This window comes from Leucopleurus acutus (genome assembly GCF_964270905.1).
Source record: "Leucopleurus acutus genome assembly, chromosome: 12".
NCBI lineage: Eukaryota > Metazoa > Chordata > Mammalia > Artiodactyla > Delphinidae > Leucopleurus > Leucopleurus acutus.
Genome location: NC_139154.1, coordinates 47,443,709 through 47,565,604, shown reverse-complemented (window position 1 = coordinate 47,565,604; position 121,896 = coordinate 47,443,709). Strand labels below are relative to the sequence as shown.

The window sequence follows — 121,896 nt, the reverse complement described above, 5'->3', positions numbered from 1 at the left end:
TCCACTCTATCATATAAAGAACAAAGGTTCTTATTTCAACATAGGCCAATTTATAGATCTTTTCGTTTATGATAACACTTTAAATGTCTTATTTAAGAAATTCTTCCCACCCCAACCTAAGGGTCATAGTGGTATTTTTTCTTTTTAATTTTAAAGTTTTTTTTTTTTTTTGCGGTACGCGGGCCTCTCACTGCTGCGGCCTCTCCCGTTGCGGAGCACAGGCCCCGGACGCACAGGCTCAGCGGCCATGGCCCACGGGCCCAGCCGCTCCGTGGCATGGGGAATCCTCCCAGACCGGGGCACGAAACCATGTCCCCTGCATCGGCAGGCGGACTCTCAACCACTGCGCCACCAGGGAAGCCCCTTAAAAAGTTTTTTATCTTTTATATTTAACTTACCTAGAGTTAATACTTGTGATATGTAAATATAATGGTTTGCAGTATTAAAAACTCACATTAGGTGGAATTCACCAATGAAGTCATGGGGAAATAAAGCTGGGACTCTCAAATAACCCTTTAAGAGGTTAGCACTTGCTCCCTTGCCCAATCTGTCCCTGAACTAGAGTATGATTCTGATTGCCAGTAACTTTCACAGACCTAAATGAAATTCACATGAACGGTTGCAACTGCGACTTTTGCTTCTGCAATGCACTAGCATACATGTTATTTAATGCAGTTCGGTTGTCAAAAAACTGAGAGAATTTTTAGTATGTTGACCAAATTTTTGAAATTTCTTTACATTTCATTACACCCGGCAAACAGAAACATCTCCAAACGATAAAATACATTTATTTCAATTGGGCGCTGGGGAAAAAAATGGTGTTATTCTAAAGCAGGACGTTCTTTATGATCCTGGCGGCTTCATGGCTGACTAAAATGGTTCGAAGTTACAAATGAGTAACCCAAGGCAAAATCTGTCCCTAAGCAAGGGAACCACGTCTAACCTCTAATAAAACAATGCAAACGGCGCTCTGACACTTCTCTACTTTATTAAGGTTAATCAACATGGTATTTACATATCTAAACATTTTCCGTAAATTTTCAGTGATGTTTAGATTCTAAATTACCTTTCCATAATTAGGTTAAATTTAGGCACATTGGTTTGTATTTTATAGAAAACATTTATCTTTAGGTCACAAATAGGAATGAGCTATAACTTGCAAATGTTACAAAGGTGATTCCAAATCTCAGCTAAATTCTCTCCAAAATTGCAACCATTCGTTCAGTCTTTCATAAAAATAGAGACCAAGCACAACTGCTTAAACTTATCACTGTTGAGAGATTCTGGTAACTAAGAAATTCCTGAAAGAGTAATAAGCCGTGATTATTGGAAAGCTCAGAACACTGTCAAGGCTTAACTGCAAAGTACTTAACAGAAGGCCACAAATTTTGTTTTCCTAAGAGAAGCTAGGAACTACAGATGTCACGGAGTAGTGCATTGAAATGGCATTGCCTAGGGTGAGTGTTGCACAGAAACTCCAGGTCACCTCTTCTTGATCTATTATTTTGGATAAGCTTCCACTATCATAGCATGGCCCTGTAAAGGAAAATAAAGTTCAATTAGAGCAACCAAATGCAATGAATCCAGCCAGTACAGAGGCAGCACAGAACAATGGGGAAAATATAGGCTTTGGAACTTAATCCTGGCTCTGCCATTCAAACACTGTGTGATCTTGGGAAAGTTATTAGCCATTCTGAACCTCAACTTCCTCTCTAAAATGGGGTTCATGGTGCCCACTTCAAAGTGTTTTTGTGAACATTAGATAGCATACAATGTATGTATACACACACACACACATACATGTATACACATGTGTATCAGAGTCTATCTAGAAGAGTCTGACTCCTAGTAGATGCTCCGTAAGTGGTTACTATTAAAATAAGCCAGAGGGGCTTTTTTAGCTGTATAAAAATAAACGCAATACAGTGAATCCAACAACAGCCTTCTCTCTCTCCTAGATAAGAAAACTGAGGCTTTGAGAGGTTAAGTTACTCATCCAAATCCACGAAGCTATTAAGTAACAGGGTCAGGACTTGAAACCAGATGATTCCAAAACCTGGTCTCTTCTTTACTACTCTATGCGGGTGAAGATGATGATTTGAGGTCCCACAAAGGTAAAAAGGTAGAAAATCCCTTTCCTAGTACTAGGCACAGTGCTATATCCAAGTTATCTCCCTAGTTGAAACCTAGTATAGAAATTAATGATTTCATGAGTCTAAATCCTATCTGATAATCATAGTCATTCTATATTTTGGACTGCTATCAAACTACTTAATAGCCTAACTAATCTCCCTGCTTCTAGATTCAATTCAATCCCCACAAATATTTATTAAACTATTATTTATAAGGCACCAAGCTGAACACTGTGTGGGTACAAAGTTTTGCTACACGGTCTGTATCCTCAATCTAATATACACTGTAGTTCAAAACAAACTGCTAAATACCTTGATACAGGCACAAGCCAACAAAATATGGATGGGAAGGATTGACTGACTTGGGGTTGTCCTAGAAGGGCCCATAATAAGGTAGAATATTCCTTCTCCTGTTTTATTTCAACTGTGTTGTTTTCATGTTCCAAATCTTTTATATTGCACTAGATCAGTGGTTCTCAATGGCAGTGATTTTGCTCCCTCCCCTCCCCAGAGGACATTTAGCAATGTCTGGAGATATTTCTGGTTGTCCCAACTGTGTGTGTTGGCAGGGGGGCGGGGGGGGGGTGGTGGGGAGTGAGGGGGGTGGTTTGCTACTGGTATCTAGTGGGTAGAGACCATGTTAAACACCCTACAACACACAGCACAGTCCTCTCACCCGCAACAAAGAATTATCTGGCCCAAAATGTTACTAGTGCCAGAGCTGAGAAACCCTGATCCACAATGATGGATTCCTCCTTTGATCTAATCATGTTTGTAGCACGCATTTGGCTCTTGATGAAACAATGCCAAGTTTAATCTAGTTTCTAAGATGCATCATGTCCTTCTTCACTATACTGTAAACTTCTAGAGGTAAGTAATAATACTGGATATTATTCTTTGTTCATCCACAAAAGCACCTAGCATTGTGTTATTAATCCTCTATGTGCTAGATTAAAAAATTAGGGAACAAACACTCAAAACCAAAGGACATTAACCTATGTGGACTATGCACTGTGTACAATGCTATGCACTAGTTACCTCCCGCACTTAAATTTGGCATAGAAAGATAAGAGGGAGGGCTCCAGTCCTGATTTACCATGGTTTTCTGTAAATGAAGTTACAACAGATTAGAAAATACTTCTGATTGTGAAGTCTAAAATATTCCAACCTAAAAATAACTGATCCCTTGCTTCTTCAAAGTCTCTGAGAAAAAGCCATAAATAAAGGCTTTTAAATGTAAGATGTTTATACTTTTACATATCTTATTCCTCTTGGTCGGCAACAGATAGTTTCTGTTATCTGGAGAAAAATCAAATCTGTTTCCATCAGGGTTGGGAAAAAAAAAAGATTACAACCAGCCTTCCTTTTGGATTTTATTCCCACGTGAAATGCTATAGCAGGTAGGAAGTTTCGTCAGTAACACAAGTAAAGCAGATAGAAAAAAAATCTGTAGAAAACCATAATTTTCCTCAGCTAAACAGCAATAGGTTATCCAGAGGCAAATTAATTCTCCATTAAGGTATAGTTCAGTTCTCAAGAAAGACTTGGAGAGATTTCATGGATAACGTCTCATGGTGACTAGATAAATGGATAAAATTTTATTATTAAAGAAGAAAATAAATCAAAGTGTGAATAATGATAGTGTCTGATGACGGGATTATAAGTGATTATAATTTTATTTTCTAAATACTTTTTGTATTTTCATAATTTCCATAAGGAGCATATATAACTTTTATAAACAAAAAACATAAACATTATTTTAGGGGAAAAAACTAACTTGGATTTAAATAGATTCTTCCTTTCAAAGTACTATCAGAATTAAAGTTGTACTCCCTCCCCACAAAAATGGGCTGCTTTTTTCCCAGTTGTCTGTCATCAGAAAAATCGCTCTAAGACTGTTTCAAATTAAGCTAAATCATTCTTGGATGAATTTGTTTTGTTTCCAAGAAAATGACTTTCTGGAAGCTCCTATGAAGCTTCTGTGACATACCTGCCCTCCAGCTGCACAGGCGGCAACTAACCCATACTGGCCTCCTTCCTTCTGTAATCTGTTGGCAGTTGCCATGACCAACCGACAGCCAGTGGCTCCAAACGGGTGCCCCAGGGAGAGTGATCCACCCCAGATGTTAAACTTCTCCAAAGGAGGCGATCCAACCTGGCTCCCACAAAAATAGACACAAATATAAAGATGAGTTTACTTAAGAATCAGACAAGGCTCGTAGTTAACAGGTAGTAATGGCAATAAAGGGAAGTAACTAACTTAAGCCAAATCCCAAGTTATTTTACTGCAAAAGAAAGAGATTCTAAATCAATTCTGAAAGCCAAGGGCCCACTTATTTTTCATCTAACATCAGAATGGATGAACAAAGACAACCTAAAATTTTGCTTTTATTTTTTGTTTTTTAACATCTTTACTGGAGTATAATTGCTTTACAACGGTGTGTTAGTTTCTGCTGTATAACAAAGTGAATCAGCTATACATATACATATGTTCCCATATCTCCTCTCTCTTGTGTCTCGCTCCTACCCTCCCTATCCCACCCCTCTAGGTGGTCACAAAGCACCGAGCTGATCTCCCTGTGCTATGCAGCTGCTTCCCACTAGCTGTTTTACATTTGGTAGTGTATATATGTCCATGCCACTCTCTCACTTCGTCCCAGCTTACCCTTTCCCCTCCCCGTGTCCTCAAGTCCATTCTCTACGCCTGCACCTTTATTCCTGTCCTGCCCCTAGGTTCTTCAGAACCTGTTTTTTTTTTAGATTCCATATATATAGGTGTTAGCATATGGTATTTGTTTTTCTCCTTCTGACTTACTTCACTCTGTATGACAGACTCTAGGTCCATCCACCTCACTACAAATAACTCAATTTTGTTTCTTTTTACGGCTGAGTAATATTCCATTGTATATATGTGCCACATCTTCTTTATCCTTGTTTTTATTTTTTTCTAAAGAATTTCCAGGAGGTATTTTTCAACTAGGAAATACATACATGTAATGAAACACAAAATTCTTCAGAAGCAGCAGCAGCTTTCCTCTTCATATATATTTTTTTAAACCTCTTCATATTTTTATTAGCAGGTATTAAAGCTCCAAATATTAAAGTGCTTTGGAAATTCAAGCTGTTTTCTGGCTACACTGCACAGCATGCAGGATCTTAATTCCCCAACCAGGGATCGAACCCATGCCCCCCTGCAGTGGAAGCAGAGTCTTAACCACTGAACCACCAGGGAAGTTCCTCGAGCATATTTTTAACCAGAAACTTACCTTGGCTTTTCTACCCATGTAGTTTTGTGCAAACCAGTCAGAATCCATGGCTTTCAAATTAGCCAAAATCTGACCCTAGAAAGGAAAATAACTCAATAAGGACCTTGTTAGTAATGTCCCTCAAGGCGTTCTTTGAGTTTGTCTAACTTTAAAGCTAAGCAAATCTTTAAATCAGTTTTCAGTGAATATTTCCCAAAGAAACAATCTGGTACTTTTGAAGGGCCTCAAAGTGACAGCTTCAAAAGGTATGTTTTTTAGCACTGTGTGTGTAGCCCTGGATTCCTCCCATCATGCCCTTCCCAGCAGTGTAAGTCAGTACTTCAAATATAAAGCTCCACTCTTGTTTTACTCATATTAAATGATTATAGTCCTTTGATATGTGTCTTTAAAGTGACTTACTGAGAAAGCTTCATGAAATTCAAAAGCATCAATATCATTCATTGTTAATCCTGCCTTTTCTAAAACTTTTGGAGTAGCATATGTTGGTCTGAAAAGAAAAAAGTAAGTGATACAATATTAAAACTTTAATTTTTAACCTAAGAGCTCCTTCATATTCCCCAAACTGAGTTCTACATAATTATCAGAGTGTCTTCCACTCACTCACTGATTCTACTGTACAAATATTAAGTGTTGGTGATACAATATTAAACTGAACAGACATGGCCTCTGCCCTTTGCAGTTGATATTCTGGACTCAGAGAAATAGATAATAAGCAAGTAAACAATTAATGAGAAGGACAAATTAATAATATGAAGAGCTAGAAGAACACAGAGTTCAAAGGGCGGAGCATCAGAAAGGGCATGGCTAGTTAAAGGACATAATGGAGGCTAGTGAGGGTAGAGCCTCGTGAGGGAGGGAGAGGAGTCTAAACATTAGGAGGCTTTTATAAAAAGCTATTCTGAAGACTGTTGCAGAGTGTGTGGCAATATGAAAAAAATGCTTATGACATCTTAATGTAAAAGAAGAATACAAAATTGTATATATATTGTAATTATAAGTAGAAAAGTATAGGAAAAAGTGGAAAAGACTCCAAAACTATAAAATGATAAAGCAACATAAAAGATTACTATTATTTAAAAAACCCAACTCACAAGCCAATTATGAACTCAGGGCTTAATGTACTTTAAAATCTATGTAAGAAACATTGGTAACCAAGTATTCTTCATTATAATCCTAGGATACACACTGGTACCTACCCAAGTAAAAGCTGATCTTTTGGATCCTGAGACACGTACACGAAATCCCTAGGTAAGAGAAGAGAGGAGTCAGCTCTAGTACTAAAATAAAGAAACCAGAGGTAATTTATTTGAACACTTACTTTACCTCAAATATGCCTTCGGTTTATAACCCATGGCCAGAGCTTTTTCCTCTGCCAAAATCAGCACTGCAGATGCACCATCAGTCTGAAATGTTGACCGGAACAAAAATGTTAAAATTCTGCAGCCTCTCTGGTGGTCTTTATTCAGCCACCTTCTATGCCCTGTTCCTAAATCTACCAACCAGTGACACTTATACAGTGCCTCTATATAACAAAACCTTTTCATTTTATCCATCGTTAGGTCACAATTCAAACACACACACCGACCCACTTTTGGAAGACGAGGGTACAAGAGCCTATTCAGAAAGTACCGTAATTATCAAAATGGATGAGGAGAATAGGTAACTCTAGAAATATGTGTTCATGATAAACTAAAAGTTTTTTGCTTTTAGTGCAGAATATGAGGAATTTTATGAATTAAAACAATCTCCAAAAAAAATCTCTTATTTACTGATTTATTTTTACATTTTCTGGACTGTTTCCCAGCTGCTTCCTGCCTGTGGCTTCGAGGTGATTTTCTTCTATTTATAGACTATAACAATGGGAGAAGAAGAAATAGGTAGATAGCTGAGAACATAAGAACCATGGCCTTCCCTCTCTGGACCTACCCCACGTGCTTTCTTCCAACTGACAACTGAGAAGTTGGGGGACAAAGAAGTACCACTCACAAAAGCCCTTTACCATTGCTTCAAAAAAAGAGCTCAAAAAAAAAAAAAAAAAAAAAAACCCAAAATTCCAAAGGAAAGGAAACTACTCCCTAGAATTTGCAAAATCAAAACAATTTCTACCACATCAGACCATAGTTTTACAATTCAGTAACTGTGAAGAGGCTATGTAGCCACTACTGATAGGCGGGCATAAAGTCTGGAAACACAGGTGACTATACATAATGATATCACATCAACAACATATTCAATGTGCAGTTGTGCAAAATTGCAGTGAATGTGGTGCGTTAACAAAACCTCTGAAAATCCATGTATTTGTGATGCATTACCTCTGACGATTTGTGTTTCTGACTTTTGATGAATAAACCTGAACCTTTTGCACACCCCACAAGTAATCAAGGGGGCTCAGATCTGCCAAGAGTGTAACCCATACCATATGGCCCTATCATCCAACTTGGTTTCGGAAATAATCACCTAACCAGCCCTTCACCACTCAGGCTTTACAGAGTGGTACATCATCCTGTTGGAACCACTTCAGGCACCCTTGCCCGAGCTCAAGAGCAGGCATTAAATCATCATTTACCAAAGTCAAATATGTCAAACATTTGCCTATGTTTCTAGACTGTATACCTGGGTAGAGGAGTTACGCTGTCAAAGAAACATTGACCAGATGAACTATATCCAGAAGACTACACCCAAGGTAGTAGGAGAAGGGAAACCACATCTCCCAAGCAGAAGCAGAATCAGCAGGGACATTCAATTGAGGAGAAGAAAAAAAACCCAAGCAAGGACATGAAGCTACCTGCATATAAGTAAAATAACAACAACAGAAAACGAGGGTAGATTTATTCCACGATGGTTATAGGCAAGTAATTTGCGGGCCGGCATAAAACATAATTTTCTAACAATCAGAGCTAGGAGATGTATCTCGTCACTCTCTCTGCCTACTTTCCAAGTCTTATACGACTCCCTGAATTCATATCCTATGTTCCAACCAAGCTTTTCCCCAAAGAGGTCCTTGCTCTCGTAACTAACTCCTGATTTTGCATTTGCTGTTCCTTTTGCCTAGAATGCCATTTATACACTACCTGAATTGGCTTGTACTCTTCCTTCAAGATTCTCTGAGCAAGGGTCACCTCCTCTAAGAAGACTCTTTGACTCACCCATCTATGTATCTTCCCCAAGAGCCTATGCTTATAGCCTTCACAGCACTTTCTCACTACATTACAATAAACTGTTCTTTTTATCTCCAGTGCCTAGCACAGGCAGTCAAAGTTTTTTGACTGCTGAAGTGCCTGAAGAGAACAGCTTTTTTGTAACAGAATGGTGACTGGATCAGGAGACTTCTATGGCTTTAAAAACTGTAATTCTATTTTAATATTATCTTTGTAATGAGGAAGTATATTTTTAAGTCTCTATTCATAATACACACAAATAACTCTATTTCAGGCTTTTCTATTGAGAGTACACAAATATAAAAGATCACTAGTAAACACATATAGCACACATAGTTACCAGAAAAGAAGAATTTGCAGCTGTCACTGTGCCATAGGGCTTGATGAATGCAGGTTTTAGTTTGGCCATTTGCTCCAAGGAGGAAGGACGAATGCCATTATCTTGAGTAACTGTATCTTTTCCTATAAAAATATGAAGTTTTTAACTCTAAGGCACAACAAGCTTTATATATCTTCTCCAGAGAAATACACTTTAAAAATTACAAGAACAAATAAAATGTAAACCACAGATATTCACTAAAAAGAAAGCCTTTTATAGTTATCAAGGTATTACCAAATTTGAAAATAAATTCTTAAGACTTTTGGGAAATAATCTAAATGATTTAACATTAGAAAGGATACCCTATTTTCTTAAGATATTCATTCACATTTGGCTCTTCTATACAGAAGAGATATGAATGAAGAATTTTAAAAACAGGCATGCACATAAGAACTAAAACATATCTGCAAGATCTAAAGGAGACATAAAAATTTCTCTTTTTAAAAGTTTTATCAGGGACTTCCCTGGCGGTCAAGTGGTAAAGAATCCACCTTCTAACGCAGGGGACATGCATTCCAGCCCTGGTCAGGGAACTAAGATCCTACGTGCCTTGGGACAACGAAGCCTGAGCACCACAACTACTTAGCTCGCGCGCCTCAACGAGAGAGCCTGTGTGCCGCAAACTACGGGGCCCACGCGCCCTGAAACCTGCGCACCACAACTACAGAGCCCACACACCCTGGAGCCCGTGCACCACAACTAGAGAGAAAAAACCCGCACGCCACAACTAGAGATAAGCCTGCGCGCCACAACGAGGAGCCCACATGCCTCAACAAAGATCCCGCGTGCTGCAACTAAGACCTGACACAGCCAAAAATAAATACATAAATAAATAATAAAATAAAATCTTAAAAAAAATGTTTACCTACTGTTACAACAAGGATTGAAACTTGAGTCCATGTTTAAGAATAAAGGCTGAGTGTTTTGGAAAGAGAACCATCATATTTACTGGAAAGTCACTCGGGGTCTTTGGAGTTTTAGAAGAAATCCAGAACTCCCTAACAAGTATCAAGAGCATTAAGAGATTCTCCCCTACAAAGTGAAGCAAACTGTTTTACCTGGTACTTTGAAGGGCACGACATCAGAAAGGAGTCCTTCATCCTGTGCCTTTTTGGCCAGGCTGTGTGAGCGCAGTGCATACTCATCCTGTTCCAGCCGAGAAATAGCAAAGGCGGCAGCCAGTCGGTCTGCAGAGTGGCCCATGGTCTCATTGGTGGAGAACTCGGCCACTGCTGGAAGCTGGGAAACGAGATATTCAGGACCAGACACACTGTTCACAGGTGCTATACCACACCTAGGGTTATTTGGGAAAGTTAAAGTCTACTATCAATCAAGACCAAGACAAGGGAAGTTCCTTCTGAGCAGGGCATCTCTAAAAAGGGCTTACAAATTCAAATCTTCGAACCACTATTTTTTCTTTCTTTCCATCTTGACCAAATAATTAACCCTTCCCTGTAACTAATAGAATCTGCAACTGCTAGAGCATAACTGAACCCATGCTGTCTCCCCTAAGTCTAAATCTCTGCAATGGGATGCTTCGGCAACACAAGTCTTTATGTAAGCGTTCACAATTCTCACCTCGGGTGACAGGAAATTCAATCTGAATTTAGAGATTAAAGACAGTCGCTGACCCAGAGTCTTGGCCTTATTGAGATCCAGCATCATCTTCCTCATTTTCCTTGAGTGGCGAATAGGGACGTCAGACATTAACTCTACACCGCCTGCCACGACCACGTCACACTGGCCGGAAGCAATCAAGTTGACAGCTACAGGGCACAGGGCACAGGTACATGAGCATCTCTTGTATAGATAAACAGGCCATTGGTAATTGAAGCTGCTTTTCCTTTTTTTAAATTTAGGCTTCTTGATTTAAAAATTGTATGATAGTTACTAGCATTGTACAACATGTGTAATTAAGGTTTTTAACTCTTCAGAGGGATTAGGGTAAGTTTTTGAAATGACTAAAAATACATTCAACGCACTGGAGAAAAACAAGTTTCATTCAGGCTGTATGGACATCAACTTCCGGAAGTATCCACTGGACCAACTCTCAAACGAATCGTATTCTAAACCAGAACTTTTGGCATATTTTATATGCTCCCAGCTTTAGTTTCCATTATGACTTTTTTCCTATAAAGAGAATTTCAATTTCTACTAGAAGCTAGAGAAATTCTGGCTTTTAGATGGCAGACAGCCCCTTTCCCTCTTTATGGCCACTGGCAAGTATTGTGTCACTTTACCCAGAAGCGGTCCCATGCTGCGTGGAGTGGAGAATGCCCCCATCCCTGCCTCTGGCTTTACCCCCTGCCACCCCTTAGGTGGCAACCTGGACTTGATGTCACTAAGAGAGCACATGATGACCATATCTTTCACGTTTCCTGGCTTTTCACAATAACGGTTGATGCTACAAAATGTCCCACAGATTTGCTACGTTTTTTAGGAGAATTTCTAACTAATTATAAAAATGCCTAGATGTGGGGAAAAAGTAGAGGAAAAGAGTTGTATCACCTAAAGCAGTGACTTATCACTGTGACAATGGTAGAGGGAGGAAGGCCACAATCTTCGTGGGGGAGTATCATATTAGAATCACCTAACTAAAATCTAGCAGGTTATAAACTTCTCATGCCTCAAATCTGGAAGTATCCCTACAATAAACAATCCCTGAGATAGCCAGCCACACTACTGATGGAGAAACTACAAGAATGGTTGTGGTCCTCAGGCACGGAGGGCAGGGAAAAAGGGTTGAGAACTACTGTCAAAAATCAAAAACTTTTGGGCTTCCCTGGTGGCGCAGTGGTTGAGAGTCCGTCTGCCGATGCAGGGGACACGGGTTCGTGCCCTGGTCCAGGAAGATCCCACATGCCGCGGAGCGGCTGGGCCCGTGAGCCATGGCCGCTGAGCCTGCGCGTCCAGAGCCTGTGCTCCGCAACGGGAGAGGCCACAACAGTGAGAGGCCCGCGTACCGCAAAAAAAACAAAAACAAAAAATTTAAACATTACCTTATTTTTTGAAACACACAGATCATTTATTTCTGTTAAGAGTAGTTTTTAATGATCATATAAAAGACAAAGGAGAACCAACATGTACCTTCTGCGGTCAAAAAAACATACCTGTGGTCATGGCTTGGTTGGAAGAGATGCAAGCCATGGTGACAGTGTGAGCAGGAGTCCTGTCAGAGAAGCCAGCTCCAAGGGCAGCCTTCAGGAAACAGTGAATGAAAGCATCACTTAGGAAGGCAGTGCTACATGTAAATGGCGCTTGAAGCAATACTTCACTGTATGGTACATCAGGAAAGGATTTGAGGTCAATAATCCATAGAGTAATATTTAAAATAAAACTAAGCACATCACAGAAATGCTTTACTAATTTTTTGTCTAGCCATTAACTGACAAGCACTCTGCCAAGTTCCTTGTAGTCATTTTCTAGTGTGGTATACAAGCCTACAACAGTCTTGCAGTTCACCTAATTTCTTAGCAATGCTTTTCTCAGAGCTTTAAGGACATTAATATGTAATTTGATTTTAACTTGTTTAAATTTGCAAGTAAACCTAAAGTAAACCTGCTACACACAATTGAGGGAATGATGACCTATATCATGGTGTGGGGCTCTCATGATCTATGTTCCTGCAGTTATAAGGCTTAGTAGTAAAGCAAAGTCATCAAACATGAAACTCATTTCTGAAGAACTGACTCATCATGAACAGATTCCCACACAGGTCCTTGCCTGCTTACACGCGTCTCTACTTTCACTGACTGCCTGATATTTCAGACAGCACACCGTGATCCAACGCAAAGAGGAACTGGAAAACACGCCAAACACGCAAGAGTTCAAGTTGAAAGAAATTTTGGAAAACTGCCTGAGCCTCAAGTGAACCTCTGATAAATAAGGGTTAGACCAGTTAACAACTGGAAATGAGAAAACTGGTCAGGATGATGACACAAGAGGTGCTTCAAAAGAGAGTAATTTGAGGGGCCTTGAGAAAAACTGAGGCCCTCCTTTAATCTAAAAATGGACATGAGGACATCTATTATTTTATTATACTATTTATTGAGTAAATTATGCTGCCAAAAAAACAATGAATGCCTGATTCCATTTTTGTTTATGTAAGTAACTAATGCATAGGTGCAAAAATAAAATACTTACTTTTATAATATTAAATTTTCACTTTAAAAACAAAGCTCTCAACAGCTCATCTCCCCCACCATCATTTACTATGAAATTCTGGTTCCTATTAAGGGAATTAATTTTTGGTGGCCTTTTTCTCAAACTATTTATCCTCAGAATACAAGATTTTCTATAATTTGGTAAGGTTAACATGTTTCCAAAGCTGAGATTAAAGGGTTCTGCTTCTTAACTGATTTTTGTCTTCATACTTATACTACCTATACTAGTTACTGCATTTACCACCATTCACCATAATCCATAGGGACAGAAATGTGTTAGTGTACATGCAACATGACCTTACTCTGGTCTTTCCAGTGAGGCCTGATACTAAGTGCCCAACACTCTGTTGAAAACTACCCGCTGGCAACTGCACCTCAGCCTCTCAATGTAAACCAACCCAGAAGGAAGAGAGAGGCAAGTCTCCAAGGGAAAGGGGAGGAGAGCTTCCCAGTAGGGCAAGTGTAAAGGGCACTGAGGTTGTAATGGCCTGATCCTCACGTGGTCCTTTCTAGCCTGTGTCACACCCTTGGCCCCAGATGACTCTCAAGATTGAAGGAACTTTAAATAGAAATGGTTGATGGTGAACCTTGTCTACATGTTTCTATTTAAAGTCTGAATAGCTCTCAAGGCAAGCTTAGGCTCTAGATAGTACAATGAGGGGAAAGGAGGAAAATGCCTCTTAGTTAAGTTGGAGAGCAGGGAAGTATGCTGAGGCCTTTCAGTGAAGTCAGGTTCATGGGAACTCAGCAGCAGAAGCCTTTCAGGATTTCATTATTACACTATTAATACAGACAACAGGTGCTTAAAGTTTTCTAGCTGGAAGTCACAGTAGCCTTTAGGTTACAAAACAACTATAGAGAGACATACTTATAATATATCCCCTCAATTTAGCCTTTAGTATTAGTACAGGGCTGGGAGAGGGAATCTACCACATGTCAATCAATAGCTGAGATTTGCATATGGACCTAAAATTTCCAGAAAAAAATTTAGAAAGAAAAAGCATTATGGCTTTAGTGTTGGGATAGAATAGAAATATAGAGAAAACTGAAACAGATTTAATATTTACTTTTTAAGCACTCTTACAAGAGTCACTTTGTTTTTTTCAGAATATAAAAGTTGAAAATGTTGATATACTCACGAAGTTGTCATATTTGATACATTTAGAAGTGTGAAGGTCCAGGAAAAACAAAAAAATCAGGACGGGAAAAAAAACCCTCTTCCTGTTCTTTTTTTTTTTTTTTCCGCGGTACGTGGGCCTCTCACTGTTGTGGCCTCGCCCGTTGTGGAGCACAGGCTCCGGACACGCAGGCTCAGCGGCCATGGCTCACGGGCCCAGCCGCTCCACGGCATGTGGGATCTTCCCGGACCGGGGCAAGAACCCGCATCCCCTGCATCGGCAGGCGGACTCTCAACCACTGCGCCACCAGGGAAGCCCCTCTCTTCCTGTTCTTAATTCTTTCCTGCCTCCCTTACAATATACAGTAGCTGATTATGGCGGACTTCGGTAACACCAGGCCTTGAGCAGTCTTAACATATACTGATGAGTAAAAAGGGGGGACAAAACAAATACTTTCAGTCCTGCTCGTTTCCCCTTCTCTTGGCTGACAGTGGTGAAAGTTACTGACCTTCCAACTATACTGAACACAATAATATGGCAAGCACAAACCAGAAATAAAGAAAATGCTTAGCACACTGAAATGTGCTTTGGAGCCAACTTTACCCAAATAGCCACTTTTGAATTGAAACAAAGCCCAGAAAATGTTTTTGGATTATTCATTATGAAATGCCTGTAGAACGTGCTGCAGAAGTTCCAAGGCCTGTCATATCTCAGCCGCCCAATAAACACCACATGGCGCTTTGCCAACTAGGGTAAAAGTGAAATAGTTAAAAAAAGAAACTGCCCTATGTGTCATCTAGTCAAAGGGAAAAAATGAATAAGCAAGGCTACCTCCAACAAAAACCGTGTTATGAAATAAGTTCTTTGTAAAATGTTGAAATTTTAAGTTAGAGGCCACAATATCTAGCATTACTAAAAGTCACATCAACCATACTTTGCCATAATCTCTATTTTCCTAAGAGAAAACAAACTAAAATATCACAAACCAGCTTAAATAATTGATTTGGTATATAGTATAAATATGTCCTAGTATAGTGTACATCATTTGATTTATACTATAATTCTTTGAAATATAAAATAATTCAAGTAGTAAAATCACATTTAAGTCAAATATAACTTTAATAAATTTTAAAAACTTTTAAAGAGTAAATTCTATTAATTAAAACTCAAATTGATTCTCCTATCAACCTTTATAAACAATACAAAGTTTGTTTTACTCACCTCTCTAGCCACATTGCTTGTTTTCACTTCCTGTATAACTGTGCCAAAGATGATATAATCAACAACATCCTTTGGGACACTGGTCCGATGCAACAAACCCCTGCCAGCAGAAGTCCAAAGCAAAGAAACATTTCACACATTCAAGATAGTGCCATAGATCATCACATAAAGCACTACAGTTAACTTTGGTTAAAAGGTTAACTTCGGATTTAAGAGTAGAGATTGGATCTTTTCCTTAATTTGACAAGCATGTGGCACCTTATCAAAGAAATTAAAGTCTAATTTAAAAAGTCAACCTCTGATGCTCAATTTAAATAGGAAGAATCATAAATAATTTGGAATATAATCTACGAAAGTTTTAAATCACTATGTTGTACCCCTGAAACTAACATAAGATTATAAATCAACTATACCCCAATAAAAAAATTAAAAAAAAATAATTTGAAATAGGATAAAACAGATACATAAACCAAAGTTTTCAGTCAAAAATCAAAGAGGGAGCTTCCCTGGTGGTGCAGTGGTTAGGACTCTGAGCTCCCAATGCAGCGGGCCCGGGTTCGATCCCTGGTCAGGAAACTAGATCCCACATGTGTGCTGCAACCAAGAGTTCGCATGCAACAACTAAGGAGCCCACCTGCTGCAACTAAGACCTGGTGCAACCAAATAAATAAATAAATATTTTTAAAAAAAGAAGAAAAGAGAAACAAATAGAAAATTAAAGAGTAAAATCCCAGTTATGTTAAATTTGAAATATCAATATAAACACAATTTAAATAACATATATTTTTCTAGTTCTGATCACTGATAGAGACTAGAAGCAATAACACTCCAGTAGGAATGAGCACATCTTGAACTCAGACTTGGTTTCTAAATGCCACTTACTAGCAAAGGTATTAACTTTTCTTTTTAAATTAATTAATTAATTATTTTTGGTTGCATTGGGTCTCTGTTGCTGTGTGCAGGCTTTCTCTAGTTGCGGCGAGCAGGGGCTACTATTTGTTGCGGTGTGGAGGCTTCTCACTGAGGTGGCTTCTCTTGTTGCAGAGCACGGGCTCTAGGCGCGCGGGCTTCAGTAGTTGTGGCTCGCGGGCTCTAGAGCGCAGGCTCAGTAGCTGTGGCACACGAGCCTTGTTGCTCTGCAGCATGCGGGATCTTCCTGGACCAGGGCTCGAACCCGTGTCCCCTGCATTGGCAGGCGGATTCTTAACCACTGTGCCACCACAGAAGCCCTAAAGGTATTAACTTTTTAAAAAATGACTGAGGCCAGGTCTAAGGCAAGAAAAGTACAAAGTGAACCTCTCTGATCTTTTTTGTGCCAAAAATAAGAAAGCACTCAAAGATTAATGGGACCATAGCAAAAACAGGAACAAGGGTGTACACATTTGACAAAATTCATAAAACTATATACTTAAAAATATGTGCATTTTATTGTATGCAAATTACACTCAAAAAACAATATTATACTAAAAAACAAAAGGGCCATAGAAGCCAACTTGAAGGAACTCCCACAGATAAACTATGGGATAATCTGAGCTTCAAAAAGAACAGTGACCAAGCTTGGCTTTAACACAATTAATAAATAAAAATTTATAAGTCCACATCACTTAAAAAAAAAAAAAAAGGAAAGCTGTTCTTTACAGAAAAATACCAACCAATAAATACAGGAGGAATAAAAGAATGATCAAAGTCATAATTTTGTAATCTCTAATGTAATAACTAATCCAGGCAAAAATTATCAATGAATGCTAAGACCATTTGGTCAAAGGTTGTTGGGGAACAAGATGTTTACATGGTGTTAAGATATCACTTTACAGGTGACTTACTAATTGCAAAGGAAAAAAATACACCTTTATAATGAAGAGATCTAGTGGTCTGATCACCATGACCGAGTGATTAGATTTAACATTACACATCATGCGCCTCTTAACATGATGCAATACCCATGCACTTGACCTATGAAGCATTCTTGCCAAAAAATGTTTAACCTGAATCTAATCAAGCTTAGCGATCTAACTTCCAGTTTACAGGAAATTCAGAGGAAAGTTAAATATTACTATGAAGAAACATCCAGAATGTGGGACATTCTACAGGCCAGCTGGCCTGGTCTTTTCAAAAAGTCACTCTCATGGCGGGTGGAGTGGAGGGATATCCTAAATTAAGGGAGACCAAAGAGACATGTTCATTTGTAATATGAACTTTGACCAGGTCCTGGTTTGGAAAAAAAAAAAAATTAAAAGAAAGGGCATTCTTGGAACAAGTGTGGGGGATTTGACTATGAACTGGATACTAGAAGTTATCATACAATCATTATCATCTTAGCTATGGTAATGGTATTGTGGATAACAGAGAAGGTCCTCATTCTCAGGAGTACTACCTGAAGAATTTAAGGCTGAAGTATCAAGATGCCTGAAACAATGTCAAATGCTTCAAACCATATAGCTATAGAAAACATGGCAAAATAATAACACTTATTAATGCTAAGTGAGGGGTATTTAGGTGTTCACTTTCAATTTTATTGTACAGTTGACATTTTTTAAGACAGAAAGTTGAGGAAAAACCTGTAAATCTCCAGCCTGGGACCATAATCAGAAACAGCACCATTATCAGGAATGGGAAAGTAAGCTGGCTTCAGGGAAAAGATAATTTTTATTTTTTACATGCTGAGCTTGAGATACCTAAGAAAACAGGTCAAATTTAGAGATTTGGAAGTCCTCTACATAAAAAAATAAAGATTAAGTAGATGAGATTTTTAGGGAAAAGCATGCATACAGAGAAATGCAAAGTTCTAAGGACTAAAACTTACAAAATACCTTTAAAAACGAGATAGAAGAAGGAATCCAGTTTTTTAAGAAGTAGAAAAGAAACAGTCAGAAAATGGAAGGAAAACCGTAATGGCGTAACATGAAGTCAAAGGAAGACAGTTTCAAGTACAGCTGACAATGTCAAATGCTACAGAAGACAAAGTCATTGAAGTCTGAGAAAACATTGGTGCGTTTAGTGATTACACAGTCATTATTAAGAGAAGCTTCCAAAGTATAGTTACTGTAGAGCAATGGGAATGGAAGCAATTATGGGATTAAGGAGAATAAATGGATAGTAAGAAAAGAAAAGCAACTGCTGCTTTCATTCATTCTTAGAGGCTGGCAGGAAGAGAACAAACAGAACAAGATGGGCAAAAAGGTGCAAAGAAGGGTTTTTTCAAACTATGAAAGACCTGTAGCTGCTTAAAGACACAAAGGCAAAGCATCAATGAATGATAATGCCTTACATGTTGACACTCATCAAATTATTCTTCCATCTCAATCTCATGCAACCACATCTAATTTTACATTTTTATTTGGTTTGCACAGGAAACTTCAGGCTCATTCTAGCCTTTTTTCTAGATAAATAACCACATCCCCATCCCACCAGGGATACCAAAATCTGAGGATGCTCATGTCCGTTAAATAAAATGGCAGAGTACAGTTGGTCCTCTGTATACACAGGTTCTGCATCTGTATTTGCATTATTTGTTCAGCTATCCTCGTACAGTATGAAGTTTCTAAGATAATCATCAAATATATGTATTGTATTTAGCCTGATCAATGTACAACTAGCCTGATCAATCTAGCCCTACATTGTTTACAACCGGCAGCTAGCTACAGTACTCATCAAGGAATACTGTCATGCCAAGAAATAGTCACGCCTACAAAATAAAGGTCGCTGACATTCACCAGCTGCTTGAATTTGTGTAGCACATGTGGCTAAAATGAAGAATCAATGAATCCGGTAAAGTCTACTGTTTTTTCTCACCACATAAAAGTTAACATACCTTAGATATGGAAATTCCATTAAACATGCTATTTCAAGTGTAAAAACTGGAGAGAAGTACGTTTAATGAAGTAAGAACTAAAATGAAACTGCATTTACTTACGAAAGCGCTGCTCTAGCCAAATCATGTGGCATCAGGTCTTTATATCTGGGGAAAGAAAATAATTTAAACCAAAAGCCTAGAGCTTTAATAAAAAATGTTTTTCATTCTGTTTGAAATACCTAAAGAAATAATCTAACATATGATGCTATAAATGCACTTAACATCACTCCAAATGAAGAAATAGTGTGACTTTGCTATTTGTAAGCCTTAAAAATCTGGCAAGCCTTGACTCCTTTTGAGCTGGCTAAGAAGCGAACAAGAATCTTGCCTACTGTCGTATTGTTCAGCATGACACGTTAAATATTTAACATTTAATATTTTATTTAATAAAATATTTTTATTTAAACCCCACCTTTTAAGTTCTCCTTTATTTTATTTATCTTTATTTTTTTTGCAGTACGCGGGCCTCTCACTGCTGTGGCCTCTCCCGTTGCGGAGCACAGGCTCCGGACGCACAGGCTCAGCGGCCACGGCTCACGGGCCCAGCCGCTCCGCGGCATGTGGGATCTTCCTGGACTGGGGCACGAACCCATGTCCCCTGCATCGGCAGGCGGACTCTCAACCACTGCCCTTTATTTTTAAGTCAAAGATTTAACCATTGGATTAAATAAGAATATTCATTCTTTAAATTCCTAAAAATTAAAACCTAAAAAATCCAAAAATGTTTTTATTTTTACTCTGAATCACAGAAGAATCATCAGTAGTTTTAAAAATCTTTCATAGGTAAAACCAGTTCCCTCAAATTTAGAGCAGAATAACTTGGGAAAAAGTTGTGTGTCAATTTTAAAATGTCTGAATCTATGAGTTCAATAATTATTTAGCATTTTACAATCTTTATTCTCATGCTCCTATACCCCTCTCTACCAGGATGCGTGATAGACTCCCAAATGTCACTGCTGCAGTGTACTCCTAGGAGTGCTTCCAAAGTGCTTTCTACCTGTAAGAAAAACTTGGTTTTTCAAATATCACTCAAGTTGAAAGCAAAGCTTCTTCAAATTAAACAGAAAAAGATCTTTTTCTACCTAGAAAATGATCTTCTGTTATAGAAGACTCATTTGTCACCTCAATCATAAGATTAATAATATGACTTAACTATTTGTCTTCTTTATAAATTCTTCCTTCTATATTATTTTTTGGTCACTTTTGTTCTGTACATGAATATTACCTTAAAATTTTTATTCTTTCTTCTCTATTAATTATATTTTCTTACGTTACTCAATGCTCTTCTCTGTGTCACTAAATTACTCATGAACTTTATCTTCTTTCTCAATTAGGATCCTAAATTAAACTAAAACACAATAATAAAACACAACAAAAGGAATAAACCCTATGCTAATGTGAATATCTCAAACTTCACGCAAATACCAATTATCAAAGCAAATGTAAGTATAGTTGAGCGTGTTTGTATTTCTTTTAACAGCTAGTAAAACAGTCGGAATCAAACTTCTACACAGTATACAAACAGCCCTTACAAAAAAATGGTCTTCCTAGCCAAGAACTTTTCTCTTGATGGAACTTTCTTTTCCTACCCTGTTACTGCTGAGTACAAGGAGGATCCCCTCTCATCACTTCTCTGCTGCTAAAGCTACAGATTCTTACTCTTACTGCTGTTGTGTCAGTACAGGAAAATTATAATACTATATTGAGAGAAGAGGGTGAATGAAGAAACTTCACCAGCATTCACTTATATAAGAAAAATACTCTCTAGGTTCTAAACCATCGTTTAAAAATGAACGTTTATTGTTTGTGTATGTATGCGCGTGCGCACATACACACACACAGGTCTGTATCTTCCACAAACGGTGCCACTATACACACTGCTCTGAACCTTGCTTTTTACACCTAACATATCTTCAAGATCTTCCCATATTAGTACAGAAAGGTCTTGTTATTTTTAGCAGATGCCTGGCATTCCCTAGCAATATTTTTAAGTTAGTAACTGTTAGTTCAAAATACAAACAATAGAACAATCTAAACAGAATAGAACCAATGTTTCATTTAGTTTGCACCTAGTTCCCAAAGCCCATCGTCAACTTTTGGACAGCCTGGGCCTCACTTGGGGACGAAAAAGGAGGAGAAAAGTCTAGGGAGAATAGCAGTTTGGTTCTGGGGAACTTGGGGGCTGGTCTAGGATCATTCTTATTCCATTTATTTGGGGTTGTGCTGTACCAGGGTTTGGACCAGTCCATCAACTCCAATTCTGATAATTTCCAGGAAACCAAAGCCACAGACTAAAGGCCCTTCAGAATGCCCATGGGCCCACATCCTCCATATTCAAACTTCTGAAGAGGCACAGAAACAATGTACAGTACTTATCTTCAGATGAGGAAAGGATATCTCTGTTAGAAGCAAACTATCTGGTCCCACACTAGGTTTTTAAAATATGACTGGTTCAATCTAACACTACATGAGGCTTACTCAGCAGAATGGATAAAAAACAAATTTTGTCACATTATTTCACCACTGGCTTGACTTATTCTGTATTAATTTCATGAAAATGTTTTTCATATATTAGTCCACTAGCAATAGTATTACCTACTGGGTTACACTGACAAAGATCCCTTTTGAAAGTGCCTTAAAAAAAGGAATAAATAAAGTACATGGGGTGATGGATGTGTTAATTAACTCGACTGTGGTAATCATTTCACAATGTATATACACACATATATATAGTTTTTTAATATGTATATATATATACATATATATACATATATATATATACAGTTATTATTTGTTAACCACACCTCAATACAGCTGGAGAGAAAAAAGAAAAAGACAGAAAGAAAGAACATGTAGCAAAATCATTTCATACTTACGAAGTGCCTGACAGCAAAAATGGAGTGCGGACACCATCCACCACCACAATGTTCCTCATGTTGGGTTTGGCTAAGGTTCGCTTCGATTTCGCCTGGACAGCTTTAAGAGAAAGTTCAAAGAACAATTAACTAAAATATATGAAGTCAGGGATTTCCCTAGCAGTCCAATGGTTAAGATTTCACCTTCCAATGCAGGGGGTGCGGGTTGGATCCCTGTCAGGGAGCTACGATCCCACATACCTCGGGGACAAAAAAAACCACAAAAACATAAAACAGAAGCAGTATTGTAACAAATTCGATAAACACTTTAAAAATGGTCCACATCAAAAAAATCTTAAAAAAAAAATATATGAAGTCAAATGACTTTTTACATTTTTTTTTTTTTTTGCGGTACGCGAGCCTCTCACTGCTGTGGCCTCTCCCGTCGCGGAGCACAGGCTCCGGACGCACAGGCCCAGCGACCACGGCTCACGGGCCCAGCCGCTCCGCGGCATGTGGGATCCTCCCGGACCGGGGCACGAACCCGTGTCCCCTGCATTGGCAGGCAGACTCCCAACCACTACGCCACCGGGGAAGCCCACTTTTTACATTTTTAAAGACAGACATTCTAAGAAGAATTATATCATTCAATGCCAAGTTGCATTTGTCATTTACCAAACCACTTCAACTAAAAAAAAAAAAAAAAAAAAAAAGATTAAGAAATTAACTAGCATTTACAAATTTCCAAAAAATATTTAAATAGAGATTATACCTAATGATAAGGTTGTTTATGCCATTAACAAATTGTTTTTTGGGTTTTTTTTTAATCAAATGTTTGACAATCTATTCCACTGAAAGCAACCAATTAAGTCTGCCCCTAATATTAGAAGTTACAATGACTGATATCGTTTAGTCTTCATATAGCTTAATATTCTTGCTTTTCTATGTAGAAATAAAGGCATTTGGTTGGTGACTACTGCCATTCTACAAAAACCCAGAATGCTTCCTGAATTCTGGCTCAATTTGTCTAGTTATTTTCTAACATCAAAAGAGCAACCTTGGGGCTTCCCTGGTGGTGCAGTGGTTAGGAATTCGCCTGCCAATGCAGGGGACATGGGTTCAAGCCCTGGCCCGGGAAGATCCCACATGCCGTGAAGCAACTAAGCCCGTGCACCACAACTACTGAGCCCACACGCCTACAGCCCGCGAGCCGCAACTACTGAAGCCCGTGCTCTGCAATAAGAAGCCTGTGCACCGCAACAAAGAGTAGCCCCCGCTCGCCACAACTAGAGAAAGCCCGTGCGCAGCAACAAAGACCCAACGCAGCCAAAAATAAATATATAAAATAAATTTTAAAAAAAGAGAGCAACCTTTCTCTAATGTTTTAATTAAAAAATAAAACATGAACATATCCTGGTGGTTAAAAGAAGAGAAAGATAAACATAACTAAAATATGGAGAGTAAAACTAAAGTTCCCTCTTTATGTCCTCTGCTGCCACGTAATTTCCTTCCCAGAGGTAGATACTGCTAATTTGGTGTATATACTTTACCACTTTTTTTCTTTTTATGCATGTACATGCACACACTTGTGTATCATGTTTACTTTTCTGACTTAACAATGTAGCTGGAAGATCTCTGTGTTTGTGTATCTACATGTGTCTCATTCTTTTCTTATTGCTGTTAATGTTGAAATTCGTCTCCTATCACCATTCCTTCATTACCAGAGATAGAAAAATCCTAAAGAATTGGGAATAAAATTTTAACAATCACCTTACCACACCCACTTATGTCATAGAGAGTTACTTATGATAAATATCTACAACCAACTTTAAGAAAATAGTAGTGAAAGCTAAGAGTCATGATAAAATGGGGTACAAAGATTCTCCTCGCAGCTCTAATTGGTTGGTGAAGGAGATACAGGCACGTGGAGATTATCAAGGAGACTGTAGCAAAAACAAGCCTGTAGTGCTAATGGCCAAAATAAAGGCAGTATCATTGTGAATGGAAAGGAAGGGACCAATACAAGAGATTTTATAAAGGAAGACTATGTATTTTGGTGACCAATCAGATATGGAAAGAAAGGAAAACAGGATTATAAAGGAAGCTTAGAGACTAAGAAAACCTAGTTATTCTACACAGAGTAAGAACTGGTTTTGGAAGAAAAGTGACCTCAATTTTAAACATGCTAACTTTGAGGTGATGGAGAGACACCCAGGTGGATATGTACATTTGACAGAGAGCTAGAAATGCAAAACTAAAGCTCCAAAGAGAAGTGAGGTGTAGCTGGGAGAGCCATGATATATATGCATTTTAGAATACAGAAGAGGCAGATGCCCCCTTGGTCTTGCCTGCCACTCCCTTACGTTGTACTCAATAAATCTCGCTTTCTACCCTCACTTCTGGCTTGGTAAATTCTTTCACCACCCATGTTGCCAGCCCCATTGCCACACTCTGTGGGCATTTTGATGGCCAGTACAGGGACCAGACCGCTCTCTCCTCTCTCTGCCTTTTCTGATCCGTCTTCCAACAGGTAGCGATCGGCCTGCTGACTCAGGGCAAATGGCCACATCTGCTCCTTGGTGGGACCCAAAAGCCTCCAGGACGAGACTCCAACTTGCTCTCGCCCTAAGGGGTACATTCTGGAAATGGTCTTTTCTCCTCTTCAACACTGCCGATGGTCTGAGGTCCCTGGAGACCGGGGGACTGCGTATCCTGGCCAAGGCAACTCTTCAGCGGACCTAAAACCCAGTCCCATACCGACCAACCGTCCCTGCCTAATCGGGTGGCAATGTCCTTTGGCCCTAGCCTTGGTACTCCTCACTTCCAACGCCTGGTGCGGTCGGCAGCAGCGGCTTGGCGAATCCAGGCATGCTGTGAGATTCCCCTTCTCTTTCCATCCTCCCTTGAGGACCGTCCATCCTGATCCACCAACATTTCCAGGTACTTCAAGTGAGTCACTAAAAAAACGATTTCATTCCATCAAGCTACAAATGGTGACAAGACAAGGATTCCAACCACTATAATCAATATAGTTGACTACTCTTGAACAGGCCTCCCCAAATTTCTATTCACACACTATCCCACAGCCCCAGAGCTGATCAGCAAAGCCAACTGGGACCCCACATCGCCCCTTCTCAGCAGAAGTAGCATGAGATGATATTGTCACCCAGATGTCAGTGATTTGACTTTGCTGATCTGTTGGGGGGGAAATGTGGAGCTTAACAATACAACAGCCATCTTAGGCTGGGGAGGTCCTTTCAAGATAAGACAATCACACCCTCCCCCAATGGAAATTACCAACGGTCGCAAGCAGTTGGTATACCAGGAAGATTGAGCTATGACATACGTAGCCCTAACCACCATATGGGTAGAACATTAATCTAAGCGTGACCAAAAGGGACCAAAAAGAAGCCCAGTTTCTCTTCCCCCAAGGAAGACCCCCTCTTGGTCTCGCCCGCTGCTCCCTTGCAGTGTACTCAATAAATCTCGCTTTCTACCCTCAAAAAAAAAACAAACAAACAAAAAAAACAGAAGAAAAGTAGAGACATATTTTGCAGTGCCTGCTCACCCATAGCCCCCTCTAAATGGAGCTGCCCTGCTTAGAGTCCCTGCAAAGGGGCAATCATAGACGTCATGTCCCTAAGCCCACACCCAAAGCTGGTTAGATTCAGGGTGGGTACTACCTGACTACCTGAAGTCAATCCATAGAGTGGCCAACCAGTAACCCACGTCATCTACCTACAAGTGATAAGCTGCATCTGATTCTCTCTCACAGGAATCTAAGCAAAGCATGGAGAAAAATACCAATTAGTTGAAGCTGAAAAAATGCCATGAGGAAGAACCAGGGTGATAATAAACTGAAATTATTTTTAAGTCAGAGTTATGGAGCAGCAAAAACCCTGAGCGAGCAAAGAAGCCAGCAAGAGGAGTAAAGAAGAATATATATAAAGAGAAGCAGGAAGGCCAGGAAAGTGACACACCATGTGGCCATGACTGAGACAAAGTGGCTGCCCCTAGAGCTGCTTGGTTCCTAATACCTCCCTAGCTGTAGTACTCAAGCCCTCTTCTCCTTAACTTGAGTGGGCCCCTTACTCACAATAAAAGACACTTGGTTTTGTGATCTCCCCACATTTAGAGGGCAGAGAGGAAATGTGGGACAGAGGGTAAACTTGAGAGGTAGTAGGAGACTGAGGAGAAAACAGTACATGAAAGCAAAGGCAGGAGAGTATCAAGGAGCAGAGGATGGTCAAATATTTCAACACTCAAGGAGAATGAGGACTGAAAAAAGGCCGCTAAGTCTGAAGATCTGCAGATTACTTGTCACTGACCTTGGAGAGAATAAAGTGATGAGAGGAAAAGTCAGATGACATACCATCACATCATTCCACTTTTTAAGAACTGACCGCATGTTCCTTTTACACACTTTCAGATAAAATTCAAATTCCTAACTCTTCCAACAAATTCCTTGCTTTACTTGGTTCCAACTGAATGATCCAAAAACGTTCTCCACCACTTCTCAACATGTAGCAAGATGAGCAAGCCCCCAGTGCCTCACAGCCTTGACTTCACTGCACACCCCTTGCCTTCCTTCATATACCCTCCCATCTGAGTGGCTCCTTTCTGTCCATCTAATCCTTACCTACCCTTAAGGCCTAGTTCACATTCCACCTCCTAAATAAAGCCTTCCCTGATAACTACAGCCACTTAGCTGTAGTTAGCTCCTGCCTCTTAACTTCTAGGGCAACCTATGGGGCAAAAATTGGCCAAACAATTTAGCATATTATAAAGTAATTAAAGTAATACTGGAAGTCACATTTAAAAATAATATTCATTATATATTGAACAGTCACCCAAAGGACTCTAATTCTGTTTCATGTGCACACTGGCTCCTAGTCACATCAGAATTTTCTCAAAGGCTCTTTTTTATATATTCCACAGTGCTATGCACACTCAGTAGCAATGTAGTATAGAATCTGAATAGGGGGTTAAAATATCTGGGTGCTAGTCCCTGCTCTGCCAAAAATTTCTTATTTGCAAATATGGGAGCTAGATTAGATGACCTCAAGCACTCCTCCCAACTCCAAACCTAGTATTCTATGGCTGACATATACATTCTGTATTTCACGTACATAATTAAAATCAAAGCAGAGGGCTTCCCTGGTGGCGCAGTGGTTAAGAATCCGCCTGCCAATGCAGGGGATACAGGTTCGATTCCTAGCCCAGGAAGATTCCACATGCCACGGAGCAACTAAGCCCATGTGCCACAACTACTGGGCCTGTGCTTAGAGCCCATGAGCCACAACTACTGAGCCCGCATGCCACAACTACTGAAGCCCATGTGCCTAGAGCCTGTGCTCCGCAACGAGAAGCCACCAGAATGAGAAGCCCGCGCGCCGCAATGAAGAGTAGCCCCCGCGCCGCAATGAAGAGTAGCCCCCGCTCGCCGCATCCAGAGAAAAGCCCACGCACAGCAACGAAGACCCAACGCAGCCAAAAAAAAAAAAAAAAAAATCAGGGCTTCCCTGGTGGCACAGTGATTAAGAATCCACCCGCCAATGCAGGGTACACAGGTTCGAGCCCTGGTCCAGGATGAGCCCACATGCTGCGGAGCAACTAAGCCTGTGTGCCACAACTACTGAGCCTGCACTCTAGAGCCCACAAGCCACAACTACTGAGCCCGCGTGCCACAATTACTGAAGCCTGTGTGCCTAGAGCCCGTGCTCCGCAACGAGAAGCCACTGCAATGAGAAGCCCACGCACCGCAACGAAGAGTAGTCCCCGCTCACCGCAACTAGAGAAAGCCCGCGCACAGTAACGAAGACCCAACGCAGCCAAAAATAAATAAATAAATAAACAAAAAAACCTTTCATTTAAAAAAAAAATCAATCAAAGCAGAGAGATGACATGCCATGTAGTATACCACTGTTTTATATATATGTATGTCTGTGGATATAGATATATAGATAAACAGATGGTCCTTGACTTTCCATGGTTCAACTTATGAATTTTTAACTTTAGGATGGTGCAAAAGCAATACACATTCAGTAGAAACCATACTTTGAATTCTGAATTTTCATTTTTTTCCCAGGCTAGCAGTAAGTGGTATGATACTCTCTCATGATGCTGGGCAGCAGTGAGCCATAGCTCCCAGTCAGTCACACAATCACAGGGGTAAACAACCAATACACTTACAACCATTCTATACTCATACAACCATTCTGTTTTTCACTTTCAGTACAATATGCAATAAATTACATGACATTCAATACTTTATTATAAAATAGGCCTGTGTTAGATGATTTTGCCCAATGTGTTCTGAGCGCGTTTAAGGTAGGCTAGGCTATGATGTTTGGTAGATTAGATGTACTAAATGCATTTTTGACTTACAATATATTCTTTTTTTTTAACAAACTTATTCATTTATTTATTTATTTTTGGCTACATTGGGTCTTCATTGCTGAGCATGGGCGTTTCTCTAGTTGTGACAAGTGGGGGCTACTCTTTGTTGTGGTGCGCAGGCTTCTCGTTGCAGTGGCTTCTCTTGTTGCAGAGCACAGGTTCTAGGTGCATGGGCTTCAGTAGTTGTGGCACACGGGCTCAGTAGTTGTGGTTTGCGGGCTCTAGAGCACAGGCTCAGTAGTTGTGGCGCACAGGCTTAGTTGCTCTGTGGCAGGTGGGATCTTCCCGGACCAAGGACCAAACCCGTGTCCCCTGCATTGGCAGGCGGATTCTTAACCACTGTGCCACCAGGGAAGTCCTGACTTACAATATTTTCAACTTATGATGGATTTGTCAGGATATAACCCTATTGTAAGTCAAGGAAGATGCATAGTATATATAGCCATTGAATAAGTCAAAATTTCCATCAGACACATTTCCAGTCAATCTGATGACTGGAAACATCAATAAACCTGTATCCCTCTGTTCTAATTCCTTCATCCTAACAGCACCGTCAAGCATATTCACATGCAATTCACATGCAATTCAAGAGGAATTAGTTACAAAATTATTGCAACCTAAAACCTGTTCAGCATGGGTACATTCCCACTCCCTCCCCTCAAATCAGCTGGTTACATTCCTTTGTCTTATCATGTGCCCTCTTGCACCACTATCACCATCAACATTAACAGAAATCGCTAGGACAGTGTTAGACACCAGGGACTCTAAAGGCTTAAGTCTCAGAAGGGCTCACAACATAGTTGGGGAGACAGAAACACAAAACACTTTAAGAGCAATATGAAAAAGAATACTCTATGTGCCAGAAAAATGCCTTCCCTCTGTTGGTATGCAATGTGACCTTCTTCTGGTTGGCAAAGAATCAGATCTATCTGTCTGACTGCAAAGTCCTGGGTGAACATTAGAATTAGGGAAAAGGTGAAATGAGATAGAAAGGAATTATTCTTCGTGAGCCTATACAAATCTATATTCTAATTAGAATTTAGAGGCCACAGAAAATACATTTGTGACATGGCAACATGAAACTTTTCTAGGTGAGATTAGGCAACAGACCCCTGATAATATACTTATGTAAAACAATATAAAAATATCATCTTGTACATATATATATATATATATATTTTTTTTTGGCCGAGCCACGTGATATGTGGGATCTTAATTCCCCAACCAGAGATCGAACCCATACCCCCTGCAGTGGAAGCACAGAGTCCTAACCACTGGACCTCCAGGGAATTCCTACCTTGTACTTATATTGAGTTTACAGTTTTCAAAGTGCTATGAAATATCTTCATAACTACTTGAGGTTAACAAGACTAAAATTATTATTCTTTTTTAGATAAAGAAACTAAAGCACAGGGAAGTAAAGTGATCGGCTCAAGGACAAACTGCCCAGAAAGAAGGAGAACTGGAACAGAGCAGAGGTCTTCTGAATCCTAGAAAGACGCTTTTCTATTAAGCTATTATTCAAGTAGAAACACCATAATAAAACCAAAATCAGAAGTCATAGTCAATACAGGACCCAGGCAAGGAGAACCTGTCTGGGGATTTTTAGCGCTGGCCAGTGAAGATACATACCTACAGTAGGTTCTGCAAAAGTATGTATTCAACAGTGAAGAAGTCTTTACCAAGGGTCTAAAAGACCATATAAAATCAACAAATTTCCTTCCTTTTTCATTTCATACTGACTGAACAACCTTCTGTTATTAACTGGTTCCACAGTCACACCTATTTCATGCACACATCCTCTTGCACATGGACTAAGAGGATATTCATTAACAGAGAAGCCTGTCACTGAAAGTTTGAAAAGTTACCTTTTGGCTCCACAGCAGTCTCCAGAGTGTTTGTACACTAATCATCTCTAGGACTGACAGCCAGTAGCTGATTAAACTGACCAGTAAGGTTCATGGAACCTGCGTGACTCCATCAGGCTCCATATCCCAGAAAGCAGCCTCCTGTCAACATCCTCGAGCCCACCCTACACCATGTACTGTTGTTACTGATTGGTCCTATATTGTTTTAATTTAAAGGCAACAGTGTTCATGTTGCTCAAAAAAAGGGAGAGTTAGCAAACTAGTTTTGGTTTTTATTCAAAATTCACAAATTTAGATTCTAGAATCTAACTTCTAAATCAGACTTTTTTTTCTTTCTTTCTTTTTCTTTCTTTTTTTTTTTTTTTTTTACAAATTACTGTACCTGCAGCAGCTCGTAACTGGGAGGAACAGCTCAGAGGTCTCATAGCTGGAAGACAAAATAAAGTGTTTACAAAAAGCAATACAATTCCATGTCTGTGCAAGATGCTTACACAACCAAATCTAATCTTAAAAAGAAAGAAATGAAACTTACAAAATCTGAGGGCCCATTGTGATGTACTGGGAAGATATTTTAAAGTGTAAGTCAAGAGGGAAGTCATTCTTAAATCTAAAAAGAGAAGAACAAAAAGACTTTTTGGGTTATTTGAACAATTTGTAGCTTAGAGTGTAGTCTATGATCTCTGATATCTCATCCATGACTACTATAAAATACTTTAAAATTTACTCTATTACCAACTACCCTTCCTCTAATAATATAATAGCTACACTGACATAGTATGCAAACCACTAATCTAAGCAGTAACCCATCTAATCCTCACAAGGACCTATGAAGTACGCATGATTATTACACCCTTCGTAAGAGATGAGAAACGGAGGCATACAGGGATTGAAAGACTAGTAAGAGGCAGAGCTGTGATTTGAAGCCAGATAGTCTAGCTCCAGAGTTTACGCTTTTCTCTAGGGCCAAAGGAGTAGAGCCTGCTGGACATGATCATGAAGCTACCAATGTGAACTTCCTGATTTTGATGGTTGTATTGTGATTATGCAGAATGCCTTATGGAATGTTTGTATTTGAAGGGGATACACACTAAAGTATTCAGAGATAGTGCAGTATCACATCTTAACTGCTGTAAGAAAAAGAAGTTCATACACTGCACTTGCTACTTTTTAATAAGCTTGATATTATTTCAAAATAATAAAAATATAAACCCCTCTATATTAAAATATATAAAATATATTAAATACTTCCCTAAATTCCCAAAAATGAGTTCCTACAAATCAGTAAGAAAAAAATTGGCAAAGGATATGAACAAACCGTTCACAGAAATAGAAATATCAATACAAATGGCTCTTAGATACATGAAAAGATGTTCAATCTCATTCATAAGGGAAATACAAATTAAAACGGCACCGAGGTATAATATTGGACTTAAGGGCTGGTATTCATCATGTGGTAGCCTGCACACACAGGCTCTCTCATACACTGCTGCTGAGGGTATAAACTGATGGCACCTCCACAGGTGCATCACTATGGAGGGCAATTTGGCAATTATTGTAACTGTCAAAAAACTGCAACTGCACCTAACTTTTGATCAGTAATTCCACTTCCCTGAATTCTTATTTACATAGTTGGTCTGTGTAACAAAAGAATACATCAGAAATGATGAGATGTCACTTTTGAGATTAGGCTGTTAAGAGATCCTGCAGCTCCCGTCTTGGTCCGTCTCTCAGATCACTCGGTCTAGGGGAAGCCAGCTGGCACCTCAGGAGCAGCCCGATGAAGAGGCTCTGGTGATGAGGAACTGACACCTCCTGCCAACAGCCATGTGACTGAGCTTGGAAGTGAATCCTCTAGCACAGACAAGCTTTCAGATGACTACAGCCCTCGCCAGCATTTTGACTGCAACCTCATGAGAAAGTCAAAGTCAGAACGACCCAGCTAATTTGCCCCCAAATTCCTGACCGTCAGAAACTGTATGAGATAATCAATTTTTACTGTTTTAAGCTGCTAAATTTTGGAGTAATTTGTTACACAGCAACAGCCAATATAAAAGCCTTGTTTAACTTTTCTTAGGTCTTCATTGACTAAAAAGAGATGCCCTGTGGCTTCCAAAAAGAAAAAAAAAATCACATTTACCAAATATATGGATTGGAAAGAGATGGAGGAATCCAACCTCTAGGCTTACCAGCCTAGGTATACTCAAGGGACTCTGGCCCTGGAGACACAAATTGGCCCATGAGATGGACACCACTTTTCCAGAAGCTACATTTGATGCCACTTGAGTCTGGAATATAAATCCCCGTAAGTAAAGTTCCTCTTGAAATAAAATTCATGAAATTCATAAAAAGGGGGACCTTGCTCTAACAGATATCAAAACTTTCTATAAAGTACCAGTAATTAAACAGTTCAATTCTGGCACAGTAATAAATGAAACTAATCAACAGAACAGGATGTAGCAAGTTCAGAAGCATACTCATGTGTATGAGAATTTAGTATGTAATAAAGATAACATTTCAAATAAGTGGGAGAAAGGTGAATTACTCAATAGATTTGTTGGGAAAATGGCTAACCATTTGAAAAAAAATTAGATCCATAGCTCACACTATAAGTACAAATTACAGATGCATTAATCTAAATATATATTTTTCTAGCTTACTACAAGAATATATCAGAGAATATTTTTATAATCTTGCGGAAAGGCTTCCAACATATGGTATAAAACCTAGAGGCCATAATGGAAAAGAATAACTAAAAGAACTGATTAAAGAAGCATTTAAAATATCTACATAGCAAAAGACACTAAAATAAAGTTAAAAGGCAAACAATAGATTCAGAGAAAGTATTTGCAACATGGAAAACAAAGGGCTAAATCCCATACTCCATAAAGAACTTCTACAAATTACAGGAAAAAGAGAAACAATCTATAATGGAATCTGTGGTTTTCACCCCAATATCCATTTCACACCATTATGTAGTTGCCACATGTGGTTTACATGGGACTGAATCCAGCTCAACTCCAGGGTTTAAACCAATCAGAATAATCTCATTCTCTTTGGTTCAGGCAACCAAGGCCTAAAATAATCGTGCATGGTATTGCCTTGACCACTGGTATCGATTTAGGGATGGTCTTAGTCTGACATTCAAGTCTTCTGCCTGGAATTCTGGAACATACATCTTTCCTTCTGAGGCTTGGCATGGCTAGAGCAGTTTGCAAACATGATAAAAGCTAGTGTAAGGGTAGAGCTGGTCTCAAAGGAGGACAGAGCTGAAAATTCAGAAAAAAGAAACTAGAGCCCTGATTGAATCATATCTGAAACCCACCCTCCCACTGTGCTTTTCCGTTCTGTGAGTCAACAAATCCCCTTTATTAAGCCAATTTAAGTTTAATTTTCTGTTATTTGCAGCTGGAAGGCTCCTTCCTGAAACATGACCAAAAGGAAAAATGAGCAAATGAGCAATTCACAGAAGAAAAAAATGTCAAATAAATAAAAATTTAAATGTTCAACCTCACTAACAATAAAATTTTTTTTTAATTAAAACAAGGTCATTTTGGGGTTATTAAGTGGCAAAAATTAAAAATATGGTTAGCACACAATTCTTGTGAGAATGGATTTATTTAAGCACTTCCATATACAGTTGATAAAAGTATAATTGGTAAGGCCTTTTTGGAAGGCAATTTTTATTTCTCTCTCAGATTCTGAATTGTGAATTTCTGAGCCTAGTAATTCTTCTTATTAGTCTTTAAGCAACAGAAATATTCAAGTTGTGTATGTAGCAATCATAGATCTCTAGCCAATAGAAATACTCAAGATGTAGATGCACACAGGAGGAAATGGTTAAATAGATTATAATACTACAAACATACCATGGAACACTGTTCAGCAGTTTGTAAAGAAAAATGAGACATAATGACATACATGTATATACTGACATGCAAAGATGTCCACAACATATATTAAATGAAAAAGCAGACTGCAGAATAATATATATATAGTAAGACTCCATTTTATGACAGAAAGAGACGAAAATCCATAAAGCTGAATCTATATATGGAAGAGATAAAGAGGGACTGTCATTTTATATTCTTCTGTCTTCTTAAAATTTTTTTTACAATGAGCATCTTATTTTTAATGTACAGTATAATTCTAGTTTTATAGAAAATCTGCATATACTAGTATCTTGATAGATAGATAAAAACATACAAATGCATTTAAAAAGTCCAGAAAAATACAAAGCAAATGTTAACAGTAGTTATCTTTGGGTGGTGGAGTTATTGGTATAGTTATTTTCTTTAGACTTCCTGAAGTTTCTGGGAAAAAAATTAAATAGAATATACATCTCATCAAAAATAATAAAAAGAAGAGACAGATTTCAAAAGAAAGAAGGACTAAGCAATATATGACCTAGTTATTCATTCGCTTTAAGCTTTAGGAAATACATTTTGACTCAAGGATTTGGGGAGCCTGGGTAGGCTTGAGTAGGGTGTGCAACTATAGAAAGCTGCATGAAGTTGCAGGAACCTAGGAGCAAGTAACATGAAGAAGGGGCTAAACAAGTAATGAAAGCAAGATGGAGTGGCTCTAACAGCTCATTATTACAGTATCATTAAGACACAGTCCACAATATCCTTAACAGCACAAACACTAAAGGCAAACCGCCCAATCCAAATCCTGGCTGTACCCTAGTTGTATGACCTTAAGCAAGCTACTTAATTTGCAAAAAGGATTCTTGATGACCTCCAAAGGCCATTTTCTTTCTCTGTTTTAGGAGTAAGATGTAGCTAATTCATCTGTAAGATGCACCTGTAAACTGTAGATAATTAAAGTACCTACTTCATAGGTTGTTGTGAGGTGTATGTATATATATATATATATATATATATATATATATATATATGGCACTTAGAACAGTGCCTGATACATAGTAAGAGTTATACATGTGTTTGCTATTAATTTTAGTGGGTGATGGTATAAATGTATTTAGTTACCCTTTATGTAAGACACAGTGAGAAGCATAACATTTCTGCCCTTGATGGAGCTTATGATTTTGCTCAGAATACAGGAAACAAAAAAATCAAGAGCCAAAAGCGTGACCTAAATCAGGGGATGGCAAACTTCAACCCATGGGTCTCTAGCTAACAACAGATTTTACATTTTTAAAAAGTTGTAGAGCAAAACAAAACAAGGAATATGTGACGGAGATCAATGTGGGTTGTGAAACCTAAACTCTTTACTATCTGGCCCTTTACAGAAAAAGTTTGCCACTCTTGATCTAAACAGTAAGTGCTACACCGAATTAGATGCAGAAAGAGCATTATGTGGGCAGGAGGCAAGCTTTGAACTGTAAAAACCTTATGAGATGGAGGGCCTTTGGAGGTCATCAAGAATCCTTTCTGCAAATTAAGAGATCACTGCTCATGCAGTTTCTGCTTAAGGTGTTCACAGTGATGGGGGATTCACTATTTGACTTGAACTTTAAACAGAAACCTCTCTTCTTTCTTTCCATACTCCTCAATTCAGTCTCAACTTCCCTGCCATTTCCCCCTGCCTCTTCCTGCTCCCTCTCCTGCGGAACAGCCAATCTGGTGAACAGTGAGACTTAAATTTATGGCCGAATCCTGGCTCTGCCACCTACCAGAAAATTTACATAATCTCCGAGCCTCCCAAACTTCATCTACAAAATGTAAATAACAATTTTGGGATCGTGAAGATTAAATGAGAGGATGGTGAAAGGGCCTAGAGGGCCCTCAACATTACTTTTTGTAGTCAATCACTGATTCCAGGACTCAAGCCTATCTTTCCAGCACAAAAACAGCTTTCAGGCAATGCAGAGCTCTTGACTACAAGTTAACAGACCTCTACGCCTATTTCTACCACCTGCGGCCATGGGTAAACTCATTCACCCTGATTCATGGGCTTCACCGATAAAGTGAAGGGGATGATGAATGACCGGATGATCTCCGGGTCCCCTCCGGATTAGAAAATAATCTTGAGCCCTGGATCTCGGAGCGGGACACAGGCATGTCTCAGCTCCTCCCACATTCGAGTCCCGAAAAAGCCATACGACCGAGACCCACCCTCGGTAACTTTATGTTAAACCCCGGGCCCTGTACCGAATCTCTATTGCCGCCGGCCTGGCTCCAGGCAAAGCAGGTGAAACAACAACACTGGAGCACAGGCCAGCGCTTTAAACCGACACAAACACAAGCCAACAGTTCGTTAACATGCGGTGATAAACTAAAAGACACAGGCGACACCGCTGCTCTGAGCTACAAACCGAAGGCTAGGCCAAATTACTGCCCAAATTGCACTGGTACGGGAGAGCCCCATTGAGAAGCTTCCTTCCGCTCCCTCGAACTCCACAGCCCCAGGGAGAGGAGGAGGCCGCGGGCGTAGTAGGTGGGAAAGGAAGTGCGGACCTCGCCGGGGAAAGGCCAGGCGGAAAGCCGAGGGCACGCGCCGTCTCACCTTAGCTCGCGTGGGCTCACACTCCCGCTGCCAGCAAGGTTTGGATCCGAGCGACGGGCCCCGACTGGATCAAGGGGCGGGCCCTGCCGAGAAAGGACCCTTCAACCTTCCCACCGGCTCCGCGGGCTTCGCAGGCCTTCCGGGCTGCCCTCCGGCTGCCTGACTGGAAAATCCGGAACTCTGTCCCTCTCTTCCCTGACCTTCCTTCCTCCCCGCGGAGAAGGTATCCTTTCCGCCCGGTTAGCCAGAAGCAAAGGACGAGGTTAAGGAACCGGCGGCAGCTCGCCATAGCGGTTTTAGTCAGGCAGTACATCGGGCACCTGGCCAGAGCCAGACTACGGAAAGAAAAGTCCGCTGCTTGGCTCCCCCGACTTGAAGCGCCTTCCACTTTCGTCCTCTTCTGCTCAAGATGGTGGCTACCCGGGCAGTTGGCAGCCTCAGCCGCTTCACTGCCTCCAGGATGCTCCGTTGCCCAGGTGAGGCCTGGTTGAGGGCGCCCAACAGCCCCGAGCAGAACTCCTACGGAGACCCGAGCTTCCCTGGAGCCTCGTCTCCCCATCGCTGCCACCTCCCTGCCCCGGCCCAGGGTCCCAGCCCTGGATAAGGGGGAGGGATGCTGCTCTGGGATCTGGTCTCTTGTTCCCTGGCGCGGGGACTGACATTTCCTCTCTCATGAATCCTGCAGCGATTTCGGGCTCCATAAACCCTAACGTTTCTGAGCCCTGTCCACCCGGTCTGGCACTTTCCGCTGGTCTCATTTCATTTAATGATGGCCTTGAGCCTGTTCCTACGAGATTGGGAGGACTAGGAGGACTAGGACAGTCCAGTCTGTCACATCTTTGTGGCTCCATTGCACCTTGCCTGTAACAAGAGGCATCTTAAAACCGTGTATGAAATTAACCAGCCTTGCAAATTACTGCCATTCCCTGCCCCTTTTCCCCAAAACCTTTTTTGTACCTATTACCACACTTCAATAGGAAGCTCAACTCTTGCAGTTCCAATAATCCCAGTATGAACGTATAATATATTGATTTTCAAGGGGTAGGTTCTGCAATTTTCTAGAAGAAGCATTTTTTTAAAATTACGCAGATACTCTCTTTCTTAAGGAGCAAGGTGTTAGATAATTTTACAACTATTTCTACCCTTGTTTCTGACGATACCCAGTTAGCTTGCATTAGCTATATTGTCTTGTTGTCTTCAAACTGGCAGTGAAAGAGTTAAAGTGGGTGACTGGAAAATCAAGCATTTTCCTTCCATCTCAAATCTTAAGGTGAAATGTGACTTTTTATTGCATGTTGTACTTAATATAGGTTACTTAATTAGAAATATAATTTATAATATGCCTTCCTCCTTCTGAACCCCCCGGGGTAATACCGCATGCTGTTTTTGGAGGAGTGCCTGGAATCTCCCTTTACTGTAAGGGACTAATTTCGAATGATTGAATCTCTTCTGCTTTCTTATTTCGACCAATGTTTTTAGTCTCCACAGGACTGCTTTGTGTGTGTGTGTGCGCGCATCAATCATAAGATTACAGAAATTTGAAATGCTGTGAAGACTGGGGAAAGGGATTAAGAAAAAAAGAATCACCCATTCCCTTACTACTCACATACCTACTGTTAGCATTTGGTCATGTGACCTGACAGTTTGTCTATTTTCCACATTTTTGGTTTAACACTTTAAAAATATCAAATGTATATTTTTGAGCTTCCCCTCCATTGATTTTAAGGTAATGCAATTAAAAGCATTAAATTTGGAGTCTGACTTCTGGGTTTGAATCTAGCTCTGCCTTTTACCCTCTGGTGACCTTGGGCAAGTAATTTCTGTGTCTGTTTTCTCATTTGTGAAATGGGGAATAATACCACCTTGTGAGTTTTAAAGGAGTTATTTTAGGTGTAAAGCAGTTTTTCGTGGAGTAAGTGCTACTGTTAACGTTAATAAACGTTAGCTGTTATCTTTCCTGCCCTGAAGAACTATGATTCTATTGATACAGATATGAGACTTTTTCAAAGTAATTTTTACATTTTACATGTGATAAAAGGTTACAAGCCTAGTTTTTCTGTTTTTTTATAGAAATACATATACACACATGTGTGTATATATTTTGCATTGTGTTTTAACCTATAAGAAAATATGGCTTGGGGAAGGAGGGTTAAATTGGGAGATTGGGATTGACATATACACACTACCATATATAAAATAGATAACTAATAAGAACCTACTGTATAGCACAGGGGAACTCTACTCAATACTCTGTAATGACCTATATGGGAATAGAATCTAAAAAAGAGTGGATATATGTATATGTATAACTGATTCACTTTGCTGTACAGCAGAAACTAACACAACATGGTAAATCAACTATACTCCAATAAAAATTAATTTTAAAAATTAAAAAAATATAGCTTATTATGGCTATTGCTCCTTTTAGTAGCAATGTATAAATTTTGAAAAAAAGTCTAGAAAGTGAATTTAAAATTACCTGCACACCTGGATTGCCATTTAGACTCAACAGACTAACCCTAACCCTAACCCTAACCCTAACTGAAAGTCTATGCCAAGGCATTGCCAAACATTTAATGAGATTATGACGTTTAATGATGGATGATTAAAATCTCTTGATGCTGCTTTGTATTTCTTGAAGTTTTGACCCATTCCTGCCTGAGTGCTATAATTCTGAGTATGACTATCAAATGAAAATCACATCTTGACCAAAATATCTTGTTTATTTCCCACTCTTACTCTAAATTCAAATTCCTGATTACCTAAGTGGTAGAATAATTTCACAGGAAAAGAATTGGAGGCAAATAGCTTAGTAGATGGTGTATATTTAAATTTGACTCTCACTTCCTTAATCCTGTCCCTTCCCCTGGTACTAAATATTGAGAAAAGCTGTTGATTGTTACAACAAAAGTAACACTTTCATATTTGAAATTTGTGTTAGCAGTAATCCAGCTCTCTGCACTGCTGTAGTCTTCGATCTTGTAGGTATCTTGTAGGTATCTTCTCGAGTTAAATTATTTAAATGATTACAAAGTAGGCCAGAGGTTTCTCTCTCTTTTGCTGGCACAGGAAATATAGGCTAAAGTTCACCCAGCTGCTCTACCGCAGGGGTCCCCAACCCCCGGGGCTGCAGGCAGTGCCGCCTGAACCATCCCCCACCCCACACCCCCACCGGTCCGTAGAAAAATTGTCTTCCATGAAACCTGTCCCTGGGGCCCAAAAGGTTGGGGACCGCTGCTCTAAAGTAAGCTCTCCTAATTAGGAAGTGAGGAAGGCTGGATTCCAAAAGCAAAGCTACTGAGTACTTCAACTTGATTTAGTTGACTGTGGTTTGAAATTGTTTTCCAGACATGTTTGTACATTTGCTGGTTTTTTCTTTGTTTCTTGTCTCTATTGATTTAGAGGAGGTTTTGTGTATGTCTATATGGGGGGGGAAAGGTAGGTTAGTGGATGAGAGTTTATGGTTTATAAGCTAATGAGCTCAAACCTGTTGTCTCAAATATTTGGTCTTCAGAATTACAACCCACGTCCAAGCCCCTTCACCTGCTCTGTTTTCTTTTTTCCTTAGGCACTTATCTTCTAACATATTTATTTTCATATTTATTTTTATTGTCTTTTATCTGTCTTTCCACTCCATCTTCTCCCACCCTGCATTCCTGATCAGTTCCTTCTCACTAATTCAGTTTACCCTGTTCTAGCTAGAATTGCCTATTATCTGGCTCCCCTCCCACAGAATTTCTACTTTATAGGGAAACTCCTTTCTATGCCAGGCCTGTTTTCACCTCCTCCACAAAGACAGGGATTTTTGTCTTTCTGTTCACTCTAGGCCACACTAGATTTTTGTTGGGGAATATAAATGACTATGAGATGATGTTGGAGGAGATTACAGTTTAGTTGGGGGAAACACCTGCTACAGATGCAAGGATTAGAGAACAAAACAGTGAGTAATAAAGATAAAATTTGGGCAGGGAAGGCACAGATCCCTGTAGACAGAATCTCAAGATAAGGCTTTGTGGAGCCATGATACAGATATAAAGAAGGAAGAGTCACAAATACAGATGACACAGATCTCAAATGATGGAAAAGCAAAGGGAAGTATATCGTTAGTGAAGTAGAGGCACTGGAGATTGAGGAGATGGCTGGCTTCTCTTATCTTAATTTACTTTGGTGTAGGACTTTGACTTATAGGTACTTTTATAATCATTACATCACTTTTACTCTATAAGAACACTGAAACGCTCTGAGAGACTTGTACATGGTCATACAACTAGTAAATAATAAACTTGATGGTCGAACCCACGGCTTTGGACTCTCGGGTCCTTTGTCTTTGCACCATGAGGGCTGACTTGGATTGCTTAAAGAAAAACAAATGCAGACAGAACCAGCGATCACCCCACTCTGGTTCTGGTGCCATCTAGTTGTTTTTTTTTAAAATAGTGTGTTGTTTTGCCTTTGAAAGCAGTATAAAGCTGCTTTTTCCTGTGCCTTCGCTTCCCCTCCTTTAAAGAACTGCCGGATAGAGAGAAACATGGAGCCTCTAAAGCCCCTTGATTTTATTTTTCATGACACTGGAAAGTCCATCTCTCCATAGAAATGCAAGAGGACCTGGCTGGAGAACATGCTTGAGATATATTTGGAATATATTTGGAACTAACATTATGGATCGCTTTGTAGATTACTTATTTCTTAGTGTATTTGTTTCCTATTGTGGCCCTAAATTTCCACAAGCTTAGTGTCTGAAACAATAGAAATTTATTATCTTACAGTTACGGATGTCAGAAATGAGTCTCACTGGGTTAAAATCAAAGGTGTTGGGGGCTATGTTCATTCTGGATGCTCTAAGGGAAAATCCATTTCGTTGCCTTTTCTAGCTTCCAGAGGCTGCCTGCATTCCTTGACTTCTTCAAAGCCAGCAAAATGAGTTCTCGTGCTGCCATCTCTGGTTCTTTTGCCTTTTCTCCTTTGTAATTTCATGGGGTGTGCCTGAATAATGCAGGCTAATCACCCTGTATTAAGGTCAGCTAATTAGCCATCTTAATTCCATTTGCAGCCTTTATTTCCCTTTGCCATATAACCTAACATACTGGGTTTCTGGGGACATGGGCATCCTTGAGAGGCCATCTTCCACCCACCACATTTAGTATCCAGATAATCATTTGACCTGATAATTGAAACAAAAAGATACAGCAGTGGTCACAATAATGGCTTAGAACACTTTGTTTTGTTGTGGTTGTTATAAAGTCCAGCTTTGTTATGTATAGCAGGTACTATGGAAATTCTGTTTTGTAAAATAATTAATTTTGAAATATCTTTTTCTTACAGGTTATATTTGCCGCAACTTTACAAGGTCCTCTGCTTTGCTGAGTAAGTTTAATTTCTTGTTGACATGCTTACATTGCTTTTTATACTTATTTAGCAATAAACATGTTTACAAATAAATTTTCCTTCTCTTTTTAGCCAGAACCCACATTAACTATGGAGTCAAAGGGGACGTAGCAGTTATTCGAATTAACTCACCCAATTCGAAGGTACCTAATTCAACTTGCTGCAGTTTATTTCTACTCACTACATTCATTAATCGAGTCCTGAATGGCAAAGAAAGAAATCCACCAATTTGGCAGTAATCCTATCACATGAACTTACAGTTTTGATGGTTAGAGTTTGAGAAATTGCCCAAGGAATGCAGTTTTCTTCAGCAGAGGTCCTTGTTTAAGAATTCCTCCTAGTTGACTTTAGTTGTCAGATTAACATCAAGGATTAATAAAACTATCTTTTTGTTATACTGTAGAATGATAAGGTGGTTTATTAGATAAGAAGCAAATTATAAGCTTTGTTTATAAGAATTAAAACTGACCTACCCATCTTAACTATGAGGTTATTAAATCGGCTTCCTTAACCTGCCTGACATAAGTCATTATTCATAGTAAGTTGGCTGGGTTAAATGTCGTTAAGTTTCCTACGGGACCTGAATGACCCGGTGCAGTTAGAAATCAAGTTCTGTTCAAAGTGGAGCTTCATTTGTTTTTGGCAACTTCAAAAAAGCATGCAGCATTAATCCAGTCTTTTGCCAAGAAGAGCTTTACTGCAGGAACTCATGCTTTTCCCTCACCTAAAGTTGGTGTAAAGATTTCATATTTCAGAAATCTTATTACCAGAGGCCTCAATGAAGTAGGAGGGCCTAGATGTAAGCAATTAACAACTATCACAAATTAAGGAAAGTAAGAGGCAGTCCCCCTCACTAGAGTAAATCTTAGCATTTACTGAGCAATGATTCAAACTTAAGATATTTTTTGTAAGTTGACCATTTTTCCTGAACACAAAAATAACAGATGCCTATAGTAGGACATTTTAAAGCAATAAAGAGGAGAATAACATTCATGCTCCAAACCCAAAGATAACCACTTTTAACATTTAATCCAGTTTCAGCAAATAATATTCTAAAAATTAAGATCATACTATATGTCTAATTTTTAAATTTTTTTTTTGCGGTACGTGGGCCTCTCGCTGTTGTGGCCTCTCCCGTTGCGGAGCACAGGCTCCAGACACGCAGGCTTAGCGGCCATGGCTCACGGGCCCAGCCGCTCTGCGGCATGTGGGATCTTCCCGGACCGGGGCACGAACCCATGTCCCCTGCATCAGCAGGCGGACTCTCAACCACTGTGCCACCAGGGAAGCCCTATATGTCTAATTTTGATTTCTTTTTTTCCTTAACATTATACAAATTTTTTCCATGCTGGTAAATGTTTGTAGACTTAATTGTAGCCTGCATATGATTGAAACTTAGGAATATGACCTCCTCAGGAATACGAGTTCCTCCTTTAAGTAGAAATATTTTTAGAGGGAGGGGTGCTTACAGTTGCCCAAAGCAGCTGAATAGACAGCTGCTGGGTTGTTTGTTTGTTTGTTTCCCTGTCTCCTTCTTTTAACAGTATATTTCTCCTGGTTAAATGTATTTCCTATAATCAAAATAGCATTTGATGGTGATTTGCACATCTATTACTTCGAATTTAAACCCTTAGATTTATATGTATTTCCCTTTGGTAGGTGAATACTCTGGGTCAAGAAGTGCATTCAGAGTTCATAGAAGTAATGAATGAAGTCTGGTCTAGCAATCACATCAGAAGTGCTGTCCTTATCTCATCAAAGCCAGGGTGCTTCATTGCAGGTGCCGATCTCAAGTAAGTTTTAGGAACTTTGAAGTCACCTTTTACCTTGGCTAACGGTATGTTTTTTTAGGCCTAATCATTTCTCATTTTAAAAGAAGGTAGAAGTAAATATTCTCTGCAAGTTTTTTTAAAATTATTTTCATGAGTTTAATAAAGTTAATAAAAAAGAAGGACTTGTTGCTTAAACCTTATAAAACTGAATACAGCCTTTCTTTAAAGAAGTTGAAGTAGTAGTTCAAGGAGCAATGTTTGAGTAGAATGAAAATAAACTAACAATGAGATGCCCTTTTTTTCATCCACCAGACCAGCAAACATTTAAAAGTTTGAAAATATATTAGCAAGGACTTGGGAAAATGAGAAAGTTAAATATTACTAGTAGGAATGCAAATTGGTATAGCCACTTTGGAGAGTAATTTGATAAAATTTAGTAAAACTGAAAATGCACATATCATATATTCAAGTGAGACCTCTTCTAGGTATATATGCTAGAGAAATCCCACCCTTTGGTTTTAAGGACCCGTGCATGCATAGGGATGTTCAGTCCTGTATAGTTTTTTTAAAATAGTGAAGAATTTGAAACAAGCTAAACGTCAGTCATGAGGGAAATAGATAAGTAAATGTGGAATATTCACAAGACAAAATACTACAAAAACAATTCAAAGGAACTAACTAGATCTACAGCATAATGTTAGAACTCAAAAACATAATGTTAAGTTAAAAAAAAAGCAAGTTACAGAATGTTTGATACTGTTTATAGTTTATATAAACATTTAAAAACCATACATGAATACTTCTCTGTATTATTTATGGATACAAATATGTAGTTGGTTTGAGGAATACACTACAAACATGAAAATGGTTGTTTCAGGGTAAATGAATTGGCTGGTAGAACTTAAGGGGTCAAAGGCTACTTTACCAATACAGTTAATATTTTCTTTTTTTTTCAATGATATAATGTATGTATGTATAACTTCTTTAAAATTCTTTAAAGCAAAAGTAAGGAGAGATGATGCCTTAATATTAGTTTACTGGGTTAAAATGTTAACGGTTGTTAATTCTGTCAAAATATGGGTATTTGTTATATTTATTATATTATTTTTTGCAGTTTAGGCAATGATAGCCAACATTATTGGCTTAGTAATTTGTATGTATGGTGTTTGTATATTTTTAAACTTTGTTCAATATTGTATACCCTTCTTTTTTTATGTATAGTAATTAGAAATTCATAAATATTCTGTTTGTTTATGTTTATTTTTTAGAAAAAGCAAAGTTATCTCCATCAAGTGCTTTCTCTTCTAAGCCTAGTAAGACACTGATGTACCTGGTAGTAGCTACCTAAATCCATAGGAAAATACTTGTAGCTTGTGTGAGGCTAGCTGAACAACTCCCAGCATATAAAATGACAGAAAATTAGTTGTCTTTGGTCAAAAGTAAAAAACCCACAGCTTAAATGTGTTCAGAAACAGTAAGTAGCAAATGAAACAAACTGAAATTAAAGGACATTGAGGACAACATTATTGTAATAGAAGCCTTTTTTTCTGTCATTCTGATTGATGTTTAATCCGAAAGCTACCTGATAGTGAAAATGTTTAATCTGCTTGTGAAAATATTTACCAGAAGATGATTTTCTCATGTACAGAGCTTTGTAATCTAATGATTTGTTACCAAAACAAACACAAATTTATTCAACATGTTTTGTTTCATGTTCTCTGAATCCAGAAATTTAACACTCTTTATCGAGAGATGATATCACTGATATTAGTGCTATCTGAGGCAAAATCATTCTTAAACTTCTGAGTGTTTGAAGATTCACTACCGAATATTAATATATGATAGGATAAGGATATGGTGGATGAAGTATTGAACAAAATAGGTTATGGTTTTATCTTTGGTTTCTTTTGGTTCTCTTCTCTCATGTTTACTGCAGCATGTTAACTGGTTGCACGACCTCTCAAGAGGTAACACAAATATCACAGGAAGCACAGAGGATGTTTGAGAAAGTTGAGAAGTCCACAAAGCCTATTGTGGCTGCCATCAATGGATCCTGCTTAGGAGGAGGACTTGAGGTACAGATTTATTCCAAAGTCATTGAGACAACGGTCCAGCTCATTGTTGGGATTCACCTGCTGCAAACCTTTAGCTACTATTTTGCCTTAAAAAAAAGTTGTTGAGGGAGAATCAGCCTTGTTTTTAGTTACCAAATTTCTGGATAGGTTTTTATCCTTATTCTCATGGCACAGAGCAAGTGAACCAAAGTGTCATGTTTTCATTTACAAACTGAGAAGATTTTGAACTAGATCTCTAAGGCCCCTATCAATTCTGAAAAACCTTGTTAAAGTTTGCGAGGCAAAGATTGAGAAGTGTGATTCATGCTGTCGAGCTACTGAAGTCTAGTTGAGACACATAACGCATAATGTTCGTCAAGTGTTTTGTGAGTAGTAAAGATGGTAAATAACACAAGGTTTGAGAGAAGAGATGCTTACCAAACTGGAGCATGTAAGAAAGAAGGAGGGGAAAAGAAAATAACATTTATTGAACATTTATCACATGCTGGGTTCTATACTAGACACTTTCACGTGTATTAATTAAGGAAACCTGTGTCTGGTCCTAAAAGATAGGCAGAATTTGATTAACCAGAAAGTAGTGGGAAAACATTCCACATGTGGCATGGTGTGAGCAAAGACAAGGATAAACAAAGCCTAATTAGGGCACCGTAAGTAGGCCTGCTTGATTGAAAAGTGTTTACATCACACAGGGTTTCTTAACCTGGGGTGCATATATAATTATGTGTGCATTTTTCTGTTGAGAGCTTCCATACCTTTCAGCAGATTTTCAAGGAGATCTGCAACCCAAAAAGAGGTTGATAACTTAGGGGAAAGGTATGGAGTAAGGCCAGAAAGGTAAATTGTAGAAAGCATCAAATGCCAGCCTAAGGAATTTCAGTTTATTCTGGGGGCACGTTCCTGCTTTATGAGTAATATTTAGACCCTCACATATCCTAAGATGTTACAAACTTACATTTTTTAACACTCTAATTTTCTTTCATTCGTTTGAAGCTTGCCATTTCATGCCAATACAGAATAGCAACAAAAGATAAGAAAACAGTTCTGGGTTCCCCTGAAGTCTTGCTGGGAATCCTACCAGGAGCGGGAGGCACACAAAGGCTACCCAAAATGGTGAGTTTAAGATACCCATTTTAACTAGAGAACGTCGGTCCTATGTGCCCCTTTAGATCTATTTCCTCTGTACAAAAGGTATAATATGGGTATTCATTGTAAAATTTAGAAACTGGACTTCCCTGGTGGCGCAGTGGTTAAGAATCTGGCTGCCAATGCAGGAGACACAGGTTTAAGCCCTGGTCCGGGAAGATCCCACATGCCGCGGAGCAACTAATAAGCCCGTGCGCCACAACTACTGAGCCTGCACTCTAGAGCCTGTGAGTCACAACTACTAAGCCTGCGTGCCACACTACAGAGCCTGCGCTCTAGAGCCCGTGAGCCACAACTACTGAGCCCACGTGCCACAACTACTGAAGCCTGCACACCTAGAGCCCGTGCTCTGCAACAAGAGAAGCCACTGCAGTGAGAAGCCTGCGCACCACAACAAAGAGCAGCCCCCGCTCGCCGCAACTAGAGAAAGCCCGCGTGCAGCAAAAAAATCCCAACGTAGCCAAAAATAAATAAATAAACAAATAAATAAATAAAAGTTAGCGCTTCCCTCATGGCGCAGTGGTTGAGAGTCCGCCTGCCGATGCAGGGGACATGGGTCCGTGCCCCGGTCTGGGAAGATCCCACATGCCGTGGAGCGGCTGGGCCCGTGAGCCATGGCCGCTGAGCCTGCACGTCTGGAGCCTGTGCTTCGCAACGGGAGAGGCCACAACAGTGAGAGGCCCGCATACCACACACACACAAAAAATTAGAAACCAAATACAATGTGAATATATAGGATCAATAACATTTTATTCCTGATATTTGTTTATTTTTTCAATTCTACTTTTTATTTATTTTTTCAATTCCTTGATCAAAAAGATTGATCAGGGTCCTTTGTTAGTCCCTGAAGAAGGGAAGAGATAGATAAGATACATGTCTTGCTTTCTGGAACTTACAGTTTAATTTGTTCCTTCTCTGCACAGTACGATCTTACCAGTTTTTCAAATCCCTGGGTCTTATTTCATGATAACTGTTAAGAGGCAGACCTTTCCCCTGATTTGGATGATCTCACTGTTGTATTCTATAGACCCAAAATAGGCCCATCAGGCTTTTGAATTCTTAAGAAGGGAAGGACAGTCAGACCTGGAGGCTGCAGAGCAATCTTAACATCAAACTCAAGGGCTCCCTGAACCTCATAGCCTCTGGCACTGTGGGTTCTTCAGGGAAAACAACACTCAGCAGAAATACTCTTTGCAGAGAAGTTGATAGGAGTTGGACATAGAAAAATGGGAAAGTTTATGGTATTTGTTTTCTGATAATAAATAGTGTGCATTCCTTCATAGGAATTGCCAAGAGGATTTACTGAAAGAATGAATAAGCCTATATGTGTATAGAAAATATTGCTGTTTCTTTTGTTTTGTTATAGTTGGTTCTTGAATGTAGCTAGAAGCTGTTCGAGCACCTACATACAAAGCCCTAGTTGAGTTCTCTTTTTGTTAAGTCTAAGATTCTTTCTAAAGACATTGTCAAAACTATGAGATTTCTCAGTCTCTACTAATTCCGGTATAGGAATTTTAAATATACAAATGATAGAGAAGAAACTCAGAATGACATAAATGTACAATTTTAGGAAACATGACATTTTTTCTCCACTTTATCAATCCATAAGACAGAAATCCTACATATTGAATTAAAAGAAGAGATATAAAGACATTTTTAACTTCAGGCGGAGGTTTCTAAAACTAAACTTTACCTAAATGTGTATCAGTATGTAAAATTTCGTTGATAGATATATAACATAAAAATCTGGTTTGAGTTTTCTCATTTTAATATTTATTTCGCTCAGTTGGATGATTTGTAAATTGGAATTGTCACTCTGATTTTTTTCCACCTTTGCTCTAATCCTTGCTTGCTTGTTAGGTGGGTGTGCCTGCTGCTTTTGACATGATGCTGACCGGTAGAGGCATTCGTGCAGACAGAGCAAAGAAAATGGGACTGGTTGACCAACTGGTGGAACCGCTGGGTAAGTGCTAACGTGCTTCAGAATTGAGCCTTATGAAGTTATTTATTTTCTTAAAGAGTTAATATCTTGAATATTGGTTATAGTGAAACCCAAACACTTAAGAAATGAGTCATTATTCTGAAGAGTGAAGTTTTCTAAAAATAGCTAATACTAAATCATTTTCAACATCACCCCAATTTCTATTTTACGTTATTTATAATTGGGACATTAGGAGTACAGAATTGAATCGAGTCATTATTTTTGGTTCTTAAATTACCTGTATCATTATCCATGATAACTATTCTTCAGTTTTTTGTGTCTGTTTTAATAATATAATAAACATGTATGAAACAACCAACCTAAGGATATTAATAATGGACATCTACTAATGTGCTGCTTCCTCCCATACAATTTCCTTGCCTCTTCTCATCCAAAGAAACTACTATTCCAGATTGTATGTTCATCACCCTCTTACATTTCTTAAAAATCAGCATTATTGAGATGTTATTTACATGATAATAAATTTACCACTGTTTAATGTACAGTTTGCATTTTGACAAACGTATATAGCTATGTAAACACCACCACAATCATACAATAGAACATTTCTAGTATGTATCTTTTTGTGTCTTTCATTTAGCATACTGCTTTTGAGATTCATCCATGTTGTTACATGTCAGCAATGTATTCCTTCTTGTTGCTGAATGTCATTCCATTGTATAGATAAACCATAATTTGTTTATCCGTTCACCAAATGATAGACGTTTGAGGTGTTTCCAATTTAGAGCTATTCTAAATAAAGTTGCTATGAACATTCATTGACAAGTCTTTATGTGGACAAATATTTCATTTCTTTTGGACAAATACTGAAGAGTGGATTGGCTGGACCATATGACAGATGTGCTTATTAGCTTTTAAGAAGCTGTCAAACTGTTTTTCCAAAGTGGTTATACCATTTACATTCTTACCAGCAGTGTATGAGAGTTCTAGTTACAACCACTTTGCACGCTCAGTCTTTTTAATTTTAAACATTTCAATAGGAGTGTAGTAATATGTCATTGGGGTTTAATTTGTATTTCCCTAAAGACCAAAGATACCGAACTTATTTCATGTGTTTATTTGCCTTCTGTATATCTTCTGATAAAGTGTTCAAATGTTTTGCCCATTTTGTTTGATTTAGCTGTTTTTCTTATTACTGAGTTTTCGGAGTTCTTTATATATCAGGATATAAGTCCTTTATGAGATTTGTAATTTGCAAATATTTTCTCCCTGTCTATGGCTTGTCTTTTCATTATCTAAGAGTAGAAATTCTTAATTTTGATGAAGTCCAATGTATCAAAGTCTTCTTTTATGGATCATGGTATTGGTGTTTTAGAAATCTTTTCCTAACAAGATTGCAAAGATTTTCTCCTATGTTTTCTTCTGAAAGTTTTGTAGTTTAGCTCTTACATTTTGGTCTGTGCTACTTTAAGTTAATGTTTATGTTTGGTGTGAGGTAAAGATTGAGTTGTTGTTTTTGTTATGTGATTATGAATATCCAAAATGTCCTGGCACAATTTTTTGAGAAGACTCTTCTTTCCCACCTTGACACCTTGGTGGAAAATTAGTTGATACTCTGTGTTTGGGTCTATATCTAGGTTTCCTATTTCCAATTATTTATATGTCTTTACTTAAGACAGTGTCACACTGTCTTGATTATTGTGTTTTATAGTAAATCTTGATATCTGACAGTGTGACCCCACCCTCCACCTTGCTTCTCTTCTTTCAATATCATTTTGCCTATTCTAGTTTCTTTGCATTTACATATGAATTTTAAATCATCTCATCCATATCTACAAAAACATCTGCTAAGATCTTGATTGGAATTCCATTGAATCAATGTATCAATTTGGGGAGAATTGACATTTTAAAAATACTGAGTGTTTTCATTATGAACATAATATAACTTTCTGTTTACTAAGGTCATCTTCAATTTCTCTCAGTAGTGTTTTATACTTTTCATTGAACATATCTTGCACACATTTTGTTAAATTTGTACCTAAGTATTTCATACTTTTGTGCCATTATACTTTTTTAACTTTAATTTCTCATTAATTACTAACATATATAAATACAAATGATTTTCGTATGTGGACCTTGTATTCTATGATTTTGCTAAATTTATTTATTAGTTCTACTAGGTTTTTCTGTAGATTCCTAAGGATTTTCTACATAAATAATCATGTTATCTACAAATAAAGACATTTTAGCTTCTTCCTTTCCCATCTGGTTGGTGTTTCTTTCTCTTGACTTACTGCAGTGGCTAAGATCTTTAGTACAATATTGATTTGTAGTGAAAGCAGATATTATTAACTTGTTCCAATCTTAAGAGAGACATTCACCCGGATGCTATAGGGTGTATAATGTTACGTAGGTTTTTCATATATACCCTTTATCAGATTGCAGATGTACCTTATTTATAGTTTGCTGAGAACTGTATTGCTTTTTCTGCATCTAATGAGATGATTGTTTGGGTTAGTCCTTTTAGTTTATTAAGTAAAGTCATTTACATTGATTTTTGACTATTGAGTTCATTCCTGGAATAAACTTCACTTGGTTGTGATGTATTATCCTTTTTATAAAGTGCCGGCTGAATCAGCTAAAATTTTGTGAAGGATTTTTACGTCTGGTCATGAGAGATAATGGTCTCAGGAATAATATTTTTTTTCTTGTGATATTATTGCCTGGTGTTGATATCTGGGTAATTCTGACTTCATAAAGTGAGTTGGAAATATTTCTTCCTCTTCAATTTTCTGGAAGATTTTGCGTAGAATTGGTATTATATTTTCCTTAAATCCTTGATAAAATTCACCAGTGAAGTTATATGGACTTGGAGTTTTGATTCTTGGGAAGGTTATAACCTATGAATTCAATTTCCTTAGTAGATATGGGGCTATTCAGGTTGACTATTTCTTTTTTCTTCTTTTTTTTTTTGGCCTTGCCACGTGGCTTGCAGGATCTTAGTTCCCTCACCAGGGATTGAACCCAGGCCCCTGGCCATGAAAGCACCAAGTCCTAACCATTGGACCACCAGGGAATTCCCAGGTTCACTATTTCTTTTTTCTTTCTTTCCTTTTTTTTCTTTTAATTGGAGTATAGTTGATTTACAATGTTGTGTTAGCTTTGGGTGTACAGCAAAGCAAATCACCATACATTTACTTATATCCACTCTTTTTTAGATTCTCTTCCCATACAGGTCACCACAGAGCATTGAGTAGAGTTCCCTGTGCTACACAGCAGCAGATCCTTATTAGCTATCCATTCTATACATAGTAGTGCAGGTTCACCATTTCTTTTCTTTTTTTTTTTTAATTTAAAAAAAAATTTATTTAATTAATTTTTTTGCTGTGTTGGGTCTTCATTGCTGCGCACAGGCTTTCTCTAGTTGCGGTGAGTGGGGACTACTCTTCGTTGAGGTGCGCAGGCCTCTCATTGTGGTGGTGTCTCTTGTTGCGGATCATGGGCTCTAGGCGAGCAGGCTTCAGTAGTTGTGGCATGTGGGTTCAGTAGTTGTGGCTCGCAGGCCCAGTAGTTGTGGCGCATGGGCTTAGTTGCTCTGCAGCATGTGAGATCTTTCCAGACCAGGGCTCGAACCCATGTCCCTTGCATTGGCAGGCGGATTCTTAACCACTGCACCACCAGGGAAGCCCCAGGTTGGTTCACCATTTCTTGAATGAGCTGTAGTTGTTTGTTTTGCAAAGATTTTGTCCATTTCATTTAACTTGACTAATTTATTTCAATAAAGTTGTTCAGGGACTTCCCTGGTGACTTAGTGGATAAGACTCCACACTCCCAATGCAGGGGGCCTAGGTTCGATCCCTAGTCCGGGAACTAGGTCCCACATGCATGCTGCAACTAAGAGTTGGCATGTCACAACTAAGGAGCCTGCCTTCTGCAGCTAAGACCCAGCACAACCAAATAAATAAATAAATATTTTTTAAAAAGTTAAAAAAAAATAAAGTTGTTCATAATACTTTATTATTATTCTTTTCATATCTTTACACTCTATAATGATGCTCCTCTTTCATTCCTGATATTGCTAATTTGTGTCTTCTGTTTTTTCCCTGATTAGTCTGGCTAGAAATTTATCAGTTTTATTGATCTTTTCTAAGAATCAGCTTTTAATTCCATTGGTTTTGTTTGCTGTTTTATTGATTTCAGCTGTCTTATTACTTATTTCTTTCTGCTTGCTTTTGGATTTAATTTGCTCTTCTTTTTCTAGTTTCTTACTAGAAACTAGTTTCTAGTTTCTTTCATTGATTTTAGGCCTTTCTTCTTTTCTAACATAAGCATTAAAGCTATATATTGGGAATTCCGTGGCGGTTCAGTGGTTAGGGCTTGGCACTTTCGCTCCTGGGGCCTGGGTTCAATCCCTGCTCGGGAAACTAAGATCCTGCAAGCCGTGTGACACAGCCAAAAAAAAAAAAAAAAGACAAAAAAAGCTATACATTTTCTTCTTGGCATTGCTTTATCTGCATGTTTTAATGTTATGTTTTCAGTTCCATAAAGGTCAAATATTTTCAGATTGCTCTAGTGATTTCTTCTTTGGCCCATGTATAATTTAGAAGTATGTTGTTTAATTTCCAAATATTTGGGGATGATTCAGATATCTTTCTGTTATTGGTTTCTAGTTGAATTCTGCTGTGATCAGAGTATAGTCGATCCTTATTATTTGAGGTTCCCTGTCTGTGAATTTGCCTACCCACTAACATTTGTCATAACCCCAAAAGTAATACTCGTGGTTCTTTTGCAGTCATTCATAGACACGTACAGAGTGGCAAAAGATTCAAGTCTCCCAACGCACATGTTCCCAGCTGAAGTCAAACAAGGCACTGTCTGCCTTCTCATTTCAGCTTTTATAAAACCAGCAAGTGTCCTTTCCATGGTCTATTTACTGCCACGTTTTCCTCATTTTGTGATTTTGCAGTTTAAAATAGTGAGAGCTAGGAGTGGAAAAGAATTGAGTCAGAGTGAGGGAAAACGTCTTTAAGGTTTCTCTTTACTCCCCCAGTAAGGAGGCCTTAGCAGAGGTACCTGAAGAAGACCTCGGTTGAAGGTCCCATATAAAGAGACTTAGGAATGAAGGCACATGGGCTCGGAATGAAAATGTATGTAAGAGCATAGCCAGTCAGGGAGACCTGAGTCATTGACTGCAACTCCCATTAAAGACTGCAGTGCGTCGGCTGGGCACCAAGTCTGGTATGGGAAGGACAGCTTTCTCCATGATGCCTGCGAGGCCTGTAATTGCCTTTGCTTGGACCTGAAATATCACATAGGTTTTTGGTTAGGCCTGGACCCCTCAATTTCTGCAAATAGTCATGTGGCCATAACAGGTATTTATAATTACCTACTTCTACCCATTCCATATTTCCTTTGCCCTTAGGGAGTACATCAGCTGGTCACGGTTCTTTGTCTGGTAGGGTGACCTTCATTCCTAAAAGGTCTGGGCCACTAGCAGTCCTGCATGAATTGGATTGTTGTAATTTTCCACTAAATAATTGTAGGTCACAGTAGCCCTAAGAGACACCCCAAGAGATCTCCCATATTTGAGACATACTCTCCCTTACCTTCATTGTAGTAGCAACCCAACTTCCCCTGGTAATCAGGATTAATCACCCCAGCCAGTATAGTAATCCCTTCTCTGCCTGTTTCAGAGGCATGAGGGGCCCAGAGTGACCAGATGGCAGTCTCATCTTCCAGTTCAATAGAATCATTGTTATGTCTCCTGATGGACTTTGGAACTAAATCCTCTAGACCAGCAGAACCTAAGGTTGTAGGACAGAAGCACATTCTTTGTTGGTAGATCACTAGGGGTAGTAGCAGAGCCATCTCTATATGTACTTCTGGATTCCTGGACCCGTGAATCCTTGCTATGGAAGATACGACACCGTATATTGGAGGTTGATTTAGAGCATATACAGGATCCTAGGTGATACTGCCCTAGCCTTACAAAGTATTACCACCTACCTAGTGCTCTGAGTCTTTAAAAGTCTATTCCACCATTCTCTCAATCCAACTGCTTCACGGGGATGGGGCACGTGGTGAGTTCAGTACATTTCATGAGCATGGCCCATTGCCACACTCCATTTACTGTGAGGTGAGTTGCTTGATCAGAAGCAGTGTTGTGTGGGATACGTGATGGTGGATAAGGCATTCCATAAGTCCACAAATGGTAGTTTCGGCAGATGCATTGCATGCCAGGAAGGCAAATTCATACCCGCAATAAGTGTCTATTCCAGTAAGAACAGAGTGCTGCCCTTTCCATGACGAAAGCAGTGCAGTGTAGTCAATCTGCCAGAATGTTGATCACCTTGGGAGGGTCCTGGTATGAGACAATCAGTGTTGGTCTGTGCTGCTGACTGGGCACTGAACAGTGATTGCACCCAGGTTGGCCTTGGTGAGTAGTTGTTGCTAAGCCCACGCACAGCCTCCGTCCCTGCCATCATGGCCACTTTGTTCATGAGCCCATTGGGCAGTGACAGGGGTGACTGGGGAAGGAGGCTGACTGGTATCCACAGGATGGATTATCTTTTCCACTCGATCATTAAAATCCTCTTTGAGATCGCCCCTTGTTGACCATTCACATGAAACACAAATATTTTCACATTCTTTGCTGAGTTTTCTCTTTCCCAGTCAGCTGTTCATAGGGAACTTCCATGAGGCCATAGGTGCAGGCTGAGAGAGAGAAGCAGGAGTAAGGGTATTTTGGCCACTTCCTCATGCAACTTGTACCTTTAGGGTCTGCTCAAGCCCAGTCTCATGTATACCACTTCCATTTGATAATGGAGTGCTGTTGCGCACACCCAGCTTTATGGCTTAGTGGGTTAGACAGCATCCATTTCATGACAGGCAGCTCAGATCACATAGTAACTTGGCCCATGGTTAAGCTTAGAGTCTCCACTAAGGCCCAGTAGGAAGCCAAAAGCTGTTTCTCAGCAGGATAGTAATTATTAACAGAGGATGGTAGGGCTTTGCTCCAAATTCCTAAGGATCTGTACTCTGATTCGCCTGTAGGGCCTGCCAACGACTCCAGACAGCTTCTCTGTCTACCACTGATGCTTCAGGCGCCTTCAGGTCTGAATCGTATGGTCTAAAGAGCAGAACAGCTATTCTAGTCCTGAGCCCAACTCAAAACTAGCAGCCTTCAAGTTACTCAGTAAAGGGGCTAGAGTAGCACATCCAAAAAAGATGTTGCCTCCAAAATCCACTAGGTGTTGTGCCTGTTTTTTGTGGTAGGAGGGGCCAGATGCAATAACTTATCCTTCACCTTAGAAGGAATGTCTCAGCATGCCCCATACCACTGGACCCCTAGAAATTTCACTAAGATGGATATGTCTAGAGTAGTTGGTACTTCCAGCTCACCAGGTCCATTCAGCATAATATCATCAATGTAATGAACTGGCATGGTATCTTTTGGAAGGAAAAGGCAATCAAGGTCCCTGTGGGCTAAATTATGACTTATGGATATAGGATTGATCACTCCTGAGGTAAGACAGTAAGGGTATATTGCAGGCCTTTCCAGCTGAAAGCAAACTGCTTCTGGTAGTCTTTACTACCAGCTATCAAGGAAAAAAGCACTTTCCAGATCAGCAAATACACAGGAGGTAAAAGGAGATGTGTTAACTTGCTCAGGCAATGAAATTGCATCTGGAATACCAGCGGCAGTTGCCGTTACCACCTGATTAAGTTTACCATAGTCCACTGTCATTCTGCAGGAGCCATCTGGTTTCTGCACAGGCCAAAAATACGTAAATTGAATGAGGATGCAGTGGGAATCGCCACTCCTGCATCTTTCAAGTCCTTAATGGTGGCACCAGTCTCTGTAGTCCCTCCAGGAATGCAGTATTACTTTTATTTTACTATTTTTCTGGGTAGAGGCAGTTTTAGTGGCTTTCACTTGGCCTTTCCCACTATAGTAGTCCTTATTCCACAGGTCAAGGAGCTAGTTGCTGAGGATATCTATTTCAATCGTGCATTCTGGAAGTAACCAAAGGTTGAGTTCTGGAACCCACTAGGCCCACTGAGATAGAACTGAGCTAATAATCCTTTTATCACATGACCTTATAAACCCCTGTCCTGTCTGGTGGATCACAATAACATTTTGAGTCTTTTGGAATTACTCTCAGTTCTGAGCCAGTGTCCAGTAATCCCCCAAAAGTCTGATTATTTCCCTTTCCTCAAGGTAAATGACCATAGAGTCCCTTTGGGGAAGATTAACAGTATAATTCCCTCAAGGAGCTACAACCTCCCCTTTATTCAAGGGGTTCTGGGTCTTTAAACTGGCTCATTTCTGAGAATTGATGAGGGCGATGACTTTCTCTTTCCTTTCTTTTTTAAAAAAAACAATTATTTATTTATTTATTTTTGGCTGCGTTGGGTCTTTGTTGCTGTGCACGGGCTTTGTGTAGTTGTGGGAGCGGGGGCTACTCTTTGTTGCGGTGCTCGGGCTTCTTTTTGCGGTGGCTTCCCTTGTTGCGGAGCACGGGCTCTAGGCGTGCGGGCTTCGGTAGTCGTGGCTCGCAGGCTCTAGAGTGCAGGCTCAGTAGTTGTGGTGCACAGGCTTAGTTGCTCCGTGGCATGTGGCATCTTCCTGGACCAGGGCTCGAACCCATGTCCCCTGCATTGGCAGGCGGATTTTTAACCACTGCGCCACCAGGGATGTCCGATGACTGTCTTTGGTAATTCACGTTATTCTTAGGTTTACTAGACCTAGAATTCTGAATCCAGTGGGCCACCCATCATCTGTTTCTTTCCTAGGAATGCCATGATAAACTAGCCAACGCCATAGGTCTCCACAAGTCAAACTATTCTGATTACTGTTTACTTTGGCTCTGCTCTCCATTTTGGTAACCATGCCCCATTTGCTTTTGGCAATTGAGTGTTGCTCCTTGGCCCCTGCCACCCCAGAATCCCATTATCCCCACTGCGTTTAGGGATCCTAGTTGATGGTAGCAGTTCCCACTGTAATTTCTGACCTACAGAGAGAAGCAACCACAGAGCTCTTCAAGGATGCTGGGACTCCCCTCCTAAGTTGATTTCTCTTGGTCGTGGTGAAAGGTGTGTCCTCTGACCCTTCCAGGGGAGCTGAGCAGGTCCAGCATGATAAATCCAGGCTAACATTACAGTTTCCTTAAGCCTTTTAATATTTCCTCTACCATACCAACATGGTTCTGGCATTTCGGCTTCGTTCAGTACTGCTTGTTTTCTATATGTCCCATCTGTTCTTTGTTCCTTTTTTCTTCTTTCTGCTTTCCTCTGGATTAATCTTTTTTTTTTTTTTTTAGGGGGGGCCGTGCCATGTAGCATGAGGGATCTTAGTTCCCCGAGCAGGCATTGACCCCATCTGCCCTGCAGTGGAAGCACAGAGTCCTAAACATGGGACTGCCGGGGAATTCCACCCGGATTAATCATTTTTTATCTTCACTGTTGGACTTTTACTTTGCTTTACCCTTTTAATGGTTGCTCTAGGGTTTACAGCATACATCTTTTTTTTTTTTTTCTTATTTATTTATCTTTGGCTGCGTTGGGTCTTTGTCGTTGCACGTGAGCTTTCTCTACTTGCGGCGAGCGGGGGCTATTCTTCATTGCAGTGCTCTGGCTTCTCATTGGGATGGCTTCTTTTGTTGCAGAGCATGGGCTCTAGGTGCGCAGGCTTCATTAGTTGTGGCACACGGGCTCAGTAGTTGTGGCTCGCGGGCTATAGAGTGCAGGCTCAGTAGTTGTGGCGCATGGGCTTAGCTGCTCCGTGGCATGTGGGATCTTCCCGGACCAGGGCTTGAACCTGTATCCCCTGTGTTGGCAGGCAGATTCTTAACCACTGTGCCACCAGGGAAGTCCAGCATACATCTTTAACATGTAATCTGTCTTGATATATCATTTCACATGTAAGGTAGGAACCTTTAAAGGGTATACTTTCATTTCCCCCCATTCTTTTGCTATTCTTGTTATACTTCTGCATGTATTATATATTCCTTAGCCTATTACTATTTTTGTTTTAAACAATTATCTTTTAAAGAGATTTAAAAAATGAGATGATTCTTTTCTGTTTACTCATATATTTATCATTTTTGGTGCTCTTTATTCTTTGTATAGATCCAGGTTCCCATCTGGCTTGATTTTCTCCAACCTGAAGAACTTCCTTTAACATGCTCTATAGTGTAGGTCTGCCGGCAGTTAATTCTCTCACTTTTTGATTTGTTTGAAAAAGACTTCATTTTCGAAAGGTATTTTTGATAGGTATAGAATCCCAGATTTCCAGTGTTTTCCTTTTGGTACTGTATAGATATCTACATTGTGTTGTTGCTTGCATAATTTCTGAGGAAAAGTCTGTTGTCATTTTTATCTTTGGTCATCCGTAGATAATGTGTCTTCTCCACTCCTACCCCAGTCCTCCCCAAACTGCTCTCATGTTTTCCCTTTATTACTGATTTTAGCAATTTATTTATGATGTGCCTTGGTGTGTGTGTGTGTTTTAAATGTTTGCTGTACATGGGATTCATTGAGCTTCTTAGATAGTGAGCTTGGAGTTCTCATCAAAATTGGAAACTTTTTGGCTATTTCTTTTTTTTTTTTTTTTTTTTTTTTTTGCGATTCGCGGGCCTCTCACTGCTGTGGCCTCTCCAACTGCGGAGCACAGGCTCTGGACACGCAGGCCCAGCGGCCACGGCTCACGGGCCCAGCCGTTCCGCAGCATGTGGGATCCTCTCAGACCAGGGCACAAACCCGTGTCCCCTGCATCGGCAGGTGGACTCTCAACCACTGTGCCACCAGGGAAGCCCTTGGCTATTTCTTTAAATATTTTTCCATCTCCCCTACTGCTTTTCTTTTGTTTTTTGTTGTTGTTGTTCAGGGTGATTTTTCTTTAATTTTTATTTTATATTGGAATATAGTTGATTAACAATGTTGTGTTAGTTTCAGGTGTACATCAAAGTGATTCAGTTATACATATACATGTATCTATTCTTTTTCAAATTCTTTTCCCATTTAGGTTATTACAGAATATTGAGCAAGGTTCCCTGTGCTATACAGTAGGTCCTTGTTGGTTATCTGTTTTAAATATAGCAGTGTGTACATGTCAGTCCCAAACTCCCCATCTATCCCTCCCATCCTCCCATCCCCCCTGGTAACCATAAGTTCATTCTCTACATCTGTGAGTCTGTTTCTGTTTTGTAAATAAGTTCATTTGTATCAAATTTTTTTTTTTTAGATTCTGAATACAAGCAATATCATATGATATTTGTCTTTCCCTGATTTACTTCATTTAGTGTGATAATCTCCAGATCCACCCATGTTGTTGCAAATGACATTATTTCCTTCTTGTTTTTTTTTATTTCCTTCTTTTTAATGGCTAAGTAATATTCCATTGTATATATGTACCACATCTTCTTTATCCATTCATCTGTCAATGGACATTTAGGCTGCTTCCATGTTTTGGCTATTATAAACAGTGCTGTGGTGAACATTGGGGGTGCACATATCTTTTGAACCATGTTTTTCTCTGGATATATGCCCAGGAATGGGATTGCTGGATCATATGGTAACTCTATTTTTTACTTTTTTAAGGAACCTCCATACTGTTCTCCATAGTGGCTGTACCAATTTACGTTCCCACCAACAGTGTAGGAGGGTTCCCTTTTCTCCACACCCTCTCCAGCATTTATTGTTTGTACATTTTTTGATGATGGCCATTCTGCTTGGTGTGAGATGATAATTTCATTGTAGTCATGATTTGCATTTCTCTAATAATTAGCTATGTTAAGCATCTTTTCATGTGCCTCTTGGCCGTCTGTATGTCTTCTTTGGAGGAATGTCTGTGTAGGTCTTCTGCCCATTTTTTGATTGGGTTGTTTGGTTTTTTGATACTGAGCCACATAAGCTGTTAGTAAATTTTGGAGATTAATCCTTTGTCGGTCACATTGTTTGCAAATATTTTCTCCCATTCTATGGGTTTTTTCGTTTTGTTTATGATTTCTTTTGCTGTGCAAAAGTTTTTGAGTTTAATTTATGTCCCATCTGTTTATTTTCGTTTTTATTTCCATTAGTCTAGGAGGTGGATCGAAAAAGATGTTACTGTGATTTATGTAAAAGAGTGTTCTGCCTACGTTTTACTTTAAGTTTTATAGTATCCCATCTTACATTTGGGTCTTTTATACATTTTGAGTTTATTTTTGTGTATGGTGTTAAAGAATGTTCTAATTTCATTTTTTTTACATGTAGCTGTCCAGCTTTCCCAGCACCATTTGTTGAAGGGACTGTCTTTCCACCATTGTATAGTCTTGCATCCTTTGTAGTACATTAATTGACCATGGGTGCGTGGGTTTATTTCTGGGCTTTCTATCCTGTTCTGTTGATCTATAGTTCTATTTTTGTGCCAGAACCATACTATTTTGATGATTATAGCTTTGTAGTATGGTCTGAAGTTAGGGAGCCTGATTCCTCCAGCTCTGTTTTTCTTTCTCAAGATTACTTTGGCTATTTGGGGTCTTCTGTGTCTCCATACAAATTGTAAGATTTTTTTGTTGTAGTTCTGTGAAAATTTGATAGGGATTGCATTGAAGCTGTAGATTGCCTTGGGTAGTATAGTCATTTTGACAGTACTGATTCTTCCTATCCAAGAACATGGTATATCTTCCCATCTGTTTGTGTCATCTTCGATTTCTTTCATCAGTGTCTTATAGTTTTCAGAGTACAAGTCTTTTGTCTCTTTAGTCCCCTTCCCCTTTCCTGAGACTTCAGTCTCACATATTTTAGATTACTTGATATTGTCCCAAAATGAAGCTCTATTTCTCTTTTTCAGTCTGTTTTGTATTTCTCTTGCCATGTATTCAAGTTTCCTGATCTTTTCTTCTTCATAGTATAATTTGCTATTAATCCAATTGCCTACATTTTTTGTTTCAGATATTGTTTTTTTCTCATATTTAGAAGTAATAGTTGATTCATTGTCACATCTTCAATTTCTCTTCATTATGTTTCTGTTTTCCTCTGCCTTCTTTAACATATGGCATGAATTCACAGTAACCTTTCTAACATTGTGTCTGCTTATCCTATCTTTTCCTTTTTTTTGCGGTATTTTTGATAGGTATAGAATCCCAGATTTCCAGTGTTTTCCTTTTGGTACTGTATAGATATCTACATTGTGTTGTTGCTTGCATAATTTCTGAGGAAAAGTCTGTTGTCATTTTTATCTTTGGTCATCCGTAGATAATGTGTCTTCTCCACTCCTACCCCAATCCTCCCCAAACTGCTCTCATGTTTTCCCTTTATTACTGATTTTAGCAATTTATTTATGATGTGCCTTGGTGTGTGTGTGTGTTTTAAATGTTTGCTGTACATGGGATTCATTGAGCTTCTTAGATAGTGAGCTTGGAGTTTTCATCAAAATTGGAAACTTTTTGGCTATTTCTTTTTTTTTTTTTTTTTTTTTTTTTTTTGCGATATGCGGGCCTCTCCCCGTCATGGCCTCTCCCACTGCAGAGCACAGGCTCCGGACGCACAGGCCCAGCGGCCACGGCCCACGGGCCCAGCTGCTCCGTGGCACGTGAGATCCTCTCGGACCGGGGTACGAACCCATGTCCCCTGCATCGGCAGGCGGACTCCCAACCACTGCACCACCAGGGACGCCCTATCCTATCTTTTCAATTCTGCACCTGTTTCTATTGGTCAGTTTGTCTCCTAGCTGTAGGCCATGTTTTTCTTGCTTCTTTTCATGCCTTTATGTTGGTTCTTTCCCTGGCCTCAGGTAGTTTCCTCTCATGCATGTACAGAATGATATTTCGCCTTAGTTTCAAGGGGCCCCTCTGTAGATCTCTGGAGCTCTCCTTTTGTGTAGCAACTGCTCTCCAGTATTCTTCCGTTATTCCAGCATTACATTATGACTTTTGCGGACCCTGTGCGCTTTTGTCATTCAGACGTTTGGGGCTTAGTTCATTTTCTTCCTCCTCCACGGAGGCTGAAAGTAGGGCAAATGTCTTAAGGTGGAGAATGGTTGCATATTGTTGCAGGCTTCTCCCTCTACTGGGATTTTGTTCCCTATACACCATAAGAAGGCACAAGATCAGCTTTTCAACCTCAGCCACGTCTCGCTCCAGTGTGGCTCTTACAAGCCTTTGACTGAGAGCCTGGTAGGTGCCTGTTTTCATAGCTGTGTGAAAACAGCCTTTGGCTCTTCTGAGTCTTTGTCTCCTGCCTCCAGCAAGTTTGGTATCAGGCTCTGCCTCAAGCGAAAAATCAGGTGCATGTTTTTGGCATGTCCCTCTTTCTGTACAAGTACTGCATGTGCTAAACATTATGACACTATAAGAGATTTCACTCTAGCTTCCAGCCTCTTGTACCACCTTAGAACTTCACAAATGTTCCATGCGGGAAAACTAGCTTTGCGTCTGGTTTCTTCTAGTACTGACTTGTTGTGTATGACCACCAAAAACTCTGTTCATTTCACTTTCCCTCAGTAGCATCCTTCTGCTTGAGCCAAGTCCAATCTTCAGCCCACACCCAAAAGCATCATGTACCCCCACGAAAGACAATGTCCAGCAATCATCAGTTCACATTGGACAGGCTCTTCCCTCTCTGGAATTCTGTTCATATAACCTTTGTTGCTTCCACAGCTCTCCAGTGTCTTTACAAATGTGATTTTGCAATTGATTTTTTGTTTTCCCGTTTTGCAGCAAGAAAACAGGCCTCATGAGACATAATACATCCTACTCAGAAGTGGAGGCCAGACTTAAATAGGGCTTAAGACTTGTTTTCTACCAGGAGGAGGTTGTTGCACCTTCGCTCAGTGTGACTTCTCTTTTTGAGTCCATAGTTCATGACATTGCCACCTACCGGTCTCTAGTCAGACTTAGAAAGCTGTGCTGAAAGTGGGTGCTGGAGCCTTTGGCTTTGGCCTGCCTGGGTTTTGCTCACCTTGGACTGAGCCAAGCCTGATTTACATTCCAGTCTGTTGTGTTCATCTTTACAGGACCAGGAATAAAACCTCCAGAGGAACGGACAATTGAATACCTAGAAGAAGTTGCAATTACTTTTGCTAAAGGACTAGCTGATAAAAAGATCTCTCCAAAGAGAGACAAGGGATTGGTAGAAAGTGAGTGTCATTATTAAAGAACTAAGGCAAAGCTTCTTTCCAGGGAATTTAATTTTATTTTCTATAAATCCGAAATGAGGAAGAGGTAAGTGCATTATTTACTCTTAAGTGTAAAGTCAACCTTAAAGGATGCAATAACTCTTCTCTAGGCTCAAGTCCTGGACCTTACACTGGTTAAAGACATTTTTTTTTAATTTTTTATTTTGGAAAATTTTAAATAATACCAAAATAGAATAATGTAACAGTGTAATAAACACCCATGTACCCAACACCAAGCTTTAATACTTATCAACTAATGTTTAAAGAAGTGCTTAGGTTGAAATTTAGATTGTTTATGTCAGAGTAAAGAGCAGTTCTTTCAGATAGCTAGAATCACTGCGTTTTTATGGAGTTTACAGAACAAACTAACAAGGGAGGCTGGGGTCTTTCCAGTAAGGATCTAAAAGCATTTTACCTTACAGAATTGACATCGTATGCCATGAGTATTCCATTTGTCAGGCAACAGATTTACAAAAAGGTGGAAGAAAGAGTACGAAAGCAGACCAAAGGCCTTTATCCTGCACCTCTGAAAATAATTGATGTGAGTTTTTACCCCGTACTCCCACATTTCTCATGTTTCTTCCCTTTGTCTAGAGCAAGTACTCTTTATTGCCATTCTGCACCATGTTTGCCAGTACTAAAGTTCTTCATACTGCTATCAAAGTGCTTACCAAAAATAACGCAAGAGCATAGCAAGCTATGAGGATTTATATAAATGGATATTTGGGGAAAATTAGTGCCAGGCATACTTTTTAGTTGATGAGCTTAAAATTACCAGTTATAAACCAAGAAAGGAACCTATGTCATATCAGTATAACAAAACCAGTAAAATATTGGACATTAATTAAGAGGTAGTTGAAACAAAATTAATGGCTGTATTCTGTCCTTAGTCAAAACCATTGTCATTACCTAAAATGTCTCATTGACTTTCCATTGCCGTAATTGTGAAAAAGTTGTAATGATATAGAGAAGTTCTGGAAAAGCTCAAGGAGGATGATTAAAATGATTACAGAGTTGAAGTAACATCTGTCTCAAGGTAGACTTTAAAACTTATAAAATCTTCAATCTGGAAAGTCCAAGATCAAAAGTAATAATTGAAGATAAGATCAATAATCAAAGATTTCAGAATTGGAGAATGAATTAGTCAACAGGTATATTTTGAGCCAAAGACACCAAAGTATATAAAATATGAAACGTGGTCCCCTACTTCCATTCACCTCACACAGTCTGGGTTGGGGAGATTAAACACATATATGTGGTAAGGCAGATGGCAGGATGAGGCGGTATGCAGCTGCATAGGGTTAACGCCAGCTAACTGGGACAGAGGAAGTTTGCTAAATTCACTGAGGAGGGAACGATCCCTGAAATTGTTAGAGAATACATGATGAGAAAGCCAGGTAGGATGGGCATTTTGAGCAAAGTTACAGAAGCTAGAAAGCATGAGGCTCTTCAAGGAACATCAAATCAGATCAGTTTTTGTAGGAGGATAATGCAGTGTCTTCAGAAAGGCAGACCAAAGGTGGATTTCAAAAGGTAGACAGTAATTAATTAAGAAATTTCATCTTTGTCCTATATAGATCATAGAGAACCGTTTTCATGGCAGTGAGTAAAAATGGATTAGAAACAGAGACAAAGTAGATCAATGAACTAGGAAACTGTTCTGGTAATTCAGACTTGAAGTTTGAATAAGACCCCGAAATAGAATAGTAAAAGCAACAATACGAAGGTAGTAAGAGACTTGCCAAAGAGAGTTAGGAGTCAAGGTTTAGAAGTGTTGAGATTAGGTATTCAGGAAATTCAAGCAACAGTAGTTTAGACAGAGAAGTCGATTAAGGATATAGATTGATTTATTTGGGGTTTTTTTTAATCACCATTAAATTATGGTGATTGAATACAGGGTTATTTCTTTTATACTTGCTGTTGTACTTGGGTTAGTACTTACCCCAAATGTTAAATTGAATTTCATGGAGTTCATGATTAATGTGATAAATTAAATGATGTTCCTGAGGAAGAATAAATAGAGGGGGCAATGGGCTGCAAGTGGAACTTTGGGGACCTGCCCACATTTGGAGAACAGGAGAGGAGCCGGAAGAATAATTCAAGCAGGAGGGAAGGGAGTTAAGAGGAAAAGGTAAACCTATTATTGGACTCAGAAAGGGGTGATGACAGCTCTTTCTCTGACAAAATAACAGGATTCAAAGGATAAGGAGGTGGAGTTTGAGCTGTGGAACCTCTGTGCTTTTTCCTATTCTGACTTCTTAATTCTCTTTCCTTCTGTTTTATTTCCTTCCATTGTATACTAGGTTGAGCAGTAGCCTCAGAGATGGAGAATTAAGTCAGTCTTAAGCAATAAGGCACTCCGTCCTCTTCTCTTTCTCACTCCAGTCTAGACTTTTGACTTACTCTTTGAAGACTACCAACACTAGCCACTTTTTTCAGCATTACTGTGTATCTTGCCAATCGATTCCAACAAGGAACAAGTACTTTATCTGTTTTTTAGGTAGTGAAGACTGGGATTGAGCAAGGGAGTGATGCTGGCTATCTCTCTGAATCTCAGGTAAAATTATTTCCTTTCAGTGTTTTATTATTAGAGACAGAAAAAGCGGATCCACAATGCTGTGTAAAACTGAAAAACGGTGAAGTATTCAAAGCCTAGTAAAAAAATGTTTTCTTCCAGTGGTTGTCATTTCTTACGATTACTCTCCGTGAGCAAGTAGGTGCTAAGAAAACCATGGTAGCCCCAGATATCTGAACTTGCTCTCAATAAGGAGGGTGTAACTAGGGAAAGCAGGGGCAGAGTTAGAATCCTTCCAAACTTTTTGTTCTGTAGTTGGGCTGGTTTTGCTGTGATAAAGTGAGTACATTGATACAAAAATATGGTTCTTGTTAGAGCCTGGAGATAAACCTGTGAAGGCCAGCCTTCCTTTGGTGAATTAGGAAGTGAAGGGAAATGTTTTGCACCCACTAAGACAAGAAAACAGAGCAACACACGAACCAACCTCTCCCCTTCCACTTCCTAACGAGTTGGTGGTATTGTAGATTTTAGTTGTTTGGGTTGTTTTGAAGTTTTAAGCAACCATTGAAGGATGATTGCTCTTCAGTAATAGAATAAAAGATATCTGAAGAGCTCAGGACGAGTTCCAGAGAAAACATTTCTTATACTGGGTTGCTTACTGCAGTGCACTCTGATTAATTCTTTTACATTATCACCAGGTACATATATACATATGTACAGACAGATTGAAGCATATTTCCCAAAATAATTAGCCTGTACACTGTACTCAGTATTTTCTATTTATTCTACTTATCACAACCTGCTAAATTCAAGACCACTGATAGATTTCTACCCGTGGTTTGAAAATCACTGGTTTATTGAATAGAACCTACTTTGCCAAGATTAGTAGAACATTGTTTCATGTTCTCTTCAGACATGAAGGCAACATTATTAGAGAGATTCCTTCTTTTAAGTGCTGCTTGCAACCATGTAATCGTACCAGTAAATTCTAGTAATATTGATGATGGTAATAGCTAACATTGAGGCCCAGTCATTTTACTAGTGTTTTCATTTACTTCCCACAACAATACTGTAAAATAGGTATTGTTTTTCCCATTTTAAGGATGAAGAAAGCTTCACAACTGGGAAATGGCAGGGCCAGTCTTTAAACTCAGTTCTTTCAAATACAGACTCTAAATCTCATGCTCTTTCCCACTAAGTTGAGACTTGTTCTCTGTAAGTGTTAAGGTCCTTTTAAAGTGGCAGATATCACATGGGGCAGCCTGCTACCCTGGAAGGAGAACTGGAGTTGGGAGTCATACTGCCTGGGTTCAAGTTCTGTTTCTGCCCCTTTGAGGCAGTGTGGCTTTGAGCGAGGTCAAGTTCTGAGCCTCCTCTTCCCAGTCTTTAAAATGAGAGAGGTGGTTGAGATGATTGGTCCATTTTGGCTCTGACACTCTAATTCCATGAAAAAAGTTACCACAACCTCTGGTGTAGAGAATCTGAGAGCTCAGTTATATCCAGAACCTTTCAAAGCAGTAGTTGGAAGTGGAACAGATGAGGAGAGTCAAAGAAAGATGCTCAGCAGGAGACCAACTTCAGCAGCTCAGGACCTGAGGCTTTGCATGTGTTACCTCTGCTCTGCAGAAAAACTGACCCCAAAGAATCCACGTCTACAAGACTGAGAAGTTCTACCTTTTCTTCTTCCCTTTTTCCAGAAATTTGGAGAGCTTGCAATGACCAAAGAATCAAAAGCCTTGATGGGACTTTACCGTGGTCAGACCCTATGCAAGAAGAATAAATTTGGAGCTCCGCAGAAGGAGGTTAAGTAAGTCAGCTCTACATAGGAAGCCCCTGTGGATTTCAGCACATGCTACGCTTGTCGATGTCTCTGAAGATCCACAGAGCTAGATTTATGCCTTCAGGCTTGCCCTAAACCTCTTCTGTCCTGAGCACTTTAGATCCCTATTCCTACGAAGGATTTTTTGTCTTTCAGAGTTCTGCCTGTGCTGAGTTTTCTCCTGACCTCTCTAATGTCTCCTGTAGAGGCATTTTTGTCTCACTATTGATGTCCCCTAGAAATATGGTTTAGGTTTCCCCTTCCTAAACCAAATACACACACTATGTGCTGTTTAATGACCTTGTCTCTCTCTGTGACTTGAGATACCCTCTCTGGGAACTCACACTTCCCCATCATTAAAAAAAGTAAAGCCTCATTCTAGTCGTTAAAGTCTTGTCCTTCGTTTAGCTTACAGCCTAAGCGTTTGACAGCCTACTTACCTGTTTCATATCTATTCTCTTCAGCGAGCCTTTCAGTGTTATGCTGCCTAAATAGCTCTTCAGCATCTTAAGTTGAGTAATGCCCCTAAACTCACCCCCTTGCTCAGTCGTTCTTAACCTGGGCATCGTTGCCACCAGGGGACACTTGCCAATCTCTGGAAATATTTTTGGTTGTCACAGCTGGGGAGGGAGGGATGGTACTGGCATCTGGTGGCCAGAGGCCCGGAATGCTGCTAAACATCCTACAGTGCACAGGACAGCCCCACAACAAAGAAGTATCCAGTCCAAAATGTCAGCAGTGCTGAGGTTGAGGAACACTGTCTACCTGGATTACAGAGAGGGATTGTGAAAGCAGCTAATGTTACTACCTTCTCCAGCCGCTCACAATCCAAAGCAGAAGAGGAAATTAATAAGAAGCCCAGGTGAGAAGACAAGATTCTTGCCAAGAGGGCTGATTTCCAAATTAGAATATGAAATACAACTGTAACTGCTTCTCCAGCACACGTGGTGATCGGTATCAGTCGGGTTGTCTGTGTACCACCTAATGTTGACAATATCTTGCATTCAGTGGGTGAGATGAATTACTTCCACGCTGCAGTGGAATGATGATGTGGCCACTTAAATCTGAATCTCTTCATACACACTACAAAAATTACTCTTAAATTTTAAATTGGACTTCCCTGGTGGCACAGTGGTTGAGAGTCCGCCTGCCAGCGGTTACACGGGTTCAAGCCCTGGTCCGGGAAGATCCCACATGCCGCGGAGCAACTAAGCCCCTGCGCCACAACTACTGAGCCTGCACTCTAGAGCCTGCGAGCCACAACTACCGAGCCCACGAGCCACAACTACTGAAGCCCGCATGCCTAAAGCCCGTCCTCCGCAACAAAAGAAGTCACTGCAATGAGAAGCCTGTGCACCACGATGAAGAGTAGCCCCTGCTCGCTGCAACTAGAGAAAGCCCGCGTGCAGCAACGAAGACCCAACGCAGCCATAAATTAATTAATTATTTTAAAAAATTTAAATTATAAAATGTTTACTCTTAAGCTGATTAGCCACTCCTGACTCCTACTCTGGTCTGCATGTAACTCTTACTGTTATATGCAGATAGCATACTGGAGAAGCTGTTATTGTGTACCAGTACACAGAAAAGACAGGCAGCATGCATGTGAAACTCATGTAAGAAGAAATAAGAAAATGAGAATCAAAATACTTAAGCTTACAAAAATTCTCCCCCCAAAACAACCACAATACAAAACTATAGCAGAATGCTTCCAAACTTGAATTATATATCCTTAAATAAATATTTACAGATAAGAAAAGAATCACTTTGAATCAGAAGTTCAAAAACTCAGAATTAAATGGGCAGAAAAACAGGATGATGTAAGAGTTGACCTAACTTGGGAAATAAACTGAAAAAAGGTAACATCATCTTAGAAATGAAGAATAAATTATAAGGTATGCAAGGCAGAATAGGTTGAACCGAAAATTTAATAAAAATCATTGAAGAAAGGGCATCCCCCTTCCTGCTTTCCCAGTTGTCAGTAATAGTTCCACTTCTGTCTCTCTAGGCCTCTTCTCCCTTGCCTCGGATAATAATTTGAATTCCTTATGTATTTTCTCTTTTTATAAATTAATTTTTTATGCAAAGAATGCATTCTTAATCTCCTTTTTTAAACTATTATAAGGAAGTTTGAATACTAGATGAATGTTTTGTGTTTATGGTTTGAATGTTTTAATATAAAAGGAATCCTTCAGTATGAATCCTATAATAATCCTTTTTAGTCAGTGGTACGACTTGGAGACTATGTGTGTGGGTACATACCAGTTAACTTGTTCCTTTTCATCTTCTACTGAAAGATTGATGACTTCCAATTTTTCATTATTGTAAACATTGTATGACTGTTCATCACAGCATATCATCTTGTGCATAAGTGCATTTCTCTAGAGCAGATAGTAGAATTACTGGGTCGTAGAAGATGCAATTTTTGGTTTTAATACATTTGACCTCCTATATAGGGCAAAGTATATACTTCCATCAACCATGCATGAAAGAACAAAATTTTTTATACCCTCACTGTTACTTTTAAAATTTTTGCCAATCTGATGGGGAGAGAATACATTTTTTTTAATTTGCATTTCCCAGATTATTAGGGAAATTGGGCATTTTATTGGCAATTTGCTTTCATTTTCTATGAATTGCTTTACATAAACCCCTGCCCATTTTATTGGGTTGTCTTTTTTAATTGATATGTGTGTTCTTTATATTTCCCCAGTAGTAATCCTTTGTCTGCTATACCTATTGTCATTTGTCAAGCAAATTTTTAATTTTGGTGCAGTAAATACATGAATAATTTTTTCAGCTCCTATTCTTTATGTTTTTCTACCCTATTTTCTCATGTTCTCCAGTTACTTAACACTCACCATATAAAAATGTGTATTATCAACAAAGCTGCATTTGAAAGATACTCCCAGGAGTTGAAGTTAGGGTGCCTTTTCAGGTCTTGAATATGATTTTTGAACATTATGATCAGAATTGTTTTGAATGAAACAACTCTAATTTAGGTCTACAGTATTGTAAACTTGGGCTTCTTTTATGAAGGAAGTTGTTCTGAAAATTTTTTTTAGTTACTTATGGGAAAATGGCATATTGTTCCAAAACTATGGAAAACTAAAAAGAGTCATCAGACATGATCTCTATTCCTCAAAAAGCTTAGAATTTAGTTGATGAGACAAAAATGATGTGCATGAAGCTGTTCCAAAATACTGTGGGGTAAACCAAATGGTCCTGATAAGTTCAAGGGAATTCAGGGGTGGAAAAGGCAGTAATGTGCATGTATGGAGGTGTTTGAGGGAGGGGTAAGGTCTGGAAGCAAAGAAACCATCCAAGAGGCTTTTGAACCAATCCAGGTAAGGGGTGAGAAAGGCACACATTTCAAGAGAAATGAAAGATGACTGGAAAATGGCAAAATCACTAGCAAGTAAGTAGTTGGTAGAAGAGAGATTAGTCTTTAGGCCTATCACTGCAAGTTGGCTTTTATTTGAAGAAAAATACTCGTTAATTTAAGCGTAATCCATGTTGTTTTGTTTTCAGTGATCTCAGGTATGATTGAAGATCAGTATAATTCTGTCTCCTTGGGTAGATCAATTCTTTTAGACCTAATGGATTTTTGCATTTAACTTTGAAAATCAGTCATTTATGAAAGATATCTTTTTGTAGGTAAAAATTATTTTAAATACCTTATTGTTGTCCCTGCTTTAGTTGTTTTATTGGAAGATGACCTGGGCAATCTCCCACTTTTACTGAATTAATTAAGATTTATACCAAAAGTCATTTAATCCTTTCCTTTCAGGCAGCTCGCCATTCTTGGCGCAGGGCTAATGGGGGCCGGCATTGCCCAGGTCTCCGTGGATAAGGGCCTACAGACTATACTGAAGGATGCTACGCTAGCCGCGCTGGGGCGAGGACAGCAGCAAGTGTTCAGAGGGTAAGCCTGCTCTCTGCCTTTGCTGGGAGAGTAGCGTGTGTTTTGGTTTTTGCCGTCACCGTTTCCTTTCTCCTGAACATGATCTGTATTGGATACTCCATTGTTAAGTCTCATTTCCTTTGCTTTTTAGACATGCTAATTCCTTCTTTCACTTTTTTTTCTTTTTTTTTTTTTTGCTGTTGTTGCAGACAATGTTATTATAAATCATTAACATCATCGGAGTCTGAGTGCAGAAGAGAAAACCTTATCTATTAGACGTTTTTAAATGCCATATGGTTTATACTTTGGTATCAGACTAGAAAGTCTCATGTTTGTGAATTTTAATTGCTGTATTGTTATAGAATATTGAAACAGCATGACTGTGTCTATAGAGAGAACTGAGATAAGGATATGAGGAAACGTGTAACTGCATCTTGAAGGTAGGGCTGGGATCAGAACTCATGAACCTCATTTCTTGACTGGCGTTACCGTAGAGAAGCAGTTAACTGATTTGGCTCCACAATATCTGGATCTTATGGACTGTGTCTCCATCTTACTTCTGAATTAATAAACGGGGACTATTATTCTCCCTCCTGCCCGTCCCTCCCTCCTCTCCCCCACCCCACACACATCCTGCCTGTTGTGCAGAGGGGGAAAATGGAGCAGCCACTTGGCCAAACTGGGAATTTGTTTCAGCTCATTTCTCTGCTCCAGTGTAATAGCCTGTCTAAGGCTGGCTGAACTTTGATGGTCTTGCATGTGACTTTTAGTTGAGTTAGTTTTTTTGTTTCTTAAGTGGATTATGTAGCTTAAGTGTGTTTTTACCCCTTTTCTGCTCATATATTGCTACCATAATACTGTGCAGGACCTGGCAGGTTTAATCATGTTGGCAGATAGCAACTATCTTAATGTAAGATAGCAAGGCATTGTAGTAAAAGATTCTGACCCCCTACAATGGCATGCGCTCGATAACACCATTGCCCTGAGGCCAGCACGCAAGCGTTCCCAGAGTTTCATACAGTCACCAAAATGAGAAATTGCTCTAAAATCGCTTTCCCCCTCGATCTCTTTTGGATCCAGCTGTCCGGCTCTCCCTTTTTGCATTAGAAACATCGGGCTCTGGTGAGTGCGCCTCACTGTACTGCTGACTTGGGACATGCATATTTCTTGTCCTCTCAGGAATAGTTTCATTAGGCATTAGAATTAGAGCAACTAATAATGTTTTGAACTCTCACAAGAATCTTGCTTGCTGACTGCTGACACGGTTGTCAGAAACCAGGATATTTGAATCCATACTTTTGAGACTTAAACTGACTACTTCTTTGAACTTACCTTGTGGCTTTAATTTTTCTTTTGGTTAAGGAAACTAGTGAATGGGGTGTAGCTTCATTCTTCTTTCAGAGGAAAACTCTAGGTCATTTATTCTGAAAGTGCGGTCAGATTAAAACCTAAGAGAGCCTATTTTCCCTGGCAATAAAAAAACAATCAGTTAAGTGTCTGAGTAGCAGGAATCCTTTTTAGCTCCCTGTGGGGAAGAAGAAACCTTGGGTTAATATTTTATGTAATCAATATGATGTGCTACTAGGTACTGACCAGGAAATGGATTAAGAATATACGACATAATGCTTGGTCTCTGTCCTCCGGTAGATCACAATTACAGAATAACAAAATGATATATAAGCACGTATAAACTCATGGTCTAGGGCCCGTGTTGGCTGTTTCCCCTATTGTAGGTAGAGAATTACTAGAGCTGCTCTCTTGTTTGCCATTTTCGTGTTCATGTTTACTCCTCTTGGCAAATTTAACTGTTTTATTAGTGACACCGTGTATGCAGGTTGGGCATGTAGAGGCATCTTTTAGTAGAAAGAATATGGATGTGGGGGTCAACCTGTTTGAACCCCAGGACCCTCCCTTAACTCGCTCTTGGACCTCAAGTCCCTCTGAGTCTCCTTGAGCAGCTCAGCTCCCTCAGAATGGGAGCTACCTCACTGAGTTGGTGAAAAACACACAGCACACTATCTGGCCCATGGACACTCAATAAATGTTAGTTTCCTGTTCTCCTCCTCTGACTAGGAATGTGTTTTTTTCCTAGACTGAATGATAAAGTGAAGAAGAAAGCACTAACATCGTTTGAAAGGGACGCCTTTTTCAGCAACTTGACTGGGCAGCTCGATTACCAGGGTTTTGAAAAGGCTGACATGGTGATTGAAGCTGTTTTTGAGGACCTCAGTCTTAAGCACAAAGTGCTCAAGGAAGTAGAAGCTGTAAGTAAGGGGCCTGCTGTACTGAATCCTAGTGTTGTGAGTGGAGAACACAGAGACAGGGTTTTTTAAAGGAACTATAGGAAACTTGTGGTTCTTTTTATAGGGCCATTCATTCCCAGATGTAAGGGGTTTTGTATGTTTGTTTGTTTGTTGGAGGCGTGAAGTAGAAAAGAACAGCTTTATTGCTTTGCCAGGCAAAAGGGGACACAACAGGCTTGCGCCCCTCAAAACTGTGTCCCCCAAATGTAAGTTTTTATGTGAACCCATGCACACTGTAAAAAGGGCAAATCAGAGTCCTAAGAAAAGACAAACAAGTAGCTTATTAACTTAAGCACAGGGTTCATTAGCCTTATATGGGAGTTCAGTCACCCAAACGTACAAATAACCTCATGGACTGTAGCCAGACGTCTTGACATCATTGGTTGGCTGCAAGCTATAACTAAACTAATTCAGGTCTAGGCAGCAGAGGAAATAGGGAGAAACAGTTCCTCCAGGCAGGATTCAGATGCTCATTTTGTGGAAATGCTACTCTGGTCTTGAGCCCAAATGCTGTGCGTAGTCAGCTCTTGATATGGGATGATATGAACAAAACAAGTACTTGAACTGGGTGGTATGAAGAAAGAGGAAAGAAGGAAAGAAGAGATGGCAGTAATCCAGGCAGGAGGTAGAACCGGGTACAGTTAAATAAACAGAGTGTAGGTTAGTAAATGGTGTAAATAAAATGGCACTGACTTTGCAGTATTCTGGGGTATCTTGAGTAGTGGGCTGTACTCCTAAGACTCCCTTCCATGGGAGGACAATCTCTGCTCTACTAAAGAATGAACCTAAGGAGGGTTTAGAAACTAAAGACAAGCAGCTCAGTTTGGGATGGATTCCACTTGTGAAACACACATTCCAAAATCTTTTCTTTAAGCAGAGTGTAATGTAGGTTCAGCTGAGGGAGTGAATTCAGAAGAGCTGGGTAGGTGTGTGTTCTCTCTGTGCAAGGTGGCATGCAGCAGAGAAATGGACACAACGTTCCCGGGGCTTTGGGGGCCCTGCTGGGCCAATGGAAGGTAGACTGAGGGGCGGCAAAAACAGACAGAGCCGTTTACCACTAAAAGAGCATTTGCCACCTGACTGGGTGATGGTATTTGCTTTTGGAAAAATCAGGATTTGGGAGTATCTGAGTGTAGAAAAGTTTGTTAGTTTTAGCAGTTGGGAAGCCAGTGGTCAAGGAAAAGAAAGAGAAAGAAGAGGGATCAGATCAAGAGAAGTGCAGACTGAACAAATCGATACAGTAGTTCCCATTGAAACATAAAGGTTAAGGGAGAAGAGAAGGGAAAGAAAGAAAGAAAAGAAAAGGGGTTTTATATGTCCGTGAAGTCCATGGACTGCGGGAAAGGGAGGATATTCGGGGAATCATGAATTTTTAGCAGATAGTAAGAAAAGAATAAGAAGATTATTGCTAAAGGTAAAATCCAAAGTGTTGCGTATGTTGTAGTTATTTATGTAACATGTCACAGGCCTTTACCTTTTTAGAGAAGCTAGTGAAATCGTCTAAGGTAGGAGATACTCAAAGAAGTTTTTCAGAAAGGGTGGAAAAGAGCAAGGTCCAGAACAGATCTGTATTTGGAAAATCAAAGAATTTCAAGTGACAGATCTTTAGGAAGCCACCAAGTCCATCCTCTTACCTGGCCTCTCCTTTCTTTACAGGAAGATGGTAAAGCTGAATCTACATGTGGTATTCCTCAGGGATTTAAAACTTCACTTCTCTTCCTCTCCACAGAACTAAAGAAACTCACTCCTTTGATATCTTCATAATTCTTGTCTCCAGACCCTCACTGTCTTGCTTGTCTCCTTTACTGTCTTCACCATGTCTCAGTGTTCTCTTGGCGTGGGACAAACCACCGCAAAGACAATGACCTTTTCACGGTTCTGCAGTTAGGGCAGGGCTCTGAGAGGCGGCTGGCCCTTAATTCCACGTGGCTTCCCAGTGGGGTCACTCGTGGGACTGCATTCAGCTGAAAGCTTGGTTGGGGTGCCTCCCTCTCCCTGTGGCCTGTCCTCGCTTAGTGGTCGAGCCAGAGCTTCTCTGCAGCATGGCTGCTGGCTTCTAAGAGAGCAAGGCAGAAGTCAGTGGACTTCATAAGGCAAGTCCTGGAACTGGCAGAGTCACTTCTGTTACTTTCCATTGGTAAAAGCAAGTCATAGGCCAGCCCAGATTTAAGAGGAGGGGAAAGAGACTGTGCCCCTGGATGGGAGGAGAGACACACATGTACAAGAGGGGAAGGATTATTGCCAGCCATCTTTGGAGACATTGGTTTGCTCTTCATGGAGAATTTTACCACCAGCATTAGACACCATACCATTAATAATGCAGCTTGAGACCATGTTAGCTTTCTGATCATCGGGCTCTACTTTTGACCCACATTATACTTTGTTGTTGTTGTTGTTGCGGTACACGGGCCTCTCACTACTGCGGCCTCTCCCGTTGCGGAGCACAGGCTCCGGACGCGCAGGCTCAGCGGCCATGGCTCACGGGCCCAGCCGCTCCGCGGCATGTGGGATCTTCCCGGACCGGGGCACGAACCCACGTCCCCTGCATCGGCAGGCGGACTCTCAACCGCTGCGCGCCACCAAGGAAGCCCCTATACTTTTGATTAAATAAAATCATGGGCTCTTTAACACAAGTTTACTGCCAAGCCCAGGTCTTGCCCATTAGGTGCCTACTCAGTTATTTTTTTCTCTTTCTTCTCTTTCATAAAATCTTAATGCAGTACTTTACCTTCATCCTCATTATAATTGATCTTATTTTGCACTCAGTTCTTCAGCGTGTTGAATGTATCTTGAATCTTGATTCTCAACTCTGATGTTAGGATTCTGCCTGCCCAGATTTGCACACATTTGACAGATGTGCCTTCTATGTTTCTCATCCAAGTATCTGAATAAAAATATGAATAAGCTGAGATTGTGGGCAGAATGCTGAGAAAATCTCCGTTAGACACTATTCTGCAGGTTGATAAAGCTAATAGTTGTATTCATGCACTGTAGATATAATTATAGTGCTGTACCATTTCTTAGTAACACATGTGTAACATGAAATAGGCATGCACATTATGGTTGGTTCTCTCAAAGGTGAAGGGTGGGCGGGGCCCAAGTGTCACTCATTGGCTTTGCTTTGGACTCCAGTCATCTCCCAGGCCTACATGACACATTCTTAAATGCTTTTCTCCTGCAGGTGATTCCAGATCACTGTGTCTTTGCCAGCAACACATCTGCTCTCCCAATCAACGAAATTGCTGCTGTCAGTAAAAGACCTGAGAAGGTAAATTCTGAACAGAGGAAAACCCTGAAATGTTTTACTGCTTCAGGCTCATTGCTGAAGGCTTAGAATATGAGAAGGGACTGGTATGGCTTATGAAGTGGACGAGGGTGAGGATGTAGTCCCAGAAACTGGGCACAGAAAAGCTGGTACCATGACCAGTGTGAGATGCAGGAACAAGTGAACTACAACTAAAATATACCTTTATAGGTGATTTGCATCCCTAATGGGTATTATTATTCAGGTTCAGACTATAAAACCTACGTTTATTACATTTGGGTATTGAAAGATAGACCCTAAAGTAAGAAGAGATGTTCCAAAATAACACTTGAGCTACAGAGCAGACTCTGGTGACTGTCGGGGATGGGTTTGGTTCCAACTCCAGATCCAGAAATGGAAGGTCAGGGGCTGTGGTGGGATGTGTCCAGCCCGGTTTGCTTAGAGCTTCTGCCCAGGAAATGAGAGGGGTGGATGTAGCAGAACTCAGAGTGAGTATCTGGAATGATGCCTAGAAATCTGTCTTTGGGCTTCTGCTCTCTACCAGGGAAATCAAGTGAAATCATTCAAGGAGAAATAAAACAGTTCGCCTCTCTGGAGGATACCGGTTAGCCTCAGCGAAGCAGAACCAGCCAAAAGTAGGCAGGAAATATAAAAGGCCTTTAAGCAGCTGAAACTGTTAATACAAAGTCCATGTACTAAAAACACGAAAGTCTTTTTATTCCCATTCTAATAGCTTGCTAACTCACGGTCATCTTGTTCCCTAGCACGCAGCAGATTAGAAGTGGTGTGGGCCTGATAGAGGCAGGTTCAGTGATGGCAGGAGGAGGTCGTGGGGAGAAGTGGCAGCTGAGGGAAGACACAGACATGGAGTAATGGCAGATAGGCAGTCTGGCCACGTCGTAGTCACTCACAGCAGCTCCTCAGCACTGGAGGGCAGCAGAGGAGCCCCTGTTGCTGTGCCTTTGATGCTAACCTCTCCTTCTCGCCGTGGAGCAGAACAAGCTTCACACTTAGCAGTCCTCGCCCCCAGGGATCTTGAGTAGCTTTTAACACCTGCTTGCCTAGGTCATTCATGTAAGAGGAAGGCCACAGGGGCACAAGTAGGGCGACCCACCTCGGTTTGCCCAGGACACAGGCCCTCCAGTGCTACAACTGAGAAAGTCCCAGCAGTCCAGGACACAGCCGGCCACCTTTTGGCACAGCTTCTTTGAACGATGTCAATAGGTTTTGCTTGGGGTAGTGATTACGTGGGTAGATACACAGTTGTTAGAACTCATCAAACTGAACACTTTAAGATCTGTGCATTTTTTTTTCACTTTTTATTTTTATTTTTTCATTTTAACATCTTTATTGGAGTATAATTGCTTTACAATGGTATGTTAGTTTCAACTTCACAACAAAATGAATCAGTTATATATATACCTATGTTCCCATATCTCTTCCCGCTTGCGTCTCCCTCCCTGCCACCCTCCCTATCGCACCCCTCCAGGCAGTCACAAAGCACCGAGCTGATCTCCCTGTGCTATGCGGCTGCTTCCCACTAGCTATCTACCTTACGTTTGGTAGTGTATATATGTCCATGCCTCTCTCTCGCTTTGTCACAGTTTACCCTTCCCCCTCCCCATATCCTCAAGTCCATTCTCTAGTAAGTCTGTGTCTTTATTCCTGTTTCACCCCTAGGTTTTTCATGACATTTTTTTCCCTTAAATTCCATATATATGTGTTACCATACGGTATTTGTCTCTCTCTTTCTGACTTCCTTCACTCTGTATGACAGACTCTAGGTCTATCCACCTCATTACAAATAGCTCAATTTCGTTTCTTTTTATGGCTGAGTAATATTCCATTGTATATATGTGCCGCATCTTCTTTATCCATTCATCCGATGATGGACACTTAGGTTGTTTCCATCTCCGGGCTATTGTAAATAGAGCTGCAATGAACATTTTGGTACATGACTCTTTTTGAATTATGGTTTTCTCAGGGTATATGCCCAGTAGTGGGATTGCTGGGTCATATGGTAGTTCTATTTGTAGTTTTTTAAGGAACCTCCATACTGTTCTCCACAGTGGCTGTATCAATTTACATTCCCACCAACAGTGTAAGAGGGTTCCCTTTTCTCCACACCCTCTCCAGCATTTATTGTTTCTAAATTTTTTGATGATGGCCATTCTGACTGGTGTGAGATGATATCTCATTGTAGTTTTGATTTGCATTTCTCTAATGATTAGTGGTGTTGAGCATTCTTTCATGTGTTTGTTGGCAGTCTGTATATCTTCTTTGGAGAAATGTCTATTTAGGTCTTCTGCCCATTTTTGGATTGGGTTGTTTGTTTTTTTGTTATTAAGCTGCATGAGCTGCTTATAAATTTTGGAGATTAATCCTTTGTCAGTTGCTTCATTTGCAAATATTTTCTCCCATTCTGAGGGTTGTCTTTTGGTCTTGTTTATGGTTTCCTTTGCTGTGCAAAAGCTTTTAAGTTTCATTAGGTCCCATTTGTTTATTTTTGTTTTTATTTCCATTTCTCTAGGAGGTGGGTCGAAAAGGACCTTGCTATGATTTATGTCATAGAGTGTCCTGCCTATGTTTTCCTCTAAGAGTTTGATAGTTTCTGGCCTTACATTTAGGTCTTTAATCCATTTTGAGCTTATTTTTGTGTATGGTGTTAGGGAGTGATCTAATCTCATACTTTTACATTTACCTGTCCAGTTTTCCCAGCACCACTTATTGAAGAGGCTGTCCTTTCTCCACTGTACATTCCTGCCTCCTTTATCAACGATAAGGTGACCATATGTGCGTGGGTTTATCTCTGGGCTTTCTATCCTGTTCCATTGATCTATATTTCTGTTTTTGTGCCAGTACCATACTGTCTTGATTACTGTAGCTTTGTAGTATAGTCTGAAGTCAGGAAGCCTGATTCCTCCAGCTCCGTTTTTCGTTCTCAAGACTGCTTTGGCTATTCGGGGTCTTTTGTGTTTCCATACAAATTGTGAAATTTTTTGTTCTAGTTCTGTGAAAAATGCCAGTGGTAGTTTGATAGGGATTGCATTGAATCTGTAGATTGCTTTGGGTAGTAGAGTCATTTTCACAATGTTGGTTCTCCCAATCCAAGAACATGGTATATCTCTTCATCTATTTGTATCATCTTTAATTTCTTTTCATCAATGACTTATTTTCTGCATACAGGTCTTTTGTCTCCTTAGGTAGGTTTATTCCTAGATATTTTATTCTTTTTGTTGCAATGGTAAATGGGAGTGTTTTCGTGATTTCACTTTCAGATTTTTCATCCTTAGTGTATAGGAATGCCAGAGATTTCTGTGCATTAATTTTGTATCCTGCTACTTTACCATATTCATTGATTAGCTCTAGTAGTTTTATGGTAGCATCTTTAGGATTCTCTATGTATAGTATCATGTCATCTGCAAATAGTGACAGCTTTACTTCTCCTTTTCCGATTTGGATTACTTTTATTTCCTTTTCTTCTCTGATTGCTGTGGCTAAAACTTCCAAATCTATGTTGAATAAGAGTGGTGAGAGTGGGCAACCTTGTCTTGTTCCTGATCTTAGTGGAAATGCTTTCAGTTTTTCACCATTGAGGATGATGTTGGCTGTGGGTTTGTCATATATGGCCTTTATTATGTTGAGGAAAGTTCCCTCTATGCCTGCTTTCTGCAGGGTTTTTATCATAAATGGGTGTTGAATTTTGTCAAAAGCTTTCTCTGCATCTATTGAGATGATCATATGGTTTTTCTCCTTCAGTTTGTTAATATGGTGTATCACGTTGATTGATTTGCGTATATTGAAGAATCCTTGCATTCCTGGAATAAACCCCACTTGATCATGGTGTATGATCCGTTTAATGTGCTGTTGGATTCTGTTTGCTAGTATTTTGTTGAGGATTTTTGCATCTATGTTTATCAGTGATATTGGCCTGTAGTTTTCTTTCTTTGTGACATCCTTGTCTGGTTTTGGTATCAGGTGATGGTGGCCTCGTAGAATGAGTTGGGGAGTGTTCCTCCCTCTGCTATATTTTGGAAGAGTTTGAGAAGGATAGGTGAGAGCTCTTCTCTAAATGTTTGATAGAATTCGCCTGTGAAGCCATCTGGTCCTGGGCTTTTGCTTGTTGGAAGATTTTTAATCACAGTTTCAATTTCAGTGCTTGTGATTGGTCTGTTCATATTTTCTATTTCTTCCTGATTCAGTCTTGGCAGGTTGTGCCTTTCTAAGAATTTGTCCATTTCTTCCAGGTTGTCCATTTTATTGGCATAGAGTTGCTTGTAGTAATCTCTCATGATCTTTTGTATTTCTGCAGTGTCAGTTGTTACTTCTCCTTTTTCATTTCTAATTCTATTGATTTGAGTCTTCTCCCTTTTTTCTTCATGAGTCTGGCTAATGGTTTATCAATTTTGTTTATCCTTTCAAAGAACCAGCTTTTAGTTTTATTGATCTTTGCTGTCGTTTCCTTCATTTCTTTTTCATTTATTTCTGATCTGATTTTTATGATTTCTTTCCTTCTGCTAACTTTGGGGTTTTTTTGTTCTTCTTTCTCTAATTGCTTTAGGTGCAAGGTTAGGTTGTTTATTCGAGATGTTTCCTGTTTCTTAAGGTAGGATTGTATTGCTATAAACTTCCCTCTTAGAACTGCTTTTGCTGCATCCCATAGATTTTGAGTCGTCGTGTCTCCATTGTCATTTGTTTCTAGGTATTTTTTGATTTTGATTTCTTCAGTGATCACTTCATTATTATGTAGTGTATTGTTTAGCCTCCATGTGTTTGTATTTTTTACAGATCTTTTCCTGTAATTGATATCTAGTCTCATGGCGTTGTGGTCGGAAAAGATACTTGATACAATTTCAATTTTCTTAAATTTACCAAGGCTTGATTTGTGACCCAAGATACGATCTATCCTGGAGAATGTTCCATGAGCACTTGAGAAAAATGTGTATTCTGTTGTTTTTGGATGGAATGTCCTATAAATATCAATTAAGTCCATCTTGTTTAATATATCATTTAAAGCTTGTGTTTCCTTATTTATTTTCATTTTGGATGATCGGTCCACTGGTGAAAGTGGGGTGTTAAAGTCCCCTACTATGAATGTGTTACTGTCGATTTCCCCTTTTATGGCTGTTAGTATTTGCCTTATGTATTGAGGTGCTCCTATGTTGGGTGCATAAATATTTACAATTGTTACATCTTCTTCTTGGATCAATCCCTTGATCATTATGTAGTGTCCTTCTTTGTCTCTTCTAATAGTCTTTATTTTAAAGTCTATTTTGTCTGATATGAGAATTGCTACTCCAGCTTTCTTTTGGTTTCCATTTGCATGAAATACCTTTTTCCATCCCCTTACTTTCAGTCTGTATGTGTCTCTAGGTCTGAAGTGGGTCTCTTGTAGACAGCAAATATATGGGTGTTGTTTTCGTATCCATTCAGCCAATCTGTGTCTTTTGGTGGGAGCATTTAGTCCATTTACATTTAAGGTAATTATCGATATGTATGTTCCCATTCCCATTTTCTTAATTGTTTTGGGTTCGTTATTGTAGGTCTTTTCCTTCTCTTGTGTTTCTTGCTTAGAGAAGTTCCTTTAGCAGTTGTTGTAGAGCTGGTTTGGTGGTGCTGAACTCTCTCAGCTTTTGCTTGTCTGTAAAGGTTTTAATTTCTCCACTGAATCTGAATGAGATCCTTGCTGGGTAGAGTAATCTTGGTTGCAGGTTTTTCTCCTTCATCACTTTCAATATGTCCTGCCACTCCCTTCTGGCTTGCAGTTTCTGCTGAAAGATCAGCTGTTAACCTTATGGGGATTCCCTTGTGTGTTATTTGTTGTTTTTCCCTTGCTGCTTTTAATATACTTTCTTTGTATTTAATTTTTGACCGTTTGATTAATATGTGTCTTGGAGTATTTCTCCTTGTATTTATCCTGTATGGGACTCTCTGTGCTTCCTGGACTTGATTAACTATTTCCTTTCCCGTATTAGGGAAGTTTTCAACTATAATCTCTTCAAATATTTTCTCAGTCCCTTTCTTTTTCTCTTCTTCTTCTGGAACCCCTATAATTCGAATGTTAGTGCATTTAATGTTGTCCCAGAGGTCTCTGAGACTGTCCTCAGTTCTTTTCACTCTTTTTTCTTTATTCTGCTCTGCATTAGTTATTTCCACTATTTTATCTTCCAGGTCACTTATCCGTTCTTCTGCCTCAGTTATTCTGCTATTGATCCCATCTAGAGTATTTTTCATTTCATTTATTGTGTTGTTCATCATTGTTTGTTTCATCTTTAGTTCTTCTAGGTCCTTGTTAAGTGTTTCTTGCATTTTGTCTATTCAATTTCCAAGATTTTGGATCATCTTTACTATCATTATTCTGAATTCTTTTTCAGGTAGACTGCCTATTTCCTCTTCATTTGTTAGGTCTGGTGGGTTTTTATCTTGCTCCTTCATCTGCTGTGAGTTTTTCTGTCTTCTCATTTTGCTTATCTTACTGTGTTTGGGGTCTCCTTTTTGCAGGCTGCAGGTTCGTAGTTCCTGTTGTTTTTAGTGTCTGTCCCCAGTGGCTAAGGTTGGCTCAGTGGGTTGTGTAGGCTTCCTGGTGGAGGGGACTAGTGCCTGTGTTCTGGTGGATGAGGCTGGATCTTGTCTTTCTGGTGGACAGGTCCACATCTGGTGGTGTGTTTTGGGGTGTCTGTGGACTTATTATGATTTTGGGCAGCCTCTCTGCTAATGGGTGGGGTTGTGTTCCAGTCTTGCTAGTTGTTTGGCATAGGATGTCCAGCACTGTAGCTTGCTGGTCGTTGAGTGAAGCTGGGTGCTGGTGTTGAGATGGAAATCTCTGGGAGATTTTTGCTGTTTGCTATTATGTGCAGCTGGGAGGCCTCTTGTGGACCAGTGTCCTGAAGCTGGCTCTCCCACCTCAGAGGCACAGCACTGACTCCTGGCTGCAGCACCAAGAGCCTTTCATCCATACCGCTCCTTAATTTGGGATGATTCGTTGTCTATTCAGGTATTCCACAGGTGCAGGGTACATCAAGTTCATTGTGGAGCTTTAATCCGCTGCTTCTCAGGCGCTGGGAGAGATTTCCCTTTCTCTTCTTTGTTCTCACAGCTCCCAGGGGCTCAGCTTTGGATTTGGCCCCGCCTGTGCGTGTAGGTCGCCAGAGGGCGTCTGTTCTTCGCTCAGACAGGACGGGGTTAAAGGAGCCGCTGATTCGGAGGCTCTGGGTAGGGAGGGTCACGGAGTGCGGGGCGAGCCTGCGGCGGCAGAGGCCAGAGTGACATTGCGCCAGCCTGAGGCGCGCCGTGCGTTCTCCCGGGGGAGTTGTCCCTGGATCCCGGGACCCTGGCAGTGGCGGGCTGCACAGGCTCCCCGGAAGGGGGGTGTGGATAGTGACCTGTGTTCACACACAGGCTTCTTGGTGGCGGCAGCAGCGGCCTTAGCGTCTCATGTCTGTCTCTGGGGTCCGCGCTTTTAGCCGCGGCTCGCGCCCGTCTCTGGAGCTCCTTTAAGCAGCGCTCTTAATCCCCTCTCCTCGCGCACCAGGAAATAAAGAGGGAAGAAAAAGTCTCTTGCCTCTTCGGCAGGTGCAGACTTTTCCCCGGACTCCCTCCCGGCTAGCCGCGGTGCACCAACGCCCCGCAGGCTGTGTTCACGCCGCCTCTCCCGGCGCTCCGACCGAAGCCGGAGCCTCAGCTCCCAGCCCCGCCCGCCCCGGCGGGTGAGCAGACAAGCCTCTCGGCTGGTGAGTGGCGGTCGGCCCTGATCCTCTGTGCGGGAATCTCTTCGCTTTGCCCTCCACCCCCCTGTAGCTGTGCTCTCCTCCGCAGCTCCGAAGCTTCCCCCTCCGCCACCCGCAGTCTCCGCCCGCAAAGGGTCTTTCTGGTGTGTGGACACTTTTCCTCCTTCACAGCTCCCTCCCGCTGGTGCAGGACCCGTCCCTATCCTTTTGTCTCTGTTTATTTTTTTCTTTTGCCCTACCCAGGTACGTGGGGGGTTTCTTGCCTTTTGGGAGGTCTGAGGTCTTCTGCCAGCGTTCAGTAGGTGTTCTGTAGGAGTTGTTCCACGTGTAGATGTATTTCTGGTGTATCTGTGGGGAGGAAGGTGATCTCCGCGTCTTACTCTTCCGCCATCTTCCCAGAAGTCCCACTAATGATTATTACAAAGAATATGTAATCAGGATCTGTGCATTTTATTGTATATAAATTATACATGGTAAAGGCTAATTCCTTTTGCTGAGGAGTGCAGTCTGAATCAGGTCCTGTCTTTTTAAGTATTTTAGACATAAGTAGAAGATAATTTAGAGGTTAGAAGCAACTTTTGGATTGATAAGTTGATGTAACATGCAAGTGACCTGTGTGTTACACAACGGGAAGTGGGCAGGCTGTGGAGACAGGCCGACCTTGATGGCATCCCACTCTGCCATTTACTGACTGACCCTGAGCTACTAATTTTAACCTCCTGATGTCTTTCTTCCTCATCTAGGTAATTAGACTGACTAGTTCACCGAGTTGTAGTGGATTAAATGGAAAGGATAAATGATAAATGTGTTAATGAGTTGTGGACAGTAAGCAGTCGGTCAGTGGCAGATAGTAGTTAATACCTTATAGCTAAAGTGGGGAGTGGAGGCAAAACTATAAATTAATGGATAGACTTCTTTCACAGTTCAGTTGTGAAGACTATCTAATCGTTAGCTTAATGAGGCTGTTCTCAAACTTTAGCATGTATCAGAATCACCTGGAGGGCTTCTTGAACACAGATCTGGGCCCTGCCCCCGGAGTTCCTCATTCAGAAGGCCTGGGGAGGCCCTGAGAATTTGCAGTTCTGACATTCCCAGGTGATGCTAGTGCGGCTGGTCCGGGTACTTGACTTTGAGAGTCACCGGTTTAATGAGCCTTGAGGGAATTTGAGTGTTGAGAAATGTTATTTAAACCCAGTAAGGTCATCCCTGGGTATCTGTGGGGGATTAGTTCCAGGACCACCAGGAGATACCAAAATCCACAGAAGCTCAAGTCCCTTATATAAAATAGTGTATGTAGTACAGTGAATACGGGCAGCCCTCTGTATCCTCAGGTTTCAGATCCAAGGAGTCAGACCAGTTGAATCTGATTCAACCAGTTGGATCTGCGGTTGGTTGAACCTGTGTATGCGAAATCTGTGGATACGAAGGGCTGACAGTATCCTGGTGGTGAGATGCATCGACGTAAAATCCAAATATATCTCTGACAGTCCAGCATAGTAAGTAATTCTTCTGCCTGTCTCCCCCCACACCCCGTAAAAAGTGGACCCTCTCACCCAAACCATCAGCATCACTAATACAAATGGAACCCTCATTCATTCTTCCCCAGTAAATCTAATTTGGCCTTTAGCTGCGATTTTGGCACTAACTGTTGGTAGGATCCATTGCCCTTAGTGAAAAGCCCTAGAAGCAGATGGAAGAGCATTCCAGTTAGCTCTCCCCTGAACATACTGGACTTTTAATCAAAGAACCATGGCACCAAACCACTTGACGGTACCAAGCAGTATTCCTGTATTACAACCGCCTTTCTCTGCAGTGCTTTCCTAGCAAAAAAAAGAATGCTATTAGTTTCCCCTCTCAGAGTTCTTAAATCTGTCGGTGTTTTGGCCCCCTTCCCAGGTGATTGGCATGCACTACTTCTCTCCTGTGGACAAGATGCAGCTACTGGAGATTATCACAACTCAAAAAACTTCTAAGGACACAACTGCTTCTGCTGTAGAAGTTGGTCTCAAACAGGGCAAGGTCATCATTGTGGTTAAGGTAAGGAGCTGTGTGTCAGAGCAGCAGATTCAGAAAAGTTCCATGAAGACTCCTTATATTTCCGGGTTTGCTTGTAACTCTTCAGTTTAAATATACCAGCTTTTGATATGATTTCCCCTTGGTGGTCTACGGTATGGACAGTGGTGGACCGCTGAGTCGGGGGCTGGGACATGGCGGGTTCTCCCAGCCATTCCAGACCTTTCAGATGACTGTGAGGCTGTCTGCTGTGCTCGTGGATTCAAGCCAGGCTGCCCCTGGCTGTGGCTTCCCCTGCAGTTTAATATTAAGGATTCTGATGGAGATTATAAATCACCTTGAGTTTTGAAGTGGCTTCCGGGGGAGAGAGACCGCTTTCAGACCTGGGAAGTGGCCACAACTGAGGGGCCCATGAGCTCATATTCTCTCCCTTGGCAGGACGGACCTGGCTTCTATACCACCAGGTGCCTCGCACCCATGATGTCTGAGGTCATCAGAATTCTCCAGGTTGGTATCAATCTCAGAATGTTTGAGGCATCTTCCACTCTTTCAACTAGTTTTCCAAACTGGTAATGTTAGGGTGAGGAGCAGGCTTCCTTCTAACACACTGACTCCTATCTCTTCTCCAAGGCCCTCTGGTGCCCTCTCTTTCCACACAGGGCTGGGAAGTCATGGGCTAACACTGCACTAAAATGGGCAGAATTTTACCTCTGCTCCCTTAGTGTCCTTCCTGCTCCAATAAGCCAAAGGCCTCCGACATGCTCTGTGCGCGGTTTCTGCGTCCCCATCCAGAACAGGGCCCATTTGGTCGGATTGGTGCTACACCCGTTTCTGCTGCACGCAGACCCCTCCAGTGGCCGTACAGGTTGGTCACTGGTGGGAAGCGCGTGGCCACTCCTCGCTGGGGTCTTATCAGACCTGGGCATCACAGGACTCTACAGTACTGCTCCTCGGTAATGTCTCTTCTCTCAGCATCGGGAAACTTAGCCCTGTCTGGCGTGGAATCTCGTTATTCGTGAGATCCAGGATTGCAAACAAGAAGGAAATGAATAATTTGTTCATCTCTAGACTTCCTTAAAATTCTGTAGGTTAGGAAAGGCTCGGACTTTCCCCTTGTGGCTCCCAAGCCTCTTTGTGCTTCCCTGAGTGAAACAGTCCCATTCCTGGGCCTGGCGAGCGGCACCCAGAAGAGAAGTGGGTGCTGCCCAAGGCCGTTTGTGAGGGCAGCACAAGGAGCCCTTAGGGGAATCTGGGACGGCCCTCCCTGAGGTGCGTCTTTACTTCCAATCCAGGAAGGAGTTGGCCCTAAGAAGCTGGATTCCCTGACCACAAGCTTTGGCTTTCCTGTGGGCGCTGCTACACTGGTGGATGAAGTTGGCGTGGATGTAGCAAAACACGTAGCAGAAAATCTAGGCGAAGTGTTTGGGGAGCGGTTTGCAGGTGGAAGCCTAGAAGTGCTGAAGCAGATGATATCCAAGGGCTTCCTGGGTGAGTAGCCGCAAAGAAACGTAACTAGCATCATTTGTGACAGAAGGCCCGCGTGGAAGAGTGTGTTTTCTAAACATAGAGCCGACTGTCATAGGGAATTTAAAAATGATTTCATGGCCACCTCTTTTTAGGCTGGGCCTGTAGATTATGGACAAAAGGCAGAACTCTGGACTCCTGAGGCTCTGCCGTTGCCCAAGCTATGCAAAATTGACAGGCATTTCATCCTGCCCAAGGCCTCTACTACACCCGTGATACTGCAGGAGCATTGTGTCCAGGCTTTCCATGTTGTCTGACCACCTTTGTGGAGGAAGTAAACCTCTAAGTAGAGGATGCAATTGAGGCCCACCAGAGAGGTGGCTCTCTCTCGGCAAAGTAGCAACAAAATCAACACTAGGACCTGGGCATCCTAGGACCTGGTGTTGCATACCTGGACATTAAAACTCACCCACCTGGCCTTTCCTACCCAGATACACAGATTTCCAAGCTCCAGGACACACAAGCTCTTTTTTCCTTCGCTGTCAACTCTTCTGACAAACACCAATTTCTAGAGTAGGCTAGATCTACAAATTCAGGAATACGGAAAAGAGGCTAGAGCTTTATAACGGACTAGCGGAGAAGAGAACTCTCAGGCCCGGGCTCTGAGAATTTGTTAACTCTCCCTTTTCTCGCTTCTTTTAGGTCGCAAGTCCGGGAAGGGCTTCTACATCTATCAGGAGGGTGTGAAGAATAAGAATTTGAATTCTGACATAGACAGTATTTTGGCAAGTCTGAAGATGCCTTCTCAGCCTGACGTGTAAGTTCATTTGAGGGGCTGTTGGTGCAGAAGCGTGTTTCTCACCAGCCCGAAGCTTCTTGGACCCTCTGCCATCATTTTTGTTATGATCACCATACGTGACCAGAAAGAACATTCCTGACGCTTAACACTTTTTGCCCTTCCACATTCCACCTCGTCCTCTACCAGGCCTCAGGGTAAGGACTGCAGCCCAGCCTTGGGAAGACCCCTTGGGAAGCCTTCCCTCTGAGGGTCCCAGAGAGCAACTAGAAACACGGTTCTCCTAGGCCTGCTCTCCCTCCGCGCTGTTTGTTATCGTTTGTAATCAGCAGCTGCTGATGTCAAGAGATGCCGTCTACCCCGCCAGACCCTGTTCTCAGTGCCCGGCTTCGGGTTAATTAGTGCAGGTAGCCCTCTGCTGTCTTCTTCCAAGGGCAGCACCTTCTCTAGCATTGGAGGTTCACAAGGGCTGGCCCGGAGCTCCAGCAGCACCAGCCCTCACTCCCATTCTGCACCGGGGCGCCTGCGTCCTCCCCTCTTACCCTGCCCCTCCCTGAATGTCTCTCCCTGTTGGCAGCTCCTCGGACGAAGACATCCAGTACCGCCTGGTGACCAGATTTGTGAATGAGGCTGTCCTGTGCCTGCAGGAAGGGGTCTTGGCCTCGCCTACAGAGGGAGACATCGGCGCCGTCTTCGGGCTTGGCTTCCCCCCCAGTCTTGGAGGTCGGTCTTGCAAGTCAGGAAGGTAGCTCGCTTCATCCCGGAGCTCGTTTCACTTCTCCTTGAACAACGTCCTATTTCTCCTTTTAGGGCCCTTCCGCTTTGTGGATCTGTATGGTGCTCAGAAGATAGTGGACCGGCTCCGGAAGTACGAGGCTGCCTATGGAAAACAGTTCACCCCGTGCCAGCTGCTTGTGGACCACGCCAGCAGCCCTAACAAGAAGTTCTACCAGTGAGCAGGCCCTGAACCCTGCTCACTCGCCCACTAACGCCAACCGCGGCAGCGCTGGTTCTCGACAGAGTGGCATCTAGGTTTATCAGAGTAACCAGAGGAAAACAGATTCTGGCGTTGGGTGTGCGCCTCGATTAACGTGCCTTCAGCTGTGAGCATCTCTCCCTCCCAGGGAAGTCTGGCTGTGAAGCAGTTTGTACTTCACGTTGGAAGGTGGAACCCTCTGTGCACACGGATTTGTGAGCCCCGAGGCCCCGAGGAGCAGCGTCTCTGGAGCCATCCTTGCTGCCTGTTCCTCCCGGGAGACCAGTGGTGGCCAGCGGTGGTGAGGGCAGTTCTGCACCCAGCCAAATACTTAACGATAAAAATCACTTTATCAGCTTCTCTGCCTGCCTACTGCTTTCTCTTCTGTCTTTGCCCTTGTGGTTTAACCCCCTTTCCTCAAGGGGTGAGCTGGAATAAAGCCCTGTGCTGCGGGGTAGGAATGTACCGGGGCAGCACCTTAAGAGAGAAACTGCATTGATGGAAAGTGGGATTTTATGAGCCTAAAGCCTTTTAAACCAGCTGTATTTAAATGCTTTGGCTGGGCTTCTGCTTACAGTGGGGAAGAGGCCCGGCTAAGCAGAACAGGGGGAGAGGTGTGGAGGGCCAGCATATAAGACTCCTTTCCGCTGCACAGTTTTACCCAGTTCTTTCCTTGGTGTGACTCATTCATGTGCGCACCTCAGGATGTTTGCGGAACGTTGGCATTAAGCAGAGGAGGTGACGTTTTCCTGGCCAGCGTATCCTGCATGTCTTGGCCGCCCCAGAGCACAGAAGGTGGACGATGCCTGCACAGTGATGACACGCATCCCGTGTGACCCACCGCCACCTCCCCTCTGCTAGAGCCTCCACTCTTCCCCTCCCCCTGTCCTCTGTGTGGAAAGTTCCTACACTTGTGTTCTGGCAGAAGCATTGCCCAGTCCAGGTAAACAGCTTTGGGCTCCTCACTGGGCCTGGCAGAAGGATCCACACCGTGTGCGTGCAGAATCATAATTCAAGTCCCATCACAGCGCGCAGTCTCATCTTTGAGATGTCACCAGTTCCTCCTGCCTCTGCTCCAGCTGTGAGTACTTCAGATATCCCCCTGGATGGCTCTGCTATGGACTCTGGCAGGCGGGAAGCTCAGCTCCAGTTCTGCTCAACACTCAACAGTTGGTTGCTAGGAAGCCAGACTCTAAAACCAAGGCATCTCCGAGTTGGGAGTTTTCAGGTGACCCATAGAAGGTAGAGAACTGATCCTCTACACCAAGGCCATTAACAGGCTTCTGGGGGCTGGGGGCTGGGGGTGGGGGTGTGTGAGCAGCCTCAAGGCAGGTATTTGGACAGGGCAGGAAGTTAAACCTGGGTAGTGGCTTGGAGCTTTGAAGTACGACCTTTCCACTTAGCAGCACTAGGTAGGTGTGAATTATGTTGAAACATCAGTGGGAATTGAGGGTTCTTGTAGTTGAGGGGCTGGTGAGGGCTTTTCAGAAGGGAATGAGGGCCACTCCACCAGCTGCCTCTGAGGAACAAGTGGGCCGTGTACACACAGCGTTTCTGAAGTCCTCTCCTGCCCGCGGGCACATACATTGTGCCAGTCGGTCCCCACGGCCCTCTGAAAGAACACAATTGACGCCCAGAATTCCACCTGCACTACTCTTCAGTGGTCTAGCATTTATTTCACTAGCCCTTGAGGATTCACTGAGTGATTGGCAAGGAAACCCAACGTCTCAGCATCCCAGTTTCTGTGCTCTACTTCCTGACTCCCCTTCCCTCAGCACTGAGGCAGCCTGCTTGGGATGAGCAGCAGCCCGGCTTCGCTCCTCTTAAGATAGAAAAACAGAGGAGATAAGTATCTCGGTAAGGCAGACGAAAAGGCTGATAACCCCTGGGCCTGACGCTAGGAGGATTAGTGTGCTTCTGGTAGGTGAGACGGGGACGAGCATGGGGGCTGGGTGGTCGGACACGACAGCCAACCTGCTCTGGCTGCTGGCAGATCACCGTGCTCGAGATACAGGGCGCAAAGACCTGCTTTGAAGCAGGTGAACAGGTGCGAGAGGACTGAGCTCCAGGAGGAAAAAAGCAGGTTTTCCCAAGCCATCGTGCTTTCTCTTTCCTCCCCATCCCACCTGTGCCAGTGACAGAAAGCCAGGAAGGGACACCATGTGTTTGCCAGGGTCAGGTGATGGGGCAGGAGACCGATGGGAGTGATGGAAGGCCACTTGCCTCAAGAATCAGGGAGCAGCTGCCCTCAATCCACCTGCTCTTGCACAGAGTCTTCGTGGACTGGACCCAACAGGCAGGATGCAGGTCTAGTTGCAGTGAGCTCGCGTCAGAAGCCAGTGCACTGGAGACGTGGGGGAGCATCTGCCTCCCTAACTAGATAAGCAGGTCGAGAGCAGAGCTGGGCTCTTCCAAAGCCATCACCCAAGAACCAGAGCCCACAGGTGGAGCCTCTCAGGTGTGGTGGCACAGGCCTGTACTTGATACACCTGTGTTCAGGGCCAGGGGCCCAACACACAGTGGAGCAGAGGGGAAAGGAGGGCATCCCCGAGATACAGAAATAGGCACCCCGACTCTGGGGCAGCTAGGCCAAAAGCCCACAGAGCACAAAGGAGAGCGGGCACTTGGGGAATCTGTGCTTAGATCATGGACCATCTTCCCTTGTCTCCAGCCTGCACCTACAAGCTATGAAGTACGAGCTATCAGCGGAGCTCTGCAGCGGGACGGAGGGGGCTGTTAGGTCACCATGAAGGCCCGCTTTTGAACCCCCGTGGGAATCGCAGCAATGTGTCACCAGGCCCGGGTGTGCACCGGCGCCTCCAGCCCCTTCCCCGCGTACTCTGCACACTGAAAGGCAAGATGCATGCGGGGCTCTGGCCCAGAGGACCCCGTTTCCAGGTGTGTCTCCCCTGGATTCACTCTCCGCGGCTGCTTAGCAGCCTCAGTCTTGGCACAGATCCTTCCTGCAGGCAGGCCCCGCCTCTGGGGGTGCCGTCACCCTGCAGACCCAGGGCTGGTCCCCCGGGGCCTCCGGGCCAAAATTCCAGTTGTGCAGCCCCGAGCGGGAAAGTCAGATCTTGGGCCGCCAGCCTTTGATGAACTGCATGATCTTCTTGACCTGCAGCTTGGTGAGGTGAAAGTCATCTGCCAAGATGTCCTCACTGAGCTGCACGAAGATGCTGCCGTCAATGCGCTCTCGGGCAAAGAAGCTCACCACGTCCTCCGAGAGCCCGATGAAACGCAGGCTTCGCGAGACCTCCTCCAGGGAGAGTGCAGACAGGTCAGCGGGGGGCTGCCAGGAGGAGGCATCCCGGCCGCCCCAGCCTGTGGCCCCATCCCGGGGACTGGCCGGAGGCCCTTCCAGGCGCCCCTGGGTGAGAAGGAGTCGTGCTCTGCCTGCTTCGGGCCCCTGCAGGGCCACGGGGGACAGGGGGGCAGGGACCTGCCGCAGCACCAAACCTTCAGGCTCAAAGGCCTTGGGGGGTCCAAGTGGCAGAAGGCCAGGCCCAGGCCCAGGAGCCCTCACAGCTCTGGGCTCCTGACAGCGCAGCAGCTCCGGCTCTGGAGAACTGCCCCGGCCCAGCTCAAAGGGATCAGAGGGCTCCAGGGCAGGCGTCTGCCGCTCAGAGGAAGAGGAGGAGGAGGTGGGACAGCAGGAGGAGGCAGCCGCCGAACAGGCCTGGCCTGGAGGGCCCGGGCCTGGGGAATGAGCGGGGCTGGAGGTAGCCAGAGGACCTGAGCTGGCTGTGGGCCCAGAAGAGGAGGCGGCTGAAGGGCCTGGGGGGTAGGCAGGCCCGGAAAAGGGGTTCAGAGCTCCAAGGGGAGCGAAGCGTTTCTGGGGGTGGGAGGGCTTGAATGGAGGCGGGCAGCTGTGGTAGGTCTTGACCGGGGTGTCGGCCCCCCAGAGAGAAGCAGCTCCACTGCTCAGGGGCTCTACAAGGGCCCGGGAGGCCTGGCTGGGCTGCGTAGTCGAGGGCAGGGGTCCCGGGCGTGGGCGGCTGGGGGACTCGCCCACCTTGCAGTCTCCCCAGGTGCATGGGTAGCAATAGAGGGAGTAGGTATCCGGTGACGGAGAGCCACTGCCACTGCGGGAGCCCGCCCTGTGGGCAAAGAGACAGACACAGATGGAAGGGTAAGCACAGCAAGAGGGAAACGCGACAGGGCCACACACACACACACACACACACACACACACACACACACACACGCACGACACAGCGAACCACTGCTCCACCAGGTCCCAGAGGCCGCTGCTTCGATCTCAGCAGTGCTGGCCCACGCCCCAGCCCCCGAGGCCTGCGGCCCTCGAAGATTGCCCAATTCTTTCTCCCGGCACCCCCCTCCCCAGGAAAAATTAAACTAAACTGAATTACATAGAAAATTTTCAATAGCAAGCAGCACTCCACCCCGTGGCAGAGCCCACTCTGGAGGGAAACAGAGCAACACTCCCAACCGACTGTCATCGTTTAGGAGAGGAGCGAACTGAAGCAGGAAGCCCGGACCCCAGGGCCCCCTCCCTCAGGTGCTGCTCAGAACCTCTGAACCCCGGTCCTGAAGACTTCCTCTTCCTCAGCACTGGCTCCCCTCCCCACCCTCCCCTGCTTCAATCTACCTGAGGAGGCCCAGGACCAAGACAAAGAAGTGGCTCACCCATCCTGGAGGCCAGAGGAGTAGTAGGAGAGGCTGGAGCTGGGGGAGTGGACAGGCTGCAGCTTGGGGAAGCGTGGGGGCACCGGAGGACTGCCCGAGAGCCGGCCATTGGCACTGCCACCTCGGGGGGGCACAGGAGGGGCATTGAGCAGGCGGCATTCCTCCTTCACCTGCAAGCACAGGGCCATGACGCCACCCCCGGCCCCCAGGCAGCTGGGCCAGGGCGGCATCTGGCACTGACACTGCCCCACTTTGCCAAGAGCCTGCCTTGCCTTACACCCCAGCTCCTCACCCACCCACCCACCCCTTCTCGTCTCTCCAGCCCGTTTTGCTCATCGAGAGCCGACAACACACACACTGTCTCCTGTGGCCTTGGAAATCCACCTTGAATGTAAGAAAAAATAGAGAAGTAGATAAACAATCAGTTAAGTAGACATATTCCCTCCTCAGGGAAAAGGAGAGAAATAAGAAGAAAAACGTGTAGTGAGGAGAAGAAAGGGAAGGAAGAGTACCTGCCATCTGGCTCCCTGCCTCACGGGTCAGACACTCAAAAGTGGGCTCCATGGGATGCTCATAGGTGTTGTCCATAGTCTGTGGACAAGCTCGGTTGGAAAATTCTGTGTTAAACACAGATAAACGGGCTTCCTTCGTGCAGAACTTCTCAGAGCCTTTATTATACCAATACTCTGCGGCTCCAAAGTGAGGAGGGGGAAGGCTGGGCATCACAGACTACATTTTCTAAACTTACGTCACCATAGAACCTTCTTTACACTGGACAACTTAAAGGACTCCTTGTTCTGTGGAACCTTCTGGGTAACACTGTTCTGGGCTCATCCCCAATTCTCTGAGGCTGGCGACCTGCTGGCATCTTCGTCCCCACAACTCCCCTGCCACCGTCCCTGGTATCCCTTCCTACAAATGCTCCTGCGTTTCTTTCCTCCTTGTTTTCTCCCCTTTCCCCACCTCGGCCACCCTCTGTCACACACTCCGGGGGGCTGGAGACCGAGATGCCAAGGCTGGGGCCCAGGAGAACGAGCTTTTCAAGCCCAAACCCTGACCCCTGGCTGGCCACCTCCCTGGAGGATGGGGCCCACAGAGCTCAGAGCCCGGCCTCCCCCCCTCCTCGCCTCCACCGCGTCCACTCACCGCCTCGGATTTGGGAGGCACTGGAGGCGGGGCCGCCTCGGGCTCCAGGCGGGGCGGCCCGGCGGCCCCGAAGGAGATGAGGTCGGGCCCCGGGAGCGGCCGGGTCCTGCCCTCGGCGAAGCCTTCAGCCGCCTGGTGCGTCCACAGCTCCTCGTAGGGGATCTCGGCGGGTGGCGCTGCGGGCTCGGGCGCGCCGGCCCAGTCGGGACTCACGTACTCCTCCTGGTCGCCGTCGCCGGGCGGGCCGGGGCCGGAGGCGGGGGCGCGGGCGGGCCGGAGGGCGCGCGGGGGCGCGGGCAGGCAGAGGCGCGCGCGGCGCGGGCTGGCGCAGTCTTCGGCCAGCTCGGCGGGCGCTTCGCGCACGGCGGTCGAGTACTCGTCGGGGTCGAAGCGCTCGCGGCAGTAGGAGGCGCTGTCGCGCACCAGGCGCTCGACACGCGGGTCCCCGGCCAGCAGGCCCTGCGGTAGCGCGAAGCGGGGCGTGTCGGTGAGCAGCAGGAAGTGCAGCGGCGCCGGGCCCTCGCGGCGCAGCGCCAGCCCCAGCACCACCGTCTTGGAGATGATGCTGACCAGCTTGTAGCAGTGGCCCTCCCGCACTGGGTGTAGGTCGTAGGGGTTGCGCGGCGGCCGGCTGGGCACCAGCACGTTCACCGGGAGCCGCACGCGCTCGATGATGGCGCGCACCGTGTGCTCGCCCTCCTGCATCTGCAGCTCCAGCGGGCTGCGCGTGCTGAAGCGGCCCTGGCACTGGAAGGGCAGGCTCAGGCTCTCATTGGTGCGGTGGTTCATGCAGATGAGGCAGGGCATCTTGCCTTTGATGGGCCTGGCGCCCCCGCTGCCACCCGCGGCCCCCGTGCCCCCCGGGCCGCCGCCGCCGCCGCCGCCGCCCACCCCGGCCAGCGCCCCGGCCCGGCCCAGCTTGCGCAGCAGGGTGGTGAAGCGTGAGCGCTCCTTGGTGGTCTTGGCGCACAGGATCTCCGCCTGGCCCATGAGAGTGAGCTCGTCGCCGGCGTGCAGCGTGAAGTTGTACACCTCGCTGTCCTCGCTGAACTCGCCTGACACCACCTGGGGATCCCAGAAACGGCAGGAGGCCTTAGCCAGGGCCCCAGGAAAGCCACCGGGACAGGACCCAGGAGGACAGCGCTCCTCTTGGGCCTTTCCCAGGGCTAAGACCAGATCAAGAGCAGTTGACTGAGGACATTCCATCCTGGAGGGGCCACATGGTGGCTGTGCAGCCTTCAGTGAGTTACCTCTCGGGGACCTTAGTTACTCTTACTTGGAAGAATTGCTGTAAGAATTAAATAGACTATATGTACAATGAAATACTTTGAAAATACTCAGTATCTGGCAACTTTTGTTATCATTTTTTACAATTAGGGCGATAACAATCCTCCACCTGTTCAACAAGACTACTCTGAAGAGAAATGAATTGATGGATAAGCAGAGGTTTATAAACAGGCAAGAACCGCCTGTACGTAAGTGGGGGGCCGTGTGCACTATGTGCCCCACAGCTACACTACCACCACCAGTGGCTGAGAGGATGGCTGCCCTGAAAGACTGCCCGGTCAGGCCATGACCCTCCACACACACTTCCTGCTTCCCCACCTTCTGCAGGAAGCTCCAGGAAGTTCATACACCTAGCCAGAGGCTTTCAGGGGGCTGTCAGAAGCCACACTGTGACACTTTTACCTCTTGGAGCTCAAAGGCCTCCCTCCAGCCAGGGTCAGGCTTGCCCCTGAGGATAATGGAAACCTGGGGGCACCGTGCCTGGTGCAGAAAGGACTAACCTTGACACTGAAGGTGATGGCTTCCATCACAAATATGCGATCGGGGAAGACGCTGGCCACCTCCTCCACGCTGCTGAAGTACCTCACTGGCTCCCGAACATCCCGGGCCTGCTCCAGGAGCTTGAACTTCCCTGCACAGGAAGGAATGTAGGCTGCTGCTAGGGTGGGCCTGCTGCTGGGAGCCTAGCCTGCATCCGGAGAGGCCCCACTGTCCCCGCTTCTTGTTCCCCTCATCTCAGCCAGCCTCTCTGGAACTCAGGTGGTCAGAAGGGCAGGTTTGCACTAGTGGAAGGAGCTGGTCAGCTGATTCAAGCCTCACCAGGGAGGTGAGCACAGATTCCTAGCAACTAGAGCCCAGCCCTCACCCAGTGGACAGCTTGTGGGTGTGTGATAAGGCTAGCAGCCGCCTGCCCAGAGAAACCCAAGTGCAAACTGGCACCCAAACACTTGGACACAGAGCTATCCTCGGACCAAGCGTTAGTGTGGCATTGGGGGTGCTGATTCCTAGCTTGGTCCCAGCCCCACTCTGATTTGCTATGACCCTAGACAAATCCCTTCCCTTCTCTGGGGCTTGAGTCCTCAGCTGAGGAGGCTGGAGCAGATGCTCTTGGGCCCCACCTGGATCTGGCATTCTACGTATCTGCGGTGGATTGCTAACCCACACCGATGCAATGGGCAGACGAGGGGCCCAGCCCCAGTCTTTGGAGATCCAGGGAGAGCAACTCTGACTCCTAATCTGTTCCCAAATCCTCCTCTGATCCAATCTCCAGCCCCACTGTCCCAGAGGCCTCCGATCTGAGCCCAGCAAAGCCTCCTCCCTCGGATGAGGTCTTCCCAACCTGCAGTCCAGGGCTATGTTTTGGCTGGCTCAGCAGATGCCCCCAGCAGACACAGACTTTAAAGAATGATGGTAATCCGTAAAGCTGACACCCCTCTGTGTAAACTGTCTAACCTCACTGGCCACACATCTTTTATGTGCCCACCTATGTGAGCACAAAGACAGGCTGTGAACCATGCTGGCATCTGGACAGATGGCCTCTTCTTAGCCCTTACACAAAAGGAAGAGAGTCTTGTACAAGCTGAGAGAAGACAAGGTGGCTCTAGCTTCTGTAATGTCTCTGGTGGCTGCTGCAGTCATAGTCCATTCATTTATTCATTCCACAAACATTTGCGGAGCACCCACTATGTGCCAGACACTAGCCTTGCCCCGACAGGGGGTACACACTGGGTAAGATAGTCTGCCCCCAAGGAAATCCAGATATAGTGTGTGATGGCAGGACGTGACAAATGCTACACCAGACTCATGACAAAAGAGTGAGAAGACCGCTGAGTTGGGGGAAATCTACCTGGCAGTCTGAGGGCATCATAAGAATGAAAAGAGTTTTACAGAATGGACATTCCACATGGAAGAAATAGCATGAGCAAAGACACAGAGTCACGGAAGCAGACTGCCTGCCCAAAGTGGTGAGTGCCTGGAGGGTAGGACTTGAGGGGGGGTGATGACAGGGGTGAAGCAGACAGCAACTGGGTTATGAAAGGCTCTGAATGCCATATGGTAGGACTTTATTCCGTAAGAATGAAACCCCCTGGAGTGTTCTGAGCAAGGGAAGACCAAGATCAAAGTTTTACTCTATAAAGATAACAGGGACACCATTCAGGTAAATAACTCAGTAACGAGTTCTGGAAAAGAGCCAGGGCAGCAACTGAGGGAATAACAAAAATGAGCAGACCAAGAGGTACTTTCAAGGTAGGGAGCCTCCTCGGACTGTGGTGAGGAACTCATCAGACTGATGAGTAGGTGGTGGAGGAAGGGACTCGGGTCACCAGCCTGGTCAGAAATGGAGACGGCAGAGCTGTTAACCAAAACTGAGACCCTGGAAGGAACGAGTTGTGGAGCACCGGCCAAACTGGGGAGGCCAAGTGAGGCCCTGCAGGGGGTGTTCCTAGGGCAGGCGAGCGTGTGGGTGCAGCGCTTGAGGATGCCTAGTCAGAAGTAACAGACAGAAGGTCACCAGCCCACAGGAAGCAGCGTCAGCTGTGGGGCAGGCAAGATAGCTCAGGAAAGAGGAAGAACAGAGGATCTTGACCCTTTGGGGACCCTCTTCCCAGAGAAATCCCACAGTGTAACCCTAGCAGGAACACACAAAAAAGCATTTTGTATATAGTACAGGGGGGCGGTTCTTGAAGCCCCCAAAGCCCACCAGAAACCGGGATTGAGACATCCACTCCCTAATGCAGAGTATGAAGAGCAGAGGGCCAGCGGCAGAGCCTGCAGCATCAACACCTATGAGCAGGAAAAGTGACAACCCAGAAAGAGAGGGGGAAATGCCCAGGAGAAAGCTGGAGGGAACAGACCCCACGTCCCATCCTCCATCCTTCCCCAGCCACTCTGAGACCCTGGTAGGAAGAGGCCTCGGATGAGCCACAGCCCTCGAGGGCAGCAGGGATAAGCTGGGGAGGGGACCTAGCGAGGAACAGTGATCTGCAGGTCAGAAAGCAGGAGTCACAGGTCTGCTACCATCCAAGAAAAGTAGCCCCCATCCCTCACCCAGTCGCCTCCCCAGTACCCACACACAAACCCCCCAACTCCAAGCAGCCAGGCAGGGAGAAGTGCCCACTGCCCCCTGTGGGGAGAGCTGGAGCCAAGTCAGGGCTAGAGCGGGGGGTGGGGGAGGATGTGGCAAGGAAGATCGATGTAACCATGGTAGCCGGCACCACCCCCTCCGCCGCAGCCTGAGCCCAGCACCGGTCATCGCTGCCGGGAGGAAGGAAGGTAGACCTCCCGGGAGTGATGCTCTGGCCCCTGGAAGCCTTTTCCTCCCTCTGCAGCGCCACTGGGGGCAGCTTCCTCTCCTGCCTCCCCCTACAAAAGACCCGAGGTCCCCTGCGGCTCTAGGGACCTGCCGCACCCTGGCCTGCCCCTCCTCCCTGTCCGTGAGTCCCAGAGCACGTTTACGCAGCCCCGACCGTCCCTTCCAGCCTGAAGCAGGGTCTTGTTTCTCACCCCTCCCTGCCAGCACCTGACCCATAACAGACGCTCCATAAAGAATGGTGGGTAAATGCACAGACCTGGCTGAATCCCAGCTCTGCCACCTACCACCTGTGTGGCCTTGCGCAAATTATTTAATCCCCATGGGCTTCTGTTTTCCCACCTGTAAAGTGGAAGCATACTACTTGGCTCAAGGGACGCATCTGCCCGGTGCTCCGCAGGGTCCGCGGCCCGCGCGGGGAGAGGCACCGCGCAGAGGGCAAGGCGGGGAGCGGGCGGGGTGGGGTGGGGGGTCGTCCCGGAGGAGTCCGGTCTCCCCGCCTCCCCGGGCGGTGGGCCTTGGCCTGGAGCCCGGCTCTCCAGCAGCGGCCCCCACGCCACTCGCTGCAGGGCATCGCCCTGAGCCCTCCTCCCCTCTCCCTCCACCGCCTCCCGCGGCTCTCTCAGCGGTCCGCCCCGCCCGCCTGCCCGCGCAATTATTAATTCATTAGGAGGAACCAGCTCGGAGCTGTGCACTCAGAGCTTCCTCATTAACCCGCCGGCGGCCCAGCCCCTCCCCCTCCTAGGGGGGCCTCGGCCACCCAGCCCCCATCCAGGCGGGGCCCGAGCGGCCCACTGGAAAGATGGAGCTGGGGATGCGACACCTCGGCAGGCCAGCTGTCACCCGCCTTACACAAGGGCACCGAAAGAGATGGGGGGAAAGGGCCAGGAGCCCCGTGAACGCAGAGTTCCCCAGGAGGCTCTGTACCTTGGTTTCCCGGATTTTTAATGACACAACCGAAATGGCGCAGTAAGTCACATTTCTGTCAGTGAAGGCTTTTTCCAATCTTTCCTTTTTTTTTTTTTTGCATCGAACCTGTGCCCCCAGCAGTGCAAGTGCCGAGTCTTCACCACTGGACCGCCAGGGAAGTCCCCCAATCTTTGCTTTTTTTATCGAAGACCTGGGACCTCTCCCTGGACCAAGGCCAGATACCCAGGCTGGGAAGTTTCTAGCTTGGGCAGGCCTCCCCAAGGGCTCCAGGCCAGGTCAGAAAGACACTTGAGACAGTTTCCTCATGTTTAAAATGGGCTGTGGGGCTACAGGAGTACAAGGTGCACAGGGCGCTGTAAAGAGCAGAAGCCCCGTAAAGGGTTTAGTCCTGTCCCACTGACTCCGGGGAGACCCAGGCAGCGCCAGAAGGGGAACAGCATACCTGTGAGGAAGGGACTGTGAGCCTTCCCAGCTCAAAGTATTCCAACCTTTGTTGGGGGGTGGGCAGCAGATAAACACAGAACTGGGCTAACTACTAACTCCTGGAGCTTGATAAAACTTCCTCACGGGGTTGCTGTGAGGATGCAATGACAACAACGCTCTGCCCAGTGTCTGAAACGCAGCACGTGTTTAATGTGCAGGAGCTGTGGGATCCTGGGCTCACATGGGGGCATCTCTGGGATGGGGCCACCAGACTCACATCCCTCCCACACAGGGGACAACAACCCTGCATTCCTGATGTGGCAGCAGGCAAGAGCCCAGGAGTCAAGATACCTGGGTGCTAGCCCTTGCTCTGCTGCTTACTAGCTGTGTGACCCTGGGCAAGTCACTTCCCTTCTTAGGCCCTCTGTTTCATTGTGTGTAAAACGAAGGGGCTGTACTTTCTTTTTTCAGCAGCAGAATCCTTTCTTCAAAAAAAATCTGTAGGACATCAGCATCATATATATAACAGATAAAAGCAGAAATTCACTGCAGAATCTTATTTAAAAGCCTAAAATTTTAACATTCACTTAAGTCAATCAGTGAAAACAATAAGTTTAACACAAAAATTGGGAAAAACAGGATTAGAGCAGGCAGATGCAGCCACATAATCAGCCTGAGCATCCCTTTGTTTTTGAAGTCTATTGGTTGCACAGTACTGAGAGGATCCTAGCAGGAGATACTCCCTTTGAGGGTCTGTGCAAAAAGTGTTAATGAGGCAGAGGTACCACCTGTGTGTAATGGTACACACTGAAGGTCTCTAGTCAGGGTTAAGGTTTGATCTGTGGCAGTTTGAGGGTGTGGGTACTTTTTTTTTAACATAAGTTTCAAATCTATTTTAAAACAAAATGGGAATCAAAGGTTTGCAACCAGAAACCCAGGGCTCCACAAAAGAGTATGGAAACCACTGAGCCCTAACTCTAACCCTAACCCTAATCACCACCCTGCCAGCCATGACCTCGCTCACCCCTGTGGCTCTAAGGGAAAGCCAGTCACCAAGTTTCCTCCAAGACCTCCCCACCCCTACCCCCCTGCCTACACCTCCCACCGGCTCTGTGCCATCTGTCCCTGGCTGGGCACACCTGGGTACTGCAGGGGGATGTCAATCTTGGGCCCGATGACATAGTGACCCTCCTCCAGGGTGTGGGCTGTCACCGTTGTCCACTGGCGGCAGGAGTGAATGAGCAGGATGTCTCGCTCACTGACGCCCTCGGCATACTCCCCTGAGAGGGGAAAGGAGGATAGAGGAGGAAGGACAGAAAAGAGAACATTAGGAGGGGCAGAAAGAATAGGCAGGGTGACCTCCTACCTCCTCACCGAGACTCCACCGGGGACAGCTCCCCACGATCCCTGTCCAGATCAGCAGCGCTCAAGGGACAGGCAGGCTGCCAACTGTGACCTCGGGGCTGAATCAGGCCCCCTCTCTCAGGGCTCAGGCTCCCGATGGGGCCCCAGCAACCGGCCCAGCCTCCGTCCTGCATTCATCATTCGATTGGACTGCCTGCCGTCCCAGGCCCTGTGCGGGAGCCAGGGGCTCCCAGCGGATGAGCCCAGCCTCTGCCCTCCAGGAGCCCTTAGGCCCAGGAGGAGGTGGGAAGAGATGTGAACAGAGAATACAGGCCAAGTTTGAGGCGCTGAACGGAGGCTGTCCGAGTTCTCACAGAAGGGGCAGTAAACTGGCTGAGGGGGAGTGTGGGCAGGAGGGAGGATGAGAGAGTGCTGAGCAGCAGACACTTGAGCTGGGCCTCAGAACCACCTGAACTGAGATCAGCAGAATTCTCAGCCCCCGAGTCGGCTCCTAGGCCAGGAAAGGAGGGCCTTGGTGGGGCACAGAGAGGGCCGAGAAGGGGCCGTCCATGGTGAACCCCAGAGCTATGTGGGTCACTCGGGTCAGGAGAACGGCAGGGCTTACAGGAGCTGACTCCTGGCTCTCTTTGGGCTCTCTTTTCACCCACTGCCACAGACAGTCTCCTGCACACAAGGGACCTCAAAGGAGAGAGGAGACAGTCTCAGATACCCGCTGATCCCACCTCAGAGAAGCTGCTTCTTGGCTCGCCCTCCCTCGGCCCTTCACCCCCCCCAGTCTTTGGAACACAGTGATGAAGGCCAGAGGAAAGGGGTGGGTTTAGAAGAGTGATGGGGGCTAGTCCTGGGGGAAGCATGGGGGCCAAGCCATCGGGAGGGGCCTGGGCCCCAGAGGCTCCAACCCCAGCACCAGTTTCCAGGAGAGCAGAAGGGCTGGCCCAGCTTCCAGGAGGCCTTTGAGCCGTCTCCTGGTTGCAGCTGGTGAGTAGGGTGGGGGTGAGGGATGCCTCCTTCCCAGCCCCCTCAGACGCAACTTAATATCTGCCACCCAACCAAATGGGAAATGGTTTACTCTGATGGCTGGGGACTCCCTGAAGTGTGTGCACTTGGTCAGGGGAGGGGAGGATGTGTTCAGGACCTGCAGGAAGGGCCTGGCTTCCACCCTGTGTATGGGGGGCGAGGGGGGAGCCTTTCTCCTCAATTCCTCACCTGAGGCAGAGGAGGCTTTCCTACTCTGTAACCTCCTCTTAGAGCTCTCCTAAGCCCCAGGCTGCCCTTCCTAGGGATGCAGGCCACAGTCACACAGGACACACACCAACAACCATGGGTCATGGTTGAGCCAGCAGTTGAGCCAGCACAGCCACCTGGGCCACAGTGATAGGGACTTGCTTATCACCCCAATGACACAACTCAGTCCCATGGTCCCACTAAGGGGCCCCTCCCAAATGCACAGCACACAGGGACCTTCAAGACTTCAAGACGTACTTTTGATCACATATTCACACTCACAGTTTTGATCACATAAGGTGACCACAGCCATAGCCACCATTGTCACAGACAGACACCAGGCAACTGGGCCATCACACCAGTTGCTCATTCCCTCATTCATTTACTCCTTCCATAATCTTTGTTAGGCAGGATGCCCTACCTCAAGGAGCCTGCAGCCCAGTAGAAGGACAATAAACTGACCATTACAACGGGTTACAGTAGGAGACAAGACAAGGGTGCCAGAGGTGTCAAGGGAGCCCAAAGGAGGCCTGCCAGATTGAGGAGCTCAAAAAGGACGCCCCCCCGGGGGGGGGGGAGATGCCAAAGAGGATGTGTGGGAAGTGGCCAGGCACAACCTAGGGCCAGCATATTCCATTCACACGCAGACACACACAGCCTTGCTGTTGACATGGGCAGTCTCGGCATCACACGCCGATGATCCAGGAAACAAGACGTTGGACTGCCAGGCAACCCTGCCCGACGGCCCAGGCATAGACGCTCTCACCGAGCCCGCTCCTGGGACACGGTGACGCTCACTGTGCCCACTCCTCGCCGCCGCGGGTCGGAGGAGTGGCTGCTGGCCCCGCGGAGGGGAGAGGAGAGGAGCCTGTGGCCGCGGGCTCCATTAGCATTCAGGGAAGCAAGTGTGCCAACGCGGGCCAAACCCCTATTCTTCTCACACACAAAACCCCCGGCCTGGCTGCCAGCCCCGGCTCCTGCCCCTCCCCCAGCCAAGCAGCCCCTCTTCCCCCAAACGGTCCACTTGCTCGGCGCAGCCTCCGGGCGCCCCTCTCGGGCCCGCAAGCATCAGCAGTGCAGCCTGGGCCCCCGGGCCCCAAGGAGAAGTGGGGCAAGATGTGGGGAGGTCCGGGGGCTCGGGGGCCCGCCCGGCGGAAGGACTCGCTCACTCAGGCCCAGAGGTAGTCTGCCGGCCCCCGGGGACCGGAGGCTGCTCCCCAGGCCGCGAAAGGAGGGTGCGAGAAGGGTCCCAAGAGGGACAGAGCGGGGCTGGGGGGCGGCGGCGGTGGGAAGACAGAGTCCGAGGCCCAAGGGATACGGGAGGATCGAGGTGAGAGGCCGGAGACAAAAGGATGGAGGGGGGCGCGGCCCGGGCGGGGGTCTGAGGGCGGCGAGGGAAGGGGGTGCACCGACGGGGCGGACTTGGCGGCTCCGCCGCGCTCCCGGCTCCAGCTGGGCCGGAGAACTCTGTCCTGGGCCCGGCCCCAGTCCCTGTCCCAGGTTTCTGTCCCTGTGCCCGTCCGTGGGGCCCAGAAGGAGGCGGCCCCTCGGTTCGTGGGCCCCGGCTCTCCGGGGAGGCGCTCCGGGAGCAGCGCGGGGCCCGCGCCGAGGAGCGAGAGGGCAGGAGCCGCATCCTCACGGCCCCGGGGGAGTCCCCGATGGCCCCGTGGCCCCCCAGTCGCCCTTCCCAACACCCCCGGTACCTGGCCCGAGGCAGGCAAGCGTGGGCAAGCGGCAGCGGCTGACGATGAGGTCGAGCGGGAAGGCGCCCATGCTCCAGCGCAGGCCCGCCAGCCCGGCCGCCAACTTCTCCATGGCATGGGCGTCCCGGGGGCCGCCGTCCCGGGGCCCCGACGGCCAGTCCCGCGCGGCCCGGGCTTCCGCGCCCGCCGCCACCTCCTGGGGCCGCCGCGGCGCTCCCCGCCCGGCGGCCCGGCCGGTGCTGCGGGCGTCACGTGGCCGGCCTCCCAGCGGGGCGCCGGCCCCCGCCCCCCGCCCCTCGCCCCACCCCCCGGCCCGCGCCCGCATACGCCGCCAAGGCCCGCCTCTACGCCCGCCCGGCTCGCCTGCCCCATCCCCGAGCGTCCAGGTGACAGCCGGGGACCGAGACCCCCGGCGGGCGCCAGGAGGGAAAACGTGGACGCGAAGCGGCATCCCCGGGGTCGGTGGTGGGGGTCGGCCTCCCCTTCCCCGCCGAGCGTGTTCGTATCCCCCTTTCCTCGCCCGCTGGTGCCCCGGCCTCCGGGAATCGCCTCCGGTCCCGCTCGGGGTCCTGCTTCACTTCCCAAAGCTTCTGCCGCCGCGATCCCAGCAGCTGTTGCTGCCTCTAGGACGTATATCACCTCCAGCTTCACGCATCCTGGCTAGGCCGCCTAATTAACCCCATTTTACTGATGAGCAAACATACTCAGAGAGGTCAAGTAGCAGCTTGATTTGAAGCTAGGTTTAACTGCAAATCCCACTGCCTTCCCAGCTTGTCGCCGAAGCCTAATACCGCCCCCTCCGCCCCCACTTTCCAAGTTCCCGGCGCCTTCTTACCGATTGCCACCAGTCTGTGAGCCAGATAGCTCCAGCATAGACATAGGCTGGTGATGAAAGGGCTCCATGGACTCTCGTCCTCAGCCTCGGTACCCCAGAGAGATTCCCCCCTCAACACACACACACAAACACTCTCTTCGGAGGTGACTGACATCCCACATCAGGTGACCTGAACCCCAAGAGAAACGGCACCAGATAAGATGAACACAACTTCTCAGAGGAAGAGACATTTCAGATCACTGTTCAATCTCCATCTTTTGCAGAGGAAAGAAACGGAGACTCCAAGAGCAGAAATGCTTTGCTCCAAGGTCACACAGCGGGAAAGAAGCAGAGCTGTGACTGGAAGGCAGTTTGTCATCCAAACTGGGACACTTTTGAGAATGCAGGAGGTGCTAACAGGGATAGGTTTATAGGCATAAACCAGGACAGAGGGTGTAAACCAGGACCAGACCATTCGGTCACCCTATCTCTGAGAGAGGCCTCTGAGCCCTGATGTAGACGCCACATCTGCAGCTTCTAGTCCTCAGCATTGCTGGTTCACCTCAGCTCTAGACCTCAGTTTCCAGCTAAGCCCCTCTATCCCCACCGAGGCATTCACAGGCATTCCATTTCAACAATCACACTTGAACCCAGTCCTCTTTCCTTTTCTATCCCAGCTAAGGACATCACCTTTCACCTGGTCCCCCAACCTGGAACTCTTCTTAATCCTTACATGCAACTGGTCACCAAGTCCTGGCAATTCTTCTTCCGCCATTTGTCGTGTGGCCCTTCCTCCTCTCCAACCCTGCTGTCCCAGCCGGACTTCAGTTCCTCCTCTGATCTTTCCTCCAGGCCACACTTCGTATTTCATACCAAAACCCGTGTAACTCTGGATTTTGGCTGCGTCAGGGACCACACAGGTGTGAGAAATCAAGCAGAGCTACCTAAGTGGTTGGACCCACCCCCTAATTGTTGTAGAACGTTCCAGAGCCTTTCTAGGGCTTTTTAACTGGTGGCAACTCTCCAGGGACCTCTATGTGCACATACATACAATCCCTTGACTTGTTCAGGGCTCAAGAGCCATGTAGGAAGTAAGTCAGCTTCACTTTGAGTCAGAACCGCTTAGATCTTTCCTTGGGCTGAGATTGCTGGAAGACAGCTGGCAGCACGGAGAGCACAGGATGCAGCCCGAGGGAGGAGGATACTTAACAGAGAGGCCAGAGGGAGCAGCTGGGTCTGGAAGTGAGGGGCTGGGGGCCTAGGTGATGTGTGAGGCTGTGCCTGAGCTTCACCCTCTGGGAGAGTCTGTGTGGGGGACAGAGAGGGCTGAGGGGTGGAGGCAAGAGCTGGGTCACTGGGATCCCAGCTGCTCTGCTGTGGGTTCCCCCTCTGACAGGGCTGGTGGTGACAAGTAGAAGGGAAGACATACAAGAGGTCAGTGGTCTGAAGGAGGAGGCAGGGAGGGGGGCACGGCCCCGGCAGAGGCCCACTGTTGGTCCGGAGGCCAGCCTGTGGCAGAGGTCGGCCAAGCTGCCCGTGAGTGGGCAGAGTGGTCAATGGAGTAGAAAGATGGTGGAAGTGGCCAGCAGCAGCTCAGGTTATGTGTAAAACAAACCCACTCCACCCCACCTAGGATGGATGGCCTTCTCCGAGCCCATGAACTGGGGGAGGCCAGAAAACATTTGGATAAGCACCTCTGAAAATTCTAGGAAATGTATCCAATTTTTCTTTCAGAAAATTCTAAATGTAAACTAGAGATAATAGTATTATGAGTCCCCCTGTACTCATCGCCCAGCTCTAACACTTACCAGCCCACAGCTGATCTTATTTCTGTTTATTTCCCCTCCTTATAGAATTTTTTTTAAACAGCTTTATTGAGTTATAATTCACATACTATAAAATCCATCCATTTAAAATGTACAATTTCGGTGTTTTTAGTATACTCACCATATTGTGCAACCATCACCATGATCTAATTTTCAAACATGTTCATCTTTCCTTTAAAAGAAACCCCTACCCATTAGCAGTCAGTCCTTTCCCCAGCCCTCCTCCTATCTGTAGACAATCGCCAGTCTACTTCCTGTCTCTATAAATTTGTTGATTCCATACATTTTCATACAAATAATAAAATGTGTGGTCTTCTGTGACTGGCTTCTCTCATTTAGCAGAAGTTTCAAGATTCACCCACGTTGCAGCATGTATCAGTACTTCATTATTTTTATGGCTGAATAATATTCCAGTGTGTGGATAACCACATTTTATTTATTCATTAATAAGTTGATGGACATTTGGGTTATTTCCACCTTTTTGGCCTCATGAATAATGCTGCTATGAACATTTGTGTACAAGTTTTTGTGTGGACATATGTTTTCACTTCCCTTCCTTGTGGTGGAATTGCTGAGTCGGATGGTAACTCTATGTTTAACATTTTGAGGAACTGCCGAACTGTTTTTCAAAGTCACTGCACCATTTAACATTACCACCAGAAATATACTGGGTTGGCCAAAAAGTTCATTTCGATTTTTCCATTAACATCTTACAGAAAAACCCGAACGAACTTTTTAGCCAACCCAATATGAGAGTTCCAATCTCTCTGCATCCTTGCCAAAGTGTACTGTCTGTCTTTTTAAGTTTAGCCATTCTAGTGGATATGAAGTGGTATTCCATTGTCGGTATTTTTTTTTTTTTTCTTTCCCGATACGCGGGCCTCTCACTGTTGTGGCCTCTTCCGTTGCGGAGCACAGGCTCCGGACGCGCAGGCTCAGTGGCCATGGCTCACGGGCCCAGCCGCTCCGCGGCATGTGGGATCTTCCGGACCGGGGCACGAACCCGCGTCCCCTGCATCGGCAGGTGGACTCTCAACCACTGCGCCACCAGTGAAGCCCTTCATTGTGGTTTTGATTTATATTTTCCGTAATGACTAATGGTTCTGGGTAACTTTTCATGTGCTTATTGGATATTTGTATTTTCTTTGGAGAAATGACTATTCAAATGCTTTGCCTTTATTTGCTTTTTATTGTTGAGTTGCAAACCTTTTTATATTCTGGATATAAGTCCTTTTTCAGAGATATGATTTGTGAATATTTTCTCCCATTTGATGGGTTGTCTTTTCACTTGATGATACTGTGTGCATCACAAAAGTCTTTGATTTGATGAAGTCCAATTTATCCTTCTTTTTCTTTTGTTGCTTGTGCTTTTGGTGTCATATCTAAGAAAACATTGTCTAACTCCAGGCCACAGAGATTTACTCCTGTATTTTCTTCTAAGAATTTTATAGTTTTAGCTCTTACATTTAGGTCTGTGATCTACTTTGAGTTAATTCTTGTGTACAGTGCGAGGTAGGAGTCCAACTTCATTCTTTGGCATATGGATATCCAGGTGTCCCAACGCCATTTGTTGAAAAGGTTATTCTTTCTCCCATTTAATTGTCTTGGCACCCTTGTTAAAGATCAATTGAACATACATGTCCTCATAGAACTTTGAAAAGATCTTAGATATCACTTCCTCTATAAATATTTCAATATGTATATCTAAAGATAGGAACCTTTTTTTTTTTACAAAATTTAACTGCAGTGATATTATACAACTAACAAACAAACAATATTTTCTTAGTATCACAAAATATGTAGTCGATGTTCATATTTTCCCAACTGTCTTGTTGGAGAATTTATTTACAATTTATTTAAATCAAGTTCCCAGTAAGATCCATACATTTTTTCCTTGCAATTTATTTGTAGAAGAAATTGGACTCTTTGTCCTATATTGTTTCTCACAGTCTAGATTTTGTTGATTCAGTCCCTGTAGGGTAATTTCATTTGTTACTTTGTTGATTTTCTCTAAATTGGTAGTAGACTGTAGGTAGTAAATCAAATTCAGAAGGTTTGAGTTTTGCTTTCTTGTGTTATAGGAGGTGGTGGTCCTTCTGTCAGGAGGCACACAGTGTCAGGTTGTCTCTGTTTCGTGATGTCAGCAGCCATTGTTGATAGTTGCCTAAGTGTCACCTTCCCTTTAAAACACCTAATTTCCCAAGATAGGACTGACTCATCTTTTCTCAGTGTGCACACCACACCACTCCATAGAATGTATTACGTTGTACTATTAAATACACCTCCCGCATCTTATCTATTCACATGTGATTCTCCACAGGGACTAATATGTATCTGGCTTACAGCAGGCATCAACAGATAAGGCAAAATGGTCCTAGAGCTGAGAGGATGACATTTGAAGTCCAATGGCTGTACAAGTGACTTAATCTCTTTTCAGTGGTGGCAAGAGCCAACTGTCAACATTTCAGGAATTTCACAAGTGGGTTATTAAACACAGCTCTTATCAAAAATTAAATTATAAAAAGTTACAAATAAACAACTTATATTAAACAACCATAGTAAATAATTAAAACTCATTACTTCCTCATTTTATTACATTTTACTATTTTCTATGCTCTAAAGGTTATTTTTATCTATTGTTTCTGTATGGTGGCAAAACTATATAATGGTGTGCTACTGTTCATCTCTTCCCAACTCTATGTTCGGTGATATCATGTTGATAGCTTGAAATTGGCCACAGTGGGATTATTTACACCATGGAAATTGGTAAATGCTATGAATCAGGCTTTTTTTTTTCCTAGAGAGTGGTTATAAGACATTTACCAGTACACCATTGTCTCTCATTGTTAAATGGGGATAAAAATAATACCCACTTCATGTAAGATGTACATAAAGCACTTGGCACAGTTTCAGATACACATTTTAATAAATGGTAGTCATAAATTTTATTACTGGTATCTCATCTCATCTCTGCACTGGGGAGCTGAGGGAAGCTGTACTTTCATTAGGCATTTCTAAGGCAAATATACCATGGAGTACTACACACTCATTAAAAATTGTGCTATGAAAGTTAATAAACAGAAATCTCATTTAAAATGTAGTCGGGAGGCCAGAGGGGTAAGCTCTCACGCCTTACCGTTCCAGTGTCAACTGCAGACCCAACAGGAAGAGACTGTACCTTTGTATCTCTAATGGGAAGAAGGTTACCACTTTACTACCTTAGCAGAAGGAAGAATTTCTCCCTGCCAGGAAATAGCCTAGCCATTGAGAGACTGTCACAACTCAGCTAATGAAAAGCCACTACACTCTGAATTCCCGGTTTCCTCCAATGGACTCTATTTATAATAGCTCCTCCCAACTCCCCCTTCTCCTCTATAAAACAGTTTTCTCTCCTTTGTTCTCCAGACTTGCCTGTGGTTCCTTGTAGATTGCATGTCCCAAATTGCAATTCTTTTTTTTCTTTTATAAATTTATTTATTTTATTTTTGGCTGCGTTGGGTCTTCATTGCTGCGCACGGGCTTTCTTTCGTTGCCGTGAGCAGGGGCTACTCTTCATTGCGGTGTGCAGGCTTCTCATTGCAGTGGCTTCTCTTGTTGCAGAGCATGGGCTCTAGGCGCGCGGGCTTCAGTAGTTGCGGCTCCCTGGCTCTAGAGCAAAGGCTCAGTCGTTGTGGTGCACGGGCTTAGTTGCTCCACAGCATGTGGGTTCTTCCCAGACCAGGGATCGAACCCATGTCCCCTGCAATGGCAGGCAGATTCCTAACCACTGCACCACCAGGGAAGTCCCCCAAATTGCAATTCTTGCCAATTCCTGAATAAACCCATTTTGCAATGAAACAGATGAATTTAATAAGGTTGAAGCTCAATATATAAAAATCAACTGCATATTCTGTTCTTAAATTCATCTATTAGTTTTTATAGCTGTTTCGTAGATTCCTTGGGATTTTCTGTGTACCAGATCATGTTGTCTACAAATAAAGACAGCTTTATTTGATCCTCTCCAATCTGTAGGCCTTTTATTTTGCGTCTAACTGCATTGGCGAGGACCTCCAGTCCTATGTTGAATAGGAGAAGTGGAAGTGGACATCTTTGCCTTGTCTCCGATCTTAGAAGGAAAGTCTTTGGCCTTTCACTATTGAGGATGGTGTTAATTGTAGGTTTTTTGTAGATGACCTTTATCAGGTTGAGATAACTTACCTACTATTTTATTGTTTTCTGTTCACCTCCTCTACTTTTTGTTCTTCTGGTTCTTTCTTCCTTGCCTCTTAAAGAAGTCTGTTTCATTTTTTTCTATTGGCTTTTTAGCTATACTTTTTTTTTTCCACTTTTTTTTTTTTGGTGGTTTTTCCAGGGATTGCATTATTCATTCTTAAATTTTCACAGTCTATATAGAGTTAGCAGTATACTAAATATAGAAAACTTGTAACATATAGATCCATTTATCCCTTCTCCAGTATACATAGCACTGTGTGTATACATTGTATGTATGTACACACATTTACAGGTATTTCATTAACCCCACAAGACAATGTTGTCATATTTAGGTGTAAAGAGTCATACATATTATAATGAAATGAAGAAGGAAAAGCAGACTTTTATATCTACCCACATATTTACTTACTGATGCTCTTTATTCCTCTCTGAGGACCCAACTTTCCATCTGGTATCATACACCTTCAGCGTGTAGGAGTTCCTTTAGCATTTATTGTATTGCAAATCTGCTGGCAATGAATTCTTTTTTTCCTCTTTTAACTGAGAATGTCTATTTTCCCTTTTTTCTGAAGGATGTGTTCATGGGATATAGAATTCTGGGTTGACTTTCTTTTCCTTTCAGCCTTTAGAGATATTGTTTCACTTTTATTTTTTTTATTTGGTAAATAAATAGTTCACTCTCTAGGGGCTTTATTTAGCTGATCTTTTGTATAAAGTCCAGAGTTTATCTTTTTTTAATTTTTCCCCCTCTGGAGGTTGCTTTCATAGGATTTACTCAACCATTACCAGAAGCGGAAGTGCCCCAACCTTATTTTTCTATTAAACTTTTTATTTTGAGAAGAGCTAGACCTATAGAAAGGTTGTAAAAATATTATAACAAACTCCCATGTGCCTTTAACCTCGATTCACAATATAATACGTATTATTCTTTGCTTTTCTGAGCCATCTGAAAGCAAGTTCAAGACATCACACTCCTTTGCCCATGAATACTTCAGTATGTGCTTCCTAAGAAGTAGGACATTCTCTTACACAGCCACAGTTCAATTATTAAATTCAGGAAATTTAATATTGATACATAATAGTCAGTCAACATTCAATTTTTTATCCCAGTATTGTCCTTTATAGCATCTTTTCCCAAGATTTAATCTAGAATCATGCACTGTATTTAGTTACCATGTCTCTAAGCTCGAACATTTTCTCAGCCTTTTTTTTTTTGTTGCTTTAAGACATTGGTATTTTGAAGAATGTAGACCATGTGTTCTGTAGAACGACCAGTTTTGCCTGATGCATCACTGTCAGGAATACTCAGTGCACCATACCAGGAGGCAAGTGATGTCAGTTTGTCCCACTTTTTGTGATGCTAACTTGGATCACTTGGTTCAGGTTGTGTTTGCCAGGTGTCCGCACTATAAAGGCACCTTTTTTCCCTTTGTGATTAACAGAGAATTGGTGGGAAGATGTTTGTGACTGTTCACAACATCCCGTTCCCCAGCACACTTGCACCCAATGATAGCATCCATTGCTGATTCTTGCCTGAGTCAATTATTACTGTGATGTTTACTAAATGGTGATTTTCTAACTCTGTCATTCCTTAAACATGTATTAGTTGGCATTCCACTACAAAGAGGTGCTTGCCCTCAGCCCCTTATTTATTATCAATTCATGAATTCTTTTAAATTCTTTATTTTGATGCTCAAACTGTCCTATATTTGACCAAAGGGAGCATCTTTCAGCTAGTTCCTGTGTGCCATTGGCATGCATCCATACTTCTTTGGAATTTTCCTTACTTTCTGAAACAATAGGATGTTCCAGTGTCATTCTGCCCTTTGCCTGCCCAGCTCTGGAATCAGCCATTTCTTCAAGGACTACTGCTTCCTTTCAGTGATTTGGGGACTGTACTCCCAGCAGCACCATCTGTAGAGTCCAGGTGATAGAGGCTTTTCAGAGTTGAAAACAACTAAGAAGTCTGTGTTGTCCTCTGAGGGAAATATGTCCGCAATTCTGTCCACTTGCTACATAGTTCTGTGGCTGGAACACCATAAGCACTTCCCCCTCTGCTAGCAGGCTGGATAGACCAAAGAACAGTCTGGAAGTCTTCCTGTTGATGTTTGAAGCACCATATGGATATTGTCACCGTGTGTTCTTTTTTTTTTTGGCCCAGCCACACAGCTTGTGGGATCTTAGTTCCCTGACCAGGGAACCCTCGTACCCTCGACAGTGAAAGCGTGGAGTCCTAACCACTGGACCACCAGGGAATTCTCATGTCATCGTGTGTTCTTATAAAGGGCTGGGAATATTTATTTTAAAGCCATTCACTTTTTTCTTATTTATTTATGGCTGCGTTGGGTCTTCGTTGCTGCGCGGGCTTTTCTCTAGTTGCGGCGAGCAGAGGCTACTCTGCGTTACAGTACGCTGGCTTCTCATTGCGGTGGCTTCTCTTGTTGCGGAGCACGGGCTCTAGGCACACGGGCTTCAGTAGTTGTGGCTCGTGGGCTCTAGAGCGCAGGCTCAGTACTTGTGGCGCACGGGCTTAGTTGCTCCGCGGCATGTGGGATCTTCCTGGACTAGGGCTCGAACTCGTGTCCCCTGCATTGGCAGGCAGATTCTTAACCACTGCACCACAAGGGAAGCCCGACATTTTTAAAATGAGCTCAATTTGTTGACTTTCAGCCCTCATTTTGTCATCGCATAACATTGTGTTAATTTCCTTCTCATAAGTTCTCTACAGTTAAGAATTCATTGAAGATGTTCTTTCTTATTTCTGTGGTGTGAACTATAAAGTGTCTTAGAATCCTGCAAAGTAGAAAAGAACCACAGTTTGGTTGACCTTTGTAATTTACCTAATGTAGTTCATTAGGCAAAAAAATGTAGAAAGGAGCCTATTCAAGGGGTGTGTTTTTTTGCATGTTTATATTTTATCATAAAAGGAGAGAATGTTATAGGGATAAAGAGGAATTGGAACCCAATCCTTATCTATAGGTTGTTCCTGAAATGCTCCTTCCAAAAAATAAATAACTCATGAAATATTTATTTCGGGAAGTTAGAATTTTAAGTTTTGGTCAATAGTGAACACAGTAAATCGAACTACACGTCTTATAAGTTGGGTATTTTGTTAGTTGATACACTTTTTTTTCAAGTAAATAATACATGTTTTAAACAAATAAAACATTTTGACTCTAAATAGTATTTTAAATAATAATATTAGGAAAGAAGTAACAAATAATCAACATGTTTCATTATTTTCATTATTCCATATTTTTCATTTTGTAAAATTTCTTCTAATTAAGCTTCACCATCACTAGATGTCTTCAAACTGAAGCTTCATTCGCCTTTTCATCTCTTGCTTTTAAATGGTGGTGTTTATGTTCATGACTTAAGCTTCAGAATCCTTTAAAAATGACTTTATTCAAATTGTTTTCTAAAAAAGAGATTTTTGTGCTACTTGTTTTTCATACCATTCAGAACCACACTTGCCTGAATAAACATTTCAGATGGCCTTGGTATCACCTGGGCCCAAGCGACAGCAAATAACCAAGCAAAACTGTAGAAATTGTCCAATGTCTTTTCTGTGAATCAAGTCAACGAATTAGCTGAGGCTCCTACAGCTTTGCTTTTGTTGCTGAGACAGACTGTCCAATAATTCCACTGATATTCCAATCTGAGCAATAAGACAAATAGATCAATGGAAGAGAATAGAGCCCAGAAGTAGACACAGGCAAATATGGTCAGCTGATCTTTGACAAATGAGCAAAGGCAATTAAATGGTAAAAGAAAGAACAGTCTTTTCAACAAATGGGGCTGGAACAACAGGACATCCGCATGCAAAAAAGAGAGAGAGAGAGAGAGAATATAGACCCAGACCTTACACCCTTCACAAAAATTAATTCAAAATAGCCCATAGACCTAAATGTAAAATACAAAATTATAGAACTCATAGAAGATAACATAGGAGAAAACCTAAGTGACCTTATGTTGGGCGATAACTTTTTAGATGCAACACCAGAAGCGTGATCCACGCTTTTGAAAAGAAAAAACTGGTGGGTTGGACTTCATTAAAATTAAAAACTCTGCTCTGCCTATCTGAGCAATAGAGTCTGGATAATATTCATGGGTCTGAAAGATGTGAGCTTCCTTCTCCAGACTTAAGATCTGACGTTTTGAAGATGGCCACACAACACGGTTGATATTTTTATAACCGGGCAAGTTGACTTACTACAAATCACAAATTTACCCTTACCACTTGCTTTGCTGCTGTTTTCACCAGTCTTCTTGCCACCAACCAGCCATCAGGGATGCAAGGCGGCAACTGAGAGCCCTGGGCTTACTGTCAAGCCAAGAAGCTTCCAGAACTTGTGGGAGAGCTCCCACTCAGTCACTCACATAGTGACTGAACAGTTGGTAGGAATGCCTTCTGGGGAAGTTGGATTCTTGACCATGTATGTGAGGGTTTATTTCTGGGCTCTCTATCCTGTTACATTGGTCTATATGTCTGTCTTTATGCCAAGACCATATTGCTTTGGGGTTTTGTTTTTGTTTTTTACTGAGGTATAATTGACATATAACATTATTAGTTGCAGGTGTATAACATAATGATTCGATATTTGTATACACTATGACATGATCACCACAATAAGTATCGTTAACATCCATCACCATACATAGTAACCTATTTTTTTTCTTGTGATGAAGACTTTTAAAGTCTAGTCTCTTAGCAACTTTCAAATATACAATACAGTATTATTAACTGTAGTCACTATGCTGTACATCAACAAAATGAAAATGCAACCTACCAAATGGGAAAAAACATTTGCAAATTATACATCTGAGAACCCCAAACAACCCAATTTAAAAATGGGCAGAGGATCTGAACATATATTTTTCCAAAGAACACATACAAATGGCAACAGGTACATGAAAACATGTTCAGCATCACTAATCATCAGGGAAATACAAATCAAAACCACCGTGAGATATCACCTCACACCTGTTAGAACTGCTGTTGTAAAAAAGATAAAAATTAACAAGTGTTGGCAAGGATGTGGAGAAAAGAGAACGCCCCGAGCACTGTTGGTGAGAATGTAACTTGGTGCAGTCACTGTGAAAAACAGTATGAAGGTCCCTCAAAATATTTTAAATAGAACTACCATATGATTCAGCGATTCCACATGTGGGTATTTATCTGAAAGAAAGAAAAACACTAACTGGAAAAGATATCTGTGCCCCCATGTTCATTACAACATTATTTACAATAGTCAAGACATGGAAACAACCGAAGTGTCCATCGATGGACAAAGAAAATGTGAACTATGTATATATATATATGATAGACATATACACATACATACACAATGGCATATTATTCAACCATAAAAAAAGAAGGAAATCCTGCCATTTTCAACAACATGGAGGGTATTATGCTAATTGAAAAATACCATATGATCTCACTTATATGTGGAATCTAAAACAAACAAACAAAAAAACAAATGAAAAAACGAGCTCATAGATACAGAGAACACATTAGTGGTTACCAGAGGCAGGGGGCTGGGAGATGGAGTGAAATGAGTGAAGATGGTCGAAAGGTACAAACTTCCAGTTATAAAATAAGTCCAGGGGGTGTAATGTACAGCATCGTGACTGTGGTTAATAACACTGTACTATATATTTGAAAGTTGCTAAGAGAGTAGATCTTAAAAATTCTTTTTTTTTTTTCATGCGGTACGCGGGCCTCTCACTGTTGTGGCCTCTTCCGTTGCGGAGCACAGGCTCCGGACACGCAGGCTCAGCGGCCATGGCTCACGGGCCCAGCAGCTCCGCGGCATGTGGGATCTTCCCAGACCAGGGCACGAAGCCGCGTACCCTGCATCGGCAGGTGGACTCTCAACCACAGCGCCACCAGGGAAGCCCTTAAAAATTCTTATCACAAGGAAAAGAAAATCTGTAACTATGTCTGGTGATGGGTGTTAACTAGACTTATCGTAGTGATTGTTTTGCAATATATACATACATTGAATCATAATTTTGTACACCTGAAATGAATATGTTTTATGTCAATTATACCTTCATTGAAAAAACAGTATGTTGTTTAATTTTCATATATTTGTAAAATTTCCAGTTTCTCTTCTATTATTGATTTCTAGTTTCATTGTGGTCAGAAAAGATACTTTTAAATATTTCAATCTTTTAAAATTTATTGAGACTCGTTTCATATAATGCTATTTTATAAATGACCAGAGTCTATTCTATTTGCTTTTTATGTGAGCACTTATTATTACAATATTATGGGAATTTAAATTTTAATAAAAGACATTTAATCAGTTCTAAAAAACGGACTTGTAAACTCTAGTCAGTTGTGTATAACATACCTCTATGTGGTGCAGGGTCAAGTCCCATACTCAGATGATATTATAGTATACACACGTCTCATATTATTTTCTAAAGTACTGCTCTATTTTTACAACAGATATCAAGAAGTGAAAGTGGCCCTCCATTAGGGCATGGACTTCCGGGGAAGGTAAGTGATCAGGTATGGGAGTCAGACCCACCTGGGAATGGGCCTGAGTTTTCCTTTCTGCTGGTGTGATTCTGACAAGTTACATAATTTGCTGAGCTTGTATTTATCCACTTGCCAAATGCGGACAACAACACATACCTCATGGAGTACGTATCCTAACTCAGGATTAGCTGAAATCAGATTCGCACAGGGAACTCTACTCAATACTCTGTAATGACCTATATGGGAAAAGAATCTAAAAAAGAGTGGATATATGTATATGTATAACTGATTCACTTTGCTGTACACTTGAAACTAACACAGCATTGTAAATAAACTATACTCCATTAAAAAAAAAAAGGAAGATGAAGAGGACACTGGCTCTGAGACTGAGGAGAGCAAGTGAGGGAGGGAGAGAGCAGTGTCCTGGGATCCAAGTGAAGGAGGTGTTTCAGGAAGGAGTGAGATTAATGAGTCAACATCTCAGATTCAGCATCGCTCTGACCTCGGCAAGAGCTTTCCTGATGGGGTGATGGGAATGCAGCCCTGATTTCACTGAGCAGGGAGGAGAAGGAGCAGTGGCATCTCTGGACATCTGTAAATTAAAGCCCTGCAATATGATTTCTAAGTGACCCGTTTGTCCCTCAGTTGTCCTTGCTTTCTTGAGAATTTTGCTATGCATTTAAAATTACATTTATCCTGTATTTCTAGGTGTCTGCTGTATTGCCTGGCTCAAAGCACATACGTGAAGCTTCATCAACTCTCGTTTATGCGTTCATTCACTCACTCCTTTAACATGATTTACTGGGCACCTTCTACGTGCCAGGAACACTTAGGCACTGGAGATCCAGTGGCAAACCGGGCAGATTTTATCCCTGCTCTCAGACAGCCTGGTCCCTTTCCTCACTCTTTTCACATGCTCCATCAGCTCTGTAACATCCATCACCTATCAATATTATTTCTCCCTCTTGCGTTTCTGGAGACCACGTCCTCAGTCCACTCGAGATCGGTTGCTTCCTAGGCCAGCGGCACCGCCCTGCAGGATCTCAGGTCTCCCTCTTTCCTGGTGTACTTTTTCATTTTGCTAGAATATATCCTCCAATAGATTCCTGAGAAGGTGAGTAAGGGAAGGAAACATTTACCTCTTTGCATATCTGAATACATCATTTCACATTTAACAGGTAATTTGAATGAGTATAGAATTCTACATAGAATATCCTTTTCACTCAGAATTGTTTTCGAGGTCTCCGTATTACTTTAGGAACATTTAAATCATTCAGGTCCTTGATTCTTTTGTATGTGACCTGCTTTTCCTCTGTTTTTTTGGGTTTTTTTAAAATCATTTATCTTTGGAATTCTGAAATGTCATGATGACAT

The 121,896-nt window shown here is 43.1% G+C and overlaps 3 protein-coding genes across 5 annotated transcripts; 1 reads left to right on the top strand and 2 right to left on the bottom strand.

Annotated features, from left to right (window-relative positions):
• Window positions 1-557: 557 nt before the first annotated feature.
• On the bottom strand, window positions 558-36,992 carry HADHB (hydroxyacyl-CoA dehydrogenase trifunctional multienzyme complex subunit beta). 3 transcript variants are annotated; one of them, XM_082852181.1, is made up of 16 exons: window positions 36,881-36,992; window positions 30,945-31,019; window positions 30,795-30,839; window positions 22,167-22,266; window positions 19,351-19,395; window positions 15,438-15,537; window positions 12,046-12,133; window positions 10,514-10,701; window positions 9,994-10,174; window positions 8,897-9,018; window positions 6,722-6,801; window positions 6,595-6,642; window positions 5,798-5,885; window positions 5,399-5,473; window positions 4,123-4,287; window positions 558-1,536 (listed from the first exon to the last, which is right to left on the bottom strand). In XM_082852181.1, exons 2-16 carry the CDS (start codon window positions 31,009-31,011, stop codon window positions 1,501-1,503), a joined length of 1,428 nt encoding a protein of 475 aa, XP_082708307.1. In that variant the 5' UTR covers window positions 31,012-31,019; window positions 36,881-36,992; the 3' UTR covers window positions 558-1,500. The 3 variants fall into 3 exon arrangements, with proteins under 3 accessions (XP_082708307.1, XP_082708306.1, XP_082708305.1); XM_082852180.1 differs by lacking the exons at window positions 558-1,536; window positions 36,881-36,992 and adding an exon at window positions 33,738-33,783 and having other exon boundaries at window positions 3,602-4,287; window positions 30,945-31,021; XM_082852179.1 differs by lacking the exon at window positions 558-1,536 and having other exon boundaries at window positions 3,603-4,287.
• Window positions 36,993-37,193: 201 nt separating this feature from the next.
• HADHA (hydroxyacyl-CoA dehydrogenase trifunctional multienzyme complex subunit alpha) lies at window positions 37,194-91,499 on the top strand. Its single transcript, XM_082852170.1, has 20 exons — window positions 37,194-37,356; window positions 42,203-42,244; window positions 42,338-42,408; window positions 43,925-44,058; window positions 45,974-46,112; window positions 47,103-47,222; window positions 49,116-49,218; window positions 64,196-64,318; window positions 64,780-64,898; window positions 66,858-66,914; window positions 68,570-68,679; window positions 72,482-72,616; window positions 74,688-74,859; window positions 78,080-78,166; window positions 87,787-87,927; window positions 88,342-88,410; window positions 89,196-89,391; window positions 90,070-90,184; window positions 90,741-90,886; window positions 90,974-91,499. The coding sequence occupies exons 1-20, from the start codon at window positions 37,290-37,292 to the stop codon at window positions 91,117-91,119; spliced, it is 2,292 nt and encodes a 763-aa protein (XP_082708296.1). The 5' UTR covers window positions 37,194-37,289; the 3' UTR covers window positions 91,120-91,499.
• Window positions 91,500-94,209: 2,710 nt separating this feature from the next.
• Window positions 94,210-107,289, bottom strand: GAREM2 (GRB2 associated regulator of MAPK1 subtype 2; the record flags this gene model as incomplete). The annotated part of the gene is made up of 6 exons (XM_082852169.1): window positions 94,210-95,239; window positions 95,790-95,959; window positions 96,936-98,000; window positions 98,723-98,853; window positions 104,025-104,165; window positions 107,178-107,289. The coding sequence occupies 6 exons, from the start codon at window positions 107,287-107,289 to the stop codon at window positions 94,210-94,212; spliced, it is 2,649 nt and encodes an 882-aa protein (XP_082708295.1).
• Window positions 107,290-121,896: the final 14,607 nt, after the last annotated feature.

What these genes read in the sequence shown, in the direction of transcription:
- HADHB (XM_082852179.1), bottom strand. Translation starts at nt 31,011, where the DNA reads ATGACTTCCCTCTTGACTTACACTTTAAAATATCTTCCCAGTACATCA. An exon ending in CAACCAAGCCATGACCACAG is followed by an intron (nt 10,702 to 12,045) that starts GTATGTTTTTTT and finishes TGTGCCCTGTAG; the next exon opens with CTGTCAACTTGATTGCTTCC. An exon ending in TGAATTTCCTGTCACCCGAG is followed by an intron (nt 10,175 to 10,513) that starts GTGAGAATTGTG and finishes CTCGTTTCCCAG; the next exon opens with CTTCCAGCAGTGGCCGAGTT.
- HADHA (XM_082852170.1), top strand. Translation starts at nt 37,290, where the DNA reads ATGGTGGCTACCCGGGCAGTTGGCAGCCTCAGCCGCTTCACTGCCTCC. An exon ending in TTAACTCACCCAATTCGAAG is followed by an intron (nt 42,409 to 43,924) that starts GTACCTAATTCA and finishes TCCCTTTGGTAG; the next exon opens with GTGAATACTCTGGGTCAAGA. An exon ending in CACCTCTGAAAATAATTGAT is followed by an intron (nt 64,899 to 66,857) that starts GTGAGTTTTTAC and finishes TCTGTTTTTTAG; the next exon opens with GTAGTGAAGACTGGGATTGA.